This window comes from Thalassophryne amazonica, chromosome 3 (assembly GCF_902500255.1).
Source record: "Thalassophryne amazonica chromosome 3, fThaAma1.1, whole genome shotgun sequence".
Taxonomy (NCBI): domain Eukaryota; kingdom Metazoa; phylum Chordata; class Actinopteri; order Batrachoidiformes; family Batrachoididae; genus Thalassophryne; species Thalassophryne amazonica.
Genome location: NC_047105.1, coordinates 122,862,087 through 123,006,265, shown reverse-complemented (window position 1 = coordinate 123,006,265; position 144,179 = coordinate 122,862,087). Strand labels below are relative to the sequence as shown.

Genomic DNA, 144,179 nt, shown 5'->3' with positions numbered 1-144,179 from the left:
GAGCCTGCATCAAGCCATCTCTGGCAGACTACAAGGATGTTTTTAACCCCTTAATGCCTGAATTTATATAGCTGTATATAAAAAATGTTTTCTGTGTGTTTTTGCCTTTAAGTAGATGGTAAATAATGTTGAGATTATTAATTTCACTTTTGCACAAAAACTAGATAGTAATATTGGGTATTCTGGTAATGACCTTATGTTATAATGTTATAATAATAATGATGGTATGTTGCAAATTTGCGACAACGGGCATACAGGTCAATTTGGTAAGTTGCATATTTGAGTCAGAGATTGTAGCATATATGCGACGATGGGCGTTAAGGGGTTAAGTCTATGTTCACAACTTCAGCATCGAGCTGCAATCCCTCATCTCACACTGTGATTTCACTGCACCTGTGAAACCTGTGAAATTAATGCTGTTATCGCTTTAAAATCAAGTCACCATGATACAAAATCACACTATTATGTAAAATTTGTAATTCATCCATGGTTCACATGTATGCAGAACGGTGGAGGGTTGTTTATATGGATCACAGATCAAATATGATCCGTTATACCAGCAGTGAATGTGATTATTGTTGATTCACAATGTACAAATTAATATTTGATACAATTCTAAATAGAATTTATATTGATAGGTACACATTTAATTTTACAATCCTTACAAATAAATAGTTGAATGTAGCACATTGATATCTTGCATTTGTTTTAATTGTCCATTATTTAGGGTGTTTGTGTTAAAAAAAAACCCTTTGATTCCAAGTTTTTGACTCTGTACAGCATGCAAGTAAAACTGGTTCAGTTTTTGCTGAACCAGTTTATGTTGTACTTTGTAGCAGTAAAACACTGCAATCAATGTGTGGAAGGATTCAAATCAAAACAAAGCATTGCATTCACTTTGGGTGCATCGTACACAATCAGTGTCGTGTAGATAGGTTGGAAAGTTCTTGTCCCCTGAGACCCTCATGTGGAATGAACAGACATTATTCCCTATAGGAAAATGTTTTTTTTTCACACATGGATGGAGCTGTGTGATGATTATTCATTAGTTATTCAAACAGAAACATTGCAACAACGGAACCTTACTGTGAGATGTTAGACAGTAACAGAGACTTACCAAATAACAGCTGTACCCTCTTTCTGGGTGTCCATGATATGCATGGCTAAAAAACAGACCTTGCTGTGACACCATGGAGTGGTAGAAAAAAGTTAGTTTTGGATCAGAGGTGGTCGTGAGTTGCAATTTACTTTTTTTGGAGATTGACGGCAGTTGTCGATGTAGCACATTAGAAAACTATAACCACATCCAGTTCTTGTGATCCACATTTCACATGCCTCGTGTCCTGTTAACCATCATGTTTTAGTTTCCCTGTAATCTGCAGCTGGGTGTTGACCTTGTCCTCTGTCCTTAACCTCTAACAGATATTTCTCATTCACTATAACACCTATCAAACTTTGCCTCATTGATGTGCTTTTATTGTTAGTCTGTGGTTTTCAGATTGTTTAATTCTCTGAATTCCTTCCTGTTTCTTTCAGTCCTAAGCATTTACTGTAGGGATGCACCGATACCAATTTTTTTCCAGACTGAGTACAAGTACGAGTACTTACATTTTGGTACTTGTCGATACCGAGTACCAATATGAAAACTTAATGTCTCATTACAGTTTTATGATGACTTTGAAAACATGTTTTATTCATCAGTTATTCCTTACTTTTTGATTGTAACTGCTACCAATATCATTAGCTTTGTTTTTATTCACAAAATTTTACTTAAATCATGTTACTTCACTTTTTGACTACAACAAATTGTCTTTTAACATCAGTTGTATGTTTCTTAACAAACATGACACTGTCAGACATCTCACTGAAATGTAACTTCAGCATTACAAAATATACCACACCAGTAACCGAAATGAAACTGTCCATCAATAACTTTATGTCTGTGAGGACTAAAAACCTTTTTTGAAAATGTGAGGGGCAGATTCATTTTGATGAAAAGCATCTGCTTAATCAACTGTGAGACTGTTTCTGTTTTTATCTACAACACTGAGCTAAACATTCTTTCACTCTCCATACTATTTTTACTATTTATTACTATTTTTAACTTTTAATTAAATACATTCTAGTAACATACACAAATACAAACTGTATCCCCACCCCCAAAGGTGGAACATGTAATATTGGAGGAGCATGGATTATGCACATGTGGTGTCATGCACACACACACACACACACACACACACACACACACACACACACACACACACACACACACACACACACACACACACACACACACACACACACACACACACACACACACATGCTGTGTCACAACACAAGGAGGCAAACATAGTAAATTTAACATTATTTTATTTTTCCTTTGTGGATGATGGGATATTTCCTCACGTTCAGACAGAATATCCTGTTGCTTGTGGTAAATGAGCTGTTTAATGAATGAGGTGTGCAGTGATCCAGCTTCTTGTGCAAAGTGCAGCTCGTGGAAGCGAGCAGAGGTTTCTGAACCCAGCGAACCCGCAAACAAATTACACCTGTAGCGGACCGAGATGCCAGAACACCCACACCAAGGGCTGAAACTCACCAACTTGATGGACAATGTCCACCGCTGAAGCCCTGATCTGAGTTCTGATGGAGGAGCTGCAGTGCAAAGTGCCGAAGTCACAGAGGAACTTATTTCCAGCCACATGAGGAATGAAAGTTTTTTCAGATGTTCTGACCCACACTCAGAAGGCTTTATGTAGATTATTCTTTTGGCTTTCAGCCAATTAATGGACAGCATTGACGGATGTATTTCAACTTAGTCTGGAAATTTCTGAGCGTGTGCATGAAAATCCCACATTGAGAGGTTGACATCACGCTGCTGTAAAGCGGTATCAGGTCATGGAGTATCAGGCATTTTTTATGTTTACAAATACGAGTAAATTAATACTGGTATCGGTATCGGTGCGTCCCTAATTTACTGTTTTTTCCTGAGCCCACTAGATGGTGATCTCTTTTTCAAAAGCGTTCAAAGCAAAGTGCACATAAGTTTGCTGAGGCCTCATTTGGCCATCACTAGCTGTGGTCCTGTGTCGTATGTTTTGATGCTCGGCCCTGGCCTGAAAGGAGAAGTTTGACATTTTTCAACTTCAGCTGGTTTTAGATGTACACTGGATAAAATTATAAAGGTAACAACACTTTAGTTTTTGCTCCAATTTTTCATGAGCTGAACTCAAAGATGTAAAACATTTTCTATATAAACAAAAGACCTATTTCTCTCAAATATTGTTCACAAATCTGTGTAAATCTGTGTTAGTGAGCACTTCTTCATTGATGAGATAATCCATCCCACCTCACAGATGTGGCAAATCAAAATGCTGATTCATTGTCCTGCTGAAAGATGAACCATCGCCCCAGTCTGAAGTCAGGAGCACTCTGGAGCAGGTTTTCATCCAGGATGTTTCTGTTCATTGCTGCATTCATCTTTTCCTCAATCCTCACTACTCTCCCAGTTCCTGCCGCTGAAAAACATCCCCACAGCATGATGCTGCCACCAACATGCTTCACTGTAGGGATGGTGCCTGGTTTCCTTCAAACATGATGCCTGGAATTCACACCAAAGGTTCAATCTTTGTCTCATCAGACCAGAGAATTTTGACCCTTCTCGCACGATCGCTCAGTTTACAACCCCTGGCAAAAATTATGGAATCACCGGCCTCGGAGGATGTTCATTCAGTTGTTTAATTTTGTAGAAACAAAGCAGATCACAGACATGACACAAAACTAAAGTCATTTCAAATGGCAACTTTCTGGCTTTAAGAAACACTATAAGAAATCAAGAAAAAAAAATTGTGGCAGTCAGTAACGGTTACTTTTTAGACCAAGGAGAGGAAAAAAATATGGAATCACTCAACTCTGAGGAAAAAATTATGGAATCATGAAAAACAAAAGAACGCTCCAACACATCACTAGTATTTTGTTGCACCACCTCTGGCTTTTATAACAGCTTGCAGTCTCTGAGGCATGGACTTAATGAGTGACAAACAGTACTCTTCATCAATCTGGCTCCAACTTTCTCTGATTGCTGTTGCCAGATCAGCTTTGCAGGTTGGAGCCTTGTCATGGACCATTTTCTTCAACTTCCACCAAAGATTTTCAATTGGATTAAGATCCGGACTATTTTTTGACCCTATGTGTCTTTATGCAAGGAATGTTTTCACAGTTTTTGCTCAATGGCAAGATGCATTATCATCCCCAAACATCCTTTCAGTTGATGGGATAAGAAAAGTGTCAAAAATATCAACGTAAACTTGTGCATTTATTGATGATGTAATGACATCCATCTCCCCAGTGCCTTTACCTGACATGCAGCCCCATATCATCAATGACTGTGGAAATGTACATGTTCTCTTCAGGCAGTCATCTTTATAAATCTCATTGGAACGGCACCAAACAAACGTTCCAGCATCATCACCTTGCCCAATGCAGATTCGAGATTCATCACTGAATATGACTTTCATCCAGTCATCCACAGTCCACGACTGCTTTTCCTTAGCCCATTGTAACCTTGTTTTTTTCTGTTTAGGTGTTAATGATGGCTTTCGTTTAGCTTTTCTATGTAAATTCTATTTCCTTTAGGCGGTTTCTTACAGTTCGGTCACAGACGTTGACTCCAGTTTCCTCCCATTCGTTCCTCATTTGTTTTGTTGTGCATTTTCGATTTTTGAGACATATTGCTTTAAGTTTTCTGTCTTGACGCTTTGATGTCTTATGTGGTCTACCAGTATGTTTGCCTTTAACAACCTTTCCATGTTGTTTGTATTTGGTCCAGAGTTTAGACACAGCTGACTGTGAACAACCAACATCTTTTGCAACATTGTGTGATGATTTACCCTCTTTTAAGAGTTTGATAATCCTCTCCTTTGTTTCAATTGACATCTCTCGTGTTGGAGCCATGATTCATGTCAGTCCACTTGGTGCAACAGCTCTCCAAGGTGTGATCACTCCTTTTCAGATGCAGACTAACGAGCAGGGTGATTCCATAATTTTTTTCCTCAGAATTGAGTGATTCCATATTTTTTTCCTCTGCTTGGTCTAAAAAAGTAACCGTTACTGACTGCCACAATTTTTTTTCCTGATTTCTTATAGTGTTTCTTAAAGCCAGAAAGTTGCCATTTGAAATGACTTTAGTTTTGTGTCATGTATGTGATCTGCTTTTTTTCTACAAAATTAAACAACTGAATGAACATCCTCCGAGGCCGGTGATTCCATAATTTTTGCCAGAGGTTGTAGACGGGTGGTCAGGTCTAGGAAGAATCCTGGTGAATCTGAACTTCTTCCATTTATGTATGATGGAGGCCACTTTGCTCATTTGGACCTTCAAAGAAGCAGAAATGTTTCTTTGCCCTTCCCCAAATTTGTGCCTCCAGACAATCCTGTCTCAGAGGTCTACAGATAATTCCTTTGACTTCATGCTTGGTTTGTGTGCTCAAACATGCACTGTCAACTGTGGGACCTTATATATGGACAGGTGTGTGCCTTTCCAAATCACATGCAATCAACTGAATTTACCCTGGGTGGATTCAAATTAGGTTGTAGAAACATCTCAAGGATGATCAGTACAAACAGGGTGCACCAGAGCTCAGTTTTGAGCTTCAGAGCAAAGACTGTGAATACTTATGTACACGTGATTTCTTAGCTTTTTTTTATTTTTAATAAATTTGCAATAATCTGAAAAAAGCTTTTTTCACATTGCAATTATGGGGTATTGCATGTGTAATTTTGTTTTTTGTTAATTTAGGAATAAGGCTGTAAAATGTGGAAAAAGTGAAGCATTGTGAATATTTTCTGTATACAGTAATTCTGTCAACTGTCAACAGCATTCACTGTAAAAAATGCTGTAAAAAATGCCATGAAATTGACATAAAAACAATGTAAAATTACTACAGAAATGTATTGGAAACCCAAAAACATATTTTTTGTTTCAATCACAGTCACCTTTTGTAAACTATTAAACAGAATGTTTTTGTTAGATGTACAACAACAATATGTGATTCTAATCAAATGTATTTGTTGAAACTACAACTATTTGTAACAAAAACTGAGAAATACTGTAATACTCATTACAAAACAATTATGGTAAATTGACATGCAAACATTGTAAAACCTATAGTTTTAGTCAGTTGTTTTTAAAAATACAAGAATTATATGTAAGTCACTTTACAAGTTTATGCTGTAGCCTAACTTTAACATGATTGATGAAATGATGCAAATTCGAGTAGGCCTAGGCTACAGGTAGGCTATTTGTAGCTTGTAGAGTAGGCTAGGGTGTAGGCCTATAAGAAATTATTATCACTAGTCTAAGTACTTCTGTTCAGTCATAATCCTTGCATGCTTTGTTTCTTTTAATTTTAATGTGATACGATACTCAGACTAGGCATTTTTGTACCGCTGTTTGAACTGGTTCATGCTTGGACATTGCTTGAGCCCCACTCCCAATCTGTTCCACATCCTCACCCCACAGACAGAAATACAGAAACCTTTTAATGCTGTTCGTGCCCACTGATGCTTTAAATTAAATTTCCCCCTCAGATTGCAATCCCCTGATCTGTTAAAAAACATATTTTTAATATTTGCTCCAAGTAAATTCTTTATTGCTTTATACACGATTTGTACTGTTTGAAAATGAACCAAGTCTGTGAATTTTAAGAATTTGGATTGTAAAAATAGTGGATTTGTATGATCTCTATAGCCAGTATTATGAATAATTCTTATAGCTCTTTTCTGCATTACTGATAGTGATTGTGTTGTACCTTTATAAGTATTACCCCATACCTCTGCACAGTACTGTAAATATGGTAAAACCAGTGAGCAGTAAAGAATGCGGAGTGAGTTGTGGTCCAGAATATGTTTCGCTTTGTTTAGAACTGAAATGCTTCTTGACAGTTTACTTTGTATATGTTTTATATGAGTCTTCCAGTTTATCTTATCATCTATTATCACCCCCAGAAACTTATTTTCATATACCCTTTCAATATCTACCCCCTCGACTTGTAACTGAACCTGTATGTCTGTATTACAATAGCCAAATAACATGTATTTTGTTTTACTTAAGTTTAATGATAATTTGTTTCTGTCAAACCATATTTTCAATTTTCCCATTTCTATACTGATCCTCCTCAGTAACTCCTGCAAATCCCCCCCTGAACAAAAAATGCTTGTGTCATCTGCAAATAATACTAATTTTAATATTTTGGAAACATTGACAATATCATTTATATAAATTAGAAACAGTTTTGGACCCAATACTGACCCCTGTGGGACGCCACAAGCATTGTCCAAGCATGATGATGTATATTCCCCCAACTTCACAAACTGTTTTCTGTTACTTAAGTAGCTTCTCACCCAGTGCAACACCAACCCCCTAATCCCATACTGTTCAAGTTTATTGATTAATATGTCATGATTGATTGTATCAGAAGCCTTTTTTAGGTCTATAAATATTCCAACTGAATGTAATTTGTGGTCTATGGCATTTGTAATCTCCTCAACTGATTCTATTAATGCAAGTGATGTTGAACTATGTGCTCTGAATCCATATTGACTATCAGTAAGTAATTTATATTTATTTATGAATTTGTCTAATCTATTATTGAATAACTTTTCTAATAATTTGGAAAATTGTGGAAGCAAAGAAACAGGTCTATAATTTGTGAAGTGGTGTCTATCCCCAGTCTTATACAGCGGCACAACCTTAGCTATTTTCATTTGATTGGGAAATTTACCGGTTTGAAATGATAAGTTACAGATGTATGTTAATGGTTCTACAATCCATTCAATGACCTGTTTTACCACCACCATATCAATTTCATTTAAATCGGTAGATGTTTTATATTTACAATTATTCACAATGTCTATAATTTCTTTTCCATCCACTGCTGTGAGGAACATTGAACAGGGATTTCTTTCTATGAGATTATTATCCCAATCCTCAGGTTGGGAATCTGGAATTTTTTCTGCCAAGCTTGGTCCAATATTTACAAAAAATTATTAAAACCATTGACTACCTTATTTTCCTTCTTGACATTATTATCAATGAAATACTGAGGGTAACTCTGTTTTTTATTACCATTTTTGATAATGCTATTTAATATATCCCATATTCCTTTAATATTGTTTTTGTTATTATATAATATGTTACTATAATATTCCTTCCTACATACCCGTATAATATTAGTTAATCTATTTTCTGCCTCTTTAGTCTTTAGTTTTATGAATTCTCTATACAGTGTATTTTTCTTATTACATGCATTTCGTAACCCTTTCGTCATCCATGGTCGATCTTGGATTTTATGTTTTCTGTAGTCTTGTTTAATTGGACAATTTTTATCATATAATGATGTAAATATTTGTAAAAAAGTTTCATATGCACTATCAACATCACTTTCACTGTATATCTTTTCCCAGTTTTGCTCCTGTAAATCCTTCTTTAGTGTGTTCATGTTTTCCTCTGTCCGCACTCGCCTGTATTTTATTTTCTCCTCTGGCTGATTCCGCCGATGGTTTCTATTATAAACGATGAAAACTGGTAGATGATCACTAATGTCATTGATTAATAATCCACTCACAGTGTTATTCTCACTATCATTGCTGAATATATTATCAATTAAGGTAGCACTATGGGATGTAATTCTGCTTGGCCTGGTGATTTTTGGATATAAACTCATACTGTACATTATACTGATAAATTCATCTGTTATTTTATGCTTATTTGGATTGAGCAGATCAATATTTAAGTCACCACAAATGAACACAGTTTTTTGATTAGTTTTTGAGAACATTTTTCCCATACAGTCAGTGAATGTTTCAATACTAGATCCTGGTGCTCTATATATACAGCTGACTAATACATTTTTGCTTTTTTCTTCACATATTTCAATAGTTATACATTCTAATAAGTTATCAATCACAGTTGTCATATTGTCTACTATTTTATAATCCATGTTCTTATCCACATACACAGCCACTCCTCCTCCACTCTTATTCTTTCTGTTTACACAATTAAATTCATATCCATCCAGTTCAAAATCCATTCCTTTATCTTCATTGATCCATGTTTCTGATATAGCAATTATGTTAAATATTTTTTTAAATTGACTTAAATATTCCTTTATGTTGTTAAAGTTTGCATATAGACTTTTGCTGTTGAAATGGATTATTGATAATTTGTTATCTGTTTTAATGATCCGATTAAACTGTTCATCTGTATAATAGCAACAACTGTCATTGATATTTGAGAAGAAATTATTGTCCGGGTCTGTGTCGTGCTCCAAGTCCAGTACATTGTGGTCTGTGTATTTAAATGTTCTCAGTTCTACTTTTCCATGATCAGCAATCCTTTGAGTTATATCCTTCTTGTCTCCAGATGTAGATGATGTAGTAGATGAATAGCTTCCTCTGGTCTGTGTCATGGTGTTGTGATGTGTTTGTGTCCTCATACCTTATTGGTCGTATTTGTCCAGTTCCTCGATGTTCCTGATTACCATAACCTTTGCTTGTTCTGGTGTTCCATTCAATTTGATAAATGTTTTGCAGTTGGATGTCCATGTCTGTTGAATTTTTCCCTGCTTTTTTAAGAAACGAGCTTTCCTGGCGATGTCTGCGTTTCTTTTGGTCAGATGTTAAAGTTACTGTTCTGGATGCTCAGAATACATCTGAGCTTATCTAGAAACCGCTGGCTTGTGGGAGCTTAAAGCGGCTCCCAGACCCCCAGCCTATGGGTTTCGGCCCTGCGGGCCTCGCACTTTGTCCCCCCCGAGTTTCTAGTTCTAAATTGCGCCCTTGTCAAAGTTCAACATTAAGGTTAAAAGTGAAAGTCATAGAGTTCTACTATTGGCACGTCTGTATAATTCACCAATAACAAGAAAATGAAGATATTCAACAACCAGTAAGTTGTTTGTGGAATCCTATTATTATTGGTAACATTAGGACTACCATTATGGGTCTGTAACAAATAGAAAAGACTTGTTTATTCTGTAAAATATCATACAAGAGTTTAAAATAAGAACACCATTTCCCAGATCCCAAACCAATCCCCATACTTGAACATGTGAAACAAAGTTTTTTTTCTTTATTTAATAGATTTGTTACATTTGTCATATTTGTGCTTCTGTTTGCATGAAGGAGACTATATAAACATCTGGGCACCCAAAAGGACGCCATACCTTCCTTCTTGCATATCTTAGCCAAATACATCCTGCCTGCATACTTCATGTTACTGGTAGCCATATTTCAATTATATTCAACTACCTCCAGACTGCTGTGGGTTTCATAGCATTCTGGTACAGTTTTAAAGTAACTTGAATAAAATTGAAATGTTGTTAAGAGAAGTTAATGAAATCTGCTAATGACCCAATGTTTATTAAGAAAAAAAAAAAATAATGCATGCACAGTAGACTGCTACAGGTCAATTTTTTGTTTTGACCATGAAATATACAGTTACCTGGAAGTCTGAAATCCTATTCCCGTTTGCAGTAGTCTCCTTGAGACTGCACACACTTCTCGCAGCGATTCTGCCATTGTTTGAACGAATTTCTGACCTACTTTTTAAGTGGTTATGCTACTCTTTTGTTTATATTATGTTCATGGAAATATCTCCAAAGCCTGTTGACTCTTGTGAATGGTTACTGCTTGGGTATCACCAACCTTTTGGCAAAATTTGATGCCATACTTTTGCTCAAGTTGTTCTGTCACGTTATAGCAAATGAGAATCCACAGGCTGCTCAGTAATATGTGTTCACTCTAAGACTGACTGCTGCCGACTGATGTGTTCTGCAGAGACAAAATTCACACATGGGGAAGAAGGTTCCCTACACCTCCCCAACAAATGACAACTCGCATGCTTCATTTGTTTCCATGGGATAAAATAAGGTTGGATACTTTTTGAATGCACCTCGTATACAGTTTTTGTTTTGATTTTTTTTTTTTTTTTTTTGTACAATGGCTGAGTGGATCCTTGTCATTTGATTGGTGGCTTGTATGTCACGTGACATGGATTATTCGTACCATTTCCCATTGTGTATCATTGACCGTGCAATGGTTCTTTTAAGCGTGCAATTTTGGTACTATATGAAATGTGCTATTGCACGTCCCGTCCACTACGCATGCTCACACTACTACGTTTAGATAAACATGGTGGAGTGGACGACAATTTGAAGGAACTAATTGATGATGCTAATACTTCTAAGACAAAAAAACAAATCCACTATGCTACAAGCTGTCTGGAGGCATGAAGAGCTGTTAGGGTGAAGTTAGGATGAAAAGCTGGACACATTTCTGGATCAATTTTTCACTGGAATGAGGAAAGCAGACAGCGGTCTGTACACGATGTCAGTGCACGGCCTTATGGAATACATCGCCAGAATTGTTTTTGCAAGTTGACTGAGAACAATTTTGAACTCTTACTTAAAGTTCGTGTTGGACTGTTGACATCAAAGCACCAAAATATACGAGGGCTGTCAATAAAGTAACGGTCCTTTTTATTTTTTTCAAAAACTATATGGATTTCATTCATATGTTTTTACGTCAGACATGCTTGAACCCTCGTGCGCATGCGTGAGTTTTTCCACGCCTGTCGGTGACGTCACTCGCCTGTGAGCACTCCTTGTGGGAGGAGTCGTCCAGCCCCTCGTCGGAATTCCTTTGTCTGAGAAGTTGCTGAGAGACTGGCGCGTTGTTTGATCAAAATTTTTTCTAAACCTGTGAGACACATCAAAGTGGACACGGTTCGAAAAATTAAGCTGGTTTTCAGTGAAAATTTTAACGGCTGATGAGAGATTTTGAGGTGATTCTGTCGCTTTAAGGACTTCCCACGGTGCGAGACGTCGCTCAGCGCTCTCAGCCGCCGTCGTCAGCCTGTTCAAGCTGAAACCTCCACATTTCAGGCTCTATTGATCCAGGACGTCGTGAGAGAACAGAGAAGTTTCAGAAGAAGTCGGTTTCAGCATTTTATCCGGATATTCCACTGTTAAAAGAGATTTTTTTAATGAAAGACGTGCGGACGGGTCCACGCGTCGGGACACAGCCGCCGCGACGCAGCCGCCGCGACGCTCCACCACAGGAAAAACACCTCTGTTGAAAGCCTTAAGGACAAGTTGGAACATGTCCTGCCTGTTAAACAATTTCTCATATACTCACTCCACTGAAAGCCATCAAAAGCCGCCTGGATTTTACAAATGGTTATCAACACGGAGGTGTTTTTCCTGTGCCGCCGCACCGCGTCGGCTGCGTCCCGACGCGCGGACCCGTCCGCACGTCTTTCATTAAAAAAATCTCCTTTAACAGTGGAATATCCGGATAAAATGCTGAAACCGACTTCTTCTGAAACTTCTCTGTTCTCTCACGACGTCCTGGATCAATAGAGCCTGAAATGTGGAGGTTTTCAGCTTGAAACAGGCTGATGACGGCGGCTGAGAGCGCTGAGCGACGTCTCGCACCGTGGGAAGTCCTTAAAGCGACAGAATCACCTCAAAATCTCTCATCAGCCGTTAAAATTTTCACTGAAAACCAGCTTAATTTTTCGAACCGTGTCCACTTCGATGTGTCTCACAGGTTTAGAAAAAGTTTGATCAAACAACGCGCCAGTCTCTCAGCAACTTCTCAGACAAAGGAATTCCGACGAGGGGCTGGACGACTCCTCCAACAAGGAGTGCTCACAGGCGAATGACGTCACCGACAGGCTTGGAAAAACTCACGCATGCGCACGAGGGTTCAAGCATGTCTGACGTAAAAACATATGAATGAAATCCATATAGTTTTTGAAAAAAATAAAAAGGACCGTTACTTCATTGACAGCCCTCGTAAGTCCCTTTTTCTGGTGTTTATAAATTAATAAAATATCAAATGACAAGAATCTACTTTTGCCATTATATAAAACAAATAACAAATGTTTCATTAATTCTTTCAATGGAAAAAAAAAAAAAAAATTTCATTCGGTGAAAGATGGAACAGACCATCTTTCACCGAATGAAATATTCGTACCATTGAATTTATAAACATTCATTATTTGTATATTAAAGTATTTTGCACTGCTATTTATGCATATTCAAAATTGTAACATCTCTTTTTTATTTTTTACTCTGTGTTGTGCGGGAGACTGAGAGTAACGAAATTTCAATTCTCAGTATGTCTGTGTATGTATTACAGAATTGACAAAGTTGACTTGACTTAGAAATGTTTAGTCTGCACCAAAAGGTGCTATACAATAATTCATTACTGTGATTATATTATTATTACTGCTGTTGTTAAAATCAAATAAGCTGTCAATATAATAAAAGCCTGTGGCACAGAGGTATGATTGTTTCAAAGTTCATGAAGCATTAACTGTTTCATGTGTAATTGCTGCCATCTAGTGGAAACAAAGTGAAACAGAAGGCATCGCTTATATTCTGCTGTATTTGCAGATTGCTCATGTTTTCACCATGTGACATGACAGAACCGATTATCACCAGAACCAGAAGTGATCACGGCGTCGGAGCAAAGAGGGTGAAACAGTTCACAGCTTATTTTGGTGTTAACAGCCGGAGCCAAACAGAAAACAGGATGACATCAATGAAACAAACACTAAAACCACAAAAACACAATTATTGATTGGTGAAGGCTTGCAACATGTCGATTACATGAAGCACAATTATTATTGCACAGCACATTTTGTACAAATCCATCATTGAACAGAGAAATTGTATTGCTGCTGAAACAAAAAGTGTACAAGCAGACAAATAACGGATTTGTCTCCTATAACTGTCAAATTGAGGTAAAATTAACAAAATTCACTTATGCATCAACCCCAACTCTAAACAAGATTAAAGAGCTGTCTTTGAAGTGTCAACACAAACAGAAAAAAAAAAAACAGTAAAAGAGAAGAACAGCTGAATCAGTGGCTCCAGATTCTGATTCCACGCCTGCTCTTTGCATTACAACCTCTTTGGTAACAGAATTACTTTTTTTGTCATTTCCAGCAAGAACAGCTGTTCTCACAAGCATTTATGTAACTTTTTTTGTTTGGTTTTCATTTTTGTGTAATTTGCTGTGAACTAAAAGAGACAAAATGGTTCCTTAACTACTTATGCTCAGATGTTCATGGACAGGATTTCAAAGCGCAATCACGATTAGAGGGCGTCTAGCTTGGTGACTTCAGAGTTGCATCTCTGGTTTTTGAGGATGATGTGGTGATGATGTCATCTCTGGGTAGGTTTAAGGTCTTTTTTTTTTCTTTTTTTCACTTTTGATATTCTGTGTGCTTCTTACCCTGTGTGCTGCTATGCAATACTGCTAGAACCTCAGTTTCCCTGAGGGAGTCTTCCCAAGGGATCAATAAAGTTCGACCTAATCTAATCTTATGTGAAGTGACTGGAATGAGGATCAGCACTTCCAAATCTGAGTCCATGGTGCATTGTCAAAATACGGGGGATTGTCCCCTCTCTGGGTCTGGTGAGAGTTAATGCCCCAAGTGGGGGAGATGAAGCATGCAGTGGTGTGCACAGACTTTTTGAGGGGTAGGGGAGCAAAGAAAAAAAGGACAGATACAGCGCGTTCTCGCCACTGACTAGGGCACTATGTTCTCCATGTTTTTGAGGGCACTTTAGACATGTTTAGTTCAAAAAGATGACCCACAAAATATCACAATAACAGGGTCTGGATTATAAAAAGCCACATTTCTCCTTTAAAGTTTGTGTATCTCTGTGCATCTGGATGAGATCGACGAGCCAGAATTCTTCTCCATCACAAGTAATTCTTCCTTTGCATTTTTCTGCCCTTCTAAATCTAATTTCTGAGCTGATTTGCTTCTAATTTGTGTTATGTGGAGCAGTCTTGAATCCCCCACGTCTTCTGGCAAACTGCAACTTAAATTTCCTCGCTTTTTTATTCAAAGGAAACCCCTCCTCTGTTCCATTCCACTATAAAGCTGTATAACAAGTTATGCAACACACAAAGTATTTAACTGTGAACATAGTTTTGCCTATTTGACTCTTTTACTTCTTATATAAGTGCTTTTTTTTTCTTTTCCTTTTTAATTGTTGTTTACGCACCAATGACACCAGATGAAATTCCTTGTATGTGAGCACTCACTTGGTAATAAATTTGATACTGATTCTGAATACAGATAAAAAAAATAACCCAACATAAAAGTCATTGCAACAATAATGTTTCATAGTATTTCTTGGTCCTGTTTTCTCCACCCAAGAGGGCGCTTTGTGATACAAACACGGAGGGAATGACACACATTTAAAATATTTAACAAGACTTAGCTAGGGTACCTGCTCAGCCTAGGCTTAAACATGTGATAGGCATCTCTACCTACCTAATAATACAACTTCCAGTCTACATACACTAGTATTAAGTCATGCATAATTGATAACGTATTGGTAACTATATATACCTCACACAGTAGTAGGATGCAGGGTTGCACCTCAGCATTAAGCCCCCACTGACGTGGCCATTTGAGAAAGAATATGTCTAAAACAGAGTACTAAAATAGATGGAATGGACATATTTTAACAATTATGTTCTTAAAACTTAAGTTACTATCTGTCTAGTTGCTATCAATTTGTTCCATCATTTACGAAATACAATAAATCTAACTGACCTAAAGTGTAAATTGAAAACAAAATCTCAAAAGTTTATTAGCCGTGGCCCTGCAACAGATGGCATCCTCTCCCCAGTGTACCCCGTCTCAGCTCTATGACTGCTGGGATAGGCTGCAGCCCTCGGTGACCCTTAATTGGAGTAAGTGGGTATAGATAATGGATGAATGGAACTTTTTTAGCCTATCGGCCATTTGCAAAACAAACAAACAAACAAAATAATAATAATAATAAAAATATAAAATAAAATACTCTCGACCGTATGAGCAATTTGCAGTTGTTTAATTAATTATTAAGATCCTATTGCCTTATGTACAATTGGTACATCTTCAATAAAGCCCCTCTCTCAATCAGTCAATCAAAAACAATATGTATGTTTTAACACCATCTGCATGAGGCCTGGCGTATACATGAGCTTTTGACAAGAGAGGAAGTTGTGCAAATCAAGGAATATTTGTAAATCACCCTCTGTACATTTGCAGGTATCAAGACAAATTTATCCCATAGCAAGTTAGCTTTGAGTGATTGGGCGTTAGCAGACATTAGCACAAATGCTAATGTTACATGCTAACGCTACAGCTGCGCGCAGCTTAAGCTAAACCGTAGCATGTGGACATCACAAACCTTTACAGCTCTAAAGTTTTTTAAAAGAAGACTTGTGCAGCATGTCTGTGTCAGGGACCGACGTCGGACAGAGAGAAGGCGGCGAGAAAGACCGTTTGAAAAAGTCTGATAAGGACAAGAATCCGTGGAATTGTCGCTGGCTTCATCAACACACTTGAAAGATTAAAGAAATGGGAAAAGTGAACTGTGCCACCAGAAAACACAGTAAGAATTTTTCTCTCTCTGGAAAATAAACATTGTGCTGTTCAAACAGAATTTTAGGGCCCTGTCCCAGTGGCGTTTAGGAGGATCTGCGTATGGATTGCGCACAAAATTGGCTCATACTCGCTTCACATAAGCAATATGCGTGACGCATGCTTGTATGATTCGGCCGACACCCGCACATGTCCGCAATTATCCGCAGAGGCACGTTTTTCCATTGCCAGGATTTTTGAGCTGCATAAAATTTTGGCTGCGGATGGCATCCGCCTTACATATGCAATACATGCTCAATACATACACAATACATACACAATACATACACAATACATAGTCTATGCACTGTATATTCACCGTCATCTGCTGATACCCGCAAGTGACAGGGATTTGCGGCTTGGCAGCGGACTGGGACAGTGTGTAAAACAGATATTTTGCGTTCCCATCATGTCCACATCACGAAAATAAGTTGTAGCGACTGCATACAGATTGGCCACGAATAAAGCGTTTTTATTACGTCTGTTTTGCATCTGATTTGTGGCGGATGCAAATCAGATGCGCTGTGTTCACAGCTGGACGCCGTTCTTTGTTCTACTGGCTGTCACATGCTCTGTGCTGGATGCTGTGTATATAAAATAATTATTTTGTGGCAGATTAATCATTTTATTCTGCACATTGGCTGTTGAAAATGGCTTTAATCATCTACTGAATCACAGAGGAAGCTGCAGCTGTGGCGCACACGTGCAAGCTGCAGAAAGCATTTTGAGCCTTCTAAATAGGTAATTATTTGACTTGTTTACATTGTCAAAGCTTGATAAAACAGCATGTTGTTACGTGTTTTTTCCTTCTTGTCTGCAGCTGTTACAGTATTTATCCCTATGTTTATAACAGAATTAACTTCTTGTTATAATCGTTCAGACGAGCTGCGCTCTGATGCAATCCGCTGACGTTACCACTCACCCTGTTCACTGCTTGTTTACTCCAATCAACTTGTCCAAGTCCAGCAAATGCTCCAGAGGCTGTATTGTTGGTGTGAATAGTGATGCCGACGGCCCTAGTGCGCTTCTTTTATGACCGCGATGCAGATGCTGTGCACGCGTAACACGTGCGTGATGCATTCATAATACACCCGTAATACTGCCGTGATAATCGCAATGCGTCGGAGCCGTTTCCTCACTACATGCATTATCCGTTACATATATATATATATATATATATATATATATTTTTTTTTTTTTTTTTTTTGTCAAGATGGCGCTGCTGATGCAGCAGCCTGTTACTTCAGCTGTACCCCCTCTTTTCCTACTTTTGCTATTTTTAATACTTTTTAATAGTGCTTATTTGTCTTTATTTGCAGTGGGTGGTACCCTGTGCAAGTACGAGGTCTGTGAGAAAAGTATCCGACCTTTTTATTTTATGCAAAAAATATATGGATTTGATTCACATGTTTTTACGTCAGCCAAGCTTGAACCTTCGTGCGCATGCATGAGTTTTTTCATGCCTGTCAGTTGCGTCATCCGCCTGTGGGCAGGCTTTGAGTGAGCATTGGTTCACCCCTCTCGTCATTTTTTCATTGCGAGGAAATGGCGGAATGTTTTGGGCTTTGTTCCATCAGAGTTTTTAGTTGGGACATGCCTATCTCGGCTTTCAGTGGCTTACCAGTCGAGTGAGTATAAGAGAAATTGTGGAGAGCTGGGCATGTCCCAACTTGTCCTCTGACACTCCAAAAGGGAGGTGTTCTTTGTCTCGCTCCATCAGCGAATCCGTCGTGATGTGCGAAGCGTCCGCGCGGCTTTCCATGACAAAATCTCCTGTTAAAAGTGAAATCTGCCAGAAAATGGCTGATGTCCAGCTCTTGTGATAACCAGAGAAATTGCACATGATGGTCCCGGATCCATACAGCTATCCATTTAGAAATGAAATGGTTGTTTCTGCCTGTTGATCACGGCTCGGAGCGCGGCATGCCGTGCGCCATTGTGGGCCGTCCTTAAAGCGGTAGTAACACTCCTTAATCTCTGTGAAGCCCATAAAATTTTCACCGAAAGCCATGTGAATTTTCCCGAATGGTTTCCAGCTGCCTGTCTCTAACAGTTTCTGAAACAATTCTGATGGAACAAAGCCCAAATCATTCCGCCATTTCCTCGCAATGAAAAAACGACGAGAGGGGTGGACCAGTGCTCACTCAAAGCCTGCCCACAGCCGAATGACGCAACCGACAGGCGTGAAAAAACTCACACATGTGCACGAAGGTTCAAGCTTGGCTGATGTAAAAACATATGAATCAAATCCATATTTTTTTTGCATAAAATAAAAAGGTCGGATACTTTTCTCACAGACCTCGTATGCACATGGGAAACCCACTTTTGTTACTCTTGTGATTATTTTCATGCTGCTGTCGGCACTATTTGAGGCAGTGTAGGGAAATCCCTTTGTTTCCAACTCCGGACGTCCCATTGTTTATAGCAGGGATCAGCTGCTTAGACTAAGAGACTCAACGTACAGTGGGTCGGGTCCCCGCTATGCTGAGCACTCGGACATATCTGCAGACATTCAAAAGAAACGGGGCTGCAGGGGCGGGCGGACAAAGCAGAGAAGGACTTATATTCCGTCTGTGGTCATGGGGAATGTAAGGTCTCTCCGCATCAAGACCGAGGAGCTAGCAGCGCTAACCCGTTTCCAAAGGTTGTATAAGGGCTGCAGTCTCATGTGCTTCACGGAGATGTGGTTAGATGAACATGTACTGGACTCTTTAATTAACATGGACGGCTTCACACTCTTCCGCGCGGACAGGACGCTGGCGGAGAGTGGAAAAAAGAGAGGGGGGGGCTCGCCATTTATGTGAGTGAGAGATGGTGCAGCGCAGCTCATAGTCACGTGAAGGAGCAGATCTGCTCCTCGGAAGTGGAGCTAGTCGCCGTGAGCATGAGGCCGTACTATCTCCCACGGGAGTTTGGATGTGTGATTACGCTCTGCGCGTATATTCCTCCCTCTGCGGACGCCGCCGCTGCCTGTGAGCGGATTCACAGTACAGTGACGTGGCAGCAGACACAACACCCATGCGTCCTCCTCCTCATCACCGGGGACTTTAATCACGCCTCCCTCTACGCCACCCTCACCGCGTTCACCCAGTATGTCACGTGTAAAACCAGGGACAATAGAATACTGGACCTCTTTTACACCAATGTGGAGGACGCTTACACCTCCACCCCCCTCCCCCCGCTGGGACGCTCTGATCACAATCTCATCTATCTGCTCCCCCAATACACACCCAGGGTGAGAAAAGAGCCTGTGCAGAAAAGGTCAGTGGAACTCTGGACTGAAGAGGCCACTGAGAGGCTGAGGGACTGTTTCAGAACCACAGAATGGAGCATGTTTCAAAACTCTTATGGTGAAGACATCAACGGCCTGACCCAGTGTGTCACTGACTACATGAACTTCTGTGTGGAGAGCACTGTGCCCACCCAGAGGGTACGGTGCTTTCCCAGCAACCACCCCTGGGTGACCCCCGAGCTGAAGGTCCTGATGAACCAGAAGAAGAGGCCTTTCAACTCGGGAGACAGAGAGGTGCAGCGTAGAGTCCAACAGGAGCTCCAGTGGAAGATCCGTGCAACCAAGAAGGTGTATGGAGGGAAGATGGAGGAGCAGCTGGCCCGGAACAACATCAGAGACGTGTGGAGATGCGTCAAGGCTGCCTCCGGATTTGGGCAGGGTGCCAGCAAGACTGCAGATGGGGATTCTCGGTTCGCAGAGGCGTTAAACAGCTACTTTAACGGCTTTGGCTACTCCACGCCTGCCCCCCTACCTGCTCCCAGCCCTCCACATGTCTCCAGCAGTCAGCCCTCCAGTCCCTCTGACCCCCCACCTTCTAGCCCCGGTCACCTCCACTGCACCCCGGACCTCGTCCCTCCTCCCCCGCAAGTGTATTCAGCACCAGCCCACCTCAACTCACACCTCAGCTCCCCCTCCCCCCTCACTGTAACTCCAACCGAGGTGAGAGGCCAGCTCCTGCGGCTGAAGCAGAGGCAAGCAGCAGGACCTGATGGGATACCCCCAAGGCTGCTGAGGACCTGTGCAGATGAGCTCTGTGAGGTCCTCAGCCACATCTTCAACATGAGCCTCAGACTGGGGGTGGTCCCCACCCTGTGGAAGACCTCCTGTGTGGTCCCGGTTCCCAAAACACCGCACGCCAAGGAACCGGCCTACTACAGACCAGTTGCCCTGACCTCCACCTCATGAAGACCATGGAACGGCTGTCTCACCTCCGCACTGTGGTGAGCGACACCCTGGACCCACTGCAGTTCGCCTACAGGCCCAACATCAGGGTAGATGACGCTGTCATCTACCTACTGCAGCGAGTGCTCACCCACCTGGAGACCAGTGGGAGCACTGTGAGAGTCATGTTCTTTGATTTCTCCAGCGCTTTCAACACCATCAGACACCTCGCCACCTGGACCATCAACTACCTCACTGACCGCCCGCAGTATGTGCGGCTGCGCGACTGTCAGTCTGAGGTGGTAAGGTGCAGCACCAGCGCCCCCCAGAGCACCGTCCTCTCACCTTTCCTCTTCACCCTCTACACCTCGGACTTCACCTACAACACAGACAGCTGCCACCTCCAGAAGTTCTCTGACAACTCCTCCATTGTGGGTCATGTGTCTGAGGGGAACAAACTGGAGTACCGGTCGGTCATCACAGACTTTGTGGAATGGTGTGAGTGCAACCACTTCTGTCTCAACACCAGTAAGACGAAGAAGATGGTGATCGACTTCAAGAGGAAACCACCACCTCACCCACTGGTGAACATCCAGGGGGAGGATATAAAGACTGTGGACAGTTTCAAATACCCGGGTGTTCACCTCAACAGTAAACTGGACTGGACTCATAACACCGACGCCCTGTACAAAAAAGGCCAGAGTCACCTCCACCTCCTGAGGAGAGGAAACTGAGATCCTTTGGAGTGAGCAGGCCTCTGCTTAAGACCTTCTATGACTCTGTTGTAGCATCAGCTCTCCTCTATGCTGTTGTCTGTTGGCCCCCGGGCAGCACAGAGTGGGAGAGAAAGAGACTGAACAAGCTGGTCAGAAAGTCCAGCTCTGTCCTAGGCTGTCCTCTGGACTCTCTGGAGGAGGTGGCTGAGAGGAGAGTGTTAATCAAATTCAAATCCATCATGAACAACTCCTCTCACCCTCTGCACCGGACTGTAGTGGAGCTGACCAGCTCGTTCAGTGACAGACTGAGGCACCCTCAGTGCAAGAAGGAACAATACCGCAGGTCGTTCCTCCCTGCTGCTGTCAGACTGTACAATAACACTGTGAAATAACCACATTCAATAATATGTCCACAAATCATGTGGAATAACAACTCGTTTACAAATCCCTGCACTAATGTCACCTTACCACACCTAAACTCCATTTCACATATTGTAAAGAAGATGCTCCTATCTCCTTTTCAATCCCAATCATGTTTATATATATGCATATGTATATGTGTATGTGTATATATATATATATATATATATATATATATATATATATATATATATATATATATATATATATATATATACAGTGAGGAAAATAAGTATTTGAACACCCTATGATTTTGCAAGTTCTCCCACTTAGAAATCATGGAGGGGTCTGAAATTTCCATCTTAGGTGCACGTCCACTGTGAGAGACACAATCTAAAAAAAATAAATAAATAAAAAAAAAATTCCAAAAACACAATGTATGATTTTTTTAATAATTTATTTGTATGTTACTGCTGCAAATAAGTATTTGAACACCTGTGAAAATCAATGTTAATATTTGGTACAGTAGCCTTTGTTTGCAATTACAGAGGTCAAATGTTTCCTGTAGTTTTTCACCAGGTTTGCACACAGTGCAGCAGGGATTTTGGTCCACTCCTCCATACAGATCTTCTCCAAATCTTTCAGGTTTGGAGTTTCAGCTCCCTCCAAAGATTTTCTATTGAGTTCAGGTCTGGAGACTGGCCAGGCAACTCCAGGACCTTGAAATGCTTCTTACAGAGCCCTCCTTAGTTGCCCTGGCTGTGTGTTTGGGGTCATCGTCATGCTGGAAGACCCAGCCATGACCCATCTTCAATGCTCTTACTGAGGGAAGGAGGTTGTTTGCCAAAATCCCGCAATACATGACCCCATCCATCCTCCCTTCAATACGGTGCAGTCGTCCTGTCCGCTTTGCAGATGAGCACCCCCAGAGTATGATGTTGTCACCCCCATGCGTCACGGTTGGGATGGCTTTCTTGGGGTTGTTCTCATCCTCTAAACATGGTAAGTGGAGTTGATTCCAAAAAGCTCTATTCTGGTCTCATCTGACCACATGACCTTCTCCCATGCCTCCTCTGGATCATCCAGATGGTCACTGGTGAACTTCAAACAGGCCTAGACATGTGCTAGCTTGAGAAGGGGGACCTTGCTGCCCTGCAGGATTTTAAACCATGACAGCATCATGTGTTACTAATGTAATCTTTGTGACTGTGGTCCCAGCTCTCTTCAGGTCATTGACCAGGTCCTCCTGTGTAGTTCTGAGCTTTCTCAGAATCATCCTTAGCCCACAAAGTGAGATCTTGCATGGAATTCCAGACCAAGGGAGATTGACAGTCATCTTGTGTTTCTTCCACTTTCTAATAAATAATCATAACAGTTGTTGTCTTCTACCAAGCTGCTTGCCTGTTGTCCTGTAGTCCATCCCAGCCTTGTGCAGGTCTACAGTTTTGTCTGTGGTGTCCTTAGACAGCTCGTTGTGCTTGGCTTTGGTGGACAGGTTGGAGCGTGATTGATTGAGTGTGTGAACAGGTGTCTTTTATACAGGTAACAAGATCAAACAGGTGCAATTAATACGGCTAAAGAGTGCAGAATAAGAGGGCTTCTTAAAGAAAAATTCACAGGTCTGTGAGAGCCAAAATTCTTGTTGGTTGGTAGGTGTTCAAATACTTATTTGCAGCAGTAACATACAAATAAATTATTAAAAAAATCATACATTGTGATTTCTGGATTTTTTTTTTTTTTTTTAGATTATGTCTCTCACAGTGGACATGCACCTAAGATGAAAATTTCAGACCCCTCCATGATTTCTAAGTGGGAGAACTTGCAAAATCGCAGGGTGTTCAAATACTTATTTTCCTCACTGTACATATGCATGCATGTGTGTGTGTGTGTATATATATATATATATATATATATACCTCATATCCTCTGTCTTGTACTGTTACAAGTATTATTATTGCTTATCCTTGCACACGCTGTTTGATGAACATTTTCCTCTACTTGCACCCACCTTGTGTGTTTTTTAAGAGCTGATGTAACATGTGAATTTCTCCTCTGTGAGATCAATAAACTTTATGTTTATCTTTATCTTTATTAATATAACCATAATTCATACTGGGACATTTGTCATTTTTGGCCATTTTTGTTGCAGATGACAACGAATGCCTGTAATTTGTATACTCAATTCATGCTCAATTAATCGTCTCCGCAGTGGGACCGGGCCCTTAGACAAGATTATGTGACTTCTTTCATTAATCTAGACTTTCTTTCATTGGGGAAAAAAAAGACTGTGGCTTTGAATGGATTCACATGAATTTACACAAGAATGTAAATGAGTTTTTATTAATGTAGATTTTTTTCATGGGAAAAAGACACTGGATTTACAGGAATTTACACAAGAATATGTGGCTTTTTTACTATAAGGTATGTTATTGATATTTTACCACAATTTTCAAAATATTCTACAAGCTTTACCTGTGGTTTTTGAAATGTTGTAACAGTCTTTTCAGTCTTCATAAATTTCATGTAGTTTAATTGTTCTGAGTTAATGTATAATTTGGTTTACAATTTAAAGGAAAATCATTCCAGGCCCTAGTTCCTCATCATATTTTGTTATTTCAACATGATCATTGACAGTGCAAATGAAAGGTTGAATACAGGGTCATTTAAATGTTTTGAGCTAATTTTGAGACTTTTTGTTCCAGGAGATGGTGAAAATGTATCATTAGATAAAAAATTTATTTGGTTTCTGGGATCCCACATGGCCCAAGACCCCAGCTCCTGGGGGCCTATGCCCCCCAGACCCCCTGCAAATTTTCCTCGGATTTTACAGTTTTCATTTCACAGCCCTGAAACCAGAAGTGAGGGTCCACGGTCTGACACGGAAGTAAACCGGAGCTGACATTGCTGTGACCGGGTCCTCATGGCAGATGAAGCGAATGGCACATGTGACCATTCAAAATGTCAGCGCCCATGGTTTCTTAGAGGTCCTCATGGTGGATGATGCTGATGGCCTATTGGATTTCTTTTTTTGGCCTCACTCAGTGTTTGGTATAAACACATAAATGAAGCTATTTTATACAGATCTGCCACTGATGTCATGGCACAACTTTACTTTGATTGGCTGTCACCCCTCCACTCAAAAAAAGCAAGAGAATGAAAGAGAATGTGACATTTGAACCTCTGAAAATACCTCTTAAAATAGGTCAAGATTAACCATCTTTGAACATGTCCAAGGTCTGTGTCCCAAGAAAGTTCCCTGTGAATTTGAAGACTTTGGCAGTAATAGGACTGGACTTATGCTGAGCATGGAGAGACAGACTGACACAAAGCCTTTGCAATACCCGTTGGCCATATTTGATTGCCTCGGGTAATAAAAGAGGAAAATATGGGCTAATGGCCATACGAAATGTATTGAATATATACAGGGTTTAATGTCATCAATTTCCCTGGGAGACGTCACTGAGATAGTCAAACAATTTTGCAGTGGCAAAGCCCCAGGGGTTGATGAGATCCATCCAGAAATGCTGAAGGCTCTGGTTTTTGAAGAAATATGTATTTGAAGGTGATAAATGCCACTTTTGACCGATTCAAATTCATCACGGAAACTGTCAACATTAAACCAAGAATTGCCCCGGATTGCACATATTGCACCAAACTGAATGAACTCGAAACAATCTAAAAAGTGTTATCCCTGAATTCCATCATGGCCCATGCATCTAGCTATGTATTGTATTGTTTTATAAGGGAGTGACACACATGCCAACCTGATGTGACTGCCTGCTTACTTTTCTTTATCAAGTTCAAGCTTTATGGAGTCATACATTGTTTTCATTGATGGCTTGTTTCCCTTCATTTTTCAAATTGACCCCAATTTGACAGTACAGCAGCACATTAGCTGTTAAACATCCTGTGTTGTTATTTGATACACAAACTTATTTTTTCAGCTGTTAAACATACTAAACCTGATTAATGATCATGCCTACAAATGTGCAACTTTGTAGCACAAAGACTGATAATACAGTACTCTCAGTGTAATCGCCACAATACATTTTACACTAGAAATGACTTATGGTCTAACCAACTCACAGTTATTATAATTGATTTAGTGCAAATTCATTGTTTTTTCCCCCTTTTTTTTTTGCTACTGTACAGTTTACAGGACAGTTCTCCAGAATCTCACACTCAATCGCATTTTCAACCGCTTACTTCAATTAAGGGTCACAGGGAGCTGGAGCCTATCCCAGCAGTCATAGGACATGAGGCGGGGTACATGCTGGACAGGACACCAGTCTGTCCCAGGGCCAGTTTTCTATATTAATGTTATGTGATATGAAACAGGCAATATTAAGCTCAATATATAGTTGGATGTTGGTATTTTTTTTGTGTGTGTGTTATACAGTGCATCTAGAAAGAGTGCTTCACTTTTTCCACATTTTTTTATGTTACAGCCTTATTTCAAAAAGGAATAAATTCATTTTTCCCTCAAAATTCTACACAGAATTCCACATAACTACAATGTAAAAAAAAAGTTTATTTTTTATTTTTTTTTTATGATTTTTGCAGATTTGTAAAAAAAATAAAATAAAATAAAAAAACAAAAACAAAACTAAGAAATCCCATCTCTGTGACCCTTAATTGGAGTAAATGGTTGAAGCTGAGTGAGTGAGTGAGGAGTCACACGTACGTAAGTATTCACAGCCTTTGTCATGAAGCTCAAAACTGAGCTCAGGTGCATCTTGTTTCCACTGATTATCCTTGAGATGTTTCTACAACTTAATTGGAGTCCAGATGGGTCAGTTGATTGGACATGATTTAGAAAGGCCCACACCTGTCTACATATAAGGTCCCACAGTTCACAGTGCATGTCAGAGCACAAACCAAGGATGAAGTCAAAGGACCTCTGAGACAGGATTATCTTGAGGCACAAATCTGAGGAAGGGTACACAAACATTTCTGCTGCTTTGAAGGTCCCAATGAGCACAGTGGCCTCCATCATCCATAAATATAAGATGTTCGGATCCACCACGACTCTTCCTAGAGCTGGCCGCCCGTCTAAACTGAGCAATCAGGGGATAAGGGCCTTAGTCAGGGAGGTGACTGAGAGCCCGATGGTCACTCTGTCAGAGTTCCAGCATTCCTCTGTGGAGAGAAGAGAACCTTCCAGAAGGACAACCATCTCTGCAGTAATCCACCAATCAGGCCTGTATGGTATAGTGACCAGACGGACGCCACTCCTTAGTAAAAGGCACGTGGCAGCGACCTGGAGTTTGCCAAAAGGCATATGAGGAAATCTCAGACCATGTGAAACAAAATTCTCTGGTCTGATGAGACAAATAATGAACTTTTTGGCATCATGTTTGGAGGAAACTAGGCACCTTCCCTACAGTGAAGCATGGTGGTGGCAGCATCATACTGTGGGGATGTTTTGTCAGCAGCAGGAACTGGGAGACTAGTCAGGATTGAGGGAAAGAGGAATGCAGCAATGTACAGAGACATCCTGGATGAAAACCTGCTCCAGAGTGCACTTGACCTCAGACTGGGGTTCATCTTTCAGCAGGACAATGACCCTGAGCACACAGCCAAGATATCAAAGGATAAAGGAGTGGCTTCAGGACAACCCTGTGAATGTCCTTGAGTGGCCCAGCCAGAGCCCAGACCAGAAACCAATTGGACATCTCTGGAGAGATCTGAAAATGGCTGTGCACCGATGCTCCCCATCCAAACTGATGGAGCCTGAGAGGTGCTGTAAAGAGGAATGGGTAAAACTGTTCGAAGATAGGTGTGCCAAGTTTGTGGCATTATATTCAAGAAGAAGTGAGGCTGTAATTGCTACCAAAGGTGCATCAATAAATTATTGAGCAAAGGGTGTGAATATTTATGTACATATATGAGTGATTCTTTAACTACGGGCACTATTGGCGTTGTAAATGTAATTTCCACCACACCATTGCCTTACAATATAAAGCGCCTTGGGGCAACTGTTTGTTGTGATTTGGCGCTATATACATGTGCTCTGATGTCACTGTTTATCGCCATAGAAACTACCCAAACAATCTTTCATACAAACTGCTTAAAGGGACATTACAGTGTTGTGGTGGAAATTACGGCAATAGTGTGGGACAACTACATTTTGTTTAAAAAAATCACAACAGTTGTATGACATTGAATACCCCAATTATGTTTTGATTATTTTACTGATATTTTATTCAGAGATATTTTAAAACATTAGAAAAAACGTTTCTTTACCATTCATTTTTATCATTGAAGATCAAAAGTCTGGGTGTGGGAAAAGCACAAAACGGCAATATTTGCATATAATGATGCTGAAAAAAGGTGAAAAAGTCATCATAGACTACTAGAACAAATTTCTTAACACACTTTCATTGTAAAGATAACTATAAAAGTGTGAAATTTCCCCTTTTTTTCTGTTTTTCATACAATATGATCAAAGGACATAATAAGTGCCCGTAGTCTAAGAATCACCCATATGTGATTTCTTCATTTTTTACTTTTAATAAATTTGCAAACATTCAAAAAAAAAACTTTTTTCATATTGTCATTATGGGGTGTTGTGAGCAGAATTTTGTGGGAAAAAAATGCATTTACTCCACTTTGGAATAATGCTGTAACATAACAAATTGTGGAAAAAGTAAAGCGCTGTGAATACTTTCTGGATGCACTGTTGCTCTTGATCAGCGCATATTTTACTGTGAACTTTTGCTTGATGACATTTACATTGGAATTAGGTAAATACTGTAAGAAATAAGGTATATTTGTGTGTGCGCGTGTGTCTGTGTGCTGTCCCACATTTTTAACGGAACAAAAGTAATTGGTTAATAGTCTACTGAGCTGTTTCTCCATCAGGTGTGTGTTATTGCGTTGGTCTTTCAATGACAAATCCACAGAAAACTGATTTAGAGTTGATTTAAAGTGTTATGACCTTTATGTACTCATATTAATATTTGCTTCAAACTCAAATATGACGTGATTGAGAAAAATCCAAAAAAGGGTTTGTCAATGTCCAAATAGTTAGTCAAATCCCCAAATTAGATCGTAGGTGGAAAACACACTGTTCACAAATCATCAATTAGGAAGCAGCATACAGTAGTGTCACAAACAAACGTGTCAACAAAAGAAAAACATGAAATACAAACTGTGAGCTTTGTCATAAAAGATCTCTTTTGTATATGTTCCAACCACATTACTAGATATGGTGCTACGAAACAGTTTATTCTTCCATTGTGCACTACAAAGTGTAGACGTGTTATGTAGCAAAAACAGAAGTATCAAGAAAGAGCCAGCTCCTCCATTGTACACGTGTCCCTATATGTGTGTGTGTGTTTGTGTGTGTGTGTGTGTGTGTGTGTGTGTGTGTGTGTGTGTGTGTGTGTGTAGGTGACAGTTTTCAAAGCCCAGCACAGGGTAGCCTTATCTGATACATTACAAAGTCAGAGACACATCCGAGGATCAAATGTGGAACTGCCGCACTACAGACACTCCTCTTCCTTCACATAGAGAATCTCATGGGCCGGGCTGGGAACCTGAGACACACAAGCACAAAAGACGGGTGAAAAATCCCATTTTACTGTGGGTGCTCAAAGACAGCATTTTTTTTTTTATTGTTTCCTTGTGAAAATGGGACTAATATAGTGTTATTGAGCATATCCCTGGACTTTGCATCAACTGGATGCTTTTGCTTTTGTAGCATCTTCACATGATTCTACTGTAAAGGATAAGTTAATTTTTTTAACAACCCCAGTCGTATGACAAGCTCTTTTTGAAAAATGATCTTACACCCCTATTCCACAATGCACCATTGTACTACGATCACCCACAATCAAAAAAAAAAAAAAAGAAAAAAAAAAAATGGAATGAAATAGCTTAATCTGGTTTTCCTCCTAACAAGCTGACTTATAAAGTGCAGAACTGGCAACTGGCTGGCTTATAAAATGCACACTTGGCAACTAGGTGGCTTATAAAATGCAAATGGCAATCTGCCCAAAAACAAAAGGAAGAAGCTGCACTCTCAGCCATACATGATCGACTTGTTCAACTTTTAATAAAAACCGCAACAAATGCTGCTTTGGCTTCAATATTTTCCCCAGTGGTGCATGAACAAACAAGTTTGAAGCTGTAGTCACTACGAATACCTCATTTAAAGACATTCAGTCATGAGTGAAGCCACTAAAACTATGAATACCTAGAGGTTAGCATGTACTATCAATTATTTTGAGAATCAGGATGAAATTAGTAAACAGTTCAAAAATTGGATGCCAATTTCAAATCTGGTTTTGATGATGGCCACAACTACTATGTATACCAAGTTTGTTTGAGAGTTACAAACATGGACCAAGAAGTTACTATGATGCTTCAAAATGTGCCCCAAATTGCTAATAAAGAATAAATGGGAAGGAACAGTGCTCTGTGGAATAGGCCTATTTACTTCAATTTCAATTACATTTATTCCATATTATATAGCACCAAATCACAACAAAGGTACCTCAACTCCCTCTGATGATACTGAGGAAGAAACCTCAAGCAGACCAGATTCAGAGGTCTGACCCACTGCTTAGGCCATTCTAACAGTTACAAATTTTTTAGAAAGCTGAAGAGACAGAAAACAGGGATTCAGAAGATCTGCTGCATCAGCCTCAGGCATGGCATCTCGCAGCCAGTCCAGCATCCCATTGTCCACGGATGCCACTCCCACACATTTCCCTCCACACCTTCTTGTCAAGAGTCTGGCAGCAGCGTTTTGAACCAAAACAGCGATGTGCTGCAGTGATCCCTAATGTGAGCAGCTGATAAGAAGATAGACAGCACATCTGAGACTGGAAAAGAACAACCAACCAAAACACAGGTGATACCCACAGGTGATTGCAATCTTGATTTTGTACAAAAGCAGTAACCTGAGAGGTTGGGTCTTTGAAGAACAAAGATGGGCAGAGGATTTCCAGATTGTCACCAAATGCATGAGAACATTATTGAAATATTTAAAAACAATGTTCCTCAAAGAAAGATGGGAAGGGATTTGCAAGTTGCTCCCCTGTTGGTGCATAATGTCATTAAAATATTCAAGGAATATGGAGTTATCCAGACTATTATCAGTAACACGTCCAAAAGCCAGGGTCTGTGACGAAATGGGGTTGTGTCAAAGTGTATTGAGATTTTAGAGCAACATATGCTGCTTTCATGATAACATTTTCCAGAAACACTGATGCATTATTCAACAGGACAATGCAAAACTATATTTTGAAAACATTACAAAGATATGGCTGTGGAATAAGTAGGTACAGATGCTGGAATGGCCTGCTTGCAGTCCTGATCTGCCAACAGCAGAGAATGTGTGGAGAATTTTGAAATGAAAAATGTTAAGATGTATTTGTAGGAACAACATAACACTAGAAAAAGAAGATAACACTAGAAATGCTTCATCCCATCCCTTGTGTCCTCAATGCCAAAACATCTTTGTGACAAGGATGGGCAACATTACAAAGTGGTACATGCTTTATTGTCGCATTGTCTTCTGGAATGGGTTGCAGGTCTAAAATGCAGCAATCTATGTACTAAGAGAGAACTGTGTGTGTGTGTGTGTATGGCCCTCTCCTGTCCAAATGGCACCTCAGAATTGAGCCAAAATTGGCACACATATACTCTAACACAGTGGTGTTAGAGTATATGTGGTGGCGCTCCCCCACCACATACGAGGTCTATTAGAAAAGTAAAAGTAAGTCCCTTCGGCTGCTCCCTTGTTTGCACTTGGGGTCGCCACAGCAAATCCAAGGTGGATCTGCATGTTGAATTGGCACGAGTTTTATGCCAGATGCCCTTCCTGACGCAACTCCACATTACATGGAGAAATGTGGCAGGGGTGGGATTTGAACCCGGAACCTTCTGAACTGAAACCAAGCGCATTAACCACTTGGCCACCACCCCCTGAGGTCTATTAGAAAAGTATCCGACCTTATTATTTTTTTCAAAAACCATATGGATTTGAGTCACGTGTCATTGCGTCAGACAAGCTTGAACCCTCGTGCGCATGTGTGAGTTTTTCCACGCCTGTCGGTTGCGTCATTCGCCTGTGAGCAGGCTTGAGTGAGGAGTGGTCCACCCCCTCGGCGGATTTTAATTGTCAGGAAATGGCAGAATGATTTGGGCTTTTTTTCCCTATCAGAATTTTTTCAGAAACTGTTAGAGACTGGCACCTGGAAACCATTCGAAAAATTTATCTGGCTTTCGGTGAATATTTTACGGGCTTCACAGAGAATAAGGACTGTTACTACAGTTTTAAGGACGGCTTTAAGGACACTCGGTGCGCCGCGCTCCTTGCCGCCATCGAGAGCCACAAACCACCGGATCATTTCTAAATGGATGGCTCTGTGGAGCCGGACCGTCGTGTGCACTTTCTCTGGTTATCACAAGAGCTGGACATCAACCATTTTCCGGCAGATTTCACTTTTAACAAGAGATTTTGTCATGGAAAGCCGAGCGGAGGCTTCGCGCGTCACGACCGATTTGCTGATGGAGCGAGACAAAGGAACACATCCGTTTTGGTCTCACAGGACGGCTTTGAGATGGCGTTCAAACAACCAAATACCCAGCCCACAAGGCCCAGGGCCATAACACCCCCCTCACAAAAAGGGGACCCATCAGGGACCTTTACAAACCCCATATAAAAATTTTAACTCATGAAAGGAGTCAAACCACAGAATATTTGAACAGTGTGCCAATCTAATGTACCTCGAGAAGGTGGACAATGTGTGAACCAGGTCACAACATTGTCGTAGACGTTTGGACCACAGAGGTATCCAGGCACCTAAAACACTAGAAGTTTAGATAGAGATCTCGTGGCAAACAGGCACAACAGAGCAGAACACCTGGTCACCAATCTTCACAGGTGTCTGCCAGGCAAAGTTGTTCAATGCGCCCGAGACAACGCATCCGCCACCACATTATCACAGCCTTTAATATGTCGTATTTCAAGGCAATAAGATTGAAGCAATAGGGCCCAACGCATTAAACGTTGGTTGGGAGACTGCAGACTGCTGAGGAAGGTCAGCAGGTTATGATCGATAAAAACAGTTACCGGACCACATCCGACATAAACACTAAAATGCTGTAAAGACCAAATCAAAGCAAGTGTTTCTTTTTCATTAACGGAATAGTTCCTTTGATGACGATTGAATTTTCTTGAAAAGAAACAAACTGGTCTATTCACCCCCCCATCATCTGCCTGCAACAGGACAGTGCCTGCACCAACCAAACTTGCATCGACCTCCAACTGAAATGCCCTGTCCCACCTAGGAGCAGCCAAAACAGGTGCATTTGAAAGTAATGCCTTGACATGCTCAAATGCTTTCTGGCATAGATTGGTCCACACAAATTTTACCTTTCCTCGGTCAGGGGCGCTACCACAGTAGAAAAAGTTTTACAGAAACACCTGTAATAGCCCACCATCCCCAAAAACCACATCAGCTCCTTTTTTGTAGTGGGTAAAGGAAATTGATCAATGGCCTGGACTTTAGCCTGCACAGGCCTCACAGTGCCCTGGCCAACCACACGACCCAGGTATACCACCGTGCCTTTAGCAAACTCACATTTAGCCAGGTTCACAGTTAGATTGGCCTGAGCCAAGCGGTCAAACACAGCTCCAAGCCGCTCCAAATGCTCCTGCCAACTATTTGCGAAAACAACCAGGTCATCCAGGTACACAGCACAGCCTTCCAAGTCCCGCACAACTAAATTCATAAGGCGCTGAAATGACGCTGGTGCATTTCTCAAACCAAACAGCATGACGTTGTACGAATATAGGCCACTAGGGGTTATAAAACAAGAAATCTGCTTGGCCCTTTCTGTCAGGGGGATCCTGCCAATACCCCTTTAACAAGTCCAGCTTGGTCACAAAGCTCGCTCCACCCACTTGGTCCACACAGTCCTCCATTCATGGCAAAGGAAAGGAGTCAGGTTTTGTGACTGCATTTACTTTATGAAAGTCAGTGCAAAAACGTGGACTCCCATCAGACTTAGGGACCAGAAGGCAAGGAGAAGCCCAGCTAGAATCAGAAGGCACCGCAATATCATTCTCAATCATATACCCCACTTCTGCCTCAAGATGATTGCGTTTTTCAGGATGTACTCTGTAAAATCTTTGCCTTATAGGCTTAGGATATCCAACATCAATGTCGTGCTTTCACCAAGTGGTGCGTGATATCACCAAAAATACAAGGAAAGCTGTGAATTAACTGGACCAACTGATCTCTTTGCCATGGCTCCAAGTGGCCCAAAAAACTTTCCAACCTTTCCAAAGACTGTATTTTTCAACCGACCAGTTACAATAGCATCATCCGGACCAGGAAGATTGTCAACATCCAGCTCTGCCACAACTAGAGATCCTGATGGAACAGACATACAGACAGTATGAGCTACAGAATTCAAAACTGAGTCAGCCTCACGAGCAACATAAGGTCTCAACAGATTAACATGAAACAGTTTCGTGCGTGACCTACGGTCAGGTGTAGAAATTAAATAGTTCAAATCTGACAGCTTCTTTAGCACAGAATAAGGACCACAATACTTGGCCTGAAAAGGAGATGTAACCAACAGCATCAAGGCCAGCACTTGATCACCAGGAAATAACTCCCTATGCTCTGTCTTAGAGTCATAGCGCCTTTTCATTTTAAACTGCACTCCCGCAAGCTTTTTCTTAGCAGTTTCCTGAGCCAAATATAGTCTATATCGGAAACCATTCACAAAATCCAATAAATTACTGGGAGGGTCAGAATCTCTCCAACCATCCTGTAACAACGCCAGGGGACCACGGACCCTATGGCCAAATACCAGGTCATTAGGGCTAAACCCTATGCTTTCCTGGACCACCTCTCGAGCAGCCAGCAACATCCATGGTATGGCCTCTTCCCAATCACCCTGCATTTGGACACAAAAAGAGCGCAACATGGCCTTTAGAGTCTGGTGAAATCGTTCAAGCGCGCCCTGACTCTGCGCATGACAAGCAGAAGAAAGATTGTGTGTCACATTTAGTTGTTTAAGGACCTGTGCAAACAATTTCGAACAAAAGTTTGATCCCCTGTCAGATTGTAGCACACGTGGGACACCAAAAACAGAAAAAAACTGAGACAATGCATGGACTACAGATTTTGCAGTAATGGTACGAAGAGGATACACAGCTGGATACCGAGTGCACAGACACATCACAGTCAACAAGTAACGGGCCCCGGACTTAGACGGTGGCAGTGGGCCTACACAATCTATTAACAAATGTTCAAATGGTTGTCCTATAGCTGGAATTGGACACAGTGGAGCTGGTTTCAAAGACTGATTGGGCTTACAAGTCAACTGACACGTGTGACATGATTTTATGTACGCGGACACATCGCTTTTTAAACAAGGCCAAAAGAAATACCTCATAACACGGTCATAAGTTTTCCTGACCCCCAAATGTCCAGAGTGATCATAAGAGATCTGTAAAACCACAGGCCAAAATTTAAAAGGAACAACCACTTGATACACAGGATCACCAATAAACTCATCTAACTGAGGTGTCCATTTTCTCATCAACACATCATTGTGCACAAAGTAGCCATGAGACTTGTTCCTAACCTCCACTGCAGAACAAACCTCCTCCCACAAAGCTGCCAAAGTGTTGTCTTCCTTTTGCTCCTTTACCAAATCACTGCAAGAAATAGACCAGGGAGCCACAGGCACAGTCAAATCATTTTTAGAGTCATCATCAGAACACTTATCTCTCTGCGTCCTTGAACGGGTTACCACACAGGCACCGAACACATCTGGAAACTGCACTTCATTCTCATCAGGCGTACTACGCAGCACAGGAACATCAGTCACCTTCACAGGTGGAGGGACATCCACCCACACCCGGCTACCTGCAATGTCATTACCCAAAATCATGTCCACCCCGTCCACAGGTAAGGCTGGAAGTACCCCAACAGCCACCTCACCCTGGAAAAGATCACAATGAAGCATCATGTTATGCTGTGGCACACTCAAAACATTCATGCTCATCCCCATAACAGGAATGTCTGAGCCAACAGAATTTTTATTTGAGAATGGCAAAGCAGAAGCCACAATAAAAGAGTCAAAAGCGCACCTGCTCTTCACTGTCCACCAGGGACACAAAACCATCAGTAATAAATGGCAAATATGACTCCAACTCAGACTTAACAGTAACTTTTGCCACTTCCTGCCCCTTCACAACAGATGCAGTGCACATGACAGGCTTAGCACTACCAGTACCCTGTTTAAGATGAGACTTCAGTGCATAACAGTCACTTTTCCAGTGTCTGCGCTTGTGACAATAATTACAAACTTGTTCAGACTCCCGTGAAAACCTTCCATTTCTAGACTCGAAATCAGGCCTTTCTGAAAAACCTCCATGTGGACCCGAGCAACCCAAACTACTCCCAGATGAATGAGTCAGATAATAATCATCAGCAAGCGCCGCAGCCTCCGCCACAGACTTAACTCCACGCTCAACAGTGTAAGTTGCAATACGCTCAGAAACAGAATTTTTAAACTGTTCCAACAAAATTAAATCACGGAGACCTTCAAAAGTGGTGACATTAGCCGAGGAGCACCAACTGTCAAAATGAGTACACAGATCCCGCATAAACTCCAAATGAGACTTTTCACCACGTTTCCACCCCCGAAAACGCTGTCTATACGCCTCAGGCACTAACTCATAGGCTTTAAGTACAGCAGATTTAACAGTACTATACTCCACACAATCAGCAGTATTCAAAGCAGAAAAAGCCTGTTGATCTTTACCAGTCAGAACACACTGTAACAACAACATGCGTGTAGAATCTGACCAACCACGAGTCTCAGCTAAACGCTCAAACAAAGAAAAAAACGTTTCTGGGTCTTTTTCATTAAATTTTGGAACCAATCTCAAATCACCCAAATCATCCGATGTAACTCCCGCATGCACACCCAGAGGGCGCTCCACACCATCCAGCTTACCTTCAACAATAAGCTGAAGTTTCCACCTCTCCACCTCAATTTTAGCCATTTACAACTCCTGACGCCATCTTTCAGATTCCTGCTCAGCTTCCAATTTCAACAAAAGCAATTCCTTCTGCTGTTCAAAAGATAAACCAGAGGCACTCATCCCAACAGAGACAAGTCCCAACTGCACCAAGTCCAACAATACCAGGCTTTAAAACACCAGTCTCAAACAACTTGGACTTCAAATTACCTTTAATATATTCTTTAGTTCTCTGAGTTGTACCAACTTCAACCTTATAATGTGCTGCCAACATTAAAAGTTGCTTTTTTGTACAAACATCCAAGCCATTTTCACAATGCGACTCAATAAAATCTTCAACAACTTCATCCATGGCGAAACTCCACAAGAGACCAAACAGAAGCTTAAGTGAGAATCTGTCTAATGCACACCACCGGCTTTAACGATAGCCAACCAAAGACGAGGACGCCCTCGCTAAACTACCTACCCACCAACTTACAAACTCAACCCTAGTCTTCGTGAGGCGTAGGGGTGGGTTTTTAAGCACTTATAACCCAGTGGCACGCTACAGGCGACCAGCACACTGGCAACCACACGAAACCAAGGAAATGCACCCGAGCCGAAGTAGGGAAAGGGAAAAAAAGTGGAAGCTCCACCCGCCGTACCTCCACACTAAAAAAACTCCGTGGTGAAACCCCTATTGGGAAACGCCGCTACAACCTACAAGGGGACACCCGTCTAAACTTAACACCAGTGCACATCAGAGGATTCACAATTACCTTCCAAGTCTCCACAAAATAATGCATTGCATCCCAAAACCATGGAAAACATGCTCCCTCAAGCTGCACAAACAACGCAACCGAACTTGACTTCCGGCACGTCTCCAAAAAGCGCAAACTAACCAAATAAGGAAAATGACGTCATGGGCTTCCCCCAACACACGCCAATCAAAATGCACAGATAACTCAAACAAGGCCAAAAGCCGACAAAATACAAGAGCTATCCAATACGCACAAGCGCCCAGTCCAACACCGTAATCCACAACAGAAACACGGTTAAGACAAAATTACTTAAACTACATCATGTTACTAAACCTAAAAATGGATGAGCCCCCAATTTGGTATGACCGGCTCAACGCCATAACAAAAATGGAGACCATGCTGGAGTAACATGCATAAAATAAGAATTTATTTAACAAAAAACAAAGATGAGGTGTGGATGTCAGCATCAGTGGTGAAGGCAGGTGTTTGGATGTATTGTACATGTATGTGTGCGAAGATGTGTGATATGTGAAATTAAAAAGCAAACTCAAAGGTGCATGTCAAAGGACCCAGAGCCCGGCAGCAGCACGTCAGGACCCGAAGCAGCAGAGAGGGAGAACTAAGCAGAAGAACAGGCGGAGCTTTATAGTGCGTCCTCCGGAAATGAGCACCCTGCAGACAAAGAAGAGGGCAAAACAAACAACCAAATACCCATCCCACAAGGCCCAGGGCTGTAACAACATTGAGACAGACGTGCAGAGGAATTCCGCGCGTCGCGGCGGTGCCGCATGGCGCAAAGCAACGCCGTGATGAAGCCTCACTGGACATGTTCTGGCATGTCCAGGCACATCCACAATTTCTCGGATAATCACTCGATGGAAAAACCACCGACAGCTGTCTGAACGCCATCTCAAAGCCGTCCTGTGAGACCAAAGCGGAGGTGTTCCTTTGTCTCGCTCCATCAGCAAATCTGTCGTGGCGCGCGAAGCCTCCGCTCGGCTTTCCATGACAAAATCTCTTGTTAAAAGTGAAATCTGCTGGAAAATGGTTCTCTGTGAAGCCCGTAAAAATTTTCACCGAAAGCCAAATGGTTTCCAGGTGCCAGTCTCTAACAGTTACTGAAAAAATTCTGATGGAAAAAAAGCCTAAATCATTCCGCCATTTCCTGACAATTAAAATCCGCCGAGGGGGTGGACCACTCCTCACTCAAAGCCTGCTCACAGGCGAATGACGCAACCGACAGGCGTGGAAAAACTCACGCATGCGCACGAGGGTTCAAGCTTGTCTGACGCAATCACACGTGATTCAAATCCATATGGTTTTTGAAAAAAATAATAAGGTCGGATACTTTTCTAATAGACCTCGTATACTCATCACATATGTGGTGCCAGAGTTCCACCACATGTGGTGGAACGAGGGGGCACGAGGGATGGGTAGCATGAACTAGTTCTTTTTGAGAATCGTTAAGAAATTATTCAATCTACCGACATTAACAGACTTTTTGCTTAATGATTTTCTTATTTGTCCTTCAGAGTGGCCATTGTTTTTGAGGGTGTTTGTCGAGAAAATTATCTTTTTTCTACGTTGGTTGCAGACCCTGCAGCGAGTTATTAATCAACTGCTTCTGTAACAGCTCTGCTTTGAAGCTTGAACCAACGAAGCAGTGCTCTGAGCCACTGCTTCATTGATTCTTTGCTTTGCTGCTTTTCAAAAGTCAAGTCCCCTTCTTAACCTGGTCCGAATTATTAACTTTAAAGCGAATTGCCGCTTTAAATGAAATGACACCTTTTTCCAAACTTTGTAAAACAGACAACAAACTCCAACAGACTAAAACATTTTTTTTTCCTCCCAAAATGAGACATATTGCTTTCTTTATGAATTACATTGATGTTGACGTGCAGCGCAGCCGGCTGAGCTCAGCTCAGAGGTATGGAGTTAGATTTGTTCCATTAATGTCTGAAAGGAAATGCTTTTGAGAAAAACTACAGATTTTGTTTATTTCTATTTATGTCCAGAGATCAAGGATCCAGTGACCAATTTCATTATTTACTTTAAGACTCAATAAAATGTTGTTGACATAGAAATCCTATAAAGCCTACTTTTAGTGCACAGAAAATTCACAAGAGGTATTGATAAGGGAATCGATAAGGAATTGGATCGATAAATGGAATCGATAATGACATCGATATTGATAAAAATCTTATCAATACCCATCCCTTATTATTTATGTTAAAATGTGTTAGTTATGTGAAAGATGTTTAAAAAAAACACAGAGATGTTTAAATGTTTAAAAAACAATGTTCAAAATGTGACAAAAGGTAAAAATAGAAGAACAGAACATTCTTTAAAAAACATGCTTAAAATTTCAAATGTTTGAAAAGGGTGTAAAGAATAGAAAGTTCTTTAAAAACATGTTTAAGATGTTTAAAATGTGTAAATGCATAGACACTTCTTTAAAACACACAGATACTTTTAAAATGTGTTTAAGATGTGTAAAAGAATAAAAAGAAACACACGAAGATGTGGAATTGCATGTATGTTAGAGGTTGGCGATACCGGGAATTTTGGTATTGATCTGATACCAAGTAAATACAGACCCAATATCAGCGATATTGATACCGATACTGATACTTTTTCATATTTAAGTTTCATAGATCCAAAGGATCTAAAAGACCGAGGATAAAAGTTTGCCAAACACTGTACGTAACAACAAAATACTTTATCACAATCAACATTTTTGTTTTAAAAAATATCACTCAACACAACTTAAAATCTCCTGAGGTAGAGGTCTGACAAACCACAATACAAGGGTGCACTACTCTGTGTTGTGTGACACAGCGCAGCGGTGCTCTTTCAGACAGAGAGCAGACTTTGATGAATCTGCGTGTGCAGCACTCAGTGCGTGTCGGAGAGGAAAAAAGCTTGCGTATCGATCTTTTTGCATGAGGATTGTTCAATATCAATACCAGCGTTGGTATCAATATTATCGATATTAGGATCGATCCGCCCACATCTAGTGTATGTGTGTCGTGGGTGGTGGGGGGGCACAGCTGTTCATTTGTTCTCTGAGGGGGAGCTCACTCTCACACACTTTGAAAACCCCTGCTTTAACATACAGGGAGTAACAGAGGCTATTAAATACTTTAGTAGTAGCAGGAGTAGTAACTATAGCTGTCTCTTCTTGAGGCAGCTTTAGTTCGGCCCAAACAGTTTCTTCGGAATCTGTGATAGGTGGAAGGAAATACCTTTGTAATCAGCTCGTCAACATATATTACAAAATGAAATGATGTTCATGAGAAAAAGCAAACAAACATGAAATATCTTTGGTTCATACTGTCTGCAATGAAAGACAGGTAAAACAAACAAACAAAAACAATAAGAATAGCAGTGTTCTTTTTTAATATGCATTTTTCATATGGTCCCAACTTTTTGTGATTTGGGTTGTAGATGCGTGCAAACCCAGTCATAACATTTGAACTTCATGCAGGTGGCAAAGGGTAACCAATGGAGCTCAGTAAGAAGTGGCCTTTAGCAATGTTCTAACAAAATATTAAAACAACTTTTACTATCACAAAGACTAAGAAAAACTCTAAGGCACTCTCTACTGCAAGTGGTTAAAAGCCTGTTATTTTCATTGCTGCTCTGCTTGAAACTCACATTTAATAACTTGCAGATTGTCCACATGGGGGAGCTGTTGCTATTCATAATTACAGTCACAATTTCATTGACAGTGCTGTAATTTTACTGCCTGTGGCACCTGTTTGCATTCACTGTCACACCTTCAGCAAACGCAAAACACACTGCAGAATGTTTAACCGCCACGACGTGAAGCACAGTGAAATGCAACTGTTTGCTTAGTCCTCTGAAAATTAATACAAAGTGTTACTTTATATGGCATCAAACACTGAAATGTCAGCCTATTTGTGCAAAATTTTAAAAATGATGTTCTTTAACTTCAAAAGCACAACAAATCTCAGTAATATTAATATATTTATAAACATTTAAATTTGATGTGCCATGCACACTTTCTAATTGCTTCTTTCAGTTGAAGTCAAAAGATATTCAGCAGCATGGAAATATTCGTCATGTTCTGATCAGGTCAGCATACACTGACACCATGCAGCGCCACATATACTAAACAACAGAATCTTTACCTGTATTACCTGTATACCTCTTTACTTGTATTAACTGCACCTGTTTGAACTTGTTACCTGTATAAAAGACACCTGTTCACACACTCAATCACTCACACTCCAACCTGTCCACCATAGCTGAGACCAAAGAGCTGTCTAAAGACACCAGGGACAAAACTGTAGACCTGCACAAGGCTGGGATGGACTACAGGGCAACAGGCAAGCAGCTTGGTAGAAGACAACAACTGTTATGATTATTTATTAGAAAGTGGAAGAAACACAAGATGACTGTCAATCTCCCTCAGTCTGGGATTCCATGCAAGATCTCACTTTGTGGGGTAAGGATGATTCTGAGAAAGCTCAGAACTACACAGGAGGACCTGGTCAATGACCTGAAGAGAGCTGGGACCACAGTCACAAAGATTACATTAGTAACACATGATGCTGTCATGGTTTAAAATCCTGCAGGGCAGCAAGGTCCCCCTGCTCAAGCCAGCACATGTCCAGGCCCATTTGAAGTTCACCAGTGACCATCTGGATGATCCAGAGGAGGCATGGGAGAAGGTCATGTGGTCAGATGAGACCAGAATAGAGCTTTTTGGAATCAAATCAAATGGAATCAAATCTTTGGAGGGAGCTGAAACTCCAAACCTGAAAGATATAGAGAAGATCTGTATGGAGGAGTGGACCAAAATCCCTGCTGCAGTGTGTGCAAACCTGGTGAAAAACTACAGGAAACGTTTGACCTCTGTAATTGCAAACAAAGGCTACTGTACCAAATATTAACATTGATTTTCACAGGGGTTCAAATACTTATTTGCAGCAGTAACATACAAATAAATTATTAAAAAAAAATATCATACATTGTGATTTCCGGGTTTTTTTTAGATTATGTCTCTCACAGTGGACATGCACCTAAGATGAAAATTTCAGACCCCTCCATGATTTCTAAGTGGGAGAACTTGCAAAATCGCAGGGTGTTCAAATACTTATTTTCCTCACTGTAGGTGTGGCTTAGGTCACTGATTGGTAGGGGTGGGAGAAAAAAATCGATTGACATAAGTATTGCAGTTTTTTTGTTTTATGATTTTTAAATTGATTTTTTAACAAAAATATTGATATTTTTCTAGGCAGCTGGTCTGCTCTGTGTCAGCCTGATCCAGTCAGATCTCAGAAGCTAAGCAGTGCAGGATCTGGTTAGTACTTGGATGGGAGACCTCTTTGGAACACCAGCGGGTGTGTGTGTTTCTCCAGGTAACACTGGAGTTGCGTCAGGAAGGGCATCCGGTGTAAAACTTGTACCAAATATTAGAACGGATCTGGCTGTATCCGCTGTGGCGACCCCGAACAAAAGAACGGGAGCAGCCAAATGGTCAACAACAACATTTATATTTTTCTAAATTTGAATGCTTCATTTTAGACTGTTTATCAGCTGGGTTTGTAAAAGTTTTCTCCAGCAGAGGGCGAAATGCTTTTCTTTAACTCTCTACCTGGGCAAAGTGACGTCACATCCGTTTGCAGGGTGGAAAAAAATTAATTGAAAGTAGAGAATGACGGACAACTCGCTACATGGTGTGGGGATAAAACCCCCACCATCACATTTTAAATCTTAAGTGTGGGCACATTTTGGATTTTTTGCTTCGAAGGGAAAAGCAGAACTGGACATGTTGAAAGCTATTTGTAAAATCTGTAATGCACACATTGCGTACTGCAGAAATATGACAACCCTCAATGCCCACCTAGCAAGGCACCATCCTGAAATAAATACAGAGCTTCCAGCTAAATGTCCTGCAGCAGCAAGCCAGCAGACACTGAAAGCAGCATTTTCCAAACTACCCAGCAGTTCTGAAAAAGCGAATCACATAATCAATCTTTATTTGCAAAGACCTGCAGCCTTATAGTGTTGTGGAAAATACAGGTTTTAGGAACATGCTACAAAGGCTGGAGCCGAGGTACGTGATACCTTCCAGAAAGGCTCACATTTGAGTTTTCAGGTGTTCTGTTTGTGAAATGTATTTTTTTTTACAGCACTGACTGAGCAGAACAGTTCAATAAGCTGCTAAATAAATATTAAAAACCAATTCATATGTGATGTTTATTTTGGGGGGAAACATGCCTGCTGATATACTCTGTAGACGTCATTATGCAACTTTTTCACTGGTATTAAGAAAGCTAAACTACGAATCGCAAAATCGTCAATATCGTAAAAATCGCAATTTAAAACGAACTGGCACGCAAAAAAATCATTAGAGAATTGAATCAGGGGGAAAAGCATTTCGTCCCACCCCTACTGATTAGCATCCAAGTCTCACAGTTTTCAATACTATAATGGGTTATTGCCGTTTTCCCCCTTAATTTTAGTGGGTAACACAAATAAGCTAAAGACAAGCCATGGCAAAGACAATACAAATAACAGCTCCCAAACAAAAACAAATAAGAGCAATCAGAGATTTCTGATATCCACCAATCCAGATCTGGATCACCTCCAAAATTCAGTGGACTCTTCCATGTCCTAATCCACCATCCATATCCATCTGTGATGCAAGTTTGGTGAGAATCTGTGAAGCAGTTTTGAAGTAATCCTTCAAAACCTATACAAAGGGAAATCTTGATCCAGAATCCGGATCTGGATCATCTCCAAAATTCAGTGGAGTCTACTAGGCCCTAATATCTATCTGTGGTGCAAATATGGCGAGAATCCATGAAGTAGTTTTGACGTAATCCTATAAAGTCAACATAAAGTGAAATCTTGATCCAGAATTCAGATCCGGATCACCTCCAAAATTTAATGGATTCTTCCATGAACTAATACATATCCGTGGTGAAAATCGGTGAGAATCCGTGAAGTAGTTTTGACGTAATTGTTCAAAGCCTATATAAAATAAAACGATCCAGAATCCGGATCTGGATCACTTCCAAAATTTAATGGATTCTTCCATGGCCTAATATATGTCTGTGGTGAAGGGTGAAGGATAAACAGCTGTCTGAAGCCTGCGCTCTATTTCACCCCTCAGCTGCGGCCATATTATTGCTACGTCATCATGAGAATGGCACCTGTTGATTCAAGCACAAATCAATTGTAAACATGGCGGAGGTCGAGGTGTTTTCGGACAATTTTTTTTCTAGTATGGAGCTTTTTTAAAGTCCAGTCTGAACGTGTGCCTGAAGAAACTGTGGAGGACACAGGCTTATGGTTTTGAGCCTTATTTAGATGACATTGAGGGAGACGAAACCTTGGAGGAAAACCTTCAGTCTGACAGCAGTGATGATATTGGCAGAGGTCAGACCACAGAATGGTGATTATTAAAAAAAAAAAAAAAAAAAATACTGCAGGCGATTTTGGCATGCAGGTGATACGTTTTCTTTAAATATAGTTAATGTACTGTACATTAGTAACGTATGGAGCCCTGGAAGTGTCATCGCAATATGTTTTGCATGTGGAGAGAATGTGTATATGTTTTACTACATTGTGCGCTCACTTTATTATATTATGCAGTTATTTTATTATATTGTGCACACATTTTATTATATTGTGTGCTCATTGTACTATATTGTGCGCACATTATTAAATATTAAAACCATTCACACAAGAAATAAATATATAGTCTTACCTCTCCGTTTCAGTGAGATCATTATCTTAAAATAGTTTAATTCATTGTCCTGGCTGAAGAAAAGTCCATGATGGTTAAAGTTTTTGCTGTACTGATCCGCGACCGGTACAGTCAACTACAGGAGTAATCTGTTCATTGCATCTGTGGCTGATGGATCAAGTGTCTCCTGTTTGCATTGCAAGTTAAAAGACTTTGGAGAAGCCACAGACACCGTGCGAGCACACTTGTCAATATAAGTGCTTCACTTGCCAATCAAAAGGATTCTGTCAGCGAAAATGAAGAGTTCTGACACATATAAAAAATGTGCATCACCGACCCAAACCACTGGGTGGAAATGGGGCTGTCAGTACCCTGTAAAAATCTATAAATTAATCCATATATTAATGAGACTTTTAAGATAATGGTTCCAGTGCTGATGACACTTCCTGCTTCTTCACCAATTTAGGGACTCACCGGGAAGCTCCTGGTTTTTAGTGAGGCGCAGTTCAAAATCTGAATATATCTCTCTTGAGTAACTACGCTCCAAGAAAGTATACTTATGTATTTTGGGTCAAGGACGAATGGCGCCAAAACTGAACGATGACAGGATTAATATATTTACACTGAACAACGGACATTGATATTTACATTCTGGACTCACACAGCAATGCAGCAGGGGGTGGTAAATCATCTATATATTAAAAGCATGTGTGCATGATTCTATTTAGTAAGTTCAATGTAAGTACATAATATAATTGTAAATACATTAAAAATACATGGATGTCACAAGAAAGTGAAAACACTTATTTCCATTGTAGACTATTTAAAAATCAAATGACAAAATAGAAGTAAAAATAAAACAATAATTGTAATAATAATAATAATAATAATAATAATAATAATAATAGTGTGAATATGATAACAAGAACCTAAACAAATTAGAAATACATTAAGACAGTAAATTAGCATTACAAATTATGTAATGAAAAGGAAATAAAAGGGTTGAGTTCTTCAAAAAATGTGAGCTCTAAGCTTCTAAAAACATTCTGGAATCACACACCATTACAACTCATTACAGAAACTTTGCGCAATTTATTACCATCCTTGAAAAATGCTACCTTTTTTAGAAACACTACCCAGTCTAGTGCCCGTGGATACCCATGGACAACATGTTAGTATTTGTTTAAATATGCAAACCTGCAGAAGAAAAAACCTTCTATTATTCATACTGCTTGCATGCACATGCATGCATGCTGTACATAGTACGGCCTTGAGGTACATACGTACATGCGCACTGCATGCAAGCGAAGCAGCACAGACTCTAAACAATTGTTGTTTTCCTGGATGCAGTAGCTGCTACACAATTACATGAACTGGCTCCGTGCAAATCTTTTTACTTGGCAGTGTTCAAGCTAAAAGTTGTAAAAGAAGCGGAAGCATCATGCTGCTCAGATTTCCCTAGTCAATATGAAATGCATCTGGGAGTGGTGTAGGAACAAGGATAAGCTTGCAACCCTGGCCATAACAGAATATGGCTACCTGGTGAGGGGATCAGCAGCCGTTTGCATGACAGGGAAGGTCTGAAATATGAGGCACTGTGGCTACAAAAGCAACATGGAAACCAGAACAGAATTGATGAGATTTCATGGCAATTGGTAGGACTATTTTGTTTTCATTTTACTCTGTTCTTCACAGTTTCACTACATGCAAAGTGATGAAAAAATCAAGGGGGTGGGGGGATTTTATTAGAGAGGGAGCCTTTCTTAGAGTAAATACGGGATACTTTTTTCATCCAGGTTTTTACTTGCATGGCAGGTGTAGTGGCACACAATTAGTACGCTTGTTTCCAGAGAAGAAGGTTCTGGGTTCAAGCCCCCCTGTCTATTTTCCAAGGATTGTGGAGAAGCATCAGGAAGTGTATCCTGTGTAAAACGTGACAAATTAAAATGCAGAACCATTTGGTCTGCTGTGGCATTTTCACCTGGAATGAGAACATTAAAATACTACAGATTCAAGTCTTGCTCACGATAACACAATTATACACCACAAAGACAAGATATTTAATGTTCAAACTGATAAACTTTATTGTTTTTGTGCAAATATTTGCTCATTTTGAATTGGATGCCTGCAACACATTTCAAAAAAGTTGGGACAGTGGCAACAAAAGACTGGGAAAGTTGATGAATGTTCAAAGAACACCTATTTGGAACATTCCACAGGTGAACAGGTCAATTCAAAACAGGTGAGGGTCATGAATGGGTATAAAAGGAGCATCCCCAAAAGGCTCAGCCATTCACAAGCAAAGATGGGGAGAGGATCACCACTTTGTGAACAACTGTGTGAAAAAATAGTCCAACAGTTTAAGAACAATGTTTCTCAACATTCAATTGCAAGGAATTTAGGAATTCCATCATATACAGTCCATAATATAATTTGAAGATTCAGAGAATCTGAAACTTTCTACACATAGGAAGCAAGGCCGAAAACCAACATTAAATGCCGTGACCTTCGATCCCTCAGGCGGCACTGCATTAAAAACCGACATCATTGTGTAAAGGATCTTACCACGTGAGCTCAGGAACACTTCAGAAAACCATTGTCAGTTAACGGAGTTTGTCACTACATCTACAAGTGCAAGTTAAAACTCTACTATGCAAAGCGAAAGCCATATATCAACAACATCCAGAAACACCACTGCCTTCTCTGGGCCCGAGCTCATTTGAAATGGACGGACGCAAAGTGGAAAAGTGTGCTGTGGTCTGATGAGTCCACATTTCAAATTGTTTTTGGAAATCATAGATGTTGTGTCCTCAGGACAAAAGAGGAAAAAGACCATCCAGATTGTTACCAGCGCAAAGTTCAAAAGCCAGCATCTGTGACAATATGGGGGTGTGTTAGTGCCCATGGCATGGGCAACTTACACAACTGTGAGGGCACCAACAATGCTGAAAGGTACATCCAGGTTTTGGAGCAATACATACTGCCATCCAAGCAAGGTCTTTTTCAGGGACGTTCCTGCTTATTTCAGCAAGACAATGCCAAGCCACATTCTGCACGTGTTACAACAGCATGGCTTCATAGTAAAAGAGTGTGAGTACTAGACTTGTCTGCCTGCAGTCCAGACCTGTCACCCATTGAAAACATGTGGCATATTATGATGCGCAAAATACAACAACAGAGACTGTTGAACAACTGAAGTCATACATCACGCAAGAATGGGAAAGAATTCCACTGACGAAGCTTCAACAATGAGTGTCCTCAGTTCCCAAACGCTTATTGATTGTTGTTAGAAGGAAAGATGATGTAACACAGTGGTAAACATACCACTGTCCCAGCGTTGTTGAAACATGTTACAGGCATCCAGTTCAAAATGAGCAAATATTTGCACAAAAACAATAAAGTCTATCAGTTTGAACATTAAATATCTTGTCTTTGTGGTATATTCAATTGAATATAGGTTGAAGAGGATTTGCAAATCATTGTATTCTGTTTTTATTTACATTTTACACAACGTCCCAACTTCATTGGAATTGGGGTTGCAAATAAGTCCTGCAGTTCTATGAGTGTTTTCACAGAAATGATCACCACCCTCCTGAGATGGTGGCAACTGTTGTGGTGACCATGTCTGAAATCTTTGCTTTCATTTTTTCCTGAGATGAGGGTCCAAACAGTTTGCCCTGTCCCCTTCAGAATGGCGTCCTCTGACAGATGGCAGTGGCAGAGTTACTTCCACAAAGAGTAGAAGCAACAGATTTTTCCTGTCCTGAGCTTTACAAAGTGATTGCTGCTGCTTAAGTGCCAATCTCGCCAGTAACCCCTGAAAAACAACAGGGAAATCTGTGGGGTGGAGCGCCAGCTCGTCCCTGGAAGAAAAACAACATGTCCAAAAGTGCCCAATTTGTAAACACACATTTTGTATTTGTGCAGACACAGAAAACAAAAAAATAGATTCATAGATTCATATTTTATAAGTATCCACAAAGCTAAGGCAAGAAGAAATGAAATACAAGTTCTTTTTTCAGCTGATCCCAGCTCTTCAGTTGTACCTTGTCTGGTACAGAAGTTTCATTTTATGATTGGCTAGTTGTGTTTTTTTTTTTTTTTTTCTGTCAAGTGTCAGAATGTTCAGAACAGCTGTGTAAGTGTTAACTGCCACATATGAAATGCTGACTAGCCTATCCATACCTACAAAATATATACATGATTTATAAAATGTCCAAGTTGCAGTTAAAATGTTCGGCACAGACAGGTCTGTTTCTTGCAGGTGTGAAAATGCTGACACTGTGACTCTGCAGTGCCCAGGGTCCCGCTTTCAGCTCCCCCACTTTAATTACAGTGCGTGTCCTTGTGTTGTGTTAGAACAACTTCTTCCCTGTAGGGAGGTGAAGCAGACCGCAGCAGTCAGGTGGTTCGGCTTCACTCCTGTACGAGTAAACAAAGCTTATAAACGCCCACCCCTTTAATCATAAAATAAAAAAAAAAAATATATATATATATATATACACTCATGATAACAGATACAAAGTATAAATTAATCACTGAGCTACAATTTTAAAACACAAACATGCAAACAGTACATAATGCACAAATCCAAAAACAAAACAAAATCAATACACCTAATTCATATTGCTATAACAAGTAATTAAATGATTTTTATAAAGCCTTTTAAACCCAACCAAGTTACCAAATAATTTAATTTAATCAAGACTCTTATTTCTTATTCCTCTTATTTATCATGTTCCTCTCAAATTATAACTGGAGTCCTTCATTTTAAACTGGTCCTGGACATGTGGTAAAAGTTTATTTTAAACTTCAAACATGATTTGTATTATGATGGAATTAACCAAGTCCCAGAATTTTAAAATATGTAAACAGACAAATAATGGGTTTGTTGGTTCACAATATGGTTTATTACTAATAATTCTTTATAGCTTCCCTTTGTAGTAAAAATGCTGGATTTGTATTTGTTTTATAAGTAGTTCTCCAAACTTCAGTGCTATCACATCATCTGCCCACGGCAGGTTCCATCAAGCAACATGCTGGTACCTCCCGTTGCCGCATCCACCATGTGACAAAACTGCTGTGGATCTTGGATGGTGTTTCAGGGTCTCTACAGCAATCACATTTCATACAATTCTGCCCTCTTAACACATACTGCACACTAGCATTACAAATAATGATTATTTTTGTAATCAATTCATCCAGCAATACTTTTTTATTAGTCTGTTGATGTTTTTTTAGATGAGTTGAATAGTCTTTGGTTAATTAAGGAGTAAATCACAAAATATATAAATTGTACCAATAAACTTCCACGGTGCAATCAAATATTTTGTCATAAAAAGTATTTATTTTATGAATAATAATAATAATAATAATAAAATCACAACATACATATGAAGACAAAATTATTAGTCCCACCATGACATTTAATGCTTTCTTCAAAATTTTCCCAAGTGTGTTTTTAACAGATCAAGGCATTTTCAAAACAGAATTTCTAAACATCCTACTTTATTTTGCATGTTTACATTATTTTAGTTTGTACACAGAAACAAAATTATTTCACAAAAACCAAAAACTACCAGGGTCAAAATTAATAGTCCTCCTATGTTCATAGTCAGCTATGTGTACTCTTGGCTGGATAACAGACTGCAGTCATGTTTAGTCATTGTCAACAAGTCTTAGAGATGTCCTGAAACATCCCAGCCCATTCTTCTTTGGCAACTCTCTTAAGATACTCCAGATTATATGGTCTTCTGGCAAGAACCATAGTCTTCAGTTCACCCCGCAGATTTTCAGTGGGATTCAAGTCAGGGCTTTGTGCAGGCCAGTCAATAGCGTTCACTTAGGTCGTTTGGAGGTAGTTCTTCTCCAGAAGCGATACATGCTTTGGGTTGATGTCGTGTTAGAAGACAAAGTGATGACCCATACTTAGTATTGCTGGTGACTGCTTGACGTTTTTCTTTTTAAAACTTATATCCTTCTTATATATATATCCTTCTTTCTTCATAATTCCTTCCACCTTGAGGAGATTCCCAGTTCCAGATGCACTGAAGCATCCCTACAGAGTTAGAAGGTGATCATATATTACAGTGGTGAGATCTGTTCAGCTTTGAGCCTGATGTGTGCAATGACGCGTTACTGCACATGAGATCACGGAGAGGCGCAGCTGCCCGTGATCTATACAGATATGACGGAGACAATAGTTCACATTATTTACATTGCCCATGTGAAGGAATGGACAAATATCTGTACTGTAAGGTTTATTGTGGATATAACATCCTGTTCAGGTTCACGGCAGTGTGCGCGCAGTAGCATAGGGCACTTTCAGTTTGAAGGCGTTGCTCACATTCACTGTACATGATGAAGTGTGCCACATACATATCAAGAGTTCCTTTGTGCTCTTTGGTGGGGGGGGGCTCAGAAGTGCACATTATTACACGTGGCATGTGCAGGTCATACCAACAGGCTTTGCCATGCCAGATCCATCTCAAGGTGCCCTCCTACACACTCAAATCATTTCGGATCCTGTTTTTCCACCATCAGAATATGCAAATTGCAGTCAGATGGTCTTCAGATTGCACATGGGTTATTGTCAAATAGGTTTCCCATCTTGATGGTGTCCAGAGGGTTTTGAAGATGTGCAACAAACTCGGGGCCACCAGCCAATTGGGACCAGCTGTGTGGACTCTCGCAGATGGCTGTCAGAATGGTTTGGAACTGCAACTGGACACTTTTCGGATGTGGACTGAATCATCATTCTGATGCCATTTGGCCTCATTCTGGCTATGTGTGACAGGGGTATTAAAAAACACTTGGGAAAATTTTGAAGGAAGCATTAAATTTCATGGTGGGACTAACAATGTTGTCCTCATATGTACATTATGAGTTGTGGTTAATGGATGGGGGGGGTAACTGTGTCCTCATATGTATATGCCTAATTAAAAGGAAGTATTAAAGGGTGTAGTAGTAGTAGTAGTAGTAATAATAATGGGTGGCACAGTATCTTAGTGGTAGCACTTTTGCCTCACAGCAAGGTTGTGGGATTGCTTTCCAGCTGGTTCTTGCTATGTGGAGATGGCATGTTCTGGGTTCACGTGGGTTCCCTCTAGGTACTTCAGCTTCCTCCTACTCCCAAAGACATGCAGGTTAGGTGAATCGGTGGCTCTAAATTGACAGTAGGTTTGTGTGTGTAACAAGCCCCGTACGAGAGGACTGTTACCAGATTTACTGTCCTGTAAACAACAGAAAAATAATGAGACAAGCAGAGAAATAGTGTGTCTTCTTCCCTCGCTTCTGCCATTCTGAAGACGAGGGCTTTTCAACACACTAAGCTATCCCCCTGCTGGCAAAACGTGGAACTACACTAAAACTAAATTTCTCACAAAACCTTACTCTCTTTCACGATTTTCAAAGAAACAATACAAAAATGTGATCACACATTTCTGTGTGTCACTAAAATGGCTCCTGACATTTGCAAATCCAACTTCTTACAGTGGCTTCTATACATAAAAAAAAACACTTAATACAACAGGGGTGTGGTGTATGTGTAAGGTGTGTGTGTGTGTGTGTGTGTATGGGATGTAAGGCATAAAGCTTGTTTGTGGTGGAATGCAATGAGTAGCCATACATGCACATATGGAGGGGGAGGCGAGTGTAGCTACTATGTGCTGTGGCTGAAATGATGGCTCACCTAATGTTGGATATGTGAACATCTGTCTTGGTTTCCTGTCTCTGAGCAACCCTCCTAACCTCGCTTGATGGGCCTGCTTCGTGAGCACGTGAAACCCGTTTTCCCCAGGATCTAAGCTTTTGCCATCCTCACTGTCGGTTTCAGGTAGATCAAAGTCAGATGACAAGCAAGTGACCGACTGAGCAAATGTTTGGTCCTGTTCTTCACACCTTTCTCCTCTTACTGGTACTCTGATCTGTCTCTCCTCTCTCATAGGTACTTGGACCTGGCTGCTTACTGCTAGGGACCAGATTTGTTTGTCCCGAGGTTGACGCCTCACAGCACGGACTTGCACATGTGGGTTCTCCTCCTGTTGCAGGGACCCTCAACCAATATCCTACAGTGCTCCCTTCAGAATCAGAGTCACTCGTTTCACTTTGGTCTTTTGTTTCTGTGACGATTGCTGGTTTGTTTAGATTGTCTCTTTGTTGCGAGTTTGGGTTTTGTGGGTGGAGCTTCAACTGGCAAGTCATTGACAAGCAGTAGCAAGTTACGGTGGAGGACTCTTGTCTTTTGTCTGTCCCCTGTCTCACGACAAACTACATACACAGGGTTGTCTGCTACCTGCTCCTTGACTACTGTACATAGATGCTCCTCTCCCAATAACACCTGAGTTTCCCTGGACCACCACGTTCGCTGAAATTCCTCACAAGGACCCTATCCCCAGGATGTAACACTACACCTCGGAGCTTCTGGTCATAATAGGATTTTTCCCAGGCGCTTGATCGTTTACTGTTTTCACTTGCTATTTTATACGCCTCTGTCAATCTTTCCGCCAATTTTTCTGCATAGTCGCTGTGTGACACTTTGGTTTTCTCACCAATCAGGCCAAACAATAAGTCTATAGGAAGGCGGAGGGGGGGGGGGGGGTCCATAAAGCAGAAAGGAATACCCTGTTGACTCATGATGCGTACAATTATAGACATGCACAGTTTCTTGGAGATGGTCTTTCCAGCGTTCCTTCTCTTTTTCACCGGGTGTCCTAAGCTTCTGCAAGAGGGTCCTGTTGAACCTCTCGGCAGGATTGCCTTGGGGATGATATGGCGTTGTTCTCGAGTGCCCAATGCCAGATTTTTCCCACAGCGTTTTGAAAAGGTCGTTCTCAAACCAAAGTGCTGAATGAATTCACCGAAGATGCATTCAGCTGCTGTCATTCCAGATTTGTTTTTGGTTGGATATGCCTGAGCAAATCTCATAAAATGACCCATGACAACCAATATGTATTCATATCTACCTCGGCTGGGCTCGAGATGAAGATAATCTATACAGATCAGGTTCAAGGGTGAGTTTGAGGTTATGGTACGCATTGGGGCACAGACATGCTCGGTGGGCTTTTTGTGTTTTATGCAGGGACATCTCCTGGTGACATACTCTACAATTTCTTGCTTCATATATGGCCAATAAAACCTCTCCCTAGCCAGAGACAGGACTTTAATACTGTGGGTTTGTATGTGGCTGGGAGAACAAGTTGTTGTCTTTCACCTGCCTGTCTGTACAATAGACCAGTACAAGATGCAATTTACTCCACTCATGGAGAAGTCTTCTTGCTGCTCTACCCACTGTTCGCCTTATGTCACTGGTCATTACTGCATTTGTCTCCTTTAGCTTAAGGATCTCACCCACTGCTTGATCCTCCCTTTGGGCCTTGACCAATTCTTCCCTGCTGATGGTCGGAAGGGGCGCCGGGGAATCTCGGTCGGCAGCTGTGGTGAGAGTGAGGGCAGAAACCCAAGCCACATCCTTTTCCTGAGCTGCTTCTCCTATTCCAAGTAGCTTCCATAATCTCTCGTGACAGCCCCTCAGTGCACTCTGCCACATACCTCTTGATATCATGAAGCATACAAGACAGAGTGTCGGCATCTACATTGGCCTTGCCAGGTATGTATTTCACCTCAAACCGGAAATCAGATACCTCCCCAACCCAACGATGCCCCACGGCATTGAGCTTGGCAGTGCTCATGACGTAAGTTAGGGGATTGTTATCAGTACAGATGGTGAAGTGTGGAGAGTAATAAAGATAATCTCTAAACCTCTCACACACAGCCCATTTCAATGCCAAAAACTCTAATTTCCTGCTGTGCAAACAATAGTTTTTTTCAGCTGGGGTCAGTGTTCTGGAACCGTACCCTATGGCTCTAAGCTTACTCTCTTGTTTTTGATAGAGTACAGTGCCAAGGCCATGCTCAGAGGCGTCTGTGTGTAATACAAATGTTAAGTTAAAGTCTGGGTAGGCGAGGACTGGGGGGTTTCCTGAGCATGTCCATGAGTTGGTTCACCACCCCCTGGTGTTCACTGGTCCACTCAACAAGGGTTTTGGAGGGCAGTTGAGGGCCCTTTGGTTTTGTTTTGTTTGTCTGGACTGGTAACATGTCTGGTTTGACTTGGAGAAGCTCAGACACTGGCTTTGCGATACGTGCAGCGTCTTGTACTTGGCTCCAGCAGTAGCTGAGGAAGCCTAACAACCACCGCACATCACCAACAGTTTGGAATGTTTTGACCTTGAGGGATTGTACTGCCTCTATGTCACTTGGATCAATGTGCACACCCTTTGCAGAGACAAGGCGACCCACATACCTCGCTTGTCTTCGAAACAACTCGCATTTTTCAGGTCTCAACTTTACCCCTTGCTGTTAGAGTGCTCTCAGGACTTTGCGAACACCCTCAACATGTTCCTTGAATGTCTTTGCATAGCAAAGAATGTCACCCAGATAGGGGATACAGCAATCATCTCTGAGAGAGCTCAACATCTCTTCCATGCTCCATTGGAAGGCTGCAGGTGTGTTTGAGAGACCAAAAGGTATTCTCACCCACTCATAAAGCCCCCAAGGGGTTACAAAAGCTGAAAGATGGCGTAAGCCTTCTGCCATGAATCCTTGATGATACGCTTTTCCTTGATCAAGGAAATTGAACCATGTATGGCCCCCCCAGCGTACCGGTCAGATCTTGGATCCGGGCAATGGGTGCCTGTCAGGAATCGATTTTTGGTTCAGTAATCTATAATCAGTACAAAGGCGTAGCGAGTCATCCTTTTTGCAGAAACATACAACAGGGGCTGCGTAAGGAAACTTCAACTTGATGAGCTAACCTTTAGCTAAAAGATCTTGGATGTACTCCTTTACCTCTGCAACTAATGGTTTTGGTACAGAGGAGTAGGCTTTCTGCACTGGGATGTCATTTTGAGATTCAATGACATCTGCAAAGTTGGAACACAACCAATATCAGCGAATCGTACAGTGAGTAACTGCTGTGTGCTTGTTTTCACTGAAACATGGTTAAATGACAAGATTCCGTACTCTGCTGTACAACTGGAGGAGCTAGCATGCTATCGAGCAGATCGGGCCCTCGTAAATGGAGGAAAGACTCGCGGCAGGGGTCTGTGTGTCTACATCCGGAATGAGTGGTGCCAGGACGTTGTGGTGGTGTGCAAATACTGCACATCACTAGTGGAGTTTATGATCATTAAGTAATGTCCCTTCTGTCTGCCCAGGGAGTTTACTGTGATTTTGCTGGTCGCAGTCTACATCCACCCTCAAAAACAGCAGCAGTGATCAGTGAACAACAAACTGCACACCCAGACAGTTTTATCATCCTCACTGGAGATTTTAATCATGCTGATCTCAAAACTGTCCATGCAAAATTTAACCAGCATGGTGATTTCCCAACAAGGGGAAAAAATACCTTGGACTTGGCTTACACCACACACAAAGGAGCATAGAAAGCCACCCCCCTCCCCCACATCGGACTGTCTGACCACATCACTGTTATGCTAATACCAGCATACAGACAAACTGTGAAAGTCATCAAATCTGCTAAGAAGCAGGTAAGAGTGTGGCCAGAGGGGGCCACCTCTGCTCTCCAGGACTGCTTCGACACAATGGATTGGGAAAAGTTCAAACATGCAGCAACCTACAACAACACTAACATTGAGGAGTACACAGACACTGTGACCTCTTACATCACAAAGTGCATTGATGATTTGACCCACACAAAAACCATCATCACTTGGGCCAACCAGAAAGCATGGCTGACAGGTGATGTCCACAACCTGCTGAGAGCCAGAGACAAAGCCTTCAGAGCCGGAGATGAATCTGGCTTGAGAACAGCGAGAGCCAACCTGTCCCATGGCATCAGGAAGGCAAAAAAGGACTACACACAAAAGATAACGTCCCACTTCAGAGACAGCAAGGACGCACAGAGCCTATGGCGAGGCATTCAGGCCATCACTGACTACAAGCCAGCACCACAGCGCTGTGAGAGCAACACCTCTCTGCTCAACAACCTGAACCGCTTCTTTGCACGCTTTGAAGCACTGAACACCACACAGCCACAGAAGACCCCACCCCCTCCCCACAACCAGACCCTGTGCCTCTCTGTCGCCAGCGTGAAGAAGACACTGGTGGCCATCAACACCCACAAAGCAACAGGTCCAGACAACATCCCTGGTCGCGTGCTGAAGGACTGCGCAGAGTAGCTTAAGGATGTCTTCACAGACATCTTTAACACTTTTCTGACGCAAGCCATTGTTCCATCATGCTTCAAAGCTGCCACCATCATACCTGTGCCAAAAAAATCTGCTCAATCCTGCTTCGATGACTACCGTCCGGTGGCATTGACACCCATTATCATGAAGTGCTTCGAACAGCTAGTCATGTCACACATCAAATCCATCCTCCCCACCACCCTAGACCCCTCCCAGTTCGCATACAGATCCAAGCATTTTACAGAGGACACAATCTGCTCAGCCCTGCACCCAGCCCTCACCCATCTGGACAAGAAGGACTCATATGTGAGAATGCTGTTCATAGACTTCAGTTCAGCGTTCAACTCCATAATACCTCAACAGCTCATCTGCAACTGGACAAATTGGGGCTCAGCACCTCTCTTTGCAACTGGCTGTTGGACTATCTCACCCAGAGGCCACAAGCATTCCGTGTTGGCAACAACACCTCAAGCAGCATTGTATTGAACACAGGGGCTCCTCAAGGCTGCGTGCTCAGTCCACTGCTCTTCACATTACTGACACATGACTGCACAACAACCCACAGCACAAACCACATAGTGAAGTTTGCAGATGGCACAACTCTGGTGGGGCTCATCACCAAGGGTGATGAAACTCACTACAGGGAAAGATACGGACATGAGAAAACTGCCGCTAAGTCTTTGCGTAATGTCACACCAACTACCAACGATCCTCTCAATAAACTGATAGGCAGGAAAGCTTTAGCTAAGTGTATCCTCAACGGCCTTGCAGTAAATGCTCTTGTGGACAATGGCGCTCAAGTCAGCATGATAGGCAGGTCCGTATCCGTATCTTTTGTTGCCATTACTCATTTCGTAAGCTGTCCCCAGCCTGTTGCTCTCACTAGTGATATGGCCACTGTTTAATATAGCTTGTGCCTCTGCTTGGTGGGATTTGGAAAGGGTATCAGTTACTGTTTGTCCCCGTACAGCAACTGGTTCTCTTTTCCCTGCTGTTTCAGATTTTTTTGACAACCTATAGCTGGCCTTGCTCACCACACAAAAAGCAATGTTTGCAATCTCTTACGCCGTCCTGCACACACTTTGGGCAACCATAGATTTTCTCTTTTCTCGTTACTTTGGGTCTGTCAGTGGGACAGTGACATGCGTGTCCCTTTTGTACTGTGTCTGTCAATGAGTCGACTAACTTAGTGAGCACATCTATTTTCTCTGAAAGCTGCTGTACTGTGGCTGTCTTAGCTTTCTGTTCAAACATCTCCCCATGTTTGGCTGCTTTACAGTCTCTACTTCCTTCAACTTGTGCACCATGTGCGTTGGTATGCTTTGGGCGCTGAGCTGACCCTAGCCTCCTTCCCTCACTTCTGCCATTCTGAAGACAAGGGCTTTTGAACACACTAAGCTGTCTCACTGGGAAGCTGTCCCCCTGCTGGCAAAACATGGAACTACAGTAAAACTAAATTTCTCACAAAACCTTACTCTCTTTCACGATTTTCAAAGAAACAATACAAAAATGTGATCACACAGCACTTTTTTGCACTTTTTTGTGCAGTTCATTCTTACATTTTTACTACACTCACAGCGCACACGAGTGTGCCACATTCTCACTGCACCCATCCTGATCGTATCAATACTGCAACAAGTGCTACACTTTTCAGCTCTCCAACATGCTCAGTGTGTATCTGCTTTGATGTCACTTTTAACAATTTGTTGGAAAGGAGTTATTGTTTTTTTCCTTTGGCTGGCTTCAGCACCATGGACAGTGATCATTCACAAAGCAACCCACAGACAGCTGCAGTGTGAGTCTATCCATGCCACACTTGTATTGCATCAGTGAAGTCCCTACCAGGGTTAATTAAGTCAATAATACATCAGTGCAGACATTAATACATGGTTATTTAATTCTTACTGCGTAGTAATTCACCCATGTCCTTGCCGAGCATATTTTCAACATGTCCCAAATTCAAACACATCCTCCATATCCCTGGAGAAAAAACACCATGCCCTTTGGTGTCTCTGCTTGGTTTCTACAAAGCTGTACCAGTTATGGGTGGGTTCTCACAATTTTTTGCAGACGTTGTGGAAACATGGCTCAGTGTGATGGGTGTATTAGACCAAAACCACAGTCCATTCTGAGAAAAAGAAACAACGGTTTTAAAAGCTCTGACCGCTGTGTTTGCTCTGTGATAGGCAATGACTGGTGAGACAGACAGTATGGCTTTAAATGATAGACAGGTAAATGCCCAAATTACAAATAATGGGATAAAATAATGTAGGGTGCATCATCAAAACTATTTCACCAATTTGGTATGAAAACAAAAAAAGATCCTGGAATGTGGAAACAAATTACTGTTGCAGGTATTCAGTGCTTCTGTCAACACAGTTACAGCGAACAGATACTGTACAACAGCAACTTACACAAAAATATTTTTCAGCTCAGTGTGACTTTGTCAAGGTTGTATGACAAATAATGAAACAAACTTTACTTTAACTTTACCTGGTTGACGCCTCCTACCACAAGAAGGCGGTCTCTGATGACGATAGAAGAGGCTGAGCATCGAGGGAAGTTCATAGGAGCCAACCGCTCCCACTTTTTCCTCTGGGGATGAAAGGCCTCCACTGTGTCTAGTGCTGAAGGCTCGTGACCTGGAAAACACAGTAACAACAAACACTCAGATATTAAACATATTAAATACTGCATATATGCTTTTTGCATCTACAGGAGGCTGAAACAATTCCATAGTCTAATGTGGGTTAGAACATATAGAGTGATTCAGAGAGGAAATAAATGTTTTATTGATTACACATTACCACATTTTTCAGGGTATAAGTCGCACCTATTAAACCAAAAAGTTAGTCTTGATGACTGCTAATCAGAAAACTGAAAAGTTATATTTTATAATGCTAAACCGCCTAAAAATGTATCAGAAGCTACAGCTAGCCAATAACTTTCAGTTTTGTCTCCCGTACATTCTCAGCTACTAACAAGCCGAAGTTGAGTTTAAACACCGTCAAAGCTTTTAATAGAATCAAAGACAATCACAAACCCAAACACAGCCAATGAGTCAGCACTTCTGCCTTTGTGCACCCTGCCCACTGCTGTAGGGAAGTATCATTTACCTTGACAGTATACACTGAGCTAGCCATGAGGCAGAGGTCTTGAAAAGGAAAGCAGGTTTGACTTATAGTTTTGATTTACACCCCAATGGCAATGTAGTTGGGATGTTGTGTAAAATGTAATTAAAAACAGAATACAATGATTTGCAAATCTTCTTCAACCTATATTCAATTTAATACACCACAAAGATATTTAATGTTCAAAGTACTAAATATTTGCTCATTTTGAAATGGATGCGTGCAACACATTTCAAAAAAGCTGGGACAGTGGTATGTTTACCACAGTGTTACATCACCTTTCCTTCTAACAACACTCAATAAGCGTTTGGGAACTGAGGACACTAATTGTTGAAGTTTTGTAGTGTAGGTGAAATTCTTTCCCATTCCAGCTTGATGTACAACTTCAGTTGTTCAACAGACCAGGGTCTCCGTTGTTGTATTTTGCGCTTCATAATGTGCCACACATTTTCAATGAGTGACAAGTCTGGACTGCATGCAGGCCAGTCTAGTACCTGCACTCTTTTATTACAAAGCCACGCTGTTGTAACACGTGCAGAATGTGGCTTGGCATTGTCTTGCTAAAATAAGCAGGGACGTCCCTGAAAAAGACCTTGCTTGGATGGCAGCATGTATTGCTCCAAAACCTGGATGTACCTTTCAGCATTGATGGTGCCATCACAGATGTGTAAGTTGCCCATGCCATGGGCACTAACACACCCCCATACCATCACAGATGCTGGCTTTTGAACTTTGCATTGGTAACAACCTGGATGGTGTTTTTCCTCTTTTGTCCGGAGGACACGACATCCATGAGTTCCAAAAACAATTTGAAATGTGGACTCATCAGACCACAGCAGACTTTTCCACTTTGCGTCTGTCCATTTCAAATGAGCTTGGGCCCAGAGAAGGTGGCGGCGTTTCTGTATGTTGTTGATGTATGGCTTTCAATTTGTATAGTAGAGTTTTAACTTGCACTTGTAGATGTAGTGACAAATTGTGTTAACTGACAATGGTTTTCTGAAGTGTTCCTAAGCCCAGGCGGTAAGATCCTTTACACAATGATGTTGGTTTTTAATGCAGTGCCACCTAAGGGATCGAAGGTCACAGGCATTCAATGTTGGTTTTCAGCCTTGCCGCTTACGTGTAGAAAGTTCTCCAGATACTCTGAATCTTCTGATTATTTTATGGACTGTAGATGATGGAATCCCTAAATTCCTTGCAACTGAACATTGAGAAAGTTGTTGGACTATTTTTTCACACCTTTGCTTGTGAACGGCTGACCCTTTTGGGGATGCTCCTTTTATATCCAATCATGACACTCACCTGTTTCCAATTAGGTGTTCTTTGAGCATTCATCAACTTCCCCAGTCTTTTGTTGCCCGTCCCAACTTTTTTGAAATGTGTTGCAGGCATCCATTTCAAAATGAGCAAATATTTGCACAAAAACAATAATGTTTATCAGTTTGAACATTAAATATCTTGTCTTTGTGGTATATTCAATTGAATATAGGTTGATGAGGATTCTCAAATCGTATTCTCTTTTTATTTACATTTTACACAACATGCCAACTTCATTGGAATTGGGGTTGTACATACCCTGTCAGAATTATTAATTTTTTTGGCCATCATTCAGAGAATATTAATGATAACACAAAAACGTTTTGTTGTCACTCATGGTTAGTGGTTGTGTGAAGCCATTTTTATCAAACAACTGTTTACATTTTTAAATCATATCAATGTATTGTATGTAATGTGTGTTCCTCAAGCTTCAGAGGCTTGGGAGTTTGAGGGTTTGATGCAGTATCTTAGCTGTTCCTAGGACTGCACTCTTTTGGACAGAGACCTCTGATGTTTGCCTAGAATCTGCCGGAGTCACTCTTCTAATTTGGGGTTACAGCTCCTTGTGCTCCAGTTACCACTGGGACCACTTTGGACTTTACCTTCCACAGCAGCATGGATAGTGTGGTGATAAAATTGCTGCCTTTTGAACAACAGATTAGATTAGAATAGACAGAATTTTACTGATCCCGTGGGAAGACTCCCTCAGGGAAACTGAGGTTCCAGCAGCATTGTATAGCACCACACAGGTTAAGAAGCACACAGAGTATCAAAAGTGAAACTAAAAAACAAGACAGTTAAAAATAAATACACAACAGGTCAATGGTTCAAACCCTGGTCAGGACACTCATCCAGTAAGGGTCCCCAGGCTAGGCCCCCATGCTACTCCCGCAACCTACCTCAAAATAATGAGTGAAAGACAAGTAAATAAAACCTTGGGTTAACAAGGTCCGCATCAGCTGCTGAGGAAACGGGACACACTGATGGGAAATGAGCTACTGGAACAAGACCTACATGGACAAGGACTGACAACTACAAAAATAAATAAGTAAAAATGAATAACTAAAACCTGTGTTATACTCTGGAAAATGCAGTAGTACGTGTAATCAGCTGGAGTGAAACATAAAATTAATTTGAAGACTTTAACAATTATTTTACAATATGAAATTTCAAGGGTTGGATATTAAGCAGTAAGACAAACCTTTGTTAGATCTGTTCTTTTGGACATGTTTAATATGCTGTGAAAATCTCTCACCTAGTCCCCCTGCTACGATCATCCGGCCTCTGAGGAATGCAGCGACAAAGTCAGCTCTCTTGGTTTTCATCGCCACCGTGTCCTCTGACTTCAACCAGACACCTTTTGAAAAAAACAAGTAGCAACAGCAGGAGACAGCAAAATTTGTGTAAGTTTATTTAATAGCTCAGCCCACACTGGGGTGGAAAGGACAGCACTGACCTTGTTTACAGAGTGTGACCTGAGCTAACAGGACGTGTGCTGCCATCTGTACGTACACGGCAAGGACACAAGGGTTAGGAGAAGCACAGACACAGCAAAAGAGCAGCTTTTTTTGTTCAATATATTTAGAAGCTGTCTTTCCACCAGGCGCAAAGCTTGTTATTTAAAGCACTTACGTATGACTGTGTTCCTGGGTTTTTAAAAAAGAAAAACAGAGCAAATCTAGGCTTGAGTCCCCTGTGTACCTTCAGATGAACTGGAGCTGAAATTTCACATCTTGTTTTGAAAAAAATGCTTCCCTATACTGCTCCTGTGTCTGGCAGTGTAGTCTGCTGATAAGCGCTGACCCTCAGTATTAACTGCTCTGTGATTTAGCTGCATAAGCTAAGATTAGAGTCACACGCCGACAGGATGTGCTGGATAACGGTGCACATTAAACTATTACAAATTATGATACAATTAATTATTCAGTACATACCCCGTACAAATAGGTCACACAGTGGTTGCAAACATGGACTGTGCAGATTGTGTGGCATACCCGAGCCCTCATGTATTAACGTTGTGCAGAAATGCTTGTAAATTTGTTTGTACAAAGGAAATGTGTTTGCATGCACAAGGACAGATGTTTCAACCTTAGGCTTGTTTGCACCAACTATAAGTATTTCAGCCTTGAAAAATCATAAATATTCTAAACCACTGTAATGGTGCAAGTGACGTCTAAGAAGAACCTCTGTGAGGTTCTGTCTCCTTGTAGATCTGGAACGGAATAAAGAAAGGCAGTTAAAGTAAAATTTGTGCCAAATCTATGTCCTGATCATGGGGTGAGAGAGAGTCAGATGATCCCAATTAGAGATGAATGGAGGTGCCACAAGGATGCAAAAAATGTTTAAGTAAAAGTCCTCCTCCCTATAGTCGCTGTCTTCCTATTTGATCTGCATTCCAGAGCCCTTTGAAGAAGAAAATAATGGATTATTTGTCCAAAATTCAAAAATACATGATTACACTATAGATGTAATGTCTTCACTGCGCCATATTTATTACACTCAGCTCCCGATTGAATCTAGTCACCCACCTGCCCAGGCGCACTCCCAAGATCTTTTCCCCAGACAATTTTATGAACTTCTTCACACAAAAAGACAGATGTTCAGCTTCTGTTATTGATTGGCGCAACGGGGACTTGCATTTACTGCATGTGAAGCTTGACTTCTTGTGGCATTCACTCCATTATTCACCACCTTGTCTCCATGCCTATGCCATAGTCCATCTATCCCAACTATGCTCTCTGATAGTAGGACAATGCTTCCCCTGAATATGGCTATGTCTTTGATTGCCCAAACACTGACTTGATTGCACCTGTCCTCGAAAAAATCCCAAGGCTCTGACCAGCGACAGGCCCATATGACAACTCCCCTTCATGTCCAAAGTGCCATCATGTCTTCAACATGCATCTTGACCAATTCCAATCTTGTTTCAGGAAGAAATACAGCACTGAAATAATCCCGGTCAGTGTAACCAATGACCACTAGTTGGGTGCCAACTCTGGATATCTGAGCATTTAATCAAGGTGGATGTAATCACAACCTTAACATAAATTATTCATCTTCATTGATTTGAAAGGCTTTCCATCTCTGCCGTAGGTTCAACTCATATCTCAGAAAAGACCTGGTGACATGTAGCATGACTTGATTCACACACTAGCATGACCTGTGTTGTGCTGGAGAGTAATCTCATCTTTAACGGGCGCAGACAGGACGTAAGTGGGGCGCCGACGTAAGAATTTTGAAATGTTCAAAAAATCCTTCATGCATAAATGTCGTGATACGTGGCACGATCTAACTGCCAACACGATGTGCAGCTCGTCAAGTGGAGTAAAGAAGTAAACAGAGCGAGTAGTGACACCAGCGGATCGCATCAGAGTGCAGCTTGTCTGGACGATTGTAACGAGATGTTAAATCTGTCATAAACATACTTTAGCAGCTGCACACAAGAAGGAAAGAACACACAACTGTTTTACCATGCCATGACAATGCACAAATATTTGCTCAATTTAAAATGGATGCCTGCAACATGTTTCAAAAAAGCTGGGACAGTGGTATGTTTACCACTGTGTTACAGCACCATTCCTTTTAACAACACCCTATAAGCTTTTGGGAACTGAGGACATTAATTGTTGAAGCTTTGTAGGTGCAATTCTTTGCCATTCTTCCAAGAATTGTGTACAGATCCTTGCAACATGGGGCCGTGCATTATCCTGCTGCAACATGAGGTGATGTTCTTGGATGGCACAACAATGGGCCTCAGGATCTCGTCACGGTATCTCTGTGCATTCAAAATGCCATCAATAAAATGCACCTGTGTTCTTCGTCCATAACAGATGCCTGCCCATACCATAACTCCACCTCCACCATGGGCCACTCGATCCACAACATTGACATCAGAAAACCGCTCACTCACACAATGCCACACACGCTGTCTGCCATCTGCCCTGGAGGGTGTGAACCGGGATTCATCCGTGAAGAGAACACCTCTCCAACGTGCCAAACGCCAGCGAATGTGAGCATTTGCCCACTCAAGTCGGTTACGACGACGAACTGGAGTCAGGTCGAGACCCCGATGAGGACGACGAGCATGCAGATGAGCTTCCCTGAGACAGTTTCTGACAGTCTGTGCAGAAATTCTTTGGTTATGCAAACCGACTGTTTCAGCAGCTGTCCGAGTGGCTGGTCTCAGATGATCTTGGAGGTGAACATGCTGGATGTGGAGGTCCTGGGCTGGTGTGGTTACACGTGGTCTGCGGTTGTGAGGCTGGTTGGATGTACTGCCAAATTCTCTGAAACGCCTTTGGAGACGGCTTATGGTAGAGAAATGAACATTCAATACATGAGCAACAGCTCTGGTTGACATTCCTGCTGTCAGCATGCCAATTGCACACTCCCTCAAATCTTCCGACATCTGTGGCGTGCTGTGTGATAAAACTGTACCTTTCAGAGTGGCCTTTTATTGTGGGCAGTCTAAGGCACACCTGTGCACTAATCATGGTGTCTAATCAGCATCTTGATATGGCACACCTGTGAGGTGGCATGGATTATCTCAGCAAAGGAGAAGTGCTCACTATCACAGATTTAGACTGGTTTGTGAACAATATTTGAGGGAAATGGTGATATTGTGTATGTGGAAAAAGTTTTAGATCTTTGAGTTCATCTCATACAAAATGGGAGCAAAACCAAAAGTGTTGCATTTATATTTTTGTTGAGTGTATATCGTTTTTGAAATCTTTGTGATCAGGCAAATAACGTGGTGTAGTTTTCGATATGATTGGAGCATCTTTTAATTTAGACCAGGGGTGGGCAACTTGGTCCAGAAAGGGCCAAGAGGGTGCACATTTTCTTTGCAGCCACTGATTCCACCAGGTGATTTCACTGATTAACTGATTCCATTTGCTCAAAGTGATATTAATCAGTGAAATCACCTGGTGGAGTCAATGGCTGCAAAGAAAACCTGCACCCTCTTGGCCCTTTCTGGAACAAGTTGCCCACCCCTGATTTAGAACCCTGTGTAATTCTTCAATTGACCCCTACCTGGCTGCCTATTGAAAATTCAAGTGGCCAATCAGTTTTTTTTTTTTAAGAGTTAATGTCTAGGGATTATTTGTGCCAAATTTGATGTTTGTATGGCCATTTGCAGGATTCCACTCTAAATAGTCTCTTATCTGCTGCACTATATATAAAAAATAAGATGCTGCTCCTCGGTGTTTCTCAATTGCCCTCAAAAGTATTGAAACAAATATTAAAATGTGAGAAACATTTTAATTTGTTTATTCCATTTCAGATACATTTTTTTTTTTTTTTTGTAAAATTATCTTCTTTAACTCAAACTGAAAGCAAATCTCTACAACTTGATATAATTAAAAATATAAAATCCAGCTTCCTGATGAAGTGGTGTAGAGGAGGATTTTCTTAAAAAGAAGAACTGAAAGTTCAGCTACAATTTGACAGAAAGTACATTTGAGATGAAAGCCTAGATTAGATATTTTGGTGAAAGAAACTTTTGTATTTCTTCATAATTGATGTAAATAAAGTCCAAGACATATTCAGTGACTTTGAAATGTTCATGTTTCCATCCCCTGACTTGTCTAATGACAACTAGCAATAAAACTGATTATTATTTACAGGTTTTAGCACATTTTAGAGATTTACTTTCAGTTTGAGTTTGAGGAAGATAATTTTATAAATTTTGATTCTTTATTTTTTTGTATTTCTTGTATTTAAAATGGCATAATCAAATTAAAATGTGTGTGACCCGCACCCAGAAAAGTGTTTGAAGATGAATGAATGAATGAATGAAATGTTCCAATACTTTTGGAGGGCACAGTATCCCAATCTTATGATGAGTGCAAAACGAGTGTTATTACTGTTTTGTTTCAGAATGTTTAATTTTCACTGTTGCTACACTTTGTGTCAAATCATAGTCATATCGTATAGCATGTTGATATGAAAATTCAGTAAGGTATATCTTCTATTATACATTCCAAATCTAAGGTGGAACTCTACTAGTGTTTACTAAGGAACACCTAAATTTCTTTAAGAAAAATAAATAAATAAAAGAGAGTGTGTAGAGCCACTTAGGTGCCTGGTCTTGAGAACCAGGGACGGTAGGTTGCAAAGCTTTTTTATCCCATGTGAACTCTCCCTACCCACCTAAGAAGCTCAAGAATATGGACATCCTGTATATGTGACATATAATGACAATTTATGACATTATTGACATATGATAATTTGACCGTATTGTACAGCCCTGCTGTCAACTAGCTGAAAACTTTGAATATTAATTTACATCTACATTAAAAAATGCTTAAAGTGGCTGGGGGTTAAGAGGACTGTAATGGGGGGGGGGGGGGGGGAGTAGCTTGGCAGCAGACTGGGACAGTGTGTAAAATGGATATATTGTGTGCCTATCACGTCCACATCACAAACTAAAATAAGTTGTAGCGAATGCATACAGATTGGCCATGAATAAAGCGTTTGTATTATGTCTGCTTAACAAACAGAAATCGACATACCTGCCAGTCATTGCTAGTCCAGCTGTGGAGACGTACAGATGTAGTTATGGATCCCCAAAGACGTAGTGTGAGAGTTGATGCCATCCAACAACATACTGTAAAACCCCAGCTGCAGAGAAGTCATCTGTGGAACTCGGTTCTCTTTCAGAACATTTATTTAACTCCAACAAAAGGAAGAGTTGCTGTTACAGCCGCAACAGACACTGAAGTCTCTCTTTTTGAAAAAAAGCACCGTGTCACAACCCCGAGCGGCTTCCCAAACTAATGAACAGTTATCCCTTGCATGACAACATGAACATCAACTATGATTATTAGAATACCAATTCACTTATCCAAGTCCAGCAATTGCATGCGCAATACAACCGCTGTTCCCGCATCATGTGCGCAATGCATTTACAATACATCTGTAATACTTCTGTGATAATCACAATGCGTCCGATCTGTTTCCTCAATACATGCGTTATACAGCCGTGATTGTTCATCATATATTCACTATACATTATTAATATATCCATAATGCATACTGAGGATTTGTCATTTCAGGCCAATTTTTTTGTTGCGGACAACAACAAATGCTCGAAATTTGTATACTCAATTCGTGCGCAATTAATCCTCTCCCCAGTGGGACCGGGCCCTAAATGACATGGTGAGATGCTGACGAGCTTTGCTCATTCATGTCCGCAACATATGCATATTAAAGACGTAGTTAAGATTTGTTGGTTCAGATTCAAACAAACCAAAATAACAACCCACAATGCTACAGAGACGTCTAAGAAGAAACTGAGTTATTTGATTGTATTTTATTCAAGCCATTCCAATTTAGGATAAATGCTCACCTCGGGGGAGGTGATGGTCTAGTGGTTAAGGTGTTGGGCTTGAGTCCAGAAGATCATGGGTTCAAATCCTCTCCTGACTGGAAAATCACTAAGGGCCCTTGGGCAAGCCCTTTAATCCCCTATTGCTCCCGGTGTGTAGCGAGCGCCTTGTATGGCAGCACCCTGACATCGGGGTGAATGTGAGGCATAATTGTAAAGCGCTTTGAGCGTCTGATACAGATAGAAAAGCACTATATAAATGCAGTCCATTTACCATGCTCTCTGTTGGACTAGTTTTCCTGAAACACTTCAGACAAGCTTAAGAACTTCAGATGATAAAAAAGCATGAATCAACTTGATAATGAGGGAAAACAACAATCAAACTGCCTCCTGCTCCTTGGAAGATGCTGTAATTTTTTTTCTTTTACAATTAGTTGCTGTCAAACTTTATCTGCCAACGCTGAGGAAGAACAATAACTGCTTTAATTTATAAATCTGCTTAATGGCTCTTGGGGGTCCTAAATTGAATCCATTTGAACATTTGGCTCTCTGCACCTTTCAAGCTGCCACATGCAGTCACAATCAGAAGAACAAAAATCAGGCATGTTACTTTGTCACCGTTTACTGGCCTCTGGGTTCATATTCCAAACTATCAGATGAAACTGGTGAGCTTATCTCCAGAGATGGAAAACTCCAGCTTTAGAAAGTAAACGTCCAACCACATATTTGTTGTATCTTCCTAATAAACCGGTTGATTGTAATTAGTTCAGTGCTTCAGGCAGGTGGATGAGATCATTACTGAGGTCACCTGTTTTAGGTGCACGGGTAGAAGCAATGCATGGTAGGGCTTTTACTTTCTGAAGCGAGAGTCTTCCACCTCTGCTTACCTCTGATTTGGCAACTCATGCTAACAACATTCTGATTGTTGGTGATTTCAACAGCCATGTAAATAAGACTTCTAATCCCCCCAGCAAATCATTTCTGGAAATTATGGAAATGCTGCGATTTCATCAATGCCTTCAGGGATTGGCTCACAGTAGCAGAAACACCCTGGATTTGGTATTACCATCTCTGATTTTAACATTGTTTCTCTGATATCAGCTGTCTCAGATCACTCACATTAAGTTTACAGTTTCACTGTCCTGTCCATGAGGATGAGATAATTGTTTATCATCTTAGCATCACATCAGCTCCTCAACCATACAGTATATGAACTTGGACTTGGACCGCCTGATACTTAACATCACTTTCTTTATATGATCATTCAGTTGATAGCCTTGTGGACATCTTAAACTCAGTGCTCATGAGTCTGGACATGATTACTCCATTGATTATACAATCATTGCCCCCTCCCCCCTAAAAAATGCAAATGCACTGATTCAGTAATCATCTTCATGGCCTCAAGCATACATCTAGAAGTTTTGACCGAAAAAGCCAAACTCCAAAATGAGAAGTCTTCCACTTTCCATGGTGTGATGCAATTCTGGATTTCAAGCTCACACTGTTGGCTACAAAACGGGCCAGTTGTTATTAGTTTGAGTCCTTAGCAAATACCTTGCTCAGAGCCTTCTGTTGTTTTATTCATGTCTCATCATGTCTTGTCAGTTCTTTTGGGTCATGCTCAGTTATGAACTGGTTTTGTTTCATTTATTCTCTGTGTATCTTTTCTTTGCCACGTATTTAGTTTTACTTTATTGTTTGTTTGCTTTCACTCTTGGTCCCCTATTTTGCTTTAGTCTTAGTTTAATTCTGCTTATCACATTTATTGTATTATACTTTAGTCACAGGTTTTTGTTATTATTTATCTTCAGTGATGCTTATCTTATTATGTTCAATTTGTTATTTATTGCATTCTTGGTTTATCAGTTATCTTGTTTTATTTATTGCACTATTCTGTAGTCACGATTTTGTTTATTTGCTGTTTAACCAATAGTTTTGTTTTGCCACCTGCTTATCTTTTATTTCTTCCTTCAGCCATGATTAGTTTCCATTGTAGTTTTGCGTTTATTCTGACAAGTCACTTTTCAGTTCATGTTCATGCTTAGTTCATTCTTGGTCATAGTTGTATTGAATTCTGTCCGTGGTTTCTGATTTATCTTTGTTCTCACTTTTTGCCTCATCTTAGTTTGTGTCTTTGTCTCTCACTATGACTCTTTCTGCTCTGTGTTTTCATCCACTCCTACTCTTGCACCTGCTCATGTGTCTTCGTCTCTTTCATTACTCTACTCTGTGTTTTCCTTCTTCATTATCTTGCACTATGCACACTCTTTTTCTTCCCCGGCCAGACCCCCTTCCAGAGACTTCCACACACCTGCTCCATATCACCTTGATTAGTTTGCTCCTTATTTAAGCCCTCACTGTCTCACAACTCACTGCCAGATTGTTGAATCTATTTCACTTTCCAACCCCCATGCCTTGTCCTGTTTTGTCTTCATATCAGCCTGCCGGTATTTGACCTGCTGGCCCCCCACATTATTAACCTCTCTGCTGTTAGTTTACAGCTAGAATTTAATGTTTTATGTGCTGTTAGTTTCAGGTGATTAATTCTACACTCTTTCTCTCTGTTTGAGATGCTGTGGCTACTAGCCCTTGGGGCACTCAAGTTTTCAGTACCACTTAATGTGACTAAACAGCACTTAGAATCCAGCCTCACTGTATCATGGACTCCACAAAAATATATGATAGCCATCCTGGGGTGGTAGATATAGCCAGGTAGGGGTCAATGAAGTACTAGACAGGGGTCAAAATTTAAAAATGCTTCAATCATATATTCAACTATAACACATTATTTGTCTGAACATAAAGATTCCAAAAAGGTATAGTTTGGAGTATCCACGAAAAAAAACTATGGAGTTATGGGGAAAAGTAGCAAGAATGGTGACAAAGGTCAATTTTAGTTTGTACAGGGATCAAATGTTAAAGTTGCTTCAATTTTGGTAAAAAAAATAAATAAATAAATAAAGTGATGTAAATTATTGGGTTAATAGCATTTTAAAAAGAAAAAGTTTGCACCATGTGTCATACTAAGTTATCACGTATGGGGTAGTTGTTATGGGGTAGTTATTGTAGTTCAACCAATAATTTCCACCACTTTTATCTATTCCATTTATTAATCTTATTATTGTAGTTCAACCAATAATTTGCACCACTTTTAACTATTCCATTTATTAATCTTATTATTGTAGTTCAACCAATAATTTGCACCACTTTTAACTATTCCATTTATTAATCTTATTATTGTAGTTCAAACAATAATTTGCACCACTTCTTACCAAAACTGAAGCAACTTTAACTTTCTGTCACTATTCTACCCCATAATTCCTTAACATTTTGTCATAGTTAGTCCAAACTTTACCTTTTTGGAATCTTTATGTTGAGACAAATAATGTGGTATAGTTTTTAATTAAGTAATTAATTAACCTTTATGTAACCAGATTAAAAATTAACTAAATAAATAATTGAGCTCTAGACCTCTTTCACAAAGGTGACGTGGCCAAGAAAGGCAGCAGCACATAATAATGGACAAATAAACTACAGCAACATAACCATTACAATATATAACATACAAGCAATTAAAAAATAAAACCCATTATTATATGGCTGTGACGCTACGCGCGCTCTAATTGGCTGATTACCAATCAGATATTTTCCCATATCCGGACCGGTTTCCATCACAATCAGTCTGAACGCGTATTTTCTTTACAAACCAGGAAGCTAAAAATGCAATTAGAAAAACCAATTTGGACATGAACGTACTCCATAAATATCTCAACAGCATCTGGAAAAACACACATATTGAAAGTTTACCAGCTCGACCTTGTCCATCTGTTAGCAAGTTCCTGCTCTGCTCCAGTGTTCTGTTGGGACACCGGCCGTCAGCTCGGAGGTGAGTTGAGGTGAGCGGCTGTTTAGCTCAGCTTCAGAGCTCTGAAGTGAGCAGAGGAGGTCTATCCATTTTTTTTTTGTTTGTTTGTTTTTTCGAGGTGAACTTAACCAGCTCGGAGGTGAAGCAAACTGCCCTGCTGTGACTATGAGCTCTGTCTATGAGTCATCAGCATCTTTCATATTCGGGCGTTCACATGTGTGTGTGTGTGTGTGTGTGTGTGTGTGTGTGTGTGTGTATATATATATATATATATATATATATATATATATATTAGCCATATAATAAATGGATTATTACCCTCACTTGCTCGGTCTGTATGGGGAAATATCAGACCAATGTGTTGTGAGTACGGACCGGGCATTAGCGAGGTCTGTGTGAAAAACATGGACACAGTGGCTATGGCTACCACCCTAGGATGGCTATCGTATTTTTTTGGGTAGGCCATGATACACTGAGGCTGGACTGTAAGCGTTGTTTAGTCCCTTTAAGTGGTACCGATTAGGTTTAAATTGATTGGCTCATGGACTATATTGTTGGAGAATCAAAGGCCGACATTGCCTGTTGGACCCATGGCTGAATGACAGAAAGGATAGGATAATATACTGACCAAATGACTCTTGCCAAAGTGGGTGTTAACGTGGACAACATAACCTGCAATTGCACTTTGCACTCTGAACCCTATTTTTTTAACTTCATTGTGTTTTGCATGGTTGTAAACATTCTGTTGTAGTTTGTCTGATCCCTGTTATTGTTAGACTGGCCTAAGCAGTCTGAGTCTGGTCTGCTTGAGGTTTCTTCCTTAAAAAAATAAATAAATAAAAAGCCAGAGAGTTTTTTTTCTTCTTATCACTGTCATCACTGCTTGCTCATGGGGTTGATGAGATTAGACCTTACCCATGTGAAGCACCTTGGGGCAACTTATATAGTGATGTGGCGCTATATGAACAAACTGAATTGAAGTTCATCAGCAAGACAATGGAAATTCAAAAAATTGAGAAAATTGTACCCATTTTTCTTTTGCAATTTTCTTTCTTTTCTGGGTCTCTTTCAACATCCACCTTTTCTTTACATTGTCTCCATCATTCTGTCTTTTATTTGAATATTTTCCTCTCCTCTTTATCTTGATGGAGATGTAGAGACAGACTGATGCAGAAAGAGAGGGAATGTGCGAGAAGCAGCCAGATGGCAGGCCTCCTTTCTGGATTGTCTCTGAAAACATTTCCACACAACTCTCTGTACTTATCAATTCAAACATTTATTTCACTTGCAGGTAAACAAGGCGTGTTTGAAAATCAAACAAACATTTTATCGGGGTCCTCCGACTCTGTTTCAGCTCTATGTTGCTGAACTGCATTACAAACAGCATTTGCCTTTTGCAGATGGAGAGTCAAATCTCTTGATGGTGAAGCCAAAACAGTGCAAATCCTACCTCGAAGGCAAACCTTCTTTAAAGTCATATCAAAGCACCAAAACTGCAGCAGCACAGCTATGAAAACTGTCAGGTGTTTCTAAAAGCACCTCATATTTAATTTGTCTTTCCCCAAAATCAGGGTGACCAAGAGTGCAAAACTGGATAAAATCATCCACATCTGCCAACACTGTATCACCGTTGTGAAGGGAAACAGTCTAGTGCACGACAGAATTCATTATGCAGCTTTTATACAGTATAACAGTTGAGTGGATCCTTGTCATTTGATTGGTGCTTTGAATGTCACGTGACATGGATTATTCATCCCATTTGTGTTGTGTTGCATTTAGCGTGCAAATTTGGTTCCATTTACCATGCAGATTTGGTTCCATAAGTATTGTGCCATTGCACGCTACGACCACCACCCATGCATACTGCATGCCCACACTAGTGGGGGCGGGATTTAGCTAAACTTGGCTGAGTTTGTTTTGCTGATGGATGGGGATTTGAAGGAGTTAATTGACAGTGCTAATTCTTCTAACACACACACAGACACAAATCCACTACGCTGAAGCCCTCCGGAGGCATGAAGAGCTGTTAAGATAAAGAGAATGAAGTTAGGATCGAGACATTGACAAATTTCTGATGCGATTTTTCGCTGGAGTGAGGAAAGCAGATGGCGGTCTGTACACAAAGTCAGTGCACGGCGTCACGGACTACATCATCATAATTGTTTTTTGCAAGTTCACTGAGAACAATTTTGGACTCCTATTGAAAGTTCATGTTAGACTGTTGATGTCAAAGCACCAAATATCCCTTTTCTGTTATTTATAAATTCATAAAATTATCAAATGACAAGGATTTATTTTCATCATTACATAAAACAAATAATGAATGTTTTTTCTTTCTTTCAATCATTGAATGGAACATTGCATCTTTCCCCTAATGAAATATTTGTACCATTGAACTCATTAACATTCATTATTTGTATACCATCTGCAGTCACAGCATCAGAAAACAGCAGTCACCCAGTTGTGGCAAAAGTACACATTGCCATGCCATCAACACAACATCCATTTTTCTATGAACCATTATTACAAGCTAAAGTAGTCACACAAAACACATAACCTCAAGGCAGGAGATTGGTTTTAATGAGAAAAAAAAAGAAAAAAAAAATCACCATTTCAACTCAAAACATCTTCTTCAGGGTGTCAAAAAATCATTATACAAATTAGGATATTCAAAAGAAAAGCTTAGTTGCTACCAATCATGCATGCACTTGACTGTGTCAAACATTCCAGTCCAAGTGCATGGTTACCAGTGGTGGGCACACTTCCGATAATCCGATAACAGATAATTATCGAAGATAATGTTTTCATTAGCGGATTATCATTTTAGATAAATTTAAAAACCATCATCGGACTAATTATCTTCCGATGAATTACCGTCAGATAACTTACTAAACTAAGCTGAACAGTGAAAAACATTTTTAAAACTGTTAAAGCTGTTGAGACCTACCTGTTAAAAGTTTCCTCATAAGTATGTTGTTCTACCCTCTGCAAACAGAAACCACTCTATTGTCTGTAAACAAAGGAGAACTGGTGACCAAAAAAAAAAGTAATTTCCTTTAACACCATACTAATATAATCACAATGTCACCAAGTCATCCAGAGGCATACATGTTTAACTTATGGTTCAAATTGTAACCACTCATTTTAGACAAGTGACAAGTTATTTAAAATTATTGTCATGTCTGAAGTTTATAAAGTGAAAATATCAGATATATGTTTTCGTTTTAAAGTAATGTGCTAATTTTTAAGGTTTTGTGAGCACATGCTGTGCCAGGCAGCAATGCATTATGGGTAGCATAAGGTAATCTCAGACGTTCAAGACAGGACAAATGCATTTCAGACACTCTGTTCAGGGTCCACAGATAACAGCATTAAACTCTAGTGCCTAAAACTCAAGTGAATATATTCTCTGGGTTTATAGACGTTAGTGTATTTGCATTTGTTAAATTCCACGCATCTTAAATGTAGCAGACACGGATTATCTGGAATTTTGTTTGACATTTTTTCAAGGCCGCTACTGCCATCTACTGGCCAGGAGTGTTCATGGCAGTATTAAATGTCTGGGTACATGGCTGCTCTCAAAGTGTTGGTATTGTCCATTGTCCAGGCTCTTTTTGTGTGCATATATTTGTTAACTTTGTATTCTAAAACTAGAAGGTTAGAAGTAATTCTGACTCCTTATCGGTCCACACGAACGAAGTTGGCGCCATGTTTTTAGTTTTTGTGGAAGTGACGACAAGAGAATAAGGCTCCTGATTGGATAGAATTTTAATCAGTAAACGACATAGTGTGGATGAAGTTTTTTCCCCAAACTGAAAGGGTAATATATTCGGTTTTACAAATACCCGACAACGTGTGTACATGGCCTTATGTCTGTGAAAGGCACTATATGAATAAATTTACTTACTTACTTACTTACTAATATTGAGTGCATGTTTTACAACATCATAAAAGTTTTAAAACATGCAACTGCGATAGCACTTCCAGGGCTCTGTAAAAATGCCTGTTTTTACAAATAAAAATGGAATATTTTACAAAAGCACATTTATCTTTAAACCAACACACGACACACATCACATTAACGTGTTGGTTTACATAATGGATTACTGAACCAATCACTGTTTAGCACTTTTACCCAGAATGCTTTGTCGTCTGTGTTTGTTACAAAACCTCAGAATTAGTGCCTTATTCAACATTAAAAGATATATGTTATATTTTAACTTTGTACAAATGACAGAATTGACATGGAGTTATTCTATCAGTATTTTCAAAAAACCATAAGTTAGTATGTGTTGTGTGGGCCGCTGAAGAGGAGGTACTGCTGGCCCACTACCACCAGAGGGCGCCCTGCTTGGAGTGCGGGCTCCAAGCACGAGAGGGCGCCAGACCCAGAGGAGGTGACAGCTGTCACTCATTACTCCAGCTGTCACTCATCTACACCACCATATAAGCCGGACTGCAACTCCACCTCCCCGCCGAGAAATCGACTACCAGTACTAAGGTAATTTTCTCTGCTGACTTATACGTTGAATAGTAATCTGAACTTCTGTTGCAGCCGTTTTCCTGGTGCTTTCCTTGTCTGGAGGATTGGCGTTTGGTGTGACAGTGACGGCTTCACCTCGCACCCCGTCCCAGATAAGTGGTTGATCAGGAGCTGCACGAGTGTGTGTGATTTGGAGGTGGAGGTGCTCCCTCCTAACGGTGTCTGGACTGTTAATTACTGAGTGTGCGGACTCACACTCACACATCATCTTTCTGTTTTCTGCCAGCAGTACCAGGGTCGACAGCCGAAGACAGATGCCACCTGGGGACTCGGGACTTGGCGGCTCCGGTGTTCTTCAGGCCGTTGGTGGTGGAGGCCGTGTGGGACGCGGCTTCTCTCTCGTCGGGCGTCTTCTATCTTCGAGCCTGCCCACACGTCACCTGGTGTTTATTGACTGTGAACATTAAGACACGTTTCGTTGTGTAATATCACAACATTAAATTGTTACCTTTTGGCTTACTTATTGTCCGTTCATTTGCGCCCCCTGTTGTGGGTCCGTGCTACGACACCTTCCCAACAGTATGACTTTATTTTTCAAGACCTCCGCCTGACCGGAGTGTTGAAATTGATAGGGAGCTGGCCTTATGGTTGCGCTTGGTGTGCCTCTGTGGTGAGAGCGCTGTTATAAACAAGAGCTTCCAGCAGGGGCAGAATGTTGAAAGAAAAACGATTACGATTAGTAAAGAGTTAATTTCGTGGGTGCTCTCAGGATTTGTCTGTGCTGCTTCCTGCAGGAGGCAGTATGGTCAAACATTCTTGCTTATTCTTTAGGTCTTTAACTGCTTTTGATGCTTTCAAAAGCGATCGTGTTAAAAATCAATTTCAGCTCTTTAGTAACTGCAAATGTCCCATAGACAACACCGGAATTTATTGGTTATTGATTATCAGTAACTTCCGATACATTTTTGGGTGGTTTATCGGTTTATCTTTTATCTAAGATAACTTTTCAGTTATCTTATCTGTTATTGAAGTTAATTTTTGGTTATCTGTGCCCACCACTGATGGTTACCCACTTTAGTAATCAAAGCTGTGTTACTCAAGTGTGTGATCCATTTATATCTTGCCTTTAAAGTTAAATTAGAATTTTAAAGCAGTGTGAAAGCAACATACAGGCCCATACTGTTCAGTGGATGGTTGTCAAAAAGGTACGTGTGGGCTGCAAAAGTGGAAAATGGAGTACACGAGTGCAAACAAGCTACTCAACATTGCATTTGCAATCCTCCATAGGTCCAACACACATTTCAAAAGGAACTGCAATATTGCAAAGGGTGTGCTGCGTGGACGAAAGTAGCAATTTATAATTATTATTTTTACTTTTATCTGTTACGTAACACCCCTTCTTGCCCATGAAGTTATATCAACTATTGATGAATGATGGTTCTTGATGCACTGCTATCTGAGGTATCAGTGATTACGTAGGTTAATCTTAGGGCACCTTCACACATAGCACGAATAAGCACGAATCAGGGCGAATCACAGCAAAACAACCTGAATGAGCTAACCAAGAAAACATCACGGCAAAGTCGGGAGGGACACCCGGTTGGGCAGGCGTGCACAAACACAATGTGAGCAGCTGGAATGTGTTGCACCACATCACGCTGCTGCTGTGGAGAAACAAAATGAAAACCACAAACCATATAAAACACAGCAATTTCCAAATTTTAATCCCTCTTACTGAGTGGACAATACAAGAATGATCCCTCTGTGCCTATGAGCTATGGTCACAGACGTACAGTCATAAAATGACATGAATGAAGCAGTGTGCTCTCATTATGTCTTTATTATGTCCAGCCGGGTATATAAATAATTATAATCACCGGACACTGATAGATTAGATAATGGTGTATAATTAGTGAAAATAACTGGGTTGATATAAATCATAAATAAAAGGGGACCCAATACAAAACCCTGCGGTTAAATAATCCTGGTTAAATTAAAACTAAATGCCACCCGTGGGATTCGCACCTGCAATTTGCAAAAACTCTGATTAACAGACTGCCACTCTACCACTGTGCTGCAATCGCTGTCTTATAACAGGAGCGTAAAATCCTAAAATCAACAAGGAGATGAACGTATTTAAAAAATAAAGAGAAATTAGATGATGTACAGAGGAGGACGTTTTGGTCGTTTTTAACCCTCTGGGGTCCGAGGGCATTTTTTGGACAGTTCACTCGCCTGGCATAAATGTTTTATTATTGCTGTTAAATTTGGGGACTCTAGGGTTTAAAAGGTTAAAGATGTTTTGAGGTGTGTTTATACTAGGTCAAACCAAACACTATCAATTTTAAATGTGTTTTAACCAACACTGCACAATAGAAAACCAAAAAAAAAAAAAAAAAAAAAAATTAAACCAAATGTTTTGAACCAAATGAATATGTTTGTCTGTTAGACAAAAACATGAAACTGCTTTTCAGTCCTTTGACACACTAATGGACATTTTCTTTAAGTAATTGAAAAGCTAATTTTATGCTATTTAGCTCAACAAATGTAAATCCTAATGAGTGCAGGATGAGTCAAAATATTTTTTGGGTAGAGAATGACATTAATTCTGAATTGTTTTAAATACTCATAAAGAAAGACAGATTTTAACTTCTTTTTTTTCTACCTCCAGCAGTACAAGCATGGACACAAGATAAGACATGAAGAATATACTTTTCATTTCAGCATGAGTGCTAATGAGTGCTGTACCGAAAGATCACATGACTGTCTGATGGTCCAATCCTCAGAGACTGATGAGTGACTGCAGGCCTGAATTGTTTTGGAGGGATTACTAAGTTCTCTTTGTTGGACACGAGAAAAATACCAGCATGTATTATTCTCCTCTGGAGGGAGAAAGACAATGGCAGAATAAAGAGACTGCAAGACGAGACAATAGAGGCAGAGACAGAAAGAGCGAACAGAAAGAAACGTGATAAAAACAGATGAGGCGGCTCTCTGAAGACTGGGCTTTGTATTCTTTGAGCTGGGTAATTTTGTCTGCGGTGCTCCTTTGTAATTGTCATCGTGATTAAAACTGGAAAGCATGGTGATTGGTTCTCATACTTTGATGGATTCTGTCTCTTCATTACAAACGAATTTTCATACACCAGATGTAGGTGACTCTTTGGGACAGCATTCATTACCTGAGGCCATCGGGTATTGTGAAGGCTTTGCATCCGTCCATCCATCCGTCTGTCTGTCCATCTGTCTGTCTGTCTGTGCTCAGCATAAGTCCAGTCCCATTACTGTCAGGGTCTTCAAATTCACAGGGAACATTCTTGGGACATAGACCTTGGAAAAGTTAAAAAATGGCTAACCTTGACCTATTTTAAGAGGTTCAAAAGTAACATTCTGTTTCCTATTTTTATGCTATGAATCATGCAAATCCATTTTTGTTTGGGGTGGGGGGCTGACAGCCAATCAGAGTAGAGAGGCACTGTGACTTCACTGTCTGGTCTCTCTCTGGTGCTCCCAAACTGCTTTGTTTCTGGCTAAATCTAACATGTTTCTCATATATTATGTAAAACCTAGCAGCAAATAAACACTTATAAAACTGAAAACGCTACTTTTGTAACCTGATAACACCTCTGGAGTGATTTACAAGACATCAGTGTGCACACGCATCACATGTGGTCAAAGCTAACATCTGCTCTTTCCAAAAGCTCATGTACGCACACATGCACACCCTCCTGTAGATGCCACTGAAACATAAAGAAAATATTGTTTATGACTGATTGATTGAGTTTATTCTGCAACATCAATATAAACATACAGAGGTGAATATAACAATGATACACAGATAACACAATAAAGCATGAATGCTTATTTCCATTATGGTCATTGTGAAATTTTCATGTGATTAGAGGGGCTTGATTGAACATGTACAAATTGTACATAAGACAATGTGATCATAATAATCAATGTAAATAATAACAATAACAATATATATATATATGTGTGTGTGTGTGTGTGTCTCAGCATTCCAAAGGCTTGCTGTTGTTTCACCTTTTGATTTTTAAACTCCTGCCAAAATGAGTAAGCCAATTTCCAACTGTTCCAACTGTCCCCATACACACGATTCCCCTCTAATTTTGTCATCACAAGCACATTATTTTCAGTCTATGGTGTTATGAAGTGCTCATGTCATCAACATGACTTCTTGCATATCTGGTGGGGCCTTGAATCATTTTGATATTAACAGGGCTTCATCTACCCTGCTGTTGCAGTGGGGAAAGGGACCATATTATCTTTAAAATGTGGAAAAAGTGAAGCACTGTGAATACTTTCTTTTTTTGTTTTACTTCTTTTACCTTTTATGGTTATTTTTTATTGTGTTTTAATCTTATTTCATTTTATTCTGCTTTTAAATGATGTTTGTGAAGCGCCTTGAGGCGATTACTCGTGATTTGGCGCTATATAAATTAATAAATTATATATATATATGTATATATAATAGATGCACTGTATGTATCCTACAGTACATAACCATATGGTAAACAGTTGTATTACTTTTTTACATTAATTCAGTAAAGTGTTCTGATTTTGTCATCACATTTCATGTCTCTAGCTCAAGTATATTAGTGCCACCAACAAGCCAACACTCAGGGCTGTTTATACTTGTAACTTTTGATCCGTATCTCTTATTTTCAAAAACAAGCATCATCAGATTCCAAGTCCAAGGCACCCTATGATGTGATTTTCTGCCATATTACACATTGGGGAAATGTTACATTTTTGCATGTCTGTTGATATGTTTTATTTTACACAATTCCTGTATCTGATCATTCATTAGGTTTCTCAAAGGTTATACAACCCCTGGCAAAAATTATGGAATCACCGGCCTCGGAGGATGTTCATTCAGTTGTTTAATTTTGTAGAAAAAAAGCAGATCACAGACATGACACAAAACTAAAGTCATTTCAAATGGCAACTTTCTGGCTTTAAGAAACACTATAAGAAATCAAGAAAAAAGATTGTGGCAGTCAGTAACGGTTACTTTTTTAGACCAAGCAGAGGAAAAAAATATGGAATCACTCAATTCTGAGGAAAACATTATGGAATCACCCTGTAAATTTTCATCCCCCAAATTAACACCTGCATCAAATCAGATCTGCTCATTGACGTTGACCCTACATGTCTTTTTGCAAGGAATGTTTTTGCAGTTTTTGCTCTATGGCAAGATGCATTATCATCTTGAAAAATGATTTCATCATCCCCAAACATCCTTTCAATTGTCCAAAATATCAACATAAACTTGTGCATTTATTGATGATGTAATGACAGCCATCTCCCCAGTGCCTTTACCTGACATGCAGCCCCATATCATCAATGACTGTGGAAATTTACATGTTCTCTTCAGGCAGTCATCTTTATAAATCTCATTGGAAAGGCACCAAACAAAAGTTCCAGCATCATCACCTTGCCCAATGCAGATTCGAGATTCATCACTGAATATGACTTTCATCCAGTCATCCACAGTCCACAATTGCTTTTCCTTAGCCCATTGTAACCTTGTTTTTTTCTGTTTAGGTGTTAATGATGCCTTTCGTTTAGCTTTTCTGTATGTAAATCCCATTTCCTTTAGGCGGTTTCTTACAGTTCGGTCACAGACGTTTCCTCCCATTCGTTCCTCATTTGTTTTGTTGTACATTTTTCGATTTTTGAGACATATTGCTTTAAGTTTTCTGTCTTGACGCTTTGATGTCTTCCTTGGTCTACCAGTATGTTTGCCTTTAACAACCTTCCCATGTTGTTTGTATTTGGTCCAGAGTTTAGACACAGCTGACTGTGAACAACCAACATCTTTTGCAACATTGCGTGATGATTTACTCTCTTTTAAGAGTTTGATAATCCTCTCCTTTGTTTCATTTGACATCTCTCGTGTTGGAGCCATGATTCATGTCAGTCCACTTGGTGCAACAGCTCTCCAAGGTGTGTTCACTCCTTTTTAGATGCAGACTAACGAGCAGATCTGATATGATGCAGGTGTTAGTTTTGGGGATGAAAATTTACAGGGTGATTCCATAATTTTTTCCTCAGAATTGAGTGATTCTATATTTTTTTCCTCTGCTTGGTCTAAAAAAGTAACCATTACTGACTGCCACAATCTTTTTTTCTTGATTTCTTATAGTGTTTCTTAAAGCCAGAAAGTTGCCATTTGAAATGACTTGAGTTTTGTGTCATGTCTGTGATCTGCTTTTTTTCTACAAAATTAAACAACTGAATGAACATCCTCCGAGGCCGGTGATTCCATAATTTTTGCCAGGGGTTGTACAAAGCAAACTGTCATCTCATCCAACACCCTGCTACAGTGAAGCCCCCAAACAGTAAGTGAGTTAACACCTCAATAGTGCTTTCATGTATCAAAAATTCCACATGGACTCTGGAGGCAACAAATAAGGCACAAATAAGTTGTTATCAACTGGTCTGTAGGTGGTGCTATGATAGTCAAAATTGCTTTTTCACTACAACTACTAATACTGTGGATGTGGATGAACTGTTCTGACCTGTTATACTGTGGAAATGTCTAAAACAAACCTATCATGTCAAATTAAATGGTGTGGCTGCCATCTTGATTTTTATAGAAAAGTGTATAAAGTTTTCACAGGCCATAAATTTTGGCATATCTTCACACAAACTGGCACATCTGATCTACAGACCTAGCTTCAAAATTCTATCTATGAACTGACTGCCTTGATTAGAGAAAGTGGCATCAAATCAGAACATGGCACCATTTTGGTTCCAACTGCGCTGAACTACTGAATGAACCTTTAATGTTTTCACAACATTATTTTTTACAATCATTTAACCACATACAGCAATACATCCAGGTACAGGTGCTATCAAAATAAATACAAAAATAGTTAAGCTATTAAATTTGCATAAATTTACAATTTATGATGATTTATTTAATTAATTTAAAGCCTGATTTATGCAGCTACACAGCTGTAACTCCCTATTATGCAATGACGTGTGTGGCAGTTTTAAAGTGTTGTATAAAGTACCGGAAAATCACACTTAAGTAAAAGTACAGATACCCATTTAAAAAATGACTTTGGTAGAAGTTCAAGTCACTGATTGAAATGCTACTCAAGTAAAAGTCTTAAAGTATCTAGTATTTATTGTACTTAAATATGACAAGTAATGTACAACTAAATGTACTCAAGTATTGAAAGTAAAAGTACAAGTAAATGTTAATAATCAAAAACGGACTGATTTTTTTTTAAATAAAAGTTTATCTAGGCTTGTAAATGACTGGTAGTATTAGTCAAAATCCTGAAAATTGTGCACATCACACCAAAACACTTCAGAAACAAGGTTTCAAAACCTAAACGAGAGTAGGCTACTCACTAAGTGTTCACAGGAAACAGTTATTTATTTCTATATGTATTTATTTATTTTCATTGTTACATGGTTTTATCTTTTCTGTTGTGTTTTGTTTCATTAGTGTTGGGAAAGTGTAGGAACACGGACCCACAACAGGGGGCGCAAATGAACGGACAATGGAGAAAGTCAAATCACAAAGTTTTACTGTTGTGAACTCACACAACAAACACAACAGATTTACAAATACAGCAGTAACCGAATTCCAAAGGTGTCGTGTGGGCAGGCTCGACGATAGGAGACGTCTGTCCGAGTCGAACCGGAACCACCCGATTTCCTCTGCCACCGAACCCCGGGGATACTGGAGCCGCCAAGTCCCGAACCCCAGGTGGCCACTGCCTCCGCTCGTCGGATCCGGTACTGCTGGCAAGGAACAGATACAGTCAGGTGTGGGTGCGGCTGCACCCAGCAACACACAGGGTGGAAACACCACCTCCACCTCTTGTCAGGAAAATACAGGTGAGTGCAGGAATGTGAGTACTTATCCAAAATACAGTCTCCTGCTGTCTTTTCTCTTTCTGTGTAAAGGCAAAAAGTATTTAATGGTCAAAAGATGATCCGTTTGGCTGGATACGTTACCTCCTTGGTAGAGCGATATCTCGGCAATGAGGTGGAGATGCCGTCCTGCTGATATACCTCCCTGTTGATTGATATCAGCTGTCTTGTCTCAGGTGATGGGTGACAGCTGTCACCCTGGCTGCTCCTGTGAGGCGGCAGCGCCCTCTGGTGCCTGGAGCCCGCACTCCAGATAGGGCGCCCTCTGGTGGTGGTGGGCCAGCAGTACCTCCTCTTCAGCGGCCCACACAACAATTAGGTTCTTTTTGTCTCTTTCTCTAAAACTGTATTGTAACATTATTAGTCTATTATTACTGACTATTATTGTCTATTATGTAGACTATTATTGTTGTTGCTATAATATATGAATAAAAATAAATTAAAAAAATTACAATTTGACTCATTTATGACAACGAATGTTACAGAAAACAAATCAACACAAACGTGCTGATACGAATAGCTTAATGCTAACTTTAACATTGAAAACGCCGTAGACATGCTAACGTGTTAGCATCAGTCCCATTTTTAAGTTATGAAATACATCTATCAGCTGTTTCAGAAGACCATAACAGGTCAGTTTAACATAAAAATATTAAATATTACTCACAGACATGATCTTCAGGGTTTTAGCGGGAAAAAATTAGGATTAAGCGAAATAAAATCCACAAATCGTAGATCGAAGCACTGCTTCAACCTGCGAATCACTGCTTCGATTGGTTCAAGGTTCAAAGCAAAGCCGCGCTGCAGAAAAGTTGATTACAGACCCGCTGCTGGTCTGTAATCAATGCAGAGAAATGATAATTTTCCTGACAAACACCCCCCAAGTGCGCAACTGCAAAAAGCCTACCGGACATGCCTCATGACAAATCGGCCTGACTTCGTTGCAGTCACTAGTAATCAGTGGTGTCTCTGGGTGAAAACATGACTTTTTTCGTGTGTGTGTGTGTGTGTTTTGTTTTTTTTGTAACGAGTAATGAGGTATGGCGCATAGAAAATGTATCGGAGTAGAAGTATGCAATTAAGGTTGGAAATGTAGTGAAGTAAAAGTGAAAGTAAGCTGAATTAAAAAAACTCAAGTAAAGTACAAAGTCTTCCAAAACGTACTTAAGTACAGTAGTATTTTTTACTTTTTTATTTTTACTTTGTTACTATACAACACTGGTTTTAAAGTTCTCCGTCTCTGGATTGTGCTTTGTTCTGGACTAATTTGACCCCCAGCAAGCTTTTGCGGACTTTTCGGATCCATTTGTAATCAGCGTGCACTCTAAAAACTATTATAATATGATGGCAGACGAAGGACTGAAAGCAGAAAATGTGTGGCTGATTTAACAGGTGCACGTCAGACTTCAGGTCCCAGTCTGAACATGTTTAAAAAAAAAAAAAAAAAACTTGGACTTTTAATCACAGAAATGACTCCAGTCCCACTTTCCTGTGTCAGCGCTGAAGTTTAATTTGGTAGCTCTGCACGTCCAGAGTGCTTGGAGTTTTTAATGGAAATACATTGCGATTGGACGGGGCATTTATCCGATGTGAGCGAGATGTATGTAATGGATTACAGTCAGTCAGGAGGTGCCGAACATCTATGGGAATTCTGAATCAGGACCTGTGCCTCATTTAATGACCGGGTCAAAATTTCCTCAGAAATTTTTTTTCTCTGCCAAATTTATTTGATCCATCTGCCAAATTTATTTGATCCATTATCAAAATGTAAACATGTGCAGTGAAAGCTGCAAACTTTGCTCCTTTCACTGCAGAAGCAGCCTGCAGCAGCCTGACATGCACGTCCAGACTGCTGCTCCAAGTCTGACCATGGTGTGAAAAAAAAAATGGTCAGGCTTTTAATCAGGGAAATGACTCCGGTCCCACATGTGAGGGGTTTTTAATGGAAATACATTACCATCGGATGAGACATTTTATCTGATGTGAGCAAAAAATCCGCTGTACAAAATCCGTTATACTCGTATACTGTATTTATTACATGGAAAACAACACAAAAACTTTGGGACTTTTTTGTCCGGTGACTGCAAATATCTGGTTTATACAATGACAGTGTAGGTGAATTTTACTGTACATGGGACTGAACAATAAATTTACCTCTCAAAGCTTTGACAATTATGTCGGCTTCCATCCCCAGCCCAGTCTCACATTTTGTTTCGTGCTCCGGTGATGAAATGAGTCACATTTTTTCGTGACAGGGTTTTTTTAAACTCACTATTCCTAACCCTACTCCTACCCCCAATCCTAACCTTAACCATAACCTAATCTTATTCTTTCACCCCACTCTAACAATAACCACCCCTGACCCCCCGCTTCACTTTTAATTTCATGCAGCCATCACGGAATGAATTAGAATGAATTTGTGGTGCCGTGATGAAAATGAGGCACTTTTTGTCACAATATCACGAACCAATAGATTAATGTATATTTTGTGCTGCTGAATCACGACTTGCCGTGAGACCAGGTTGCCATCCCACACAGCTGACTTTATTTTCCCAAATCTTTCTTCTGTTCAGATCAGAAGGCAATCTGTACATCTTGAGGCCCTTGTTGTGTCTATTTGTGCCTCCAAATGCACAGCAACCCGGCATTTTCAGCAAATATATGAATTAAAGAAATAGTTGGATTTCCATGCAGGTAGATTAACAGCGAACGCTATTTTGAGCCCAAGATGGCACAATGAGTCACGTGACCATTTTCTTTTACTTGTCATGTTGCCACTCTCTCTAATCAAGGCACTCTAAGCATGACAGACTTGCACGCCATTCATGTTGCTCAGGGGGGTGAACACGACACACTGACCTCCATTTGAGCTTTCGCTACCTCAACCGCACAACAGTGGTGTACTATATTCATGCTGGCTGCACGACTGGGCCTGCATTTTCTAAGTGCCCCGCGACTGCTGTTGGAAGTTTGTGGGTGGTACCTCGATTCTGGCTGAGTGTGGGTCAAATGGACCATTCTGGCACCATTCACCCTCAGTTGGCTGCTAGTGTGAAGTGTAGCTCATTAACAACATTCGGCCAGGATTCAATGTGGCTAATTGTTTTGTGCAGCCCCTTGACCACAATCTGAATGGTCTGACCTGAGTACAACATGGCGTACAAATTTTACTACCACGGTCAGATAGCAGTACAACCTCATCTCCATTGCCGTTTGATTGGGTTGTGCTGTGGCAGAACGGTTCTGCCGACTGCTGTACGAGGTGTTCAAGTGCAGCTTGGATTTTTAATGAGTGCCATTCAAATTCTCCTTCGTGAGCCTTTCGGCCTCATTTGGGTTATACGTGAAGGGCTTTCAGAACTGTCTTAGGTCTGTGTATGCTAGTTACTTGTTCAACCAACAGTTTAGAGACAGTCTTACTACAAAAGAATGGTAGAAGAGAAAAGAAAATGAGACAGACCAACAAGAAGGTTGTTTGATCAAAGAGGATGGGATAAGATGTGATCAAAGCAGACACCACTAAAATTACCAACATCTGTCTGAAATGAAACATCTTTATGACACCTAGGTGGTTGTCCTACTCATTCTTATCCCCAGCTTGTCAATGTACTTTGTCAGTGCCCTTTTCCACAACTATTTCACAAATTAGGTAAATCCGCCTTTTTTAAAAGCATCATTTCTGTCAGATAGTGCTATATGCTTCACTTCCATGTCAACAGGGAACATTATCTATGTTTGGGTTATGTTAAGGTTAGAGTTAGGGTAAGCATTTCAATGACACAACCTATCACATATTGATATTTGGTCATAAAATAAAAATGATTTAGCATCCAAATATGAGGAGTAGGCTGAGAATGTGTTGGGCTGTCATAACTGTGAAGCAATTATGCAGATTGTGAGAGTGTTAAGTTTATCTGCAATGCTGTGTTTTCTGGGGTGCAGGTTACACTTTGCACAGAGAAATGCATCGATTGCTAAAACCCCTGCAGAAACATCACCTACGACGCCTGTGTCTAAATAATAGAATCTCACTGTGTGATAGCAGATTGCATGTGTGTGTGTGTGTGAGTCAGTGTGTGTGAAGAGCCATTGCTGAAAATGGATAATAAAGCAATCTGTTTCTGGATTTTGTAATTTAAAGCGCTCCTCATCCCCAGCCCTCCTTCCATGCCTGTGGCTCATCTCCACCAAAATTAAATTGGAAAAAGGGGGTGCAGCTGCCTGTGTGGATTTGCATCATTATATAACATACATGTGAGTGCTTACTTTTTTGTTTTTTTGGTGGGTTACAAGGTGTTTGTTTTGTCTCAGAAAACACACTAACCAAGCTTTCTTCCCCTTATCATACATTAGCATTATCCTGCCCATGTTCTGCTTCCATTCAACCATTCCCAAAGTGTCACAACATATCCAAATGAGTAAAATTACTTATTGATTTTTGCTCTCCCATTTCTTCTTTCAGTCCCATCTCAATTTGTTCACCTGTTATTCCAAGGTGTCTTTGTCAGATCGAGGGATAAGTCATTCCACTGCACTGTGGGATATTGTCTGTGCACAGAATTAGAGGTACAACTGAATACAAAACTATCTGCCTTCATGGTCAAGGTGATATTGATATGTACTTTGCATGACACAAGAGTCAAGTTAATGGCCCCTTCACACATAACACAATTGAAGCCGACTGGCGCATGAAGGAGGAATCATATGCCGCTCGTGAAAAATCAGAGCCGCCTCGAACGCCTCGTACAGCAGTTGCCACAACCGTTTGGGCACAGCACATGCACTCTACATTTGCATGCCACTCATGGCAGAAACCCATTTGAAGGGCGGGCAAGATGAGGTCGCACTGCTATCTGATCATGTTCGCAGCATTCGCATGGTGTGTCAAATGCAGGTCGGACATATCGTGCCGTGGCCGAGGAGCTGCACAAAATAATCTGCCATGTCGTACCATGGACGAATGGTGCGGTCGAGGCAGCCTTCAGCCCAGTCGCCAAATGTCAGCAAATCCCGGACAAATGGCCATTCGACCCACTCTCGGCCAGAGTTGGCTTTTCGCGCAGCTGGCACGAGAGTAGAGTGCAGGTGACCACATTCAAGCTGGCTGTGCGAATGACCCCACTTTTTCTAAGTGCCCCACGGGTGTGCTGTTACCAAGCAACACAAATAGTATGCAAGTGTGCGCCCCCCGACACCGTGATCCAACATTGGCAGGTGCAGCTGAGGTGGCCAGAGTGCGATTGCTGTCCAGCGCAGTGCACATCTGGATGCCTGCAATGTCCAGCTGGAACAGTACTCAGTCCAGCTGCGTACTCACAACTCAGCAGGAGAACATATGTCGCGCCATCAACGACATGAACAACATTCCACACATTGCACATGTGTGTAGGCTCTCATGACATTCTGATAATTATGTACACACATGATCACATGAGGACCACCCAGCAATGTCTGAGCATGCACAGCATGGTGTGAATGTTGTCATCAGCCAGCAAGCCAGGCTAATGTCACTTCCACCACATAAATTGTAGTCCACAAGGTGTGAACTCATTCATGTGTCATCGCATTGCTCATAGCACTGTAGACACAGGGGGCGTGTCAGCTGACCGCTGGCCAGCGACTCACTGGTGCAAAAAATTATAGGCTGTTCTTCTACAATGATCTCCAGCGCTTTAAAATGGACAACAAAAAAAACAAAAAACAGAGATGCGTGGAAGAAAATGGAAAACAAACATCAAAATGGATAGAAGACTAACCAGAATGGCAAAAGCTCACCCATTGATCAGCTCCAGGATGATCAACGCAGTCTGGAGTTACCTGTAAGTGCTGTGACAGTTAGAAGACGCCTGTGTGAAGCTAATTTATTTGCAAGAATAAAGCTTTTGTTGGCTTCTGGTTTATTCTTCTCTACAAGAGTCAAGACAGAATCAGACTACCAGAGCAAGAATTTTAGTTGAGGAAGCTTATGTGATTTGAAGCGAAACGTCCTCACGTCAAGCAACCCAGTCCAGTCGAAGATTCAAGCTGCTCTACTATGGAAACCACCTGGACAACTGAGAGCCTACACAGAAACATGTGCAGAAGAGGTTACAATTTGCCAAAGAAGGTACCATGGATCAGTTTGGATATGTCAAAATACTTGAAGAGGTCATGTTGCCTTATGCTGAAGAGGACATGCCCTTGAAATGGGTGTTTCAACAAGACAATGACCCCAAGCACACTAGTAAATGAGCAAAATCTTGGTTCCAAACCAACAAAATTAATGCCTCGCAGATGTGAAGAAATCATGAGGATTGCTAAAAAAGCAGTTTGAACATAACAGTTTTGAGTTTGTAGCATCAACAGCAGATGCTACTATTATTGTGAACACCCCCTTTTCTACTTTTTTTTTTACTAATAGCCCAATTTCATAGCCTTAAGAGTGTGCATATCATGAATGCTTGGTATTGTTGGATTTGTGAGAATCTACTGAATCTACTGGTATCTTGTTCCCATGTAACAATAAGAAATATACTCAAAACCTGGATTAAACTTTTTAGTCACATAGCACTACTATTATTCTGAACACTACTGTATAATGGCTGAGTAGAACCTTGTCATTTGATTGGTGCTTTGTATGTCACGAGACATGGATTATTGGTTCCATTTAATTTGGTTCCATACTTTTTGTACCATTGCACGATGCGAACCCCGTCCACGCACACACTAGTGGGAGTGGCATTTAGCTTAACATGGCAGTTTCTTTTGCTGATGGACGACAATGTGAACAAGCTAATTGTCCGTGGTAATTCTTCTAAAACAGACACACACACACACAAACAAATCCACTACGCCATATGCTGTCTGGAGGCATGAAGAGCTGTTAAGGGCACAAAGTTAGAATGAAAAGCTAGATGAATTTCTGACATGATTTTTCTCTGGAGTGAGGAAGTATACAAAGTGTTTTTTTTTTTTTTTTTTTTTTTTTTGGAACTACACAAAGTCAGTGCATGGCATCATGGACTACAGAATTATTTTTGGACTCCAATTTCAAGTTTGTGTTGGACTGTTAAGCACCAGTGAGGAAAACCAAAATGTATGTCCCTTTTATGTTGTTTATGTTGCCATTATATGAAACAAATAATGAATGTTTTAACATTCTTTCAATGGAACAAATATTTAATTTGGTGAAAGCTGGAACATACCATTCAACTCAGCTTTGCCTCGTTGAATAGAACATTCCAGCTCACCTCATGAAATATCCGTACCAATGAACTCATAAATATTCATTATTTCTATAATCTTCCATTGTAAAGAATGAGTCAAGTCAATGAAGAAAGACAACTCTTTATCTAAGCTGGTCTTCCATTGCCAATTTCTGACACTCGAATGAGTATGTTTTTGGTAAAAAAACAAAGGAACAAACAAACAAACAACAAAATAATTGGATACCCAGTCAGGGCATGGAAATGTGTGTAACTTTTTGGCAACAGTGGTGTTGCAGAACAAAATGACGAAACAATTTTCAAAAAAAATGGGGATGTTGAGACACATCGCGATCCACAAAAGTGAATAACTGGATGAAATATGTGCAGATCGGGGTAATGTATGTATCTTACTTTAAATATACAGATGGCTTTGGAATTTATTTTGTTAGTGCATCTTGGAATGACTTGTTTCTGCATGAATGTAGATTTGGCAGCACAGTCACTTTGATGTCAAATTAAAATAAAAGGCTAAAATTAAAATATGGTGCAGACTGTTTTCTGTTTTGGAGCAGAGATAATTCATTGAATGGAGCTGGAAGCACAATGCAGTGGTAACTTATTCTTTTCCTTGGTCAACACAAGACCAATGGAAACTTGATCAGCAGTTCCCGTTGGTGTTTTTTAAACACTGGCCAGTTTATTAGGCTCATCTCCTGGTGAACCTGCTCTGTATACACAATATGTATCCATAATCCAATGAAAGGCATGTCACACTCTTTAAAAGAAGGCAGTTTTCAGATATTAAAATATATTTGATCTTTTTAGTAACACAGCCATGACCACAAAAACTGCACATAGTACTATTGTAAGCACGCCCAGTTAGCTCCCATGTCATGGAGCTGCATTCCTGTCATTGGCAGTATCCTCGTGTATAATCTTGTATAATAGTATGACATAGAACTTTTGATTGCTGTTGTGGGCAGTCAGGCCCAGTTTCCTCATTTCTGAAATTGGGATATCAATTGGGCCTAAAATTCTACAATGGGAGACAGGCTTTAGTCATTATTCAAAGGTCATGTTCACAGGTGAAGGTTTTAAAGGACATCTTGCATGTTTTTAGCATCCCAATTAGCAACACAACATCAAAGTATCCATGATTGTAAGTCTCTCCACGCACATGCACTCATAATTAGTGGTCTCTGATGTTTTTATTGCTCTCCCTGAATGAGTTAACAGATGCATCCCCGGAAAACATCTCACCCTGCAATTCTCAGCATGTGACATACATATTAAATTGAGCAGAAACATCCTGATTGATGGCTGACAGACAGAGCAAAACAAATGTGGTTATGTCCGATAACAAAGCTTTGGAGATTTTCTTTGAACGTGATGGCTCGGATTTGCAGATGAGATGACATACTTTACCCCGCAACTGTTAAATTTTTCAGAGTCTGTTGGATTTTGGAACCTAATTGTGGTGACACTGCTGTTTGTGTCACAGGATGCTGGTTTACTGCTGCTGTGATCATGCACATGGACTGTCTCCACCATGCTGTTTTTACAGACTGCCTGGACACACAGATGTATGTCTCATATTGGAAAAATTCAGAAGACGCTATTATCAGGAGATAATGGACTCTAACATGCCATAATCATGACAGAAGTTGAGCTGAAGGGAGAGTTGCAATCGGACATTATGCGCGCGCATACGTGTGTGGATCAAAACCTGAGGGTAAGACGACCTGGACATTCTCTGGCTGGCTATCTGTACCTGAGGATTAGCGGAACTTGAAAATGTTCTCTGGCTGTCCATCTGTGTGAGGACTAGTGGACCTTTAATCAGTTGGCTGGTGCGTGATGCGTGTATGGGGGCTTCTTTGACGTTGTGGACTCATTATTTGGAAATATTTTCAACTAGGTGAGTAGCAAGTTTCTTTTTTCAAATTATTCCTTTGTTCCCTTTCAATGGAGCTTTCAATGAAGGTAAAGTTTTTTTTTTTGTTTTTTTTTTACTTTGAGAGAGACTGGTAATTTGCATCTTAGTCTGTATGTGTACATCAGACTGTCTTAACATGCAGCTCAGCTGTTAATGCTTTGAACATGACATGAAATGTCGGCATAGATCTGATCAGAAACTGTTAGATCCGATCTGTTAGATCTGATCACATCTATGATGTACAAAGCCTCAATTAACAGCTGAGCTGTACGTTAAAACGGCTGCTGCCAGGCTGCGTTCATGGTCGCAGGTGCACTAAGCCTTCTCAGGGCTGCTGCTTTTACCATGACTCCATCAAAATGAACAGTTTTCACTTAAAAACAAATCATCTAACACAACATCACACTTGCATAAACTTCGGAATTAATCTGTGCCTCAGTTCTTAATGTTAGCAGCTATATTCCATTGAAGCGTGCGCTGGGACACTTCTAACAGTCACGTTACCGCTGTCAGAGACACACGAGTACTCATGAGTACTTTGTTTTCGGAAGTCTCTGTAGCTGTTCGTTGCGAATGGTGTATACTTTGAAACCAAAGTGCACAAAGTAATCCGGGTGGATCATCAGATAGTCACTAACAACCTAAATCTTAATTGTTATGATTTCAGAGTGACATGTCCTTTAAGACATACTGATGAATTCAGAGCATTGACGTCTGACCTCCGGCTCCCTCTTCACCACCTCTGAATTTTACTGCTCACAGCGGGGTGGAAACCAACACACATGCATACTCCAAGTCACAAATATGGATCTAATTAGTACTACTTCACTGAGTTGGACTGATGGGGCTACACTGATTTGTTTAAATGCCATTTGTAACTAAAAGACTAAAGTAAAAGACTACTTCACATGGCTAAGAAACATGCTCACTTTTGAGTACTACAGCTCTAAAGCTGTAGTACTCAATGTGGCGTGAATCAGTGAAGTCAGGTGATGAGGTTTTTGGTTACTATGAAGACCTGCAGAAGACTGAGGCCTTCTTGAAAGCAGTTCAGTTACACTGATCAAAAGAATGGGTCCATCCATTATTGTACCTTGGTTGGTGTCAAAAATGTTGACGTTCTTGGTAAACTTGGAAGTCTGGTGTCCTCCTCCCTGGCGCAGTCCTCCTAACAGACACAGCCTCCCAGTTGGATCCCATATGATGCCCCCATATGAACGCTTACATGGCATTGTGGGTAGGGTAGTCCATGAACGTGTCTCTGAGTCATACACTTCAAACGCCTTTACTGGTCGTTTACACTGACGGCCACCTAAAGCATTATGGGAAAAAAAAGAACTATAATCTCTTTTAACAGAGACCAGACTTGTGTTATTTTACAACATACAAGACACTACTGTAACACAGTGTAATACTTTGTACCTGCTACATAGACCTTGCTGCCCAGTAAATGTGTGTTGGCGTCATAGCGTGGAGTCAGCATGGGTGGAAGTTGTGCCCACATGTCCTTTCGAAGGTCATACTGCTGCAGGATGCTTCGAGGGAGGAGGTCACCACCCATTCCCCCCACAGCCAGAGCCCGGGCATCTACAGACAAACACACACACACACACACACACACACACACACACACACACACACACACACACACACACACACACACACACACACACACACACACACACACACACAGAAATGTCATCTTTATGGTAAAGATGCCATTCAGACACAACCATGAGTTTGTTGCTGATACTTGCATCACACTCACAGATAAAGTGTGTTCCAGTTTTGCTCTTGAATTCCAATTTGCAGTATTTTAGTGTCAGCTCAGAATGCACAGCACAGAGGTTTCAAGGGAGGTGTAGCACTAATATTGAAATGTTCCACCGAAATGAGGCTTTGCGGGATACAAAGGATACAAAGAAATGATGCTTTGTATCCCTTTGGTGGAAATAAGGTGTTAAATGTTGAAAACAGATCTCTGAGAACCACTTGTTTCTGTTCCCAAATTAGCTATTCCATCCCTTAAGTGTGGCGATTCTCCAGAAATACATTTTTTTTTCTTGTTTTGTACTGCTTTTATTGTAGCCAATAACAGTTACTAATATGTAACAGTTTTATCAAACTTGATTGGAAAACATAACTGGCAGCAACAGGGGAAAATATGAAGATTCAATAAGCAAAGAAAGTGCGGTCCATTTTCAGGGATGTAAAGGGCATTGTGTCCCTGAACTACCTTCCACAGAACCAAGCCATAAACAGAGTATCATGCCAGCTGGCTGAAGCAGCGACATGAGGCTATAAAGTTCAAGTCATGTCTGGGAGCATGAGGTGGTGCCGTGCATCTCTGAATCCACCAAACTATGGAACTACCCGAGGATCTGGTTAGTCACAACACAGACAGACAACCTGTTTATCCCCACTGAATAAAACCTGAATAAGCTGGAACTCAAGGTAGAATTACAAATTCAACACAGAGTGCATGGAACAGTGTTGCAACCTGAGCACACTGGGGTTTAGTGACTTTCTAAAGGACACTGATGTTGGTGCTGAGAATCAGACCCTTTCCACATTCAAGCACTCAGCAGTTTTTGGGCTATAGGGCCAACTTGGGCAACGAATACAGATACTTGGTTGTTTCTCAACCTGACAGTGTGGAGGTAAGGTGTTGTGTATGTGCATATATGACACCAATAATAAATAAAATCCTATAACAGGTTGCATTTCGTATCTCCACGAGTTGAGGAAGGATAAGTTTCAGCTGAATGCACAGCTCTACATACTGTATCTTATCTTCTATGACTGTTTTTTGGACATTTGTTTGTGCTCTTTGTTTACAGTGCATTTTCCGTTAGGTCTTTTGCGTGTCATGTGTGTCTGGGCATGCGGCATGTGTGCATTTTCATTTTTACTTGCTCATTTAGCCAATATAGCAGTCAGCTGCACACCCAAAGTACATGTCCTGTCAAATGTTTTATAACATATAAACTTAAGAAGATCACAAATACCTATTCCTTTGGCAAGATCCAAATCCTGTGTGTCACAGAACTCCATGAGCTTTCAGTAAAAATGAAGAAGAGAAAAGTGACTTGTTACAACTCGATAATGATAGAAAGTAAACTATTTTTAATGTTGGGGTTAATTATTTAGTTTTGCCAGGAATGTGAATGTGGATGCTATGTACGCTGTGTACCGCTATGTGTGGTACTTGTAAATGAACCACAGCCACAACCATATTCGGGTCTCCAGATATTTTGATGTGGCTACAGTTTAAATTAAAATTAAAATACAATGCAGACTCTTTTCTTCTGTTGAAAACTCAATAGAGAGGTGTGGATAATCAGCAATTTAGTAAAAAGTGACCCTGGCCAGAGCAGGAGAATTTCTGAGCTCAAGTCAATAAATACATAGATGAGATTGAAAACTCAATTGTCCAACCTCTATCTGACATGAGGAGAACTGGGGGGATCCACAAACTTTCCACTTTCAGAAAAAACATGCTAAATGGTAAATGGTAAATGGACTGCATTTATATAGTGCTTTTCCATCTGCATCAGACGCTCAAAGCGCTTTACAATTATGCCTCACATTCACCCCGATGTCAGGGTGCTGCCATACAAGGCACTCACTACACACCGGGAGCAATAGGGGATTAAAGGCCCTGCCCAAGGGCCCTTAGTGATTTTCCAGTCAGGCAGGGATTTGAACCCATGATCTTCTGGACTCAAGCCCAACACATTAAGCACTAGACCATCACCTCCCCTTCACCATATGCACAATTGTCTCAAATCAGTGTACGTTCCCCCCAAAATGTGTGTAATTCATGCTAACCTTTTGTCGCTGTTTGATTCAAAGCAACCACAAATATACATTTGCAGCCTATGAAGGGAGATGATGGTCTAATGGTTAAGTGTTTGGCTTCAGACCAGAGGATCCTTCATTCAAAACCCAGCCAGACTGGAAAATCATGAAGGGCCCTTGAGCAAGGTTCTTTATCCCCTAGTTGTTCCTGGTGGGTAGTGAGCACCTTGGCACCCTGACATTGATGTGTGAGTGTGTCTGTGTGAATGTGATGCATAATTGTAAAGACCTTTGAGCTTTTCATGCATATGGAACAGCACTCTATAAATGCAGTCCATTTCCCCATTTATATGGTGTTTTGCAAAGCACTGGGTTCTGTTGTGTGGGCCGCTGAAGAGGAGGTACTGCTGGCCCACCACCACAAGATGGCGCCCTGCTTGAAGTGCGGGCTTCAAGCACGAGAGGGCTTCGGAGCAACCAGGAGTGACAGCTGTCACTCATCATCCGTACCAGCTGTCACTCATCCACTACTCATCACCACCACCATAAAGGCCGGACTGCAACTCCACCTCCCCGCCGAGAAATCAGCTACCATTCAGGTAATTTCTCTGTTGACTCAAACCGTTGAGTGATAACCTGAACTTCTTTTGCAGCCGTTATCCTGTGGTGTTCTGCCTTATCTGTGGGATTGGCATTTGGTGTGATCAGCAACGGCTTCGCCTCACACCCCAAACCAAGATAAGTGGTTAAACAGGAGCTGCACGAGTGTGTGATTGGAGGTTGTCCCTCCTTTACTGAACACTGACTGTGGGATTACTGAGTGTGCGACCTCACACTCATCAGGACTGTCTCTGTTTTCTGCCAGCAGTACCGGGTCTGACTGCTGAAGACAGCGGCCACCTGGGGCGCAGGGCTTGGCGGCTCCGGTGTTCTTCAGCTCCGTTGGTGGTGGAAGCTGTGTGGGGATCCAGCTCTTCTCTCGCCAGGCGTCTTCTATTGTCGAGCCTGCCCACACGTCACCTGGTGTATGATTGACAGTCCACCATATTGTTATTGTCTGTACGTCGTTGTGCGATTCACAACATTAAATTGTTACTTTTGGCTTATCCATTGTCCGTTCATTACCGCCCCCTGTTGTGGGTCCGTGTCACGTCACTTTCACAACAGGATTTCTCGGCCAGCGTCATGGATCCCGAGGGGCGTCAACCATCGCTTGAACAGCCAATGGAAGAGCGAGGTGCACAGGCGCCAGCAGGAGGCATGTTGGGTGAGCTGCAGCACATCTTAACCGCCTTTACCGCTCGGTTGGACTTAGTTACCGAGCAGAGCAGTGTTCTCAATCGTAGGATAGAGGCTCTCACCGCCCAGGTGGAAGCGCGTGCTCAGGGCGCTGCTGCAGCACCTCCTCCTGCTGACCATGTGCCAGAAACAGACATTCCGCTGGTCATTCAACGAACCCCCCCACCGTCCCCTGAAGCATACATAAGCCCTCCGGAGCCGTACGGAGGCTGTGTGGAGACGTGCGTGGACTTCTTGATGCAGTGCTCGCTCGTCTTTTCACAGCGTCCCGTCATGTACGCGTCAGACACTAGCCGGGTGGCTTATGTGATCAATTTGCTTCGAGGAGAGGCACGCGCCTGGGCTACGGCGCTTTGGGAGCAGAATTCACGGCTCCTAATGGTTTATACTGAGTTTGTGAGGGAGTTCAGACAGGTGTTTGACCACCCTCATAGAGGCGAGACCGCTTCAAGTGTGCTGCTGTCGTACGGCAGGGGCGTCGGAGCGCAGCGAAGTATGCAGTCGACTTCCGCATCGCGGCAGCGCGAGCCGGCTGGAATGCTGTTGCGCTCCGCGCCGCCTTTGTAAACGGACTGTCTCTGGTCCTTAAGGAGCACCTGGTGGCGAAGGACGAGCCGCGGGATTTAGATGGGCTTATCGACCTGGTTATACGGTTAGACAACCGATTAACGGAACACCGACAGCAGCGAGACGAGAGGCGTGGTCAAGTACACGCCGTCCCTCTTCCTCCCGGGTCTGAAAGGGAGCCGACTTCCCCACGCTCCACTGCCAGGGCTCTCCACGTGACAACAGCTCCCCCTGCTGACGTTGCTATGGAGACGAGCAGGGCCAAAAAACGATCAGATCAGAGACAAAGGAGGCTGATCCGTGGAGAGTGTTTTCTCTGCAGCTCTACTGAGCACACACAGAGAGAATGCCCCAAACGGTCAAAACAGCAGCACTCGTCCTAGAGACTGGGCTAAGGGTGGGTCACAACACCCACGTGGGGAAACCCCGACGATCTGCACGAATCCCAGTCACGATCCTGAGTGGGGATCTAACCCCTCACGCCCCAGCACTGGTGGACACGGGGTCGGAGGAGAATCTGCTGGATAGCAGATGGGCAAAGGAGGTTGGGCTCCCTCTAGTGGCCTTACCGTCACCATTGTCGGTGCGGGCACTAGATGGCACCCTTCTTCCACTAATCACACACCAGACTCAGCCAGTGACATTGGTGGTGTCTGGGAATCACAGGGAGGAGATTGTGTTTTATGTAACACCTTCTACCTCCCGAGTGATTTTGGGTTTTCCATGGGTGTTAAAACACAATCCCCGGATTGATTGGCCGTCTGGGATTGTGGTTCAGTGGAGCGAAACCTGCCACCGGCAGTGTGTAGGATCCTCAGTTCCACCCGGTGTGACAGCTAAGGAGGAGGTTTTAGTCCCCCCCAATCTGGCGGCGGTGCCGGCTGAGTACCACGACCTTGCTGACGTCTTCAGCAAGGATCTGGCACTCACGCTGCCCCCACACCGTCCGTACGATTGTGCCATTGATTTGATACCGGGTGCTGAGTACCCGTCCAGCAGGCTGTACAACCTCTCACGTCCGGAACGTGAATCAATGGAGACCTACATCCGGGACTCGTTAGCTGCCGGGTTGATCCGGAACTCCACCTCCTCGATGGGTGCTGGTTTCTTTTTTGTGGGCAAGAAGGACGGCGGACTCCGTCCATGCATTGATTACAGAGGGCTGAACGAGATCACGGTTCGCAACCGATACCCATTACCTCTGTTGGATTCAGTGTTCACGCCCCTGCATGGAGCCCAAATTTTCACGAAATTGGATCTTAGGAATGCTTATCACCTGGTTCGGATCCGGGAGGGAGACGAGTGGAAGACGGCATTTAACACCCCATTAGGTCACTTTGAGTACCTGGTCATGCCGTTCGGCCTCACCAATGCGCCCGCGACGTTCCAAGCATTGGTTAATGACGTCTTGCGGGACTTCCTGCATCGGTTTGTCTTCGTATATCTAGACGATATACTCATCTTTTCTCCGGATCCTGAGACCCATGTCAAGCATGTACGTCAGGTCCTACAGCGGTTGTTGGAGAACCGGCTGTTTGTGAAGGGCGAGAAGTGTGAGTTCCACCACACTTCTTTGTCCTTCTTGGGGTTCATCATCTCCTCCAACTCCGTCGCCCCTGATCTGGCCAAGGTTGCGGCGGTGAGAGATTGGCCCCAACCAACGAACCGTAGGAAACTACAACAGTTCCTCGGTTTTGCAAATTTCTACCGGAGGTTCATCGAGGGCTACAGTCAGGTAGTTAGCCCCCTGACAGCCCTGACCTCCACAAAAGTCCCCTTCACCTGGTGGGATCGGTGCGAAGCCGCGTTTAGGGAGTTGAAACGCCGGTTCTCGACTGCACCGGTTCTGGTGCAGCCCGATCCCAAGCGCCAGTTTGTTGTTGAAGTGGATGCCTCTGACTCAGGGATAGGAGCCGTGCTATCCCAGAGCGGGGAGTCCGACAAGGTTCTCCATCCATGTGCCTACTTTTCCCGCAGGTTGACCCCAGCTGAACGGAACTATGACGTCGGCAATCGGGAACTTCTTGCGGTGAAGGAGGCTCTTGAGGAGTGGAGACACCTGTTGGAGGGAGCATCGGTACCATTTACGGTTTTCACGGACCATCGGAACCTGGAGTACATCCGGACCGCGAAGCGTCTGAACCCCAGGCAAGCCCGCTGGTCGCTGTTCTTCGGGCGTTTTGACTTCCGGATCACCTACCGTCCCGGGACAAAGAACCAACGATCTGACGCCCTGTCCCGGGTGCACGAAGAGGAGGTCAAGACCGAGCTGTCAGACCCCCCTGAAACCATCATCCCCGAGTCCACTGTCGTGGCCGCCCTTACCTGGGACGTGGAGAAGACCGTCCGGGAGGCCCTGACACGGAGACCGGACCCGGGGACCGGTCCGAAGAACAAACTGTACGTCCCACCAGAGGCCAGGGCTGCGGTCCTTGACTTCTGTCATGGTTCCAAGCTCTCCTGTCACCCAGGGGTGCGAAGGACCATGGCAGTGGTCCGGCAGCGCTTCTGGTGGGCGTCTATGGAAGCCGACGTCCGGGAGTATGTCCAGGCCTGCACCACCTGTGCCAGGGGCAAAGCCGACCACCACAAGGCCCAAGGCCTCCTCCAGCCTCTGCCTGTGCCTCATCGCCCCTGGTCTCATATCAGCCTGGACTTTGTCACGGGCCTCCCGCCGTCCCAGGGAAACACCACCATTTTAACGATAGTGGACCGGTTCTCCAAGGCGGCCCACTTCGTGGCCCTCCCGAAGCTCCCGACGGCCCAGGAGACTGCAGACCTCCTGGTCCACCACGTCATGCGTCTGCATGGGATTCTATCAGACATTGTCTCGGATCGTGGTCCTCAGTTCTCCTCCCAGGTCTGGCGGAAATTCTGTAGGGAACTGGGGGCCACCGTCAGTCTCTCGTCTGGGTACCACCCCCAGACGAACGGGCAGGCAGAGCGGACTAACCAGGAACTGGAGCAGGCCCTCCGTTGCTTGACCTCCGCGCACCCGACGGCCTGGAGTGACCATCTGGCCTGGATCGAGTACGCTCATAACAGCCAAGTCTCGTCTGCCACCGGCCTCTCCCCATTTGAAGTGTGTTTGGGGTACCAGCCCCCATTGTTCCCACTAGTGGAGGGAGAGGTCGGGGCGCCCTCGGTCCAGGCCCATCTGAGAAGGTGCCGTCGGGTGTGGCGTACCGCCCGCTCTGCCCTGCTCAAAGCCCGGACGAGGGCCAAGAACCATGCAGACCGCCGGCGTGCCCCGGCCCCTGCGTATCAGCCTGGGCAGGAGGTTTGGCTTTCCACAAAGGACATTCCCCTGCAAGTGGAATCCCAAAAGTTGAAGGACAGATACATTCGACCTTTCCCCATCCTCAAAGTCCTCAGTCCAGCCGCAGTGAAGCTGAAGCTGCCAGCTTCACTGCGGATCCACCCGGTTTTCCATGAGTCACACATCAAACCTCACCACATTTCACCCCTCTGTACCCCCGGACCTGCGCCGCCTCCTGCCCGGATCATCGACGGGGAGCCGGCTCGGACCGTGTGCCGGCTCCTGGATGTCCGTCGGAAGGGCCGGGGGTTCCAGTATTTGGTGGACTGGGAGGGGTATGGACCCGAAGAACGCTCCTGGGTGAAGAGGAGCTTCATCCTGGACCCGGCCCTCCTGGCCGACTTCTACCGGCGGCACCCGGACAAGCCTGGTCGGGTGCCAGGAGGCGCCCATTGAGGGGGGAGTCCTGTTGTGTGGGCCGCTGAAGAGGAGGTACTGCTGGCCCACCACCACAAGATGGCACCCTGCTTGAAGTGCGGGCTTCAAGCACGAGAGGGCGTCGGAGCAACCAGGAGTGACAGCTGTCACTCATCATCCGTACCAGCTGTCACTCATCCACTACTCATCACCACCACCATAAAGGCCGGACTGCAACTCCACCTCCCCGCCGAGAAATCAGCTACCATTCAGGTAATTTCTCTGTTGACTCAAACCGTTGAGTGATAACCTGAACTTCTTTTGCAGCCGTTATCCTGTGGTGTTCTGCCTTATCTGTGGGATTGGCGTTTGGTGTGATCAGCGACGGCTTCGCCTCACACCCCAAACCAAGATAAGTGGTTAAACAGGAGCTGCACGAGTGTGTGATTGGAGGTGGAGGTTCTCCCTCCTTTACTGAACACTGACTGTGGGATTACTGAGTGTGCGACCTCACACTCTTCAGGACTGTCTCTCTTTTCTGCCAGCAGTACCGGGTCTGACTGCTGAAGACAGCAGCCACCTGGGGCGCAGGGCTTGGCAGCTCCGGTGTTCTTCAGCTCCGTTGGTGGTGGAAGCTGTGTGGGGATCCAGCTCTTCTCTCGCCAGGCGTCTTCTATCGTCGACCCTGCCCACACGTCACCTGGTGTATGATTGACAGTCCACCATATTGTTATTGTCTGTACGTCGTTGTGCGATTCACAACATTAAATTGTTACTTTTGGCTTATCCATTGTCCATTCATTACCGCCCCCTGTTGTGGGTCCATGTCACGTCACTTTCACAACAGGGTTCAGTTGTAAGGCTGCTCTCTGGGGTAGCCTGAGAATTCTTCTTGGAGGATGCACCCAATGATGAACTTTTGGAGGGTCCACAGACAGCAACACAGCATGCAGGTCAGAGGACTGGACACAGCAAGATATGCTCCTTCTCCCTGCTCCTTCAACAGCACTGGCCACTGAAAAGGGCACACACCTAAACCTGGCCAGGAAAGAGCAACCCCAAACTGGCCCAGCACCAAGCTCCTGCCCCATGAAAGGCAGCAGAAGTGCAGAGGAATGACCCAGCCAAACCCATAATGCAGGCCATCCAGTGGGACTAAAGTTCACCCACCGCAGGGAATCAGGTCACAGCCATAGTCCGAAGCAACAGCCAGCAAACCATACCTCAGCATTAAAACACACCAACAGTGTGGTAACTATTCAGAAGCACAACCTGAGATCAGCCATGCCACAAACCCTAGGAGCACTCCCTCTCCAATTTATGTTCCACACCATGACATATCACCATCCACAGTAGTGTTAACCATCTTCAGTGCTTCAATGACCACCCCCACCAGAGGAGTCTCTCCCAAGCCCCAGAATGGCACAGCGATGGGATGTAAGTTAGAGTTAGCAACCTGTACTTATTCCCTATAATGTCATATAATGTCACCAGACATCATCACGAATGAAACAGTCAAAACACAGTAACAACAAAATTCAGGACACATATGATAACAGGATTAGGAGTTGCGCAACAAGTGGTGATCACAGAACATCAATCGTGGGTATTGGGTGATGTTTGTTCCTGTTAGGCATGTGACAAAATGCTGAAATGTGTGAAGTGCATACCAAAGTGTCTTGGCCCTATTGATGATTTCCCATCAGGACCCCTGTGTGGTTAATGGGCAGGACCGACCTATTCTATAAAGTGTGTGTGATGTATGAACCAAAACAGAAATAAATGACATACCACTGTGCTGTCAAAATGGGAAATAGTTGCTCCTTTTTTCATCCATCGCAATTTCCACAGTGTAATGATTTGTCGTGAAGACATTTATGGAAATATTCATCCAAACATCGAAGTTTGAAGATAATTATAAGTTTGCTCTTATTTCATTGAGTGTAAAGAAATTGTCAGCTGTGCAGTGCATCTAGAAACTATTCACAGAATATTTCCAAAATGGAGTAAATTTATTTTTCCCCTAAAACTTCTACTCACAAAACCACATAATGACAACATGAAAAAAGTTTTTTTTTTAGAATTTTTTTTCAAATTTATTTAAAAAAAAAAAACGTACAAAATCACATGTACATACAACAAGTGGTGCATCAGCACTTGGTTGATGCACCTTTGGCAGCAGTGACTGTCTCACTGTTATGTGGGCCACCAGAAGAGGAGGTACTGCTGGCCCACCACCACAAGATGGCGCCCTGCTTGAAGTGCAGGCTTCAAGCACGAGAGGGCGTCGGAGCGACCGGGAGTGACAGCTGTCACCCATCATCCGTACCAGCTGTCACTCATCCACTACTCATCACCACCACCATAAAGGCCGGACTGCAACTCCACCTCCCCGCCGAGAAATCAGCTACCATTCAGGTAATTTCTCTGCTGAACCTGATTCGAGCATTAGTCTGATCTCTTTTGCAGCCGTTTTCCTGGGATGGATTCCCTGTCTGCTGAGCTGGCATTTGGTGTGGACTGCGATGGCTTCGCCTCCCACCCCACCCAGATAAGTGGTTGTCTCAGGAGCTGTTTGAGTGTGTTATCGGAGGTGGAGGTTCTCCCTCCTAACTGAACACTGACTGTGGGATTACTGAGTGTGCGAACTCACACTCATCAGTACTGTTTCTGTTCTCTGCCAGCAGTACCGGGTCTGACTGCTGAAGACAGTGGCCACCTGGGGCGCAGGGCTTGGCGGCTCCGGTGTTCTTCAGATCCGTTGGTGGTGGAAGCTGTGTGGGATCCGGCTCTTCTCTCGCCAGACGTCTTCTATCTTTGAGCCTGCCCACATGTCACCTTGTGTATAATTGACATTCCACCATATTGGTATTGTCTGTACTTCGTTGTGCGATTCACAACATTAAATTGTTACTTTTTGGCTTATCCATTGTCTGTTCATTAACGCCCCCTGTTGTGGATCCGTGTCACGACACTTTCACAACAGGATTTCTCGGCCAGCGTCAAGGATCCCGAGGGGCGTCAACCATCACTTGAACAGCCAATGGAAGAGCGAGGTGCACAGGCGCCAGCAGGAGGTGTGTTAGGTGAGCTGCAGCACATCTTAACCGCTTTTACTGCTCGGTTGGACTTAGTTACTGAGCAGAGCATTATTCTCAATCGTAGGATAGAGGCTCTCACCGCCCAGGTGGAAGCGCATGCTCAGGGTGCTGCTGCAGCACCTCCTCCTGCTGACCATATGCCAGAGACAGACATTCCACTGGTCGTTCAACGAACCCCCCCCCACCTTCCCCTGAAGCATACATAAGCCCTCCGGAGCCGTACGGAGGCTGTGTGGAGACGTGCGCGGACTTCTTAATGCAGTGCTCGCTCATCTTTTCACAGCGTCCCATCATGTACGCGTCAGACGCTAGCCGGGTGGCTTACGTTATAAATTTGCTTCGAGGAGAGGCACGCGCCTGGGCTACGGCGCTCTGGGAGCAGAATTCACGGCTCCTAACGATTTACACTGAGTTTGTGAGGAAGTTCCGACAGGTGTTCGACCACCCTCATAGAGGCGAGACCGCTTCAAGTGTGCTGAGAGAAAGAGTATAACCAAATATCGGCATCACTGAAAGCAGCCAAAGATAATGATACGTCTTTGGGATGGTTATGAGTAATTTTTTCTCTAATAGATCTTCTAAATTAGTGAGACGCCGTTTCCTCTCCAACTTATGGGTTATCTGCTTTAAGCTGTGAGTTTGTGAGTTATACCACGGAGTCAGGCACTTCTGATTTAAAGCTCTCTTTTTCAGAGGAGCTACAGCATCCAAAGTTGTCTTCAATGAGGATGTAAAACTACTGACGAGATACTCTATCTCACTTACAGAGTTTAGGTAGCTACTCTGCACTGTGTTGGTATATGGCATTAGAGAACATAAAGAAGGAATCGTATCCTTAAACCTAGTTACAGCGCTTTCTGAAAGACTTCTAGTGTAATGAAACTTATTCCCCACTGCTGGGTAGTCCATCAGAGTAAATGTAAATGTTATTAAGAAATGATCAGACAGAAGGGAGTTTTCAGGGAATACTGTTAAGTCTTCAAGGTAGGTAGGTAAGTCAGTCTGTAGGGATGGTTGTTCTGCTGGAAGGTTCTCGTCTCTTCACAGAGGAATGCTGGAGCTCTGACAGAATGACCATTGGGTTCTTGGTCACCTCCCTGACTATGGCCCTTCTCCCACAATTGCTCAGTTTAGACAGGTGGCCAGCTCTAGAAAGCATCCTGGAGGATCTGAACGTCTTCCATTTACAGCCAATGGAGGCCACTGTGCTCAATGGGACCTTCAAAGCACCAGGAATATTTCTGTACCCTTCCCCAGATTTGTGCCTCAAGACAATGCTGTGATTATTTAGTTTTTTTTTTTTTTACTTACTGCTATTTTTAAGAAATTTGCAAAAATCTAAAAATAAATAAATAAAACAAAACAAAACAAACAAAAAACAAAAACCTTTTTTCACATTGTCATTATGGTGTATTGTGTGTAGAAATTTGAGGAAAAATATTCATTTCATCCTTTTGGAATAAGGCTGCGAAATAAAAAAAAAAATGTGGAAAAAGTGCAGCACTGTGAATACTTTCTGGATCCACTGTAGATAATAATCTGTATATTGTATGTTTGATCATATATTTTTTTTTAAGTTGTGAAGCTTAGCAGATCAGATATCAAAAGAAGGGAAACTTAAACAACTTAACTGACTTTTATACTTGATTTAAGATGTAAATAATACAGGTGAGTATGATAATAGTTACTTCAGACAAAGGCATCATGGAATGTTTATGGAATCCTGAGCAAACTGGATCAGATATTACTCAGATAACATACAACAATCGAATGTAAAATACCCACTTCTGAGTCTATCAAAATATCAAGATCTCAACAATAATTACTGGTACGGTTACCAACCATATAGAATGAAAATATTAAATCTACTTGAGGAATTTTGACTTATCTGTAATATAAACAGCCCGTGTGGACATTTGTCCCTGTCCAGTGGCCATTGTACACTGCAGAAGACCCTTTATTCTCTCATGGAGGGTTCAAGATGTTGGTTTTTCAGGTTGAGCCCAATTGAGCCCCATGGTTGTAAAACCAACAACCAGACACTCGCATGTGAGCACCTGCCCTCCGAACCTGGCTCAAGGAGGAGGTGCCAGTTTCCCAATCTAGGTGAGGTGACTCCATCCTTAAATGTGTACATTATAAAGGGGCTTTTTTGATCGCCCTTTGTCTGACCACTCTATCAATCAATCAATCAATTTTATTTATATAGCGCCAAATCACAACAAACAGTTGCCCCAAGGCGCTTTATATTGTAAGGCAATGCCATACAATAATTACGTAAAAACCCCAACGGTCAAAACGACCCCCTGTGAGCAAGCACTTGGCAACAGTGGGAAGGAAAAACTCCCTTTTAACAGGAAGAAACCTCCAGCAGAACCAGGCTCAGGGAGGGGCAGTCTTCTGCTGGGACTGGTTGGGGCTGAGGGAGAGAACCAGGAAAAAGACATGCTGTGGAGGGGAGCAGAGATCAATCACTAATGATTAAATGCAGAGTGGTGCATACAGAGCAAAAAGAGAAAGAAACACTCAGTGCATCATGGGAACCCCCCAGCAGTCTAAGTCTATAGCAGCATAACTAAGGAATGGTTCAGGGTCACCTGATCCAGCCCTAACTATAAGCTTTAGCAAAAAGGAAAGTTTTAAGCTAATCTTAAAAGTAGAGAGGGTGTCTGTCTCCCTGATCCGAATTGGGAGCTGGTTCCAGAGGAGAGGAGCCTGAAAGCTGAAGGCTCTGCCTCCCATTCTACTCTTACAAACCCTAGGAACTACAAGTAAGCCTGCAGTCTGAGAGCGAAGCGCTCTATTGGGGTGATATGGTACTACGAGGTCCCTAAGATAAGATGGGACCTGATTATTCAAGACCTTATAAGTAAGAAGAAGAATTTTAAATTCTATTCTAGAATTAATAGGAAGCCAATGAAGAGAGGCCAATATGGGTGAGATATGCTCTCTCCTTCTAGTTCCCATTAGTACTCTAGCTGCAGCATTTTGAATTAACTGAAGGCTTTTCAGGGAACTTTTAGGACAACCTGATAATAATGAATTACAATAGTCCAGGCTAGAGGAAATAAATGCATGAATTAGTTTTTCAGCATCACACTGAGACAAGACCTTTCTAATTTTAGAGATATTGCGTAAATGCAAAAAAGCAGTCCTACATATTTGTTTAATATGCGCATTGAATGACATATCCTGATCAAAAATGACTCCAAGATTTCACACAGTATTACTAGAGGTCAGGGTAATGCCATCCAGAGTAAGGATCTGGTTAGACACCATGTTTCTAAGATTTGTGGGGCCAAGTACAATAACTTCAGTTTTATCTGAGTTTAAAAGCAGGAAATTAGAGGTCATCCATGTCTTTATGTCTGTAAGACAATCCTGCAGTTTAGCTAATTGGTGTGTGTCCTCTGGCTTCATGGATAGATAAAGCTGGGTATCATCTGCGTAACAATGAAAATTTAAGCAATGCCGTCTAATAATACTGCCTAAGGGAAGCATGTATAAAGTGAATAAAATTGGTCCTAGCACAGAACCTTGTGGAACTCCATAATTAACCTTAGTCTGTGAAGAAGATTCCCCATTTACATGAACAAATTGTAATCTATTAGATAAATATGATTCAAACCACCGCAGCGCAGTGCCTTTAATACCTATGGCATGCTCTAATCTCTGTAATAAAATTTTATGGTCAACAGTATCAAAAGCAGCACTGAGGTCTAACAGAACAAGCACAGAGATGAGTCCACTGTCTGAGGCCATAAGATCATTTGTAACCTTCACTAATGCTGTTCTGTACTATGATGAATTCTAAAACCTGACTGAAACTCTTCAAATAGACCATTCCTCTGCAGATGATCAGTTAGCTGTTTTACAACTACCCTTTCAAGAATTTTTGAGAGAAAAGGAAGGTTGGAGATTGGCCTATAATTAGCTAAGATAGCTGGGTCAAGTGATGGCTTTTTAAGTAATGGTTTAATTACTGCCACCTTAAAAGCCTGTGGTACATAGCCAACTAATAAAGATAGATTGATCATATTTAAGATCGAAGCATTCAATAATAGTAGAGCTTCCTTGAGCAGCCTGGTAGGAATGGGGTCTAATAGACATGTTGATGGTTTGGATGAAGTAACTAATGAAAATAACTCAGACAGAACAATCTGAGAGAAAGCGTCTAACAAATACCGGCATCACTGAAAGCAGCCAAAGATAACGATACGTCTTTGGGATGGTTATGAGTAATTTTTTCTCTAATAGTTAAAATTTTATTAGCAAAGAAAGTCATGAAGTCATTACTAGTTAAAGTTAAAGGAATACTCGGCTCAATAGAGCTCTGACTCTTTGTCAGCTTGGCTACAGTGCTGAAAAGAAACCTGGGGTTGTTCTTATTTTCTTCAATTAGTGATGAGTAGTAAGATGTCCTAGCTTTACGGAGGGCTTTTTTTATAGAGCAACAGACTCTTTTTCCAGGCTAAGTGAAGATCTTCTAAATTAGTGAGACGCCATTTCCTCTCCAACTTACGGGTTATCTGCTTTAAGCTGCAAGTTTGTGAGTTATACCACGGAGTCAGGCACTTCTGATTTAAAGCTCTCTTTTTCAGAGGAGCTACAGCATCCAAAGTTGTCTTCAATGAGGATGTAAAACTACTGACGAGATACTCTATCTCACTTACAGAGTTTAGGTAGCTACTCTGCACTGTGTTGGTATATGGCATTAGAGAACATAAAGAAGGAATCATATCCTTAAACCTAGTTACAGTGCTTTCTGAAAGACTTCTAGTGTAATGAAACTTATTCCCCACTGCTGGGTAGTCCATCAGAGTAAATGTAAATGTTATTAAGAAATGATCAGACAGAAGGGAGTTTTCAGGGAATACTGTTAAGTCTTCAAGGTAGGTAGGTAAGTCAGTCTGTAGGGATGGTTGTTCTGCTGGAAGGTTCTCCTCTCTCCACAGAGGAACGCTGGAGCTCTGACAGAATGACCATTGGGTTCTTGGTCACCTCCCTGACTATGGCCCTTCTCCCACAATTGCTCAGTTTAGACAGGTGGCCAGCTCTAAAAAGCATCCTGGAGGATCTGAACTTCTTCCATTTACAGCCAATGGAGGCCACTGTGCTCAATGGGACCTTCAAAGCACCAGGAATATTTCTGTACTCTTCCCCAGATTTGTGCCTCAAGACAATGCTGTGATTATTTAGTTGTTTTTTTTTTTAACTTACTGCTATTTTTAAGAAATTTGCAAAAATCTAAAAATAAATAAATAAATAAATAAATAAAACAAAACAAAACAAACAAAAAACAAAAACCTTTTTTCACATTGTCATTATGGTGTATTGTGTGTAGAAATTTGAGGAAAAATATTCATTTCATCCTTTTGGAATAAGGCTGCGAAATAAAAAAAAATGTGGAAAAAGTGCAGCACTGTGAATACTTTCTGGATCCACTGTAGATAATAATCTGTATATTGTATGTTTGATCATATATTTTTTTTAAGTTGTGAAGCTTAGCAGATCAGATATCAAAAGAAGGGAAACTTAAACAACTTAACTGACTTTTATACTTGATTTAAGATGTAAATAATACAGGTGAGTATGATAATAGTTACTTCAGACAAAGGCATCATGGAATGTTTATGGAATCCTGAGCAAACTGGATCAGATATTACTCAGATAACATACAACAATCGAATGTAAAATACCCACTTCTGAGTCTATCAAAATATCAAGATCTCAACAATAATTACTGGTACGGTTACCAACCATATAGAATGAAAATATGAAATCTACTTGAGGAATTTTGACTTATCTGTAATATAAACAGCCCGTGTGGACATTTGTCCCTGTCCAGTGGCCATTGTATACCGCACAACACCCTTTATTCTCTCATGGAGGGTTCAAGATGTTGGTTTTTCAGGTTGAGCCCAATTGAGCCCCATGGTTGTAAAACCAACAACCAGACACTCGCATGTGAGCACCTGCCCTCCGAACCTGGCTCAAGGAGGAGGTGCCAGTTTCCCAATCTAGGTGAGGTGACTCGCCCTTTGTCTGACTCTTGAGCTGGGACTAATTTCCCAAGGGTGGCCCTACCAGGAGCTACTGCTCCATGAAACACAGCTACCAGGGTCATTACAGCACACAAACCCCTCCACTATGATAAGGTGATGATCCAGAGGGGGGCAGGGGGATAAGCTTGGGTATCTGGCAGGGACTCAGAGTTGCTCTGCTACATGTTTTGCATCAAAAGAAGCCAGCGGAGGTGGTATGGGTATCTACTGTAGTCGTATCCCTAGGGAGGTTTTTCAGCCAACTCCAACTGGGAGGAGGCTCCTGGGAATACCCAGAACATGCTAGAGAGATTATGGCTCCCAGCTGGCCTGAGAATGAATTGGGTTCCCTGAGGAAAAAAAAAAAATAAACATGAACATGAATGACAAAGTGTAGGAAGAGCTGCCTGGACTACTGCTACCATGGCCCGGACTGGGATAAGAAGCATAAAATGAATGAATGTAAAATGAACAGAAGTAAATGATTGTGTTGAAATAAGGTTTGAAATAAGGTTTGTGATTAGTCTTTATATTAAAGGTCACTATAGCCGACTAAAAGATACTTCAAGTGAACGACTTAAGTGAAAGTGGTTGAAGAGAAATATTGTGCATGTTTCTCATTACATTTTTATTCATATTCTACATTGTCAATCTCCTGCAGTTTAATTTAGATTTAGTGACTGTGTTTTTGTAACAAAATGAGAAAACCCAAATAATTCTAAATAATTTATATTCATTTTGGGGAGAAGAAAAGCTCATTACCCAAAGAACATTACCTAATACCTGGAAATTAATCATTCCATAAATGTCAATGAAATGGTGTAAATTAGTCAATTAGGTGACTAACTATCCACTTAAAAATAGCATATATTTCATATTATTTGGATCAATCCATTAGTTACTCAGCACATTTATCTCTTTTGGTGTTGATGAGTTGGTGTATATAGGAATTCAAGATAATGGCCAAGGATCGAAGTTAGGGTTAGGGATACGGAGTGCAGCAAATTGAGGCCAACACAGAACCAATAACTTTCTGTGTATACAACATCTATCCACATTAGTGCTGACACTGACAGCTGTACCACTGGACCGAGCACAGAGTGGCAAAGTAGATTCAGACGGCTTTCGGTGGCTTTTCAGTCATGTGAATATCCGAGAAATTGTGGAAGAGGTGGGCATGTCACAACATGTCCTGTGAGACTTCAACACGGAGGCGCTTTTGCTCCGCCATCAGCTTCATGCCAAAGCCATCGGCATGAATTTCGCTGCAACTCTTTTCATGGCCAAATCTTCTGTCACAGTGTAATGTGCCAAAAAAGTGCTGATGTCCACCTCTTCCACAATTTCTCAGATAGTCACATGACGGTCCCACATCACCACAGCGTTCACTTTGGAAATGATCTGGTCATTTCAGCATGTTGATGGCCGCCCAGAGCGTGGCTCGCTCTCCACCGTTGTGCGGACGTCTTTAAACCAGTTGTACCTCTCCTTAATCTGTGTGATGCCCATAGGATCGTCACCGAAAGCCATCTGATTAATCTGAATGATTTCCACCTGGCTGTTGCCAAGTTTCTGGCAAAATTTGATGCAGTCGCGCTGCTCCAGTCGTTCCGCCATTTCCTTGCAAAGAAAAAACGCAGCGAGACTACACCCATCCTCACACAAAGGCTGCTTACAAGCAAATGACGCAATCGACAGGCGTGAAAAAACTCACGCATGTGCACAAAGGTTCAAGGTTGGCTCATGCAAGCACACGTGATTCAAATCCATCAGGTTTTTGAAAAAAATAAAAAGGTTTGATACTTTTCTAACAGACCTCGTATTTCATGATGTGAAAGATGAAATGTTCCATTTACTGAGGTACAGTCAAGTTGAATGGAACATTTCATCTTTCACTGAATTAAATATTCTTTCCATTAAACTTATAAACATTCATTATTTGTTTTATATAATGCTTAAAATAGATCCTTGTCATTTGATATTTTATTAATTCATAAACAAGAGAAAAGGGACTTACAATTTGGTGTTCGTCACTGATCCTTGGAGGTAAAGAGGTTCCAAACATTCCAACACAAACTTTAAATAGCAATCAAATCCAATCTAAAATTGTTCTCAGTCAGCTTGCAAAAAACAGTCAGATAGTTCAATGATGATGTAGTCTGTACCTGATGATTGACTTCTTCATGTACAGACTACCATCTGCTTTCCTCAGTCTAGTGAAAAATCGCAAAATAAATTTGTTGAGCTCTTCACCCGACAGCACTTCTACTTCAGCTATAGACATCCGAGCGAATACTGCAAATGCCTCCAGACAGCTTACAGTGTACTGGATTTGTTTTTTAGTGTTAGAAGAATGAGCACCATCATTAAGGTCCTTCAAATCGTGGTCTGTCACCAAAACAAACCCCGCCATGTTTGTTTTAAAAGCACTGTCACAGTGTCAAAGATTGTGAGAGTGCTACTGTGAGCGCATGGTCCTTGAATGCTGCATGCACGCAAATGCAATACATCATATTTTTACGTTAAGGTGGTCATGGTGTGCAATGGTGACAAATGCATGGAACCAAAATTGCACAGTAAATGGAACAAAATTACAAATGGGACAAATTATCAATATCATGTGACATACAAACCACCAATCAAATGACAAGGATCTATTTAGGTTTTATATAAACTGAGATAATGCAGATGAAGTATCTTGTCCAATAACAGAGACTGTACCATGACCAGAAATTGTATCCAAATCATGTAAATTTTATTGCTGTCTAAATACAAATGTATTGGAATGTATTTTTTGTTTTTTAAAAACAAACAAACATCAGACTGTGTACCACATAATACACAGTGTATTAATAACATCACTGGATTATTTCATTGTTATTTTGAAGAAGGTCCTAAACAAAGCAAATGTTGAATATGAGTGGAGCATTCAAGTTCAAGTTTCAATTTATGATCACATGCATTTTGAAAGTCCAACATAAAATAAAATGCAATAAAAAGTATTTTACCATTGCAATTCAAGAAAATCTTTAAGTAAATAATACAAAAATCATACTAATACATAAGACAAATTATTTAGGTTGTTTTATGGACTGGTATCCATAAGACAATAAATTCATAAAGCCCCAACACTCAGGGGTATGAGTGCTAATCATGTTTTAAAAATGACTTGAGTTGTCAAAAAGTAAAATTGTTTAAACCTGGAACTATTAAAATATTATCTCCACTGGTAATATGTGCAAAGCGTCGCACAGTGGTGCAAAGCTCACTCATGGTACAGGGCATCCTAAACAGGAAGTGCCAAAATTAAAATCCACAGTTAAACAGGAAATGTTCAAATGTCAAACACTTCCTGATTTGACAGAGGAGATCCCATAAAATCTCGCAGGAACTCAGTGGCAAGCTCACAATCAAACAGGAAGTGCCGAATCCTCAGTCACAGTGAAACAGGAAATGTTGAACACTTCCTGGCATGGATGGAGCTAGAGCGGAGGCCGGGGATTCACAGAACTCCCCTGAAATCTGATTGTACACAGATGATTGACATGTCATGGCACCACATATCTGGTTCATAGAGCTGTATTTTCACATCAATGAGTCACACTGACTGCTAGGTTCCTCCTGTCCAATAGTTGGTGTTGTGTACCACAAAAACTTCTAATCCACCTTAGTAGAAGAAGAAAAAATGTTTGCTTCAGATGTGAACTGAACATGTCGTTTGAACTCTTGGACTTCTAATCACACCAAACTTATATTGGTGAGTAAATGGCTGTATTTTATGCCAGAAATGAGGTCCAGGTTCTTAAAAGCAGGATTTCTCCTTTAATCCGGGTTGACATATACAACCCCAATTCCAATGAAATTGGGAAGTTGTGAAAGGCAGCTACAATTTCACAGAAAGTACATTTGAGTTGAAAGCCTAGATTTGATGTTTTGATGAAAGAAACTTTTGTATTTCTTCATAATTTATGTAAATAAAGTCCAAGACATGTTCAGTGACTTGGAAATGTTCATGTTTCCATCCCCTGACTTGTCTAAAGAAAACTGGCAATGAATCTGATTATTATTTACAGGTTTTATCAAGTTTTAGAGATTTGCTTTCAGTTTGAGTTTGAGGAAGATAATTTTAGACATTTTTATTCTTTCTTTCTTTATTTTTTTTTTTGTATTTCTTGTATTTAAAATGGTATAAACACATTAAAATGTGTGAAATTCCAAGTGTTCCAATACTTTTGGAGGCCACAGTATCCTAACCTTATGATGAGTGCAAAATGAGTGTGGTGTTATTACTGTTTTGTTTAAGAATGTTTATTTTTCATTGTTGCTGCATTGTGTCAAATCAATGTCATAATGTACAGCAGGTAACTGTAAGAATAGTTCAAATCCGGTTACAAGCACCAACATTTGACTGTGTATATCTTTTGGTACATATTGTTATTCCAGATGAATTTACAGAATAAATTATTAATTTCTTTAAAAAAAGATTGTGACAGTGGAAGTGGTAGGGATAGGAAAAGATACAAAAATGTTGGCAAGATGGACATCTTAATCAAATTGATCCTGCCAATTATTGATATAGGCAAACTGTCCACTTAGAAATAGATTCTCGTACTTTGTCCATCAGAGGATCATAATTTGCTTGGACAATTGTATTAATTTGGGGGGGTCACTCGGGGGCCAAGTAGGGGTCAATTGAAGAATTGCACAGGGTTCAAAATTAAAAAAAAAAATGTTTCAATCATATTGAAAGTGATACCACATTATGTGTCTGATGATAATGATTACAAAAAAGGCATAGTTTGGACTATCTGTGAAATAATGTTCTGCACTCTGCAGTTATGGGGTAAAAACAGCAAGAATGTTACAAAGGTCAGTTTCAGTTTGTACAGTGGTCAAAAGTTAAAGTTGCTCCACTTTTGGTAAAATGTCATGCAAATTATTGGTTTAACTAATAGGATTAACAGATGGAATAGTTCTGACTGTGTTAAATGTTTGGTCTCCAAAGTAAAGATCTGTCAAATGTCCACTGGATTCTATGACGTGACATATGTTACCCCGTAACATCATAACTAAGCATGACACATGGTGCAAACTATTCCTTTTTAAAATTTGGTTAACTCAAGCAATAATTTGCATCATGTTTTACTATAATTGGAGCAACTTTAACTTTTGACCCCTGTACGAACTGAAACTGACCTTTGTCGCCATGCTTGCTGTTTTTACCCCATAACTCCATAACATTCAGTCACAGATAGTACAAACTATACCTTTTTGGAATATGACTGGAACTTTTTTTCCCCCTATGCAGTTCTTCAATTGACCCCTACTTGGCCCCCTATTGAAAATTCAAATGGCTAATGTAATTTTTCTAAAATATGTACCAAAAGGAATACACAGTCAAACTTTGGTGATTTGAAGGATTCCTCTGCAAATATTCTGTTATCTGCTGCACTATTATCATATAAAAAATACTGAAAACTGAAAGGCAATCCAAAGTAGTGAAAATAACAAAACAAAACAAAACAAAAAAAATGTTGTGCCAGATGTTCAACTGTTCTTTGAACCAAAGAAATACCACAGTCCATAAGAAAATATTGACAACCTTTACCAAATGGACAGACAAGCCAACAGGGGTGATTATTGGATGTTTCTGGTTTATTTGTTGTCTCAACGCAATCAAGACATTGGACTTACCTTTCACAATAATGGACACACCCATCAGAGCCTCCCGCAAGCTACTTCTCTTCCTCCACTTCCCTTCATCTGTGTTGTACATCTCCACAACCTTCAAGGGTCTCTGATCTTCTCCTACTCCTCCCACCAACAAGATTTGCTTTCCAAGAACTGCCACAGCTGCACCAGCTCGAGGAGTGGGCATCGGAGGCAAGCTGATCCACTGGTCCCCCTGAAAAGAGTGTGCACATACTCAGGCCATTTAAAAAACAGTAAATGGTTTTCACTCTTTTAATTCTTTTTTTTTTAACCTCAACAAATCAGCTTTAGTTTTCAACTGCACTTTATTTTAAGGGTGTTGTGGGTGGCCGCGTCCATCCCCCCACGCCCCCTTTCCATCTGGAGTTGTCCCTGGTTTGCCGTCTGAGCAGGAATTATTGACAATGTGTATTTATGCAGAAGGCATGACCAGAATGACAGGTAAGTTTTATTGGTGTTTTTAAGTCATGTCCTCCTTAAAAAGACTTTAGGTGCATTTGGGTGGAAAAGGAGCATTAGTATTTGTTAATGCGTCACAGGTCTTCAGCTGTTTTCAAAGAGTACACTCACAGAGTGGCACAGACTTTTAAAGAATGTCTTTGTAAAGCTAAGTGCAGGTGTGCTGCCATCACTGTGCTTTGAGAGACAAGTTTTTTTCAACTTGGAGCTGCTGCACAAAGCAGCAGGTGAACAGCTTGCAGAAGGAAGAATGAATGAAAAAATGTCCCGACACATTCTTGATAAAAATCTGCTGCCATCTACCAGAATGATGAAGATGATACAAGGATGGACATTTCAGCAAAGCAGTGATCCCCAAAATACAGTACAAGGAAACTCTCAACTGGTTTCGGAGAATGAAAATAAAGCTTCTAGAATGGCCCAGCCAGTCACCTGACTTGAATCCAGTAGAAAATCTATGTAAAGAACTAAAGATCAGAGTTCATAGAAGCGATCCACGGAACCTTCAAGATTTGAAGACTGCGTGGAGGAATGGGCCAAAATCACACCTAAGCAATGAATGAGATTGGGTTCTCCATACAGGAGGCGTCTTGAAGCTTCATTACCAACAAAGGAATTAATACAGAGTATTAAATAAATTCAAGTAAGTATGTTCATTATATCTGTCTTGTGTCATTCGATTTTATTATGCATAACTAAATTTCTGTACTGATTTGTTTTGTTTTATTTATATCTATGGATTACTTGGGTTGTTATTGTTGTCATCATCATCACGATTATTATTATTGTTAATCACCATTCATGCATTTACAGAAGTCTTCCGATAATGACACTGCTGCTCCAGTACACCTCTCTGTGGGCTGCTATGTGAGTGAATATTGCTGCTCTCCATGGTTCTGAAACTAAAATGAGAAAAAGGAACCTCCTACTTCAAAGCATGCAGCCACCCACCTGCACGGAAGTACCGTGCATATTTAAGTGTGTTTGAAAATAGATGTGCTCTTTGGCCTAGAAAGCTGTTTTTTCTGACTGTAGTTAATTGTTGAAGCCACATGTAGACAGGAAAACTTGCACAGCTTATAGCAAATGATCAGGCAAATGCAGTGAGAATGCCTGTCGGGTTAATTAGTATACTGACTTGTTGTTCAATATATAAAGATGAACATGCTCATTTTGCCTTTACATATGTTTGTTTCCATGTGTCACCAACATTTTAGTGACTCATGCTGCTTCTGTCCCTCTTTCTCATGACTGCATTCATCCATCCAGAATGTGTGGAAGAATAAAAGAAATTGGTTAACTTACCTTTTTATTCTGAAATATCAACCTAAAAGCAAAAGTGAGCTGATCCACATTTGTATTAATAAGATCAGCCGGCTACATTTTCTTTCTATGTTCTTTAGGCTAGCACGTAACTAAATCTTTCCAGATTGTTTGCATCCTTTTTTTTCTTGAATGCTTGTGAAATATATGTTTCAAAAATAAATGTGAGTTACAGTCCATAAAATACAGTTAATTACAGATTAAACTTTCAGTAATATTTGTTACAGTGACATCACTACATTCACAACTGCACTGTACTATATAATGCTACTCAGCAAAATACAAAACTGTAGATACAGTGTCCAGGGTTGTTTCCTACCTCAGGGGAATAAAGCTCCAAAGATGGGCAAGGTCTTCCACCAGCATCACAACCCCCCAGAATGTACATCTGGCCCCCCACCTCAGATAGAGTGTGGTAGACGCGGCCGCTGGACAGTCGTGCCAGGCTCTGCCAGTGAAACTCCTGGGCTGAAGGCACCGCCATGGCCTCAGCGCCCCAGCAGAGGTGCACCACAGCAGTGAAGGACCTTTCTTAATGGAAAGGTGAGGTGGAGGTGTTTAGGGGGTGTTCACAATCAGTTGAACACTCCTCTTACAGGGCAGGACTGCTGTCATACACTGGGCCCTGGAAGGCAACAATAAAACTGAGTCATCAGCACAATGTACTGCAGAGTAGAACATCAAAGCGTGAATCAACAAGATACAGTCAAGCAAACATCAGCGTGTCAGACTGTGATTCAATTAAAATGAACAGCGTCTGTGATTCATATTAAAGAGGGAAAATTTTGGTCTTTGTTTGCTTGCTTTTTATGGTCTTTGCAACTCTGGCCAATACCTCAATTGTCCTGTATCGTGATTTGATGAGTCCAGACCATTATTTTAATCTGATCAGATAATCACTTAAATGATACCACATAATTAATTGATACCAATACAAACAAGAAGGGACACTCAGGAATTCCATTCCTCCACCTGACCAAATTCATACAACCCCAATTCCAATGAAGTCGGGGCATTGTGTAAAATGTAAATAAAAACAGAATACATCCATCCATCCATCCATTTTCTTCCGCTTTATCCAGAGTCGGGTCGTGGGGGCAGCAGCTCAAGCAAAGCCACCCAGACCTCCCGATCCACACACACCTCCTCCAGCTCCTCCGGGGGAACCCCAAGGCGTTCCCAAGCCAGCCGAGAGATGTAGTCCCTCCAGCGTGTCCTGGGTCCTCCCCGGGGCCTCCTCCCAGTGGGACGTGCCCGGAACACCTCTCCAGCGAGGCGTCCAGGGGGCATCCGGAAAAGATGCCCGAGCCACCTCAACTGACTCCTTTCGACATGGAGGAGCAGCGGCTCGACTCCGATCTCCTCCCGAGTGACCGTGCCCCTCACCCTATCTCTAAGGGAGCGCCCAGCCACCCTGCGGAGGAAACTCATCTCGGCCGCTTGTACTCGCGATCTCGTTCTTTCGGTCATGAGCCAAATCTCATGACCATAGGTGAGGATCGGAACGTAGATCGATTGGTAAATCGAGCGCTTTGCCCCCCTACTCAGCTCTCTCTTCACCATGACGGTCCGATACAGCGACCCTCACTCGTGAACAAGACCCAGAGATACTTAAACTCCTCCACTTGAGGCAAGGACACTCCACCGACCGGAAGAGGGCAAAGCACCTTTTTCTGGTTGAGAACCATGGCCTCGGATTTGGAGGTGCTGATTTTCATCCCGGACGCTTCACACTCAGCTGAATTGGGGAAGGGCACATGCCCTTCCCCAATTCATCCAACAGGGGTCACTCTTGTTCCAAGGACTGGATTTTGGATTTCGTTCCCAAAACAGAATACAATGATTTGCAAATCCTCTTCAACCTATAGTCAATTGAATACACCACAAAGACAAGATATTTAATGTTCAAACTGATAAACTTTATTGTTTTTGTGCAAATATTTGCTCATTTTGAAATGGATGCCTGTAACATGTTCAACAAAGCTGGGACAGTGGTATGTTTACCACTGTGTTACATCACCTTTCCTTCTAACAACACTCAATAAGCATTTGGGAACTGAGGACACTAATTGTTGAAGCTTTGTAGGTGGAATTCTTTCCAATTCTTGCTTGATGTACGACTTCAGATGTTCAACAGTCCGGGGTCTCCACTGTCATATTTCACACTTCATAATGCGCCACACATTTTCAATGGGTGACAGGTCTGGACTGCAGGCAGGCCAGTGTAGCAAAAACAGGAAGAATAATATGTGTTTTAGGATATTTGAAATTATCACTTGTAAATAATTTTACCTCGGAAAAGGGCACCACCTATCACTGACTTGTTATAACACAGTTATAATATTGCTGATTTTAGGGTCAGTCAATAGGAAATATTAAAATCAGTCTCAAACTTCAGGAGTAAGCTCTGCAGGTCAGAGCCGACAACCTCTGTAAAACCATACAAAAATCACAGACAGCTTCACACATTTAAGATATTTATTTAACTCTGGCAGGAGTTAAATAACAGGACATATCACAGGAAGCAATTTAATGATGACGAAATTCAATAAGTAATGATTATATGATCAGAGAATTTGGTTTCGTAGCCGGAGTTTTAGGAGTTAAATTCATCCTAATTAGCAGGGAATTTACTTTGGTATTTATTAACTTGAGAGAAGATTAATGATGTTGGATAGAGTTAAATAAAGCCACGCTGTTTATCTGACATCATAGCCCAGTCTTACGTTGGAGGTGCTGTGCAGACCAGTCTCCGTTGGTCAGGTGCTGGAATCGTCTCCTTCCCAGTCGACGCTCCGTCTGTCACACAGCTGCTTCAGGGACATTGACACAGAGACTCTGCCGGTCAACCCGCCCAGTGTCGTTGGTTACCGAGGATGCTTTCAGTTGTTACGCTGTGATTTTGTGGTGGCGGTTCAAGTCGCTGTTGATGTCTCAGCTGACCTGGGTGTTTTTATCTCTGCAGTGCATGTGGCCTGGGCTTGTCAGAATAAAAGTTTGAGCATCTTTATTCTCTTTCCAAAAATCAAAAATTCGTCTTTCGTCATCATAATTTTGGAAGCCGGGTCAAAACAAAACTCAATACAAAATTAGCTGACTTTGGGAGAAAAATATTCACGAAAGGAATTTGGAGTTGAAGAAGAAAAAGGTTTAAATTTGAAAAATTGAAAAAGGAAGTTAAATGCGCCTGCGCATTTAACTTTACAAAAGTTGAGCAAAAGTTATCTATCGAAAAAAGAAAAGTATTTTCCTGTTGGCGCGCACAAACAAGAAATACGTTTTAAGCAGCACGTGATTTCAGAGTCGTAAATCTTGACGGCTATGCACCGTCTTCTGACTCAGGAAAAAGAAAGAGTGTCAGCAAATAGCAAAAGGCAAAAGAGAGAGATTTCCTGGGGCGCAGGCTTTTTTAAATGTTTAAAAGCCCCACCCCCAAGAATTCTGGGTACTGTAGTTTTTTTTCTGAGTTTCTTTTTCTGGTTTTATATATAAACATAAATCAGCGTCTACTCCTAAATGTCTGCTTTGAAACCAAACAAGTGCTGTAGGATAACTCTTGTAAATGGTTTTCCGTGGAAATGCACACAACACAATTATAAATGGAAAAGCACACTAGACAAGCTTTGCGCAATGAGCAGAGCATAACATAGCAGATATCACTTTCATGTGTGAGGTTAAATGGTCACATGTTGTTTTCTTTTTTTCTGTTACAATACAATGCAATTTTTCTTTAAAACGTGGTTACACTTTAAATCTGCACGTTGGTCACATGCCCTTCCCCAATTTATCCAACAGGGGTCACTCTTGTTCCAAGGACTGGATTTTAGATTTCGTTCCCGAAATGTGAATGAGGTCAATACTAGATCGATTTTAATCAGAGAAACTGGACTGTGATCAACAGGTTGATGGCAATTCTTCAGTGAGCTGTTTTTTTTTTTTTTTTTCTTGAGTCTAGTTGGAAAGACATATTTTTAGGATTTTTGGGTCAGATATGTCTTCCTGTGGTCTGTTTTTTTTTATATATGAAAGGGAGCTGGCACATCTCTTCTTGGATCTTGATAAGAGGTTCACAGCTCCGTGAGGAATGCACTTTGGGGAGTCTTAAATCCTGGAAAGGGTGGGGGTTTATGGCACTGAGCAATCCTGTGTCAGCTCGGAGGGTCTCCCTTTGACACCTGGAGATATACCAGGCCTTGCTGTGTAAAATTGTTCCTTTTGGAGAAATTTCATGACTTTGCTTAATGCAAACTTAGGATGTTGAAGGTTGCTGCAGCTTTCTGTTACACCAGTCTAGTACATGCACTCTTTTACTATAAAGCCACGCTGTTGTAACGTGCAGAATGTGGCTTGGCATTGTCTTGCTGAAAAAAGCAGGGACATCCCTGAAAAATACGTTGCTTGGATGACAGCATGTGTTGTTTCAAAACCTGGATGTACCTTTCAGCACTGATGGTGCCATCACAGATGTGTAAGTTGCCCTGGCCATGGGCACTAACACCCCCATACATCACAGATACTGGCTTTTGAACTTTGCACTGGTAACAATCTGGATGGTCTTTTTCCTCTTTTGTCTGGAGGACACGATGTCCATGATTTCCAAAAACAATTTGAAATGTGGACTCATCAGACCACAGCACACTTTTCCACTTTGTGTCTGTCCATTTCAAATGAGCTTGGGCCCAGAGAAGGTGGTGGCGTTTCTGGATGTTGTTGATGTATGGCTTTTGCTTTGCTTGGTAGAGTTTTATCTTGCACTTGCAGATGTAGCGACGAACTGTGTTAACTGATGGTTTTCTGAAGTGTTCCTGAGCCCACGCAGTAAGATCCTTTACACAATGATGTCAGTTTTTAATGCAGTGCCACCTGAGGGATCAAAGGTCACGATCATTCAGTGTTGCCGCTTATGTGTAGAAAGTTCTCCAGATTCTCTGAATCTTCTGATTATATTATGGACTGTAGATGATGGAATCCCTAAATTTCTTGCAATTGAATGTTGAGAAACATTGTTCTTAAACTGTTGGACTATTTTTTCACGCAGTTGTTCACAAAGTGGTGATCCTTGCTCCATGTTTGCTTGTGAATTGCTGAGCCTTTTGGGGATGCTCCTTTTATACCGAATCATGACACTAACTTGTTCACCTGTGGAATGTTCATCAACTTTCCCAGTCTTTTGTTGCCCCTGTCCCAGCTTTTTTGAAACATGTTGTAGGCATCCATTTCAAAATGAGCAAATATTTGCACAAAAAAAGTCTATCAGTTTGAACATTAAATATCTTGTCTTTGTGGTGTATTCAATTGAATATAGGTTGAAGAGGATTGGCAAATCATTGTATTCTGTTTTTATTTACATTTCACACAAAGTCCCAACTTCACTGAGATTGGGGTTGTACAAATTAAGTCTTTGTGATTCAGTGATATCATAATCAATGTTTCTGAGGTCTCTTTGAAGAATACTTGGGTGCCACTGGAATGACTGTGTTTCACGCGATCGGTTGTCTAAGGTAGACTCAGATGAGGACTCAAGGTCATGGCACCAGAGCAGGAGCCTTGACCTGACCTGACTTGTGTGGTCTTGACATTCAAACAATCTGTCCAAAATTGAATTACCTTATAGCCAGGCATACACTACATTATGAGAACACACACCACTGTATCATAAGCTGAGGGTCGTGGACAAGCGGTTAAGTGTGCTTGTTTCCAGCAAGGAAGGTTTCCAGTTCAAACCCCACCCAGTGCTTAACGATGGAGGTGATGGTCTCGTGGTTAAGCTTCATGGATGCTAGTGGTTACCCTACACCACCAAAATTGGATGGAGGTTCCAATTTTATGCCTGTTTGTCTATCTTCCAGTTATCAGTCAGAAACCAAGAGCCAAAAAGCAATGATAAATTGCGCATAGAAAAGATAACACCACAAAAAACTTTTATTCAAGTGCATGAACAAAATACATAAAAGGTAAATGGACTGCATTTATATAGCACTTTTCCATCTGCATCAGATACTTAAAGCGCATTACAATTATGCCTCACATTCACCCATTCACACAAACACACTCACGCACCGATGTCAGGGTGCTGCCATGCAAGGCACTCACTACACACTGAAAGCAACTTGGGGATTAAGGACATTGTCCAAGGGCCCTTCTTGATTTTCCGGTGAGGGTGGGCTTTGAACCGAGGATCCTCTGGTCTCAAGCCCAATGCTTAACCACTAGACCATCCCCTCCCTACGTCCTCCCCTACGGCTGTGTTTTGTTTGGCACTTGAAATTCGACTGAAATTCTTTGGCACTCGAAATTCTACTGTGCATGCACAGGACACAATTAGTTCCCAGATTTGATTAGTTTGTGTGCTCCTAAGTGACTGCATTGTCCCAATTTAGAACTTGGGACAGAAAATATCACCCTAGATGAGACACGTTGGACATTTGTGTGGCTAACAGAAAACACACACAAAAAAAAGAAAAAAAAATCAGTGTTCCTACACATTTTCCGTTTTAAAAAATCCATACTTTTCCATATTTACATTTTCACTCAAAATACTTTTGCACCATTTTCCGGTTGGGACAACATATTTACTTGAAACTGTGTGAAACACACTATGGGGTATCATTTCTGTTATTTGGTGGGTGTGTCACAGGTGTACTCTATAAACTCCAACATGTTAGAACAGGCAGTGTGCACAATGGATCCAAATACCTCTAAAAATGTGAGGTAACAAAAAAAAGTTGAAATTACTCTTTAATAACCACACATGAAAATGACGCTTTTTGAAAACTCGTCACTCACAAAAAAGTTTAGAAACACTGGCCCACTGATGGATTTACTCCCAAACCTGGCTTGCAAATGAAATATACAAAGTGCTGTGTGAGGAATAAGGTGACTCTATCACAAACACAGGTCTGACCTGTACTACTAAACTTTGAGGGCTGTACCCTCAAAGTTTGTTCATTTCATTCACATTCTTTTCAATATCTGTCATATTTCATCCTTTATGGTTCTTTAGCTTGTTCAGTTATCCTGAGGGTATTTGGTTTAGCTGCATGGTGCAGGTGATCTACTACTTACCCTTTGGACAATCAAGTTTCTCTCCTTCATGTTTGTAACAGTGATGTTCTTATTAACAGAGAGCCCTCTTTCCACAGAAGTCTGGCAATAGGACAGCAGGACAATCTTTTGGATGATTTCCCACAGATTTTTGAATGGATGCTTTTTAGCCATCTGTGTATGAAAAGAAGTGTAAATTCTGCTGTGATCTGCAAAATAAGTGATGATGTCCATTGGTGCCCACTCCAAAGTCCCTGAACTGGTTGAGGATTGTGCATCTGATCTGTCAAGCACTCTGTGTACTTCACCCTCATCAGTACATGTCATTAATCTTACTAATCTGCACACTAGGGATCCATGCAGACTCCACCAGGACTTTGTTTTTTAATGCTGTTAATATTTTTTAACTTTTTTAGGCCGCTCTTTGCAGATAACTGTATTACAACTACACAGGGTCATTTTTCAACTTTTTGGAAAAAAAAAAAAAATAATAATAATAATAAAAATTAATTTTCAGTATTTGGCAAATTAGTGCAGCACATAAGAGAATATTTAGAGTGGAATCCTGCAAATGGTGATAAAAGCATCACATTTGGTAGAAATAGTCCTTAGACAATCCTCTTTTGAAAAAACTGATTGGCCACTTGAATTTTCAGTTGGCGTTCAGGTAGAGGTCAATTGAAGAATTGCACAGGAGTCAAAATTAAAAGATGCTCCAATCATATTGAAACCTATTCCACATTATTTGCCTGATCATAAAGATTCCAAAAAAGGTATGGTTTGTACGGTCTATGACTGAATTCTATGGAGTTATGGGATAAAAACAGCAAGAATGGTGACAAAGGTCAGCGATGGTTTGTACAGGGGTCAAAATTTAAAGTTGCTACAATTTTGGTTAAAAGTGATGGAAATTACTAGTTGAGTTAGCACAGTTTTAAAAAGGAATAGTTTGGACCATGTATCATCCTTACTTATCACGTTACGGGGTAACATATGTCACATGTCATAGAATCCAATAGACGTACACCTTGTTTGACCTTTACTTTGGAGACCAAGCATTCAGCACTGTCAACACTATTACATTTATTAATCCTGTTAGCTCAACCAATAATTTGCATCACTTTTTACCAAAATTGGAGCAACTTTAACTTTTGACCCCTGTACAAAATGAAACTCAGCTTTGTCACCATTCTTGCTGTTTTTATCCCGTAACCCAATAGAATTCAGTCACAGATAGTCCAAACTATACCTTTTTGGAATATTTATGATCGGGCAAATAATGTGGAATATTTTTCAATATGATTGGAGCATCTTTTAATTTTGGCCTCTGTGTAATTCTTCAATTGACCCCTACCTGACCACTGATTGAAAAGTAAAGTGGTCAGTCATTTTTTTTCAAAAGAGGAGTGTCTAAGGAGTATTTCTGCCAAATTTGATGCTTTTATCACCATTTGCATGATTGTTTCAGTTATCTGATGCACTAAATAAACCACATTTCATTTCGAAATAACTTTTGAGATATTTTTCTCTTTTTGGAACACAACTTTTCAACACAAAATGCAGTACCTATGGCCACTTACTCTGCAGTTGCTGTGATGCAAACATCCTTAATGAAACCTGCTCTGACAGTGTAGTAGCTATGAAAAAATACAAATACTCAAAATTTTGCTATGGAGTCAAACCACACACTATTAGATCAAACTTGGTTCCAAACAGACCCCATAAAAATAGTTATTATGAAGCTGGCAGTATGTAATCAAATATGACCAAAATACATAAGTATAACTGAAGCCAAATACATAGGTGACAATTGCATACAAGTTCAGCTGAATAAGCATAATGGTTCAGAAAATAATTCATGAATATATATATATAAAAACCCTGGCATCCACGTGGATTTTTCTGTACTAGAGTTAAAATGACTGACTGTGCTTTCGTTTTGACAAATAAGCTGAAATGGCAGTGTAGATAAACACAGTAGCTATAATGCAATGGTGACAAAGGACTATGATGCTACAAATTAAGCTTGTAAGATCACTAGACATTGAAAAGGTAGGCTATCTGATTTACATTATAACTACTAACACTACTATGGCAGCTAGTATGCAGGCTACACATAAATCACAGCTGGTCACTCTTGCAGACACGCTCCTATTACAACCATTACTGTCACTTCCTCAGAAAAAAACAGATAAAGTCAACATATATGTGACCACTAGAATGGAAATGTATGACTTCAAACTAGCATTTGATAGGACCCGATTCCTCAAAATAACAGTTCATCTTATCCCTGTTGATGTTTAAACATTTATTTTCTCATAATAAAATCAACTTTTCCTTGGCTGACCCTCAAATTCCAAATTCCACAAACTTTGATTTAAATCAGATCAAAACTCCATTTTGTTCACACACAGTTGGGCATATGAATAGATTGACAGATGATGAATGAACAGATGGAGAAAGAACAAGTGAATGGACAGACACACAGGAACAAAAGCCCTAACCTGCCATGCATTCTTGCTGCACTGAGGTGTTATCAAGAGAACAAACCTCTGTCAAGGCAGAGGTGTGTAAAGTAAGGCACATCCACTTATCATATAAGAATTCACTTGTTACCACCATCATGGAGAGGACATGGCTCAGTACTTTCTGTTTATTATTGCTTATTACTTACTTACTTATACTTACTTTATGAAATGAATCTGACTTCAAACTTTTCACAAAATGAAAATTACATGAATGTCCTCCTTTTCAAAGAACTGACTTTCCAAACCTTCCAAAGGCTGGGTGTCTTGAGCTGAAAAGGCTGTGTTATCACTTGGCCTGTGGAATTTTCTTACAAGAGTGATCCCTAGTAAACAGCACAGTTATACTTCAAAGGGATTTCTGAGATCAGAATGGGTTTAAACTCAGTTCAGAGTAAATGATGGGACAGTTCATATAAACCTGACAAAGCAAGATATGTTCCAGATCAGCCAAAGCTCTCTCCCTCCAAAATAAGAGGTCAACAAACCCAGGTCTGTCAGGAGCCACATGTACTGGATTGTTGTCATAAAAGTAACTAATACTGGGTCAGAACCAGATCTTCCCCTGGAGGCCCAAGGAGGGAAGACCACAGACAGAGTTCAGGGTACAAATAACTTTTCTTATCTGAAGAAGAAACATGGTCTTTTTCCTGTTGTATAATCAATCAAAATAAGTTAAGCTGTTGATATATTTATTTCAGGTGAAGTATTTTATGACTGTTGATATATGCTAAATGTTATTTCTTGAATTATTAATGAACTGTCATGGTAGAAAGTGTTATTTAATCAATTTTTTTTCTTAGGAGGTATTTAGGAAACTTAATAATCATATATGTTGTAGGAACATAATAAAGGAACAGAATGTCTTCCAGTATATTTGAAGTTTTTTCTGAGTTTCCCTGTGAGTGAAACCATGCACCAAAGAGGCGGAGTTTATTGACATAGAGCTCCCTTTAAAAAAGGCCCAAGACAGCCTCCTGCGGGCTATGTGTGATAAAAAAAATAAAAACAATTGGTGAACCCAAATTCATCATTAAATTCCAATCAAAGTTATGCCTTTTAAATTCTTAATTGTCAGCGTAATAAAACCATGAATTATTCTCAACATGTCAGTCACCTGTTTACACCTGTATATATGTAAATAAATGTGTAAATATTATGTCAGTGGTTTTATTGTGTTCAGTTGAAACAGAGGTTTGGTCAATCGTATCAGGAGCTTATGACTTTCAGATCAGAGACTGATTAACATTAATATTGTAAAGAATGTTGAATGTAAGGGCCTCTTCACACATAACACAACTGAAAACTGACTGGCGCATGAAGGAGGAATTGCATGCCACTCGTGAAATCTTGGAACCACCTCAAATGCCTTGTACAGCTGTCACCACAACCATTTGCAAACACAAGTGGCTGAAAGACAGTGAATGCCATGCGAGTGCCCATTCATCCCCCTCTCGGCAGGTGTCAGCCAAATTCCAGGTGCAGAACATGAACATCCAACACCGCTCGCTGAACACTTAGAAAAGGCGGGTGGGGCTGTTCACGCTCCCTGCACAATAGTGGAGTGCAGCTGTTGTTGTGAAAACTGTCTAAGTGCCACATAAGTGTGTTACCAAGCAACACACATGGGTGTGACTGTGCCGAACTGGACAACTGGACAGACCATGTATTCTCTGACAGGTCTCCTGGCTGGGCACTGAGTTGGGATTACTCAACTTTGGTTCTGCAGCCCACAGTGGGTAAGAGTGAAGTCCTGAGATGTAACTCTTGTTGACAGTACAGGCTCAAGCCACTAATTAGAGAGCAGCAGGAGGCAAGAGGAGGCAGAGTCCAGAACCAAAGACAAAACAGGGAGAACCAAGGTGCATAATGGAGAAAGGTAAAAAAAAAAAATCTGGCAATGCATGCACACAAGTGATGCAGTCGAGTGATCATATCATACAGGAAGTGGGCTGAAAGCAGGGTGAGTTCATAGCGGATTGAAAACTGGAAAAAGCAATCAGGAACACAAAGAAACCAGACGATGAGATGAAGAGAAGGCAGAATATAGCAGCAGGAAACCCCCACTGCTGTGCAAACAGACCAGACCAGGACACATGAGGACATGCGGCGAGTCTGACACCACAAACAGGCAGAATACAAGCAGACAGTCTAAGACAGGAGCATGCAAAGACAGAGCAGGGACTTTCCAATAGGGCAGATAGAAAGGCAAAGGTGTCAGAGCCGAATGGGCTCATTGACAAAAGCGTGTCAGCAGGCTGGCGAGTTTGGTACGGTGGCACAAAACAATCTGGCATTGAGTGAATGATTGCAGATGGGAAGCAGGTGAGTGCAAACAGGCAGAGCTGAATTCTGGCAGGAAAACTGTAGTCAGGAGAGCTGCTTGGAGTCGGGAACACAGCAAGCAGGTGAAACAGAAGAATGAATGATGATGAATCATTTAAGTAGCTAATCATTTCAACGCTCCATGCTTCTGTTTGGTTTGCATGTGAAGATACACCTGATGATACGTGACTCCGGCTACTCAAACGTTCCCACCTGTCTGACTGTGCCACCGTGTCAGTGGAATATTAAATGCACGTCCTCCATGTCCATTCTGTCCTAAAGACAAGCAGCTGCTGCTTCCTTGGGGAAATAAACTGACACATTGTGTTTAAGTTTCCCTCCGTGTCGCTGTGATGTCAGCTGCTGCCTTCCTGTGTCATTCCTCCAGAGCTTTGTGTTTCCTCTGTATAACCGACTCCTCCTGCCTGTGAGTGTCACCAGGGAAGGACGTGGGAGGAAGCATCCAGACTCAACCCCCACGAGAAATACTACAGAGCTAATTTGTTCATCACTATTGAAATCTTGGAACACAACCTTATGTGTCCCACAGAGATAAATTAGTTGATGTCAACATCTGTTTGTCTTTGAGGGTAGAAAACCTGACCACTGTTAAATGAGCAGGCTGTGACTTCACTGACTATCACAGCAGCTTATCCTATATTGTTTTTTTTTTTCTCCCAACCCGTCCCCTTTCTCTCCATCTGTCCTTCAGCCTTCGTTTAACTGCCACACTGTCTACCTGTCAGACCTTTGATCATCTCACAGACGGCGGAATAAATAATGACACAAGATAAAGACAAGGCTGTCCTTCAAAATAAAATCAACCCCATTTTATGCATGTTGCCATGGCAACTGTTGGGTTTTCCTTACGGATTAAAAAAAAGAAGATGCAGCTTTTGATTTTTCTTTCCTCCTTTGCTTTCGATTGTGCCTCACTTGGTGTGATGTTAATAATGTTTTTATGAAAAAGGGATGAAAAACAAACAAAAGGGAGTGCATTTCTATAGGCTGTCCCCAGCAGGCGTGCATGCGCTAACGAGGCTGGATATTCTCTCTCGTCCCAGCTCGCACAGTGCATTAATTGCAATTTGTAACCGATTTGGTTCACCACATTTTTTTTTTTTTAATTAACTGGTTGAACAGCTTGAAATCAACAGTGAGCCCACCAGCATCTGAAGTCATTTACAATCAGCATGACTCGAACATGAAACTTTTAATTACATTCCCCAGCTCTCTCTGTGCAGGGACATCTCCAAGTCCAACACCACAGAAAAGAAAAGTTGTGTTGGGGAAATGAAATGCACGTCAAATTAACACTGTGCTTTTACCTTTGATTAGTATCTTATCAACCATCAATCCATGTCTGAAGAAAAAAGAAACCAGAAAAACATCTTTTCACCAAAGAACTGCACTCATGGACCTTAAACCCATGAAATAATGAGATTACAAAAAATAAAAACAAACAATTAGAAGCCAAGTTATGAATCCAGTCAGAAATTGGAACAACAAATTGGAATATTTGTGAGTTAATCCCTTATTAATCACAGCTGAAGGGAAGAGCTCACATAATATCATTTTTTACTGTTTTCATATTATGTACAGGAGTTAAAAATTAATTAACTTGGTAAAATAAGAACTGAAGGTGGAGCTAGAAGGCTGGAAAATTGATTTACCAGTTGATTTATGCTTCTATCCTGATCTGTGGTCATGAGCTTTAGTTAATAATTGAAAGAACAAGGTCACGGATACAAGTGACAGATATGAGTTTCCTCGTCCAGGTATCTGTGCTTACAGTCAGGGACAGAGTGAGAGGCTTGGATATTTGAGGAGGAATTGGAGCAGAACCACTGCTTTGAAAGGATAAAGCTGGCTGAGGAGTTTCAGGCATCTGGTGAGGATGCCCCCTGGAAGTCTCAATAGTGAGGCCTTCTAGGCATGTCCAAATGGGAAGACTCAGAACACGCTGGAAGGATTATGTTTTCCTGCTGGTTTGGGAAGGCCTCAGGATTCCCCAGGAAGAGTTGGAGGACTTGGCTAAAGATAGAGATGTATGATCTGCTGCCTCCACGGCCCGGACCCGGTGTCACCAACTGAACGGACCCCTCTAAAAATTGGTCTGCCCTGCCTTCACGGCGTATGTGTCATTTCTGTGCTTCGGCAGCAATTAATCGATTATCGTCTTGTTTCTGCTTCAAACTGCACTCTAGCCATCATCTATCTCAGCAACAGATATCTGAAGCTTTTGTACAACAATAATTTCCACAGAAATTCAGCATTATTTCATAATAAAAGACGGGAGAATGATCAGAGCACCATAGCAGCACATCTGAGACTGACTCTCTGAGTCTGACTCTCTACATCCCAAGCAATCAAAGGGGATAATGTGATTATTAACCATGACAAAGTAATACCTCTTAAATCATTCCAAAGTCAGTTTTAAGCATAAATGAGGCCATTTTAAGCAGAAACAAGTCGATAATTGATGAATTGCTACTGACACTCCAACATGACATAGTCACAGCAGCACATCAGACAGACCAGACATGCTTCTGTGGTGCTCTGATTGGTCCCCCGTCTTTTATTATGCAATAATGCTGAATTTCTGTGGAAATCATTGCTGTGCAAAAGCTTCATATCTGTCGCTGAGACAGATGATGACTGGATTGCAGTTTTAATCAGAAACAAGGTGATAATCAGTGAATCACTGCTGACACTCCGAAATGACACATGCACAGTGAAGGCAGGATGGACCAATTTTTAGGGGATATTGTTCGGTCGGTATCACAGAATAAGCAGCGGAAAATTATTAAATAGAAGAAGAATGATCAAGAAGTGTGAAGGCACCATGATTAACTAATCAGAACATCAATGCCTCACGATCTGAACGCCAGTACAGAATGAGACAACAATCACCACCCGTGACACCTTTGCACAAAACTGTTGCATTATTTTATCCAGTTTGGGAGAATGACTGTCTGAATTGAAGGTGTTCAAAAATGTTGCTTATAAGTTAAAGCCAATCCCAACAGTCATAGAGCACGAGGTGGGGTACACCTAGGACAGGTTGCCAGTCTGTCCCAGTGGCCAACATGCAAGATTTGAATCATGCATACATACATTTTCATAGTATTTACATAAATCTATGCATTTTCTAAAGCATGTATAGCCAAGTGTCTTCTGTGTGCATGCATGCCTGTGTATGGCTTTGATCTCACAAAAAAAAAGGAGAGAGACATTTGCAATTTGGTATGCTTATGTATTTTAGTTCAAGGATGAATGCTATGCCAATGGAAAGTTATTAAGACAAATATTTTTGGAGAAATTAGAAATTTTAGTGAACCAGTAAACAATAGACGTGCTGCAATGCATCATGGGAGTTTGGGGTTATTATTGTGGTTCATGTTCGTTTAACAGTGTTCTTAGTGTTATTGATTTATTCTGTTTTTGTAGTTGAATTGGTTTAGTCAGTTAGTTAAGTCTCATGTTGCTGATACCATGAGTGAAAACTGTAGTGTGTTTGATGTCTTCTGCCACCATCTCTGTTTCCGTCTGTCTAAAATTAGAAGCACCTGCTTGTGGCAGAATGTGGGAAATACAAAATGCTGTGCATGCCTGTGTGTGTGACTTCCATCACAGAGAAACTGTGGAGAGCTGACATTTGCCATTTGGTATGTTAATGTATTTGGGTCAATCGTGAACGCTGCAAAAATGAAACATTGATGGGACTGATATTTTTGGAGAAGCTATGGATATTAGCTGACAACACTGAACAATGGATGTTGCTAACTACATTCTGGACTCACACGCTATTCCAGCAGGAGGAGGTAAATCATTTTTATATAAAAAGCCTCAGTGCATTGAGTGTAGTTCAATGTAAGTACATAATATAATTGTAAATATGTAAAAGATACATGGATGACACAAGAAAGTGAAAACACTTATTTCCATTGTTGTCCATTTAAAAATCAAATGGCAAAATAGAAGTTAAACTAAACTAAAAATAATAATAATAGTGTGTATATGACAACAAGAAACTAAACAATTTATAAATAGATTAAGACAGTGAATTAACATTAAACAGTACATAATTAACAAGAAATAAAAGGGTTGAGTTCCACTTCTAAAAATTATTGAGGTCTAATGTTCTAAAAACATTCTGGTCTCACATGCCATTCCAACTCTTTATACAACCTTTGCTTAATTTATTACCACCCTTGAAAAATATCAGCTATCTTTTTTTATAAAAACTACCCAATCTAAGGCCGCGTCTTCCCTACAGGCAATACACTAGTTTTCCATTAAATCTCCATTTTAAAATGCATTTCTCTCCATAAAAAACAAAAAACAAAAAAATGGACATACTGGGTTTTGTATCTCAACTCTTCATATGTCCATCAACATACTGACATAAGAGCAAATGTTTTTACCTCTTCTAGATAGATATGCAAAGCATTGAAAGTTTTAAGTGTACTATAGTGCAAAACCAAAAACATCAGTCAAACCGAAGAAGATAAGAAACTGCCGTTCTAGTCTCTGATCAAAGTGGCTCATCATTTTTGCTTTTCTGCCATTGTCTGTCAGACAAACTCCCTCTTAAACCCTCATTAAAATTAATTTTAGAAAACAGTTTCAGACCTGCTTCCTTCACACATACACAGAGCAAACAATACTGAGCTTTGAGATTTTATTTTTGAAACAGTGATAAAAGGTTTAAGGACAACAAAAGTTATCTACATCACAAAATTGCAGAGCTTGAAAACATCTTGACTAAAACACCTCACAGTCCTGACACAAAAGAAACAAAATCCATAGCCATTACTAAGAAGAGAGAAAACACTAGTCACTACCAAAACCTCACCTAACCTTATATAACAGTATTGTTGTACCCCATACATCTGTTTGTCCAAATGTCCATGAGTCTTGTAAGCGCAACTCAGTTTCAGTGAAAGTTGTGGTCTGACATCTTCAACTAGAGATGATAAGGCTTTTTATTTGATGATGCTACCTTCATTGCAGCTCAACCAAAGTAAATATAGATTTCAATGACAATGAAGGAAGATAAGTCTGTTCCAGCACCTTCAGTGGATGGTAATTGGACTTTTTTTAAACATATCTGTCAATATCATGCATAAACAGTCCTGTTGGGCTCTTCAATACAGTGGTTGACCAGTGTGTTTATTCAGATGTTTCATCATATTAGATTCACCCTCAGAGATACATAATACAGTGCATCTGGAAAGTATTCACAGTACTTCACTTTTTCCTTATTCCCAAACGGAGTAAATTCATTTTTTCCCTAAAATTTCTACTCATAAAACCCCATAATGACAACATGAAAAACCTTTTTTTTCTGAAATGTTTGCAAATTTATTAAAAATAAAAAACTACAAATTCATATGTACATAAGTATTCAAACCCTTTGCTCAGTACTTTGTTGATGCATCTTTGGCAGGAATTACAGCCTCAAATCTTCATCCATAGGTGCACCTATCTTCGGGCAGTTTTGCCCATTCCTCTTTGCAGCACCTCTCAAGCTGCAACATGGTTAAATGGGGAGCGTCGGTTCAGACATCTCCAGATACATTCAATCAGATTCAGGTCTGGGCTCTGGCTGGGCACTCAAGGACATTCACAGAGTTGTACTGAAGCCACTGAAGACAAGGAGTTCAATCTTTGTCTCTTCAGACCAGAGAATTTTGTTTCTCATAGTCTGAGAGTCCTTCAGGTGCCTTTTTGGCTCCAGGCGGGCTGCGATGTGCCTTGTACTAAGGAGTGACTTCTGTCTGACAACTCTACCATACCATCCTGATTGGTGGATTGGTGCAGAGATGGTTGCCATTCTGGAATGTTCTCCTCTCTCCACAGAGGGATGCTGGACAGAGTGACCATCAGGTTCTTGGTTACCTCCCTGACTAAGGCCCTTCTCTCCCAATTGCTCAGTTTAGACAGCGGCCAGTTGTAGGAAGAGCCCTGGTGGATCCAAACTTCTTTAATTTATGGATGATGGAGGCCAATGTGATCATTGGGACCTTCAAAACAGCAGAAATGTTTCTACACTCTTCTCCAGATTTGTGCCTCGAGACAATCCTGTCTCAGTGTTCTACAGACAATTCTTCTGACTTCATGCTTGGTTTGTGCTCTGACATGCATTGTCAGCTGTGGGACCTTATATGTAGACAGATGTGTGCCTTTCCAGATCATGTCCAATCAATTGAATTTACTCCAGGTGGACTCCAATTAAGCTGTAGAAACATCTCAAGGATGATCAGTGGAAACAGGATGCAGCTGAGCTCAATTTTGAGCTTCATGGCAAAGGTTGTGAATACTTATGTACATGTGATTTCTTGTTTTTTTTTAATTATTTTATTAATAAGCTCGCAAAACTCTCATATAAGCTTTTTCATATTGTTATTATGGGGTATTGTGTGTAGAATTTTGAGGGAAAACAAATGAATTTCATCCATTTTGGAATACGTCTGTAACATAAAATGTTCACTTGACAATGCAAATGTGGTTGGAGCAGTGTTTGTGGCTGGCCACAATAAAAGGCAACATTGAACTGTGCCATTTTGCTTTATTGGCCTGCCTAAGGCACACCTGTGTAGTAATCATGCTGTTTAATCAGCATCTTGATATGCCACACCTGTGAGTTGGGATGGATTATATCGGCAAAGGAGAAGTTCACACTAACACAGATTTAGACAGATTTGTGAACAATATTTGAGAGAAATAGGTATTTTTTGTATGTAGGAAAATGTTTTAGCTCTTTGAGTTCAGCTCATTAAAAATGGGAGCAAAAATAAAAGTGTTGCCTTTATATTTTTGTTCAGTATACATCAGGAACTGTTGAAAAAAGTCTGCAGTCGCAAAAGAAAAATTGTCACGGCATATGTGGGTAGGTGCATATGTGTCATTTGGTAACATCCAGGTGAGAGGACAGGTAAGATGGTGGCAGCACAGTGCGTCCAAATAGTGTCCTTACTATATGTTTGCTTACTTCTAAAATGTACAAGAGTAGATATTCTGGTGTTGGTGTTGAGCCCTGGAAAACTTCTTTGCTTTCATTAAAAGTTATTTTAAATGGTGGCAAAAACAATGTGGTCCAACATCTTACTTAATGTCCCCTCCCTGCATGGGCACATCTTCTGCTGTAATGTCCCATTGAAGAAGACATTCTGTTTGGAAGCAGCACTGTCAACACCACTTTGCACTTTTGCTTATTAGCTTGTGAAATGCAACGGTCTGAACAGCTTTAAGCTTATCTGCTAAATGTCAAGACTGCACAGGAGGCACAGCAAAGCACTTTGTTAACCATGGAATTTTAACACAGCTTGCCTGAAGACATATGGGATAATCTTGCCTAGATCTGTTTTCTTTGAACAAAGTTCTTCTGTCTTCCCCTCTGCCACAAACATACAAGGTCTATTAGATAATAAACCGACCCTTTTATTTTTTTTTAACTATATGGATTTGAATGACGTGCGATTACACCAATCATGCTTGAACCCTCATGCGCATGCGTGAGTTTTTTCTCGCGTCGGTGACGTCATTTCCCTGTGGGCAGGCCTTGAGTGAGATGTGGTCCCGCCCTCTCGGCTGAATTCCTTTGTTTCACACGCTGCTCGAGACAGCGCGCGTTGCTTGATCAAAATTTTTTCTGGACCTGTGAGGAATATCCGAGTGGACACTATTCGAGAAATTAAGCTGGTTTTTGGTGAAAAGTTTAACGGCTGATGGGGTGTTTCTGTTGCTGTAAGGACTTCCCACGCAGCAGGACGTCATGCAGCGCTTCCAGGCGCCGTCGTCGGCCTGTTTCGACCTGAAAACATCCTAATTTAAGGCTTAATTCACCCAGGACGTCGTGAGAGAACAGAGAAGATTCAGAAGAGGCCGGCATGAGGACTTTATGCGGACATTCCACTGTTTAAGGACATTTTGTAATGTAAGACGTGCGTGCAAATTCGCCGAGTCGTTTCCGTGATGACTCGGCGAATCTGTGTGCGCCACGACAGGAAAAACACCTCCGTGTTGAAAACCATTTGTAAAATTCAGGCGGCTTTTGATGGCTTTCAACAAGTGAGTAACTGAGAAATTGTTTAACAGCTTGGGCATGTTCCAACTTGTCTGTTAAGGTTTCCAACGGAGGTGTTTTTCCTGTCGCGACCCCCCGCAGTCGGGTCCGGCCCGACATGCGACTCTGCCCGCACGTTCTTTCATTACAAAATGTCCGTTAACAATGGAATGTCTGAATAAACTCCTCATGCCGACTTCTTCTGAAAGTTCTCTGTTCTCTGACGACTTACTGGGTCAACAGAGCCTGAAATGTGGAAGTTTTCAACTTGAAACGGCGAGACGCTGCCGCCTCGAAGCGCAGATCGCCGTCAGGCACTGTGGGCCGTCCTTACGGCGACACTACCAGACCAAAATCTCTCATCAGCCGTTAAACCTTTTACCGAAAACCAGCTAAATTTATCAAATGGTGTCCACTCAGTTGTGCCTTACAGTTTTGAAAAAAATTTGAACAAACAAAGCAGCAGTCTCTGAGCCATTCCTAAACAATGAAAAAATCGACGAGAGGGTGGGCGACTCCTCACTCAAAGACTGCCCACAGGCGAATGACGTAACCGACAGGCGTGAAAAAACTCTCGCATGCCCAAGAGGGTTCAAGCATGTCTGATGTAATCACATGTGATTCAAATCCATATGGTTTTTGAAAAAAATAATAAGGTTGGATACTTTTCTAATAGACCTCGTATGACAGTTGAAGCAACAGAAACTCCACAATACCATCTTTCCTGCAGCTAATTCCTTCAGAGCTAACAAAGTCTCTTAGTAGTTTCCCTCACTAGTCTCCATCATGCACACTGACTCTGTTTTTGGGGATGCCTGCTTTAAACAGTATTACCATACCTGCATAATATGGTATACATATAATAATACAATAACATGCTTTTGGAGGGCACGACAACAGCATGTTATTTGCATTATTGTCACTTACTGAGATACACAACACGTAACGCGTACATAAAAAGTTGGCTCACTTTAACTTTTGTCCTGTCGGCTGGCGCGCGCTGCTCTCCAAATTCCGCAGTGCGTCCTCATCAAGCTGGCTGCTTTGGCTGCTGTTGTCGTACTATCCATGAGAAAATCATCCAGAATATCCATATCTATATCTGTGTGTTGGTCCCACTATCCATTGGGACCAACACACACTTCTCACCTTTTTATCTTTTCCTCTGTGGACAGTTTTTTTTTTTGTTTTTTTTTTCCTCTGCGGACAGTTCTTAGGCTGCGCGCACTACGACGTCATTTGTTTACACAGAGGGGGCGGGTATAGCCAGGTAGCCTTGACGTAAATCTACGATACCGGCTTAGCAACGCCTCGGTGCGGCTCCACCTGAAGCCCGAGGCGTCAGCGCAGTTCCACTGGCGCGGCTTTACCGAGGTCTGAGGCGTCAGCGCAGTTCCACCAGCGCAGCTTTACCGAGGCCCGAGGCGTCAGTGCACATCCACCGGCGCGGCTCCACCTGAAGCCCGAGGCATCAGCGCAGTTCCACCGGGGCCCGAGGCGCCAGCGCGGAGTTATCTGACCATGGGTCCGAAGAAGGCACTGACGGCGGAGGAGGGAGACGATATCACAAAGTCCCTGGACTTTTTGTCTGAGGAAATCTCTGTTGTTAAAATGCAGCAGAAATCCATTATGGAGCTGGTGGAAGAAGTGAAGGCTCTCCGGATCCAGAATGCCGAGAAAGACCGGCGTCTGGTTTACCTGGAGAACCATGTTGCGGAGTTGGAACAGTACACAAGGATGAACGACGTTATTATTACAGGAATTCATATTAAACCTCGATCCTACGCACGGGCGGTGTCAGAAGACAGCGGAGGGGAGGCCAGTGAGCAGGAGGCCAGCTCAGTGGAACAACAGGTGGCTGACTTCCTTTAATCTAAAGGTATTCAAATGGACTGTAATAACATTGAAGCGTGCTACCCCCTGCCCAGGAGAGAGGATGGAGACAAGCGAGCAGTTATAATGAGGTTTGTCAACCGAAAACATAAAATGGCATTGTTAAAACAGGGATGGAAACTTAAAGGAACAAACGTATTCATCAATGAACATCTGACCAAAAGAAACGCAGACATCGCCAGGAAAGCTTGTTTCTTAAAAAAGCAGGGAAAAATTCAACAGACATGGACATCCAACTGCAAAACATCTATCAAATTGAACAGAACACCAGAACAAGCGAAGGTTATGGTAATCAGGAACATCGAGGATCTGGACAAATACAACCAATAAGGTATGAGGACACAAACACATCACAACACCATGACACAGACCAGAGGAACCTATTCATCTACTACATCATCTACATCTGGAGACAAGAAGGATATAACTCAAAGGATTGCTGATCATGGAAAAGTAGAACTGAGAACATTTAAATACACAGACCACAATGTACTGGACTTGGAGCACGACACAGACCCGGACAATAATTTCTTCTCAAATATCAATGACAGTTGTTGCTATTATACAGATGAACAGTTTAATCGGATCATTAAAACGGATAACAAATTATCAATAATCCATTTCAACAGCAGAAGTCTATATGCAAAATTTGACAACATTAAAGAATATTTAAGTCAATTTAAAAAAATATTTAACATAATTGTTATATCAGAAACATGGATCAATGAAGATAAAGGAATGGATTTTGAACTGGATGGATATGAATTTAATTGTGTAAACAGAATAAGAGTGGAGGAGGAGTGGCTGTGTATGTGGATAAGAACATGGATTATAAAATAGTAGACAATATGACAACTGTGATTGATAACTTATTAGAATGTATAACTATTGAAATATGTGAAGAAAAAAGCAAAAATGTATTAGTCAGCTGTATATATAGAGCACCAGGATCTAGTATTGAAACATTCACTGACTGTATGGGAAAAATGTTCTCAAAAACTAATCAAAAAACTGTGTTCATTTGTGGTGACTTAAATATTGATCTGCTCAATCCAAATAAGCATAAAATAACAGATGAATTTATCAATATAATGTACAGTATGAGTTTATATCACTGATATTATATTAACATTTTCAAATTGATTGCAAGTCCGAGTGGGATTCAGTTAAATATATTTTGGTAAATCTGGAAAGAGCAGGCGTGCCAAAGCAGGCGTGCCAGTGCACAGTGACGGAAGCCAAACAGTGAGACATGCACAGTCATATATATATATATATATATATATATATATATATATATATATATATTTTTTTTTTTACACCTGTCACTCGTGCTTTTGCCTGTTTTGTTAAAAAAAAAAAAAAAAAAAAAAAGATCGCCTTGGCAAAAGAAACAATACAGCATACTTTCTGGTTATTTGAGTGAGAACAGACAAACCAAGAAGTGATATTTCATGTTTAATTATTAATTGTGATGCCATATGGGGAGTCGCCAAAAGGATAAGTTAAACTAGATTGGGTTTTATTGCTGCTGTGTGGTGAATAATATTGTGAATATTTCATCAAAACTCATTATCAGCCAGTAGTAGAATTTATGGATCACAATTATCACTGCTGGGTGACAAAAATCATACAAATACATTCCTTCTTTAAATTGTTTGCCACAGTTTGCAATGTGATTTCACCAAACTACCCTTTAGTGAAGTCCTAAACCGGGTTATTTACGGT

At 41.3% G+C, this 144,179-nt stretch overlaps 1 protein-coding gene across 2 annotated transcripts; it reads right to left on the bottom strand.

Moving 5' to 3' along the window:
• Positions 1-29,215: 29,215 nt before the first annotated feature.
• On the bottom strand, positions 29,216-121,153 carry klhdc8a (kelch domain containing 8A). 2 transcript variants are annotated; one of them, XM_034167400.1, is made up of 7 exons: positions 120,913-121,153; positions 118,794-119,004; positions 96,034-96,198; positions 95,705-95,923; positions 63,149-63,250; positions 59,936-60,084; positions 29,216-29,289 (listed from the first exon to the last, which is right to left on the bottom strand). In XM_034167400.1, exons 1-7 carry the CDS (start codon positions 121,075-121,077, stop codon positions 29,236-29,238), a joined length of 1,065 nt encoding a protein of 354 aa, XP_034023291.1. In that variant the 5' UTR covers positions 121,078-121,153; the 3' UTR covers positions 29,216-29,235. The 2 variants fall into 2 exon arrangements, with proteins under 2 accessions (XP_034023291.1, XP_034023292.1); XM_034167401.1 differs by lacking the exon at positions 95,705-95,923.
• Between the last annotated feature and the right edge of the window lie 23,026 nt (positions 121,154-144,179).

Excerpts from the sequence above, each read along its gene's own strand:
- klhdc8a (XM_034167400.1), bottom strand. The coding sequence starts at position 121,077 with ATGGCGGTGCCTTCAGCCCAGGAGTTTCACTGGCAGAGCCTGGCACGA. Across the intron at positions 96,199-118,793 it reads TGTGTCCATTATTGTGAAAG|ATGCCCGGGCTCTGGCTGTG; the intron begins GTAAGTCCAATG and ends GTTTGTCTGTAG. Across the intron at positions 63,251-95,704 it reads CATTTTTGACACCAACCAAG|GTGTCTGGTTGAAGTCAGAG; the intron begins GTACAATAATGG and ends TTTTTTCAAAAG.